Source organism: Pseudorca crassidens, chromosome 16, assembly GCF_039906515.1.
Source record: "Pseudorca crassidens isolate mPseCra1 chromosome 16, mPseCra1.hap1, whole genome shotgun sequence".
In the NCBI taxonomy this organism is placed as follows: Eukaryota; Metazoa; Chordata; class Mammalia; order Artiodactyla; family Delphinidae; genus Pseudorca; species Pseudorca crassidens.
The window spans coordinates 34,684,916-34,811,752 of record NC_090311.1 but is presented as its reverse complement, the minus strand read 5'-3'; the positions used below and the strand labels follow the sequence as shown (position 1 = coordinate 34,811,752).

The window sequence follows — 126,837 nt, the reverse complement described above, 5'->3', positions numbered from 1 at the left end:
GCTGAGCTCCTGCAGTGGGACTCCTAATGCTTGAAAATTTGGGGGCACTACCTGGAATTCTTAATCAATGTTTGAAAAAGAACTAGGTGTTTCTGAACTAACTCTGATGCATGTTTATCTTCAGAAACTAAAGTCAGCAGGAACCATAGAACAAGTGCAGAATTGCACAAGTGCACATGCATACACACACACACACACACACACACCACACACACAGCTTCTTGTGAGGATGGAGACTGTGGAGGGGTTTAGAGCATTTTCACCTTCACGCTTGATTCCCTTCTTACTCTGACTTCTTAGATTATATCTGATGGGTTGACATCCTTTCTCGGGGACTGTTAGTAACAGATCATACTCCCAGCAGGGCCTTGAGACATGCCTGTCCCCCATCAGGGTGGCTGTAATCAGAGACAGAGGTCTGCATGAACAAGCACAGTGAGGCTGTCATGCCTTCTGTAGGGATTTCTGGGGCTGAGCTGACTCTTAGTTCTCTATCCCTTTATTCCCTCAATTACTGTAGAAAAAAATCTGCTTCCAAGAAGAAGCCAACCGTGCCCTACACCACACTAAGCTTCCAGGCCTGGCACAGGCTAGAGCTGCCAGAAAGAACTTTGAATGAAATTTAGAGTTTTAACTAACACCTTTGGCTGGATACTTTTATTCTTTTTTTATAGTTATTTTATTAAGTATAGTTGATTTATAATATTGTGTTAATTTCAGCTGTACAGCAAACTGATTCATTTATGTGTATATATACATTCTTTTTCATATTCTTTTCCATTATGGTTTATCACAGGATATTGAATATGGTTCCCTGTGCTATACAGTAGGACATTGTTGTTTATCCATTCCATATATAATAGTTTGCATCTGCTCATCCCAAACTCCCAATCCATCCCTCTCCCTTGGCAACCACAAGTCTGTTTTCTATGTCTGTGAGTCTGTTTCTGTTTCATAGGTAAGTTCACTTGTGTCATATTTTAGATTCCACATGTAAGTGATATCATATGGTATTTGTCTTTCTGACTCCCTTCACTTAATATGATAATCTCTAGGTCCATCCATGTTGCTGCGAATGGCACTATTTCATTCTTTTTTATGGCTGAGTAGTATTCCATTGTATATATGTACCACGTCTTCTTTATCCATTCATCTGTCGATGGACATTTAAGTCTCCATGTCTTGGCTACTGCGAATAGTGCTGCTATGAACATAGGGGTACATGTATCTTTTTGAATTAGAGTTTTGTCTGGACATAATCCCAGGAGTGGGATTGCTGGATCATATGGCAACTCTATTTTTATGGAAACTTTTATTCTTGAAGTGTTATCACATTTGTGACAACAAGTAACTGGAAAACCTTTCATTATCTACAGATGACCAGAAAAGTCAGGGGACCTGCCGTACACATACCCAAGAGCAGAAGGGAACTAGCTCCACTGAACAGGTTCAAGCAAGTGGTGGGAAAGAATTAAGTTGGTTTCTCTCTGTACTCTCCAAAGTTCTGTTCTTAAAATGTGATGTTTACCTACTTTCACCAGGAATTCTCAATATTCTGCTAGCCCAGCAGGTTGAAAGTTGTCATCAACACAATGGCTGGCTGGGTTCAAATCCCATTTCTACACTTACAGGTTTGCATAAAATTAGGCAGGATCGGGCTTCCCTGGTGGCGCAGTGGTTAAGAATCTGCCTGCCAGTGCAGGGGACACTGGTTCAAGCCCTGGTTCGGGAAGATCCCACATGTAGTGGAGCAACTAAGCCCAGATGCCACAGCTACTGAGCCTGCGCTGTAGAGCCCGTGTGCCACAACTACTGAAGCCTGCACACCTAGAGCCCATGCTCTGCAACAAGAGAAGCCATCGCAATGAGAGGCCCATGCACCGCAACGAAGAGTAGCCCCCACTCTCTGCAACTAGAGAAAGCCCGTGCGCGGCAACAAGGACGCAACACAACCAAAAATAAATTAATTAAGAAAAAAAATTAGGCAGGATGTTTATTCTCTCAATAGCCGCATAGAGCTTAGAACAGAGTCTGGTACATAGCAAATGTTCAGTCAATGAGGGCCAATGTCATCAACTTACTCATCAGAGACCTTGAAATTAATCAAAGTTTTGCTCATTAACCTCTAAAGAGAAAGAGGTTAGTAAACATTTGGAATCTTGCTCCAGCCAGAACAAGGCTGTTGCCACTAGGGGTGCGTCCCTTACAGGACAGCAACACCCTTGTTTCCAGATTTCTGCCTCTAGGACCCACCCAGTTCAGTCCCTGTTCATAGTCATTGCCAAGAAAGGCTTGTTGAGCAAGTGAGTGAAGGAATGCATGCATGCATGCATGCGTGCCTACTCTGCCTATGCTCTGGCCACCACGATCTGGTTGTTCTGGGGCCAGTTGAGTGGTTAGGATCTCTCATCTTTCCTTACCTTGAATCTACTGGGGTCTTCAGAAGCTCTTCCCAGCATGAGTGCCTCACTCCAGCCTCTGATGACTGAAAGGCGATTGTCCTAAGCAGCTGCATATCAAGTTGTAGCGTGTACCAGAATCACTTGGAGTGCTTTGCTGGGCCCACCCCAGAATTTCTGCTTCAGTAGGTCTGGTTAGAAATTTGCATTTCTAACAGTTTAGTGGTTTCTAGGTTGACATTTGCATTTCTAACAACTTCTAAGTGATGCTGATGTGCTGGTCCTGGGACCACACCTTAAGAAACATTATTCTAAACCGTGGATTTGATGGCATCACCCACTGCTTTAAAAAATCTCAGAGAGTTCCCTTTAAAAGTCCACAAACTAAAGCTACTAAATAAGGTCCACACTCTCCAGGCTTGGGCCCTTCCAGCTTAACCCCAGTCCAACTTTCTGGCCTTGTTTCCTGCCACTCCCCTCATTCTCTAGCCTCACTGAGCTACTCTCTATTTTGTGAACATTCCATGGCGCTCGCTGCCTTTGCACGGTTCCCTCTGCCTGGAATGCCTTTCTCAGTTTTGCTAACAAACTCCTGCTCATCCTTGAAGACCTGATTCAATTGTCAGCCTCTGTGTCACTTTCTGTGAGCTCCTGTGGATATATGGTGTGGCTTCAGCACACTGTACATGGCCCTACTATCGCCCTTGCACATTGTCTTTTAGGTGCCTGTTATGTTACTTGACTGCCCCTCCAGCCATGACCACGTGTTATTCCTATTTGATGCTCAAAGCCCAGCACAACACTTGCTAAAAGGAGCAGTTTAGTGCCTATGTGATAAATAAGTGAGTTCCAGGCTACAATTGCCCTAGCTGATATCTAGCCTGCTCCACAGATGTTTACTGTATTAATCAGCTATCTGTGTAATAATGCTGCATAACAGACACATAAACACAGTCTCCAACAACAGCTGTTTTTCTCACACAGCTAGGGCAGCTCTGCTTCAGGCAGAGATTTGGCTGAGCTGGGCCACAGGCTGCAAGTTGGGTTCAGGCTTGCTGTACACATTTTCTCATTCTGGGACCCAGAGCCCTGCAAGACATGCTCTTCTCATGGTGGATCACATAAGCGCAAGAGGTCTAGAAAAAACATGCAAGCATGCTTACAGACTCTGCTCACATCACATCTGCTAATATTCTGTTGGCCAAAACAAGTCATAGGGCCAAGACCAACATTAACAGAGTGCCATGGTGCCACTCTGTCTGCCATGGTACCAAGAAAACCACATGGCAAAGTGTATGGAGGTATAATTCTATAAGAAGCCAATTGGGAACTGCGAAGGAAGTATTGGAAGAAGAACAATCCAACCTATCAAATATATTTTCCCATCTTAGGGGCCTCAATCATCTTTGTTTTTTCTGTTCAGATGACACAATAGAAACCCAGACACCCAGCGAATCTCCATTGCTAACCCTGGACATTAGCTGGGCTATCTCTGGACTTCAACGGCTGCATCCATAAAATGGACAGAGCCAAGCAAAGGCCCAGAAAACCTTGGCGGTATCCAGCCTTTTGATAAGAAATAGAAAAGTTGCCCCTCAGATATTTCCATATTTCTATTCCCTCTCTTAAGAAAAGCATTGCCACTGGTTACACTAGTTTTTCTTTTTCGTCTTTGTTTTTTTTTTTTGATTTGTGTCTCTACTACATCATATTTACGATGTAGCTAGTTCCTTCAAAATCTCACTTGAACTTCGGCCGTGCTTGCAGTTGTTCAAGTATTGATACTTAGAAATTCATCTAAAATAATAGATTATCCTCAAAAATGTGCCATGTTGTGGTTTAAGGACTGTGCTCTGGGTGGTCTGGTGGTTTACAGACGGTTGTGTAGGCAAGCCCAGCTGGAAGGGTGCTTTAAGATGGCAGAGAACTAAGAGATCAAAAGCTTCAGACAAACGGGTGTTCTTCCCAGAGCCAGGTGGGAAGACACTCTCCTGTTACTGTACTATATATAGTGCTTGTGCTCTGAAAATAAGAATATTTTTTTTATAGAGCTCTGGAGATTTAATTTGGGACAGAGGTCATTGTGACCTGCTCTCTGCTGGTAAGTCAGGACAGACCTACTGACTTCCCAGGGTGGTAACTGGAGCCAGTCAACTGATTCTTGCCTCACTGCTTCAGCCTCGAACGTCTGTCAACCATAGGGCTGGTCCGGAAACCCCAGAAGGGCTGGACTGACCCGCTGCATTTTTTTTAGTTACCATATACAAAGTCATTATAGCCATTAGTGGAAACCGCCATTGTTAGAGAACTACCACACTAGCCTGCTTGTGTTGAAAGCGCAATTTCCATTCTTCTTTTGCAAAATGTCATGGGTTTGAAATTTCTCCTTTTCGATCTAATTCTTCTTTTCATAATGGTACTTTCCTTGAGCTGAGGCCTCACTCACTATGATTTTACCTAATACTTAATCCAAAGGCTGACAAGCAGCCCTGCCTAAACCAGCAGAAGGGAACCAGTGGAAGGAGGCCGTAAGGCAGTTCCCATGGAGATGGGAGAAAAGACAGCAAGCCCCTACCCCACCCTCTACACACCCACACTCGTGTTCCTGAGAGCTTATTAGGGAGTGAATGTTTGTATCTCCCCTCCCAAAATTCCTGTGTTGAAATCCTGACCCACCCTCCATGTGATGGTATTAGGAAGTGGGGCCTTTGAGAGGTAATTAGGTCATGAAGGTGGAGTCCTCTATGAATGAGATTAGTGCCCTGAGAAGAAGAGACCCGAGAATCTGCTCCTCCCTCTGCTCTTCACCATGTGAGGACATAAGAAGGTGGCCATCTGCAAACCAGGAAGAGGACCACCTTGCCAGCACCTTGATCTTGGACCTCCCAGCCTCCAGAGCTGTGAGAAATAAATGTCTGTTGTTTAAGCCACCCAGTCAGTGGTATAGCAGCCCAAACCGACTAAGACAGGGCTGCTCAGGGCTCTAGTGGGAGCAGCACTGGTGTGAGAACCAATGAGGAAGTACAGACAGTGGCCAACCTCCTTTCCCAACCAAAGCCCCAGGGCCCAGGCCAGCTCATCCCAGAGAGGCTCCGCCAGGCCTTTATGGAACCAAGCAAGGAGCAGCCTTGCTCCAGGCCAAGTCATAGGCCATGGGCCAGGCCCAGCTTCCATGAAGCAGTCGGATCAGGGAGAGGCCCTGCCCCAGTCTGTACCTCCTCCTACACTCTTTGCCAAGGACAGGCTTTCAGGGGGACATGTGGGCCAGGAGCCCATCACAGCTTTCACATGTGTGGCTCCCTGTAGGACTGAACAATTGGCAGCCTCTTGGCTCTGTTGATGAGAGCACTAAGAAGGTTTGCTTCCAGTCTCCCCAGGACAATGGTGACCCAAAGGCCTTCAACATTGCTAGCTCTTGCTGGGATCTAGACACACTGGGCTGGGGACTGTATGGGTGGTGAAGGCTGTGCTCTTGGCTGTGGCTATGCTGTGGGAAGGGCAGCGCATGATACAGGACAAGGGTCAGTTCTCCTCGAAGCCCCCCACTGCCCTATCAAGTGTCATCTGTCCTCAAGACAACTCCTTCTTCAGGCAAAGAGGAGGGACTGACTGCTCATTCTCCTCTCCTAGATACTTTGGAACCCCTGGGCCCAATCACCTCAAGGCCAGAGAGAAGGCAGCACGTCAAGACCTGGGCACGGGGCTGAAACCAGTAGGGCTGCCCAAGGAGAAAATTTGCAAATGGCCAGGCCTGAGAAATAAGATGACTAAAAAAGGAATCCAAGGAGACAGGCCATCAACTTAGAGATTTACCTGGAGCAGACAGAGGCAGGCTCGCCCAAGTGGGTAGTGTGGATGGTTCAAGGCGAACCTTACAGAGCCCAGATTCCAGCCCTGACATCTCTGTGTGAAATTCTAGAACACTTCCATTGGCTCAGACCAAGGTCCTAAAAGAGCAGCTCCTCTGGAGAAGAATGAACCCATCAGTCAGTCTTGGGAAAATGGCATTCAATTTACAACACTGATGAAGCACCAGTACATGCTGGGACCTGCACCAGGCGCTGGGGTACAGTGGGAATGAGATGACCTATTCCTGTCCTCACAGAGGACATAGCAGGAATTAGAGACAGTGCACTAGTGGTTACAGATGCACTGAGCATTGCACAGAAGTCCACTTAGCAAGAAAAAACGTTTTTCATCGCTTCTCTACTCAGTTCTTTAAAGAAGAGAATTGAAAATAGATATCAGATAGAAAACAAAATTATGGTTACGAAAGGGGATAGCACAGGGGCTGGAGACAAATTAGGAGTTTGGGATTAACATATACACACTATTATATATAAAATAGATAAGCAACAAGGACCTACTGTATAGCACAGGGAACTATATTCAATATCTTGTAATAACCTATAGTGGAAAAGAATCTGATAAAAGCAACTGAATCGCTTTGCTGTATACCTGAAACTAACACAACATTGTAAATTAACTATACTTCAATTTTTTTTAATGGTTAAAAAATTTAAATTTAAAAAAATAGATGTTAGGGCTGCCCTGGTGGTGCAGTGGTTGAGAGTCCGCCTGCCGATGCAGGGAACACGGGTTCGTGCCCCGGTCCGGGAAGATCCCACATGCCGCGGAGCGGCTTGGCCCGTGAGCCATGGCCGCTGAGCCTGCGCGTCCGGAGCCTGTGCTCCGCAACGGGAGGGGCCACGGCAGTGAGAGGCCCGCGTACCACAAAAAAAACAAAACAAAACAAAAAGCATATTTCTCCAATGTTCTATACTTGTCTGTTTAGTGTCTATTACATGCAAAGCTCTTTACTAAGTACCTTTTCACAGTAGGTTATATTTATTTTATGCTACTGACCCTATACTTTATCTGTGATTCTACCATATTGCTGAGAATTACGGTGAGAATAACTTACTAGCCCATAATTCCTATGGTAACCTCTGGAACTTCCTAATAGATGTGTTATGTCACCAATCCACCAGCTAGCTGGTAACCTTTAGTAATGTTAAGGTTTATATTTTAGCCAATGGTCCCACAGTTTTACCTCGAGAAACACCTGGGTGGATGCCATATGCTCAAGTGATTTATTTACATCTGAATTATCATTTTGTTCTAGAACATTTTGTGCGTGCATCGTCATTTCACATGCACCATCTGGCTTGGCTCGGCAGCTACCGGAATTAAGTGTCCAGCATCCTGTCCGAGATGCCATTGCTGGAGTGCCTCAGAGACACTAGACAAAATCACGTGTGGAAAAAAATGCCACCAAAGGGAATGGAAGTCAAATTTAAGGTTAAAAAAATTAGTAATCATAATACAGAACCTTCCTAAAATCCAATACTGTCTTCATTTACTAATCTGGAATCAATGGATTTAATTCAGTAATAGGAAAGTCTCTTCAATGCTTAGAGCATATATTAATCAGACTTCTCTCAGGAGAATGGAGCTCCTGCCAGATGGTTCAATAGAGATAAGTTAATACAGGGAACCAGTTATAAAGGTATTGGAAAAATTGAGCAGCTAAACAAAGGACAATGAGATAACCCAGCAATTCACAACAGCAGGGAGTTGTTATACCATATTATCAAAACCCAGAAGCCAGAGCTACAAAGCAGAAACTGGAAACTCAAGACACCCCCTGATGAAATACCCTGGCTTCTCCTTTTCTTTTTTTCTACAGTCTCCCTCCTGGACTCTCCATCTGTGAAATGCAGACAGAAACCAATTGGCAAGGAAGCTTGGGGAAATGCAATCTACAAGGGCAGCCCTGCTGGGATTTAGAGCAGAGCAGAGGAAATAGATATGAGATCTCAGATCAAATAAGCAGTGAGTGGCCCAGGGCACCAGCAATGAGCTAGTATTTTGCCATGAAGAGGTTACTTCTCTGCTCATGAAAGACTGCCCAGCCTCAGTCTCTCCAGATATTCACATTTATTGCTCTTTCAACTCTAGCTTCCCCATGAATAGGTCCCCCACACCAGCCCCAGACCCACTTGTACTTCCCACTCTTAATCTCTGTTTGCACCTTGACCGATGTCACATTTCATCATCTTTGTCCATAGAGGTTGATCTAGACCCTGACCAGCTTTGAACTCCGTGTGCCTCTGCAAAGGCTGTGGACTTTGAGCCAATATCCGGACTCGTGACCTTTGTCCAATCCCATGGATCTGTCTGCACTTCCCAATTCCAGTTGTTCTTTCCCAAAATCAATGGAGCCATAAATAGAGGTCCAAGTATATTAAAATCATAATGGTAACTAATGTCATGAGTAAAAAATCATCTGTATCTATCAAATATTGGAGGAGCAAGGAGGGAATATGGGACAGGGTGAGCTAAATCTTCATCTGATGCAGGAGGTTAATATGTAACATTTAAAGGTGATAAATGGAGATGGAATTATATGAGCATATAAATTAGACAGCTGGAAGTAACCAACATAATTTAAAACACAAACAACTAAAAAAGAAATAGGATGGTCGACTTTGGGCAGTGGGACTGTAGAGGAAGGTGTAAAACAAGGGTTTTGCTTTTCATTATAAATACTTCTGTATTCTTTGATTTTTTTTTAACCATAATAGTTTCTGTACTCAGATTTTGCACTTGCTGGAATACTCTTCCCCCAGATATCCACATGGTTGGCTCCCTCAGTTCCTTCGGGCTTTCCCTGAGCACACTATTGAAAATAGTGACGTCCATCTCCCCATTCTGTGTTTTCTTTCCATACCACTTATCACCATTGAACATTCTATATAATTTTCTTATTCATTTTGCTTCTTTTCTGTCTGCCCCAATTACAATGTAATCTTCCTAAGAGCAGGGGCCTTGTTTTGTTCACTGATAAATACCATCACCTAGAACAGTGGCTGGTACTGTTGATTGACTATATGAACAAATAGTGTGTGTGTGTGTGTGTGTCTGCATGTGTGTGACTACATGAAAAAAAGTTAATGACCAATAAGTCTTTTAGAAAAATCCTCACTTTTTTTTTTTTGCCTGTTTGTTTTTACTTTGTTATGTTTCACATTGAGATAGTTCTTGGAGGATTAACTATGCCTGAAATTTTCCAAGTGGGTTACTCTTTTGTACGCTTGTCCTTCAAAAGTTCCTCTGAGTTCAACCTAATGAAGCAACAGGGTGGTCCAAGAACAGGGAACTGACATCATTGGGAAAAGTAAAGGAGATTCGCTGGCAGAACACTTCCTTACCCATGAGGATGAAGATTCCCCAGGGTGCTACCCAAGAAAAGAACCTTTGAAATGAGGGCAAACTCCATTAAGAAAGAATATAACCAAAAGAACATGCTGTCTTAATGGGTGGTGGGTTTCGTTTGTTTTCTAAAATTTTTCAGTTATTTAAATCTAGGTCTTCCCTGGTGGCGCAGGGGTTAATAATCCACCTGCCAATGCAGGGAATGCGGGTTTGAACCCTGGTCCGGGAAGATCTCACATGCCGCAGAGCAACTAAGCCCGCACGCCACAACTACTGAAGCCTAGAGCCTATTCTCCGCAGCAAGAGAAGCCACCGCAATGGGAAGTCCCCGTGTAGCAATGAAGACCCAACGCAGCCAAAAATAAATGAATAAAAATAAATTTTTTAAATAAATAAATAAATCTAAAAAGCTAAAGAATGAAAGGTTAGACAATCTTGTTAAAGTACAGGTCTTTTAGAGAGTCTAAAAACTATACATTTTGAGGACGTTAAATTCACTGCAACCAGTGTACTCTTACCCAGTTTCTTCTGAAAAGACAAGTAGTTCCTCACAAAGGAATCCACAGGTATTAACAGCACAAACACCCACTCTCTTCAGTCCCTCGAAGGACTTCACCTGCAAGTTTGCTGCTGAGTCCTCGCACTGATTCGACTGAATCACTGGCACAGTCGAGTAGATAAGATTCAGAATGCAGAGTTCGAGACCCCGGTCTGGGTTCAAGACCAAGCTCACCACTTACTGTGGTGTAACCGTGGAAAGATCTCCCTGCTCTGAGGACTGGCCGCAAGCTCCTCATCTCTGTGGCAGGTGCAATGGAACCTACTTCACAGGGTTGTAAGGGTTAGATGGGGTAAGGGGCGTAAAATGCTTGCTACAGTGCGTACAGCATAGTAAGTGTCAATAAGAAGCGGGTATTTTTATGATTGTTATCATTTTGGGGGCAGCTACAGTCATTTGTGAAGTTAGGACATGTCTCTCAAAAAACAAATAGGGCTTCCCTGGTGGCGCAGTGGTTGAGAGTCCGCCTGCCGATGCAGGGGACACGGGTTCGTGCGCCGGTCCGGGAAGATCCCACATGCCGCGGAGCGGCTGGGTCCGTGAGCCATGGCCGCTGAGCCTGCGCGTCCGGAGCCTGTGCTCCGCAACGGGAGAGGCCACGACAGTGAGAGGCCCGCGTACCACAAAAAAATAAAATAAAATAAAATGTTGGATTCTAAATTCGATTTCATACCCATCACCTTACCAATACATTCCTCACAATTGCCAGTCCTTATAACCCTTTAAATACACATGTTTAAGCTTTAATTATATGACTCTTCCAGAAGAGAAGATATACCCTTACCTTTGACACACACACAAAAATTTTGCCCTGTAGTGGTAGGCTTGTGTTTTGTTGGAAAAACATGTGTTACAGTCCCATATGCTTTGCTGCTAGTTCTCATGCTGTGCTCACTAAAATTTTATACTTTAGGATGATTAACACATCTCTATCTATTGACTAGTATTCTCTGGGTAGTGGTTAGATTTTAAAGTGACCAACATCTAGGTTTGGATTTCATCAGGCTGGCCGAACATTACTCAGAAGTTTGACTTGACCAGAAATTTCTAAAAGGAAAAGACTGCTACCTCTTGCTTTCTCTTTCCAGGGGAAATGTGAACAGTTCAGTTTACCAACCAAGTCACTGACTAGACAAAGGCCCAGGTGCCCTAGAATTAGAGTTTCCAGATAAAATAAGAATGCCCAATTAAATCTGAATTTCAGATAAACAATCTTCAGTACAAGTATGTCCCAAATATTACATCACTATCTGAAACTCAAATTTAATAGGCATCCTATATTTTTATTTGCCAAATCTGGCAACCTACCCAGAGCACAGAGATAACCACTGACCTCACACCCCTCCATCATGGAGTTAACTTCCCTACTAAATTTTGAGTTGCTTGAAGTGGGCCCTGCGTGCTTTGGTCCTTGTGCCTAGCACAGCGTAGTTGTTTAATGAGTGTGTCAGGAAGGAAGGAAGGTAGGAGGGAAGGGAGGGACGATGGATCTAGTCTTTGAGGACTGAGCAAGGGTCAGACTGTCAGATGGCAACACCAGTGCTGCTGCCCTGAGCCCAGCAGCTGCTTGACCCCAGCTTCTAATCATGTAACTTGTCCTGATTCCCAGCATCCCTACAGACAAGACAAATAAAGGCAGGTGATCTGAACTGTACAACCCACACACTTCAAGGGTGATAATAAACAGCACTGATACTGGTCCACAGTGCTAAACACTCAATAGGGAATAGAAGGGTCCAGATAGAACTGGAGAAGGGGCCAATGCTGCTTAGTTCCAGGTCATTGTTGCCAACCAAAAGTACCCATTCTCAGCATGGTCAGATCGTCCAGCTTTTCAAATGAAGCCGGAGATCCATACGTTTATGTGAAATCTCTCAGTTTTTAATTAAAGACAAATAATTCAAAAATTGTTTTATTAATATTTTATGGCCAAATAAAACACACTTGCAGGCTGAATTTGGCCCCCAGCCCTTGGTTCACATCTCTGGACTTTGTAACTCAAATTTTCTGCAGAGTTGCCAATAAGTTCATAAACTATTTTGATTGAAGTTGCTGCTGTACTAAATAAGTAACTTGAAGGCATCACACCACTTTTGTGACTATTTAGTTCAATTGGTTTTAAAATAGTGTTGAAGAGATTAAGGACAAAAGAGCAACCATCCTATTTTTATAATAACACATTTCACTCTCAGTCTTGACCAGTCCTTCCACCTACTCATGGCATTGGTTACATCAAGCCAAGAAAGGGGGAAAAAAATATACACACACACACACACACACACACACACACAGCTGGTGCAACATAAATCCATCCTAATTCCTGGAGAGCCAACCCAGAGTATGATCTTTGATTATCCTGAAGTCACCTAAGTTGTTACCCTAAAGATCATAAAGTTTTAAAATATTTAAACAGCTCCAATGAACCATTTTCAGATCTAAAAAATTTTTTTCATATTGTCCTATGCTTTCATTATGGTTTTAATTCCTCTATTGCCTATTTTATAATTTTAAACATACTTTTTATAGTATCTTTCAGCTTGTCGATCTCAAATATAACACCAATTCTCTCGTTTGGTCTGTCGACTCTCCCTCATGGAGTATTTCTTCCTTATGTGTTTGTGTTTTCTCCTGTGAGCACATTTTCAGCAGGGATTTTTTTGCGGGGGTGGAGAGATGCCTATGGAAATCCCATGTATCCTGTTACAGAAGTGTTGCTACAGGGAAATTTGGTATTTTCTTCTACAAATTACACTGAGTTACCTTTCCGTTGCGGAGCACAAGCTCTGGACGCGCAGGCTCAGCGGCCATGGCTCTCGGGTCCAGCCGCTCCGCGGCATGTGGGATCTTCCTGAACCAGGGCTGGAACCCGTGTCCCCTGCATCGGCAGGCGGACTCTCAACCACTGCGCCACCAGGGAAGCCCTGAGTTACCTTTTTAATGTTCTCTCTTGGATCGAAGGTTCTGGGACTACTTGGGTAAATATAAATTTGAACGCCACCTACACAACTCACATGCCTGGGTCTCTGATTTCTCAAAGGCATAGAAATGCTTTAGATCACTTCCCTAAGTGAGCAAACTGTTTCTAGTCCTATTTTACTAAAGGTGCAGCCCTGGAAGCGTTCTGTCTCTAAGGAGAGCTCTCAGATTTAGTTTCATCTCTTACGAAAGCCCAAGGCCACACCTCTGTCCTCAAATGAACATAAATATTAAGCCCCCAGTGACAAGTCCCTTTGGTCTATTTCCAGACTAATATCTTTCTGAGCCGTTGTAGCACCAGATCTCAAAGTCACACATCTGGCTTCACATTTCCTCATTGGTTTTGGCTCCCAGGGAATTCTCCTTCTTCATTTTGAGCTCGGGTATTGCATTTAAATTTTTTGTTTCAATATTTTGTCCTGCATTTACACATGCTTGGAATGAGGAAAGAAGATAATATGGGCTATCTCAGTAAGCCATATCCCCAGAACCCAGAAAATGTATTTTTATGAAGTTTTCTATTAAATGGAAAGCATACATTATCTTGGCAAAATTCTTATCAGAAAATGTTGTTTCCATTCCCCAAATAACTTTGGTTCATTTCCCCAGCTGAAATTTCTTTTTTGAAAGTAAGTAGTGGAGCCAAAATTGGCCATATGTTGTATATAAAATTTTATAAACTGCCTTCTTGATGTATTGTTTTTATCTTAAAACATTAGATAATTACCATTTCCTGTATCATTAAAAATTCATTCAAAAAACCCTGGTTTTTAGGACCTGTGAATTATTTCACTGCATATCATAATTTGTTTAACAATTACTCTATATTGAACTTGGACATATTTTCCAATGTTTTATATAAATGATACTATGATGATTATCATCATATTTAAATATTTGTTCACATGTTTGTATTATTTCCTTAAGATATATTCATAGAAATGTCTTTACTGGGGAGTTGCATTAACTCATTCAAGCCTGTGTACTACATGGGAAATGATTGTTTAAATTGTATCACTGCCAAGAACCGAACTGGCTAATGTGCCAGCAGGAAGAGAATGATTAGCAACTACCCTCCAGTAAACCGCAATTTCATAAGATTATTGTTTGTTTTACGAAAAGTTGTCTCTTGGTTGCAAGTCGTTAGGAACCAATGATAAAGAAAACCCTAGATGGGTTTCACAAGTGTGTTTAAATTTCACAAGCTTTGCCTATACCACCAGAAAGCCAAATGCAGTTTGCTGCTTTCATGCAATCTCCCAACTTGCTTTTCAAAGACAGCCCTTCATTTCCCGCTCCACGTTTCCAAATGTCATCTGTCTATAGGGATCCAAATGGAATGCCATTTCCTTCAGGATCCCCCCTTATCAGGAGAAAAAGATGCCTAATGTCACCCTCCTCTGCTCTCCCCCAGCACTTACTATATTCTCACAACATCAAACACTGTCCACTCTGTCTTACAGTCGTTGTGCCCATCTCCCATACTCAGCTATATATACCTTAAGAACAGGATCTGTTTTTCCCCGTTTTATTGAAAAAAAAATTGACATATATCAGTGTATAAGTTTAAGGTATACAGCATGATAATATGATTTACATGTATTGTGAAATGATTGCCACAAAAGGTTTAGTTAATATCCATCATCCCATAGAGATACAATAAAAAGAAAGGAAAAAAATTCTCCTTGTAATGAGAACCCTTAGGATCTACTCTTTTAACAACTTTCCTATATATCATACAGCAGTGTAAACTATAGTCATCATGTTGTACATGACATCACAAGGACTTATTTATCTTGTAACTGTAAGTTTGTACTTTTTGACCACCCTCCTCCAATCCCCCCTCTCCCCCACCCCACCTCTGATAATCACAAATCTGACCTCGTTTTCTATGAGTTTGGTAACTTTTGTTTAGTTTTGTTTTGTTTTGTTTAGATTTCACATGTAAGTGAGATCATACAGTATTTGTCTTTCTCTGTCTGACTTATTTCACTTAGTATAATGCCTTCAGGGTCCATCCATGTTGTTGCAAATGGTAGGATTTCCTTGTTTTTTATGGATAAATAATATTCCACTATTCCACTCACAACTTCTTTATCCACTCTACCAATCAATGGACACGAAATGTTTCCATGTCTTGGCTATTTTAAATAATGCTGCTATGAGCATGGGGGTGCAGTTGTCTTTTTGAGTTAGTGTTTTCGTTGAGGACAGAATCTTTTTTATAATTTATTTTATTGAAGTATAGTTGATTTACAATATTGTGTTAATTTCTACTGTACAGCAAAGTGATTCAGTTATATGTATATATATTTGGTGGGCCAAAATGTTCGTTCGGTTTTTTCCGTAAGATGGCTCTAGTAGCACTTAGTTGTCTCTGACTTCATTCAAAACAATTTTGTTAGATTGTATGTGACAGCTGTCATATCAGCGTGCATTTTAAAAAAGACATCAAAATTGGTGAACTTTTGTGTAGCCATTTTAATATTGACGATGGAATAAAAAAGCAACATTTTTGACATATTATGTTTTATTATTTCAAGAAAGGTAAAAACACAACTGAAACACACAAAAAGATTTGTGCAGTGTATGGAAAATGTTGCTGTGACTGATCAAACATGTCAAAAGTGGTTTGCCAAGTTTCGTGCTGGAGATTTCTCACAGGACGATGCTCTACTGTTGGGTAGACCAGTTGAGGTTGATAGCGATCAAATTAAAACAATAATTGAGAACAATCAATGTTATACCACTTGGGAGATAGCTGACATACTCAAAATATCCAAATCAAGCACTGAAAATCATTTGCACCAGCTTGGTTATGTGAATTGCTTTGATGTTTGGGTTCCACATAAGTTAAGTGATAAAAACCTTCTTGACCATATTTCTGTTTGTGATTCTCAACTTAAATGTAACAAAAACTTTCCATTTTTAAAACAAAGTTTGACAGGCGATGAAAAGGGGATACTGTACAACAATATTGAACAGAAGAGATCATGGGGCAAGTGAAATGAACCACCACCAACCACACCAAAGGCCGGTCTTCACCAAAGAAGTTGATGTTGTGTATATGGTGGGATTGGAAGGGAGTCCTCTATTATGAGCTCCTTCCGGAAAAGCAAACAATTAATTCCAACAAGTACTGCTCCCAATTAGACCAACTGAAAGCGGCACTCGACGAAAAGCATCCAGAATTAGTCAACAGAAAACGCATAATCTTCCATCGGGATAACACAAGACCGCATGTTTCTTTGATGACCAGGCAAAACTGTTACAGCTTGGCTGGGAAGTTCTGATTCATCCGCCATATTCACCAGACACTGCACCTTCAGAATTCCGTTTATTTCAGTCTTTACAAAATTCTCCCAATAGAAAAAATGTCAAGTCTCTGGAAGACTGTAAAAGGTACCTAGATTTGTTCTTTGCTCAAAAAGATAAAAAGTTTTGGGAAGATGGAATTATGAAATTGCCTGAAAAATGGCAGAAGGTAGTGGAACAAAAGGGTGAATATGTTTTTCAATAAAGTTCTTGGTGAAAATGAAAAATGTGTCTTTTATTTTTACTTAAAAAACTGAAGGCACTTTTTGGCCCACCCAATACATTCTTTTTCATATTCTTTTCCATTATGTTTATCAGGATATTGAGTATAGTTCTCTGTGCTATACAGTAGGACCTTGTTGTTTATCCATCCTATATATAATAGTTTGCATTTGCTAATCCCAAACTCCCAATCCACCCCCCACCCTCCTCCTCCTTGGCAACTACAAGTCTGTTCTCTATGTCTGTGAGTCTGTTTCTGTTTCATAGATATGTTCATTTGTGTCATATTTTAGATTCCACATATAAGTGATATCATATGGTATTTGGAGGACAGAATCTTTGATTAATCTTCACATCCCCCAAAGTACCTAGAACTCTAACTCTGTCTAAGGCATAGGAAAAAGTCAATAAATAATGCTTGTAGATTTTAATGCACAAATGGTAATAATCCTAACTATATACAATTTCATTAACAACTTAGCAACAATATATAGTTCTACTATTAAAGAGTGAAAAATTAGTTTTTACTCAACTATTTTGAGGAAGTTTTCCTCTCAGAATATAAATACCACCTTGATAAAAACTACCTAGTAATTGATTTGGAGACATCAAAACTTAAATAAATCAGTATGATTCAAGCAAAAATAATGTAACATTCAAAAATTCAGTTAAAAAAGTTCAGTTAATATGATTTTTTGCGTCTAACATTGTAACTAATTTTAGCTACATGATGGCTGAGAATAAGCCTAATTATAATACAAATAGCAAAGTTAAGTGATTTTTTTTTCCTTTTTGAATACTTTTTTCTTTTGAAATTTTAGTAATCATCTTTAACTATTTGAGAAATGAACCTGACCACCAAATGACCATTTCGTACTTTTTTTTCCTGTTAACAATAAGCTTATAGTGGATGGATAGATAGATGGATGTATGGATAGATAGATAGATGATACGCAAATACAGCAACATGTTAACAACTATCTTATTTAAATCAGAGCTTGATAAACTTTTTCTGTAAAGGGTCAGATAGTATTTAGGCTTTGCAATCCCCATTGCAACGACTCAACTCTGCTGTTATAATACAAAAGCAGCCAGAAACAACACATGAACTAATAGGCATAGCTGTGTTCTGATAAAACTTTATTTACAAAAACAGGCAAGCAACTGGATTTGACCCATGGACTGTAGTTTGCCAACCCCTGATCAAAATGATGCATATATGGATATTCACCATATAATTCTTTCAACTTTTCTGTATCTTTTAAAGATTTTATAATAAAATGTTGGGGGGAAAATATGTCTATGAATTATCCAAAGGTTTTAACTACTATGCAAATGTTTAAATATTAAAAGCTTATATATTGTCCCCATGTTTTTGTTTTTATATATGTTCTTTGATACAGCCTTCAGATGGTAAACAATTTAATATCAAATTTTCTGAAATATCCTTAGATTTGGGCATTAAAATCATCCTGAACAGGAATGATTGATCCAAAATGATTGGTCCTTGGTAATAATAAGAAGAAAAATTGCCTCCCTGCTTTTCTCCCCCCCAGTGACTTTCTGTGTAGCAATGGCTTTCCACTTAATTGTGACCTTTCCTTTCCTGTCAGGGAAGGGGAGGTGGACGTTTTTGTGGCACTATTATTTTGTATACAGTGTATATGCCTTTTTCCAACCTTTTAAAGACGTTCTATTATTTAAAGTTGGCATTATCTAAAGTTGACAGCAGTGACTTTTCACATTATATTATTTCCCTTTGAATATTTCCATCTACATGGTACTTAATATAATCTGACATATTTTCATTTTCTTCACAATGTGGATTTTTTAAACTACTTTTCCTGGCAGTTGTGACACTGGTTAGTTAAAACATTAAATGGAGTCTAAATTTGAGGTGTTTATAGTATTAGCTCTGCTAGACAGAACAAGATGACAATCAGGCCATAAGACACCCTTTAGGATCTGTGTAACCTTTTTTTAAAATTTTATTTATTTATTTTGGGCTGCGTTGGGTCTTTGTTGCTGTGGGTGGGTTTTTCTCTAGTTGCGGTGAGCGGGTGCTACTCTTTGTTGCGGTGCGTGGGCTTCTCATTGCAGTGGCTTCTCTTGTTGCGGAGCACGGGCTCTAGGCATGCGGGCTTCAGTAGTTGTGGTGTGTGGGCTCAGTAGTTCTGGCGCATGGGCTTAGTTGTTCTGTAGCATGTGGGATCTTCCCAGACCAGGGCTCGAACCCGTGTCCCCTGCATTGGCAGGCGGATTCTTTTGTTTTAATTATTTATTTATTATTTATTTTTGGCTGTGTTGGGTCTTCGTTTCTATGCGAGGGCTTTCTCTAGTTGTGGCAAGCGGGGGCCACTCTTCATCGCGATGCGCGGGCCTCTCACTATCGCGGCCTCTTTTGTTGCAGAGCACAGGCTCCAGACGCACAGGCTTAGTAGTTGTGGCTCACGAGCCTAGTTGCTCCGCGGCATGTGGTATCTTCCCAGACCAGGGCTCGAACCCGTGTCCCCTGCATTGGCAGGCGGATTCTTAACCACTGTGCCACCAGGGAAGTTCCCTGTGTAGCCTTCTTGAATTGAAGCAGAAAAAATTCTGCGTCATAGTCACTGGCTTAATTCATAATCCAAACCAGCGTTAGGAGGCAATCAGTGTCTTTTTCCCTGACAGAATTTTTCTTTAGGCCTATAAAGCAATTCTGGCCTTAGAGACAACCATTCTCCATAGAAGACAAAAAATGGGAGCAGGGAGGAAACAGTCTCTGTCATAGGATCATTTCAGCCACCACAATCCCAAGAGCTTCTGAGGAGCCCAGACCTCCTGGGTGCACACACTGCCTGCCTCCCAAAACTGAGGATCCCCCCCAGCCTTCTCGCCACTTGGCTCTTTTATGGAGACCCCTGGTGTAAGACCCAGTGGATTCCCCCAGAGGACCTGGCCCTCTCCTGTGCTGCAGTCACCTGCACTAAGCACCCACAGTCACCCACCTTGTTCTAGAGAGTCACCATTTTAAATGAAGAAACTGACTCTGAGAGAAGTTAGATGCCTACCTACACCCTTCCCTCCTACTGGGATGAATCCCCAGTTCTGAACTCTTCTGTTTCTGTCCCATCACCACCATTTCCTGACAAGGCAGCTATCTTGCAAATGCCTCCTTTTTGAAATAGTGCAGAGTATAAACTCTGAAGTCAAGTATATCAGAGTTCAGCTCTCATAACTGCCACTTACTAGGTATGGATTTTGATCAGGTTACTTAACCCTGCTGTGCTGGGCTGAAAATGGCTCCTAAGATATGTCTGCATCCTGATACCTGGAACCTGTGAATGTTACCTTATATGGTCAAGTTTTTGCAGGTGTGATTAACTAAGGATCTTGAAATGAGGAGATTACCCTGACTATCCAAGTAGGCCCCAAATGCCATCACAAGTGTCCTTAAAGAGAAAGATAGAGGGAGAGTAGATGCCACACACAGACAAAAAAATGATGTGAAGGGGGCGGTGGAGATTGGAGTGATGTGGCCACAAGCCAAAGGATGCAATGGCAGTTAGAAGCTGGAAGAGACAAGGAACAGATGCTCCCCTGGAGCTTCCAAAAGGAACCAGCCCTGCTAACATCTTGACTGCAGGCCTCTAGCCTCCAGAACTGTGAGAGAATAAATCTCTGTTGTTTCAAGCAACGTACTTTGTGGTAATTTGTTACAGCAGCCGTGAAAAACTAATATACCCGCTAAGCCTCAGTTTCTTCATCTATTAAACAGAAATAATATATACCTTGCTAGGCTGTTTTGATAACAAAAATTAACAAATGCAAAATACTACCTCAATCTCTGGCATACAGTAGGTATACAGTACATAGCAGCTATTGTTTCTATTATAATTATCTTCATTATTTTTTAATATGAGTAAAAGAGTATAGGCAGCTTATCCTAAACCCGACACTGCTGTTTTAAAAATTAGTCAAACCCAGGAATAAAGACACAGACCTACTAGAGAATGGACTTGAGGATATGGGGAGGGGGAAGGGTAAGCTGTGACAAAGCGAGAGAGTGGCATGGACATATATACACTACCAAACGTAAAATAGATAGCTAGTGAGAAGCAGCCGCATAGCACAGGGAGATCAGCTCGGTGCTTTGTGACCGCCTGGAGGGGTGGGATAGGGAGGGTGGGAGGGAGACGCAAGAGGGAAGAGATATGGGAACATATGTATATGTATAACTGATTCACTTTGTTATAAAGCAGAAATAACACACCATTGTAAAGCAATTATACTCCAATAAAGATGTAAAAAAAAAAAATTAGTCAAACCAAATACTCAGTATATCATCTTTGTATGGGAAGAGCCGTATATTTATTTATAGTTTTTATCAAAATACTGCCTTTCATCCAAACGCTGTCTTCTATACTGTTGCTATATTATTAGGAAGTACCAGATCTATTCATGCCAATAATTAAATAAGCCATGTTGCATTTTTCCAAGCATTTAATTGTGAATTTTACCATAAATTACATGTTTAAAATGGAAAATAAACAGTTCCAGCTGTTTTGAGGACAGCAAATCTAAATTCAAACTGCTGAATTCTGGAAGAACTACAGATCTTTTAAGTAAGCTATAATTTTTAAAAACCGATGTCAACTCTTTCTTATTCAAAACTTTAACATTCACTGATATGTAAGTAGGGGAAAGTGGGAGTTTTACATTATTAAAGACTGCTTCCCCACAGACAGAATTGTAGTATGTAGGGAAGTAATCATTCATTTAACTAATGATTGTTAAGGAACTGTGCTAAGCATTGGAGGATAGAAAGGTGAAAAAGACAGAGCCTCTACCTTGGAGGGGCTCACAGGACAGTGAAGGACATAGAAATTTAAGCAGATAGATTAAAGTTCAGAGTAATAGTGAAGGTAACATTTACCAGGTGTCTCCTATGTGCCAAACACTGTATAACTCTTTACATGAGTTATTTAATTCTCACAACAACTCTAGGCAGTGAGGTTTTAGCAAGATTAACTCCCTAAAGGTCATATGGCTAGTTTAAAAAGAGTCTAATTCCTGAGAACTCTGTCCTAACCACTACTACAGAGGCATAAACTACATACTATGAGAACACAGAAAAGAAGAAACTTACTGTGTCTGAAGGAAGTGAGGAGGCTTCATCCCAGAAATACATTTAAGCTGGATCAAAACTGAATGACAGGGCTTCCCTGGTGGCACAGTGGTTGAGAGTCCGCCTGCCGATGCAGGGGTCGCGGGTTCGTGCCCCGGTCCGGGAAGATCCCACATGCCGTGGAGCGGCTAGGCACGTGAGCCATGGCCGCTGAGCCTGCGCGTCCGGAGCCTGTGCTCTGCAATGGGAGAGGCCGCAACAGTGGGAGGCTCGCGTACCGCAAAAAAAAAAAAAAAAACTGAATGAGAGTTAGGAGGACTTTTTTAAGGTGAAGAAAAAGTCAAAAGGCACTCCAGAGGGAGAGAAGAACCTGTGCAAAAGTGAAGCATCAAAAAAGGGCTATTTTTTTATGATGGCTGGAGTGCCAATGAGGTTTGGTGGTCAGGAGTAGTATACTGTACACAAATAAGGACATCAAATGATTAAAGTCTTCGGGGAGAACCAGAATCAGATTTGCATTTTAGAAAGATGCCTGAGGATCCACGTGGAGGATGGAGTGTACAAAAAGAAGTCAAACCTGGAGGCAGAGCCTTCAAGTTCAAGGTGGTAATCAGAACACCACTCACTTACCAATTTCCATTGGAATAATGAAGCAAGTACCAAAGAAAATACTTTGTATTACTGTTGGAAATCAGAGAAGGATGCCATCCACATATCAGAAGGCATTGTGGCAGAAGAGATGCTTGATCTCACTGACTGGTAGACTCATCTAAAAATGTCTGAAACAGGGGCTTCCCCAGTGGCACAGTGGTTAAGAATCCACCTGCCAGTGCATGGGACATGGGTTCGAGCCCTGGTATGGGAAGATCCCACATGCCGCAGAGCAACTAAGCCTGTGCGCCACAACTAATGAGCCTGTGCTCTAGAGCCCATGAGCCACAACTACTAAGCTGGCGTGCTGTATCTACTGAAGCCCACGCACCTAGAGCCCATGCTCCACAATAAGAGAAGCCACCACAATGAGAATCCCGCACACCGCAACGAAGAGTAGCCCCCCACTCACCGCAGCTAGAGAAAGCCGGTGCACAGCAATTAAGACCCAACACAGCCAAAAATAAATAAATGAATGAATTTATTTTTTTTAGATGTCTGAAACAAATTTGAAGCTCAGTGTGTGTGCACACACACTAAATTTAGACAAAATAGAATTCAATGGAAAGTATTTTTTTAAAACAGGAAAAGGGGTAATGTTAGATGTATAAAAGGGAAAATTCAACCAGGAATACAGTCATGAATGATTATGCACCAAATAAGATAGCATCAAAATAGATAAAACCAAAGCTGCTAGAAGCACAAGGAGAAGTCCAAAGTTGTAACCATAATAGGAGACTTTAACATACTCTCTCTTCTTAATAGATCTAATTAAAAGTGAACACAGTTAATGTATAAAAATATAACGGAAGCTTGAGTTAATAATATATATCATACTTTGTATCCCATAAGTTTTAAATTGTTTCACATCCTAGCCAACAAGAAAATCTCCATACATTCCAAAAACTAAAAAGTTGTACAGGCTACATTTCCTAACCACAATGCAATTAATAAAAGGGAAAACAAAAAAAAAGGAGACCATTGGGAATTATTAAACACTATATTAAATAGTTTGGGCCACAAAAGAATATTAAATTGCAATTACAGACTTTTTAGAAAAGTCTAAAGGACTAAAGTCTAGTGTTTTTAGAAAACACTACATATCTAAACTTGAGATATGTAGAGAAAAGTACTCAGAGGAAAACATGAAGCCTCAAGCATTTATATTAAACAAAAAAAAAAAATCAAAATAACTTAAATATAGCTCAGTCAAGAAGCTGTAAAAAGCACCAAAAAATAAATTTAAGGAAAATATGAGGAAAGACAGAATGCAGCAGCTCACAGCATAATCAGTTCAAAGTATCAATTATTTTTAAGAAATGGTTCACTTTTACAGACTAAGAAAACTTAGCTCTGGCAATCATTATCAAGGTTAAGGAGAAAAAACACCAATGTACAACATAAGGAATGAGAAAGGAGGCACAAACCCAAATAAATTTATTTAATCTCTATTTTCTGAATACATATTATGTATATATATGACAAAATCTTTGATGAAAAGGTGATAAACCTAGTAGGATAATAACCAAAGGGGAAGACTTTTCAACATGTCTAAAAATATCCCCCCAAAAGATACCAGGTTATAGTCCCATGTGGTTTCACAGATTAGTTCTTACAAATCACAAAGAGGAATCCATAATTTATATGCTAAAGAATATAGAAAAAAAAAAGGAATGTTTCCCATTTCATTTTACCAGATGATATAACCTTGATATTTAAACCTGAAAAATATGCAAAAAAATAGTTATCTAACATATAGAGATTTAAAATCCTAAATAAAATACTGAAAATTATAATCCAGAAGTATATTTTTAGAATATCTTAATTTATAATTCAGTTAATGTAGTTCACCTGTTAACAAACTAAAAATGTAAAAGCTAGGGCTTCTCTGGTGGCACAGTGGTTGAGAGTCTGCCTGCCGATGCAGGGGACACGGGTTCGTGCCCCAGTCCGGGAAGATCCTACATGCCGCGGAGCGGCTGGGCCCGTGAGCCATGGCCCCTGAGCCTGCGCGTCCGGAGCCTGTGCTCCGCAACGGGAGAGGCCACTACAGTGAGAGGCCCGCGTACGGCAAAAAATAAAAAATAAAAAAAATAAAAATGTAAAAGCTGTGTGATCATCTCAACACACACAAAAAAAGCATTTGACATCTAAATCTCAGCAAACTAGGAATAGAAGGAAATTTTCTCAACATAATAAAAAATATCTATGAAAAATCTGCAAATAATATCAAACTCAGTGGTGAAAGTCTAAATGTTTGCCACCTAAGATCAGGAACAAAATGAGAATATCCGCTCTCACCACTTCTAGTCACCATTGTTCTGGAGATTCTAGCCAGTGCAATAGCCAAGAAAAAGAAATGAAAAGCATCCAGATTGGAAAGGAAGAAGTAAAACTGTATTATTCAGAGATGGCATGTTTGTCTATGTAAAAATATGATGAAATCTGCAAAAAATAAAGCTGTTAGAAATAATAAATAAGCCTAGCAATATTGCAGACTTAAGATTAATACATAAAAAGCAATTGTATTTTTATACATACTAGCAATGAACAATTAAAACTGAAAGTTCAAAAATAATGAGAAAAAAAATTAACAAAGAACTAAATACATGGAGAGATTGGTCTATAGATTCAATGCAATCCCAATCAAAATCTCAGCAGTTTTTTAAGAACTTTACAAGCTAATTCTAAAATTCACATGGAAATGCAAAGGACCTAGAAAGGCAAAACAACTCTGAAAAAGAAAAAAGTTGAAGGACTAACACTAACTGACTTTACGATTTATTAAAGCACTACTTTATTATTGTGGTACAGTGTGGACAGCATGGTATTAGCTTAAAAAGAGATAAATTGATCTATGGAACAGAACAGAGAATCCAGGGAAAAATAAATACATGAACAACCTGTTTTTGCCAAAGGTACAAAGGGATGAAAAAAAATTCTTCAAAGAATTGTCTTTTCAACAAATGGTGCTGGAAAACTTGAATACCTATATGTAAAAAACAACGAAAACAACTGATCCATACCTTGTACCATATACAAAGATTAATTCAAAATGAATCATAGACCTAAATGTAAAACCTAAAAGTATAAATCTTTTAGAAGAAAACATAGGAGAGTATCTTTGTGACCTTAGTTTGGGCAAAGATTTCTTAAATATGCCATAAAAGCATAATACACAAAAGAAAAAAATTAATAAATTAGACTTCATCAAAATTAAAAACTTTTATTCTTCAAAATACACTGTTAAGAAATGAAAAAGACAAGCCAAGACAGGTAGAAAATATTTGTAAAGCATGTACCTGATAAAAGATTTATATCCAGAATATAAAAAGAACTCTCAAAATTCAAGAGTACAAAAACAAAGAACCCAATTTTTTTTTAATGGGCAAAATATTTAAACAGATATATCACCAAAAAAGATACATGGATGGCAAATAAACACATAAAAAGATGCTCAATATCACTAGTCATTATGGAAATGTAAATTAAAACCACTATATACCTGTTAGAATAACTAAAATTTTAAAGTCTGACTGTACCAAGTGTTGGCAAGGATGTGAAGGAACTGGAACTCTCATATAACGCTGAAGGAAATGTTAAGTGGTACCACCATTTTGGAAAATAGTTTGGCTGCTTCTTGAAAAAAAAAAAAATTCAATTCTCAGTTTTCCCACCATGGATTGCTTTGTCTGTCCTTGAACTTCATCTAAATGGAATCACACAGTATTTACCATTTTGTGTAAATCTTTCACTCATCACAATGCCTTTGAAATTTATCTGTATTATTGTATATATGAGTAGTTTTTTCCTTTTTATAGCTGAGCAGTACTCAGCTATAAAAACAAACCATATATATAACAAACCATAGTTTGTTTATCCAGCCTCTTGCGGATGAGCACCTGAGCTGTTTCTAGCTTGGGGCTATTATGAGAAAAGCTATGAATGCTCTCATACAAGTCTTTCTGTGAACCACGCTTTCATTTCTCTTGGGTAAATACCTAGGAATTCAATAGCTGGCTCATAAAGTAGGCATATGTTTCCTTTCATAAGGTATGGCCAGAAATTTTCCCAAAGTGGTTGTACTATTTTAGATTCTCACCAGCATTGTATAGACGTTCTAGTTGTATAGACACGACTATGCACAGTCGTGAGCAACTTTCTGGGGTGCTAGAAACGTTCTATATCTTTACATGGGTTTGGGTTCCACACATGCATTTATTTGTCAAAAACTCAGCAAAGGAACAATTTTGTATACATTTCATTGTATGTAAACTTCATATCATAAGAAAAAGCTGTAAACAAGTATTGAATACTAATGATTTGAATAGCTAATGAATGCTTACTGAAATATTTAGGGTAAATTGTTCTGATGTCTGCAATTTACTTTGTGATGCATCAAAACAAAGGTAGATTGATGGGTGGACAGAGAATTCATTGCATTGATAGATATCTGATAAAGCAAGAGCATAAAATGTTAATGATACAATTTTATAGTGTGTATAAAGGTGGTCACTTAAAAGTCTTTTCAACTTCACTGTGTGTTTAAAATATTTCAAACCAAAATGCTAAAACTGAGCAAAAGATAAAACATAAATCTACTATAGGAACCAGCTATCCTACTCCACTCCTAGGTATCAACCCAAGAGAAATGAAAGTATGTGTCCACACAAAGACCCACACGCAAATATTCAAAGCAACTTTATTTGTAATGACAAAAATCTGGAAACAACGCAAATGTCCACTAAGGTAAATGGATAAACAAAAGGTGGTATATCCACACAATAGACTACTATTAAGCAGTAAAAAGGAATACACTATCAATATGTGCAACTCAAAATAATTTTGCTATGTGAAAGAAGTCAACCCCTGCCGATAAAATTCCTACTGTATGATTTAATTTATGTAAAATTCTAGAGGATGGAAATAATCTATGGTGACAGAAAGCAGAACAGAATTGCCTGGGGATAGGGTGTGGGGAGGAGTGTGGAAAGGGGTGGGGATGGGGAGAGAGGGGAGGATCACACATGGGAATGAGGAAACTTCGGGTCTTGATTGTGATGATAGTTTCACAGTCGTGTGCATATGTCAAAACCTATCAGATTTTAAACTTTAAATAGGTGCAGTTTAGTATATTTCAATTGTACCTTTAAAAAGCTGTTTTTAAAATCCTAAAGAAAATATTGAAAATTTTAACCCAGCAGTATATTTTAGAATATTTTAATCATGTAAGCTTCATGCAATGAAGGCAAAGATTACATAATATTGAAAAAGTATTAATATGATAAATTATATTAATTAGTTAAAATTTAAATTTTCAGCTAACATTTTTAAAGCCTGATATTTTTCATTCTAAGAGAATTTCATAAATATTTCATAAAATGATTTTTAAAAAGTCTCTCAAGCTGATATCCAAAATGCTATTAATGATAAAATACTAGATGGGTTCCCATAAAGCCAAGAATGCCCACTATTACTACCTTCATTGTTTCTTCAATTAATCTGACATTTCTAGCTAGTAGAATTAAATAAGTAAAACGAATAAGAAATATAAATATTGAAAAGGAGGTGACAGAAATGTCATTATTTGTAGATGAACTGGTTTTCCAACAGAATTTACAAAAATAAATCAAATGAAAGACTAGTGGAAGAAATTCCAGTAAGTTGGTGGTTGGTTGTAAAACATACCAAAATAATGGTTTTTATATATTGTAATAACAACAATACAAAGTATTTCAAAATACATTTAAAATAAATATGCAAATCGAATGTAAAGAAAACTACAAGTCTTTACTGAGGGGCGTAAAGTAGTCTTGGAAAGCTGTAAGAGGTGTTTCTGGACTAGGAAGGCTCAGTGGTAAGATGTCAATTCTGTAGAAATTAATCCAAGGCAACACAATGAAAATAAAAATGCCAACAGGATTTTCCTCCAATTTGACATGATTCAAAATTTCATCTGCAAGAATAAGCATACAAGAAAAAAACACAGAACAATATAGAAAGAATATCAGTGCAGGGAAACCCGTCCAACAAGCTAACAAAATGTGCTAAGAAGCCACAATAACATAAATGTTAGGCTGAAATTTGGGCAATCATAGACAGGTCAGTGGAACAGAATATAAAATGCCAAAAAGACCCAAATATAGCAGTAACGTCTCAAATCAAATCAAATGGTATTCTAAGCACAAATCAAAAGAAGTCAAAATATAAAAACTGGCAAAAACCCCACACAACCTTAAATTTCTTTCTAACAAGAAAAAACAACACAAACAAAAAAGAAAAGGCAAATTGTGGGGAGAAAAATGTAATATATCATGACAGAGAAAGAGTTGCTCAAATATAAAAGAATCTCTAACAAACTAACGTTTCATTAGAAATACATGCAAAATCATAAACGGTGCATTTTTTATTGAAAGAGTTGATTTACAATGTTGTGTTAGTTTTAGGTGTACAGCGAAGTGATTCCATTATACATACATATATTCTTTTTTTAATTTTTATTTTATATTGGAGTATAGTTGATTTATAATGTTATGTTAGTTTCAGGTGTACAGTTAAGTGATTCAGTTATGCATATACATATATCCATTCTTTTTCAGATTCTTTTCCCATATAGGTTATTACAGAACATTGAGTAGAGTTCCCTGTGCTGTACAGCAGGTTCTTATTAGTTATCCTGATGACATCATTGACCCAGTGAATAAGCCTGGAACTGCCCACTTCCGATGCTCTTATTAAGTAAACAATAGATATTCTTATGGTTTAGGCTATTGTTAGTTAGGTTTTCCTTTATTAACAGCCAAATGAAATCATAGCTCTTTCAATTATTTTATTTATGAATGTGTTTGTGATGACAAATATGTTTTTATTTTATGTAGAAGAACATTCTGGATAAGAAAAGAGAAGGAAAGAAGGAGAGAAGGAAGGGAGAAACAAACTCAGCTAACTTATGGATGAAATAATCCTGGAAGTGGAGTAAATTACAGGAAGGATAAAGAAGCAAATATACTTTTTTTCCAATATCTTACCTAGTCTCAACTTCCTCCAATCTATCTTTATCTGAGTCTTCCACTAGTACATAAAGATCATAAAGTAAGCCACTTCTTTGATAAATCTGTTACAGTGATTTCATAGCATCACACTCTAAAACCTTTAATGACTTCTCATAATCTACCAGGTAATGTTCATCTAGTTAGCATTCAAAGATTCTAAAATCCAGTCACACCAATCCATTGAATTTATCTCCTACTCTTTCCTAATCTAAATCTTCCCACTCAAATAAAAACAAATAAATAAGAACAAACCGTCCTTACTGTTCTCTTATTCTTTATTATATCTAAGCCTTGATCTCCCCATTCCAAGTTGCTGGATAATCTAATAGAGAAAGTAAGTAGGTATTTAAAATACTAGCAAAGCAGAGGGCAGAGAGAGATTCAACTAAAATGCATTTATCCAGAATTTTGCAACCAGAAAACTAAAATAAACTGTTTAATTTCATCATGCATGCATGTTTTGTGCTTACAGTTTTAGAATTGTTTTATTTTGAATTGCATATGGTATACACACATCATAAATTTTCTTCTAAAAGTTAAATCAGGCCCTGACCATTTAGAACACATCTTCTCTCCTCCCATCTAAATCTGGCTCCATCCCTTGAAACCAAGTCAAAATCTAACCTTCTCCAAGTAACCTTTCCAGACCACACAGTTGGCTCCTTTTTTTTGATGAATTTTTGCAGTATTTAGTTCCAAGTTTTCTCTTAAATATATATTTGTTTATACTGCAAACTGATCTAAGTTATAGCTTACCTCTCTTATTATACTCAGAGTTTCCTACTCACAAGTAAATCCTTAGAATACACTGTACTTTTTTTCAGTCTCCCACATCACAGCTAGAACAGCAAGAATGCAATGAACACTTGTTGAATGGGAAGAGTACAGACCCTTGACCTACCAGTTTATGTGACCGAGGTGCAGATGACTGTTTGAATATAAATTCTTTATGTTTCAAGAGTTATCAGCAATTTATTGGGTCAAAGATAAATCCTGGATTAAACTAGAAAGTAGGATACTATAATCAGCATCAATAAATGAAGACCCAAATCCTCCTTTGAGAAGTTCTGCAGGACTCTATCAATTTTAACCATACGCTCCTTGCAAAGTCATTCCTAACAGGCAAGGGAAGATAACACAAGAACTCCTTCCTAACACGAGAACTTACTAGGTCAGACATTAACCATCACCACCCAGTCCCACTCCTCCTCTTTCACCCAGCATCACTGCTATCCCCATCGCCAAATCAAAAATGCATATGCTTTAAATCAGAATATAGAACGGCAACAAATAGCACTTATGCCAAAATTAATTGCCATCACGTGCCTACCTCCCTGCTGCCTATGACAGTCTGCTACCTGCCTCAGTGACAAAAATTGGCAGCCAGCATGCTTCTTCCTCCACTTCAGTGTCAGTGAGCTCTCCTGCTTCCTCCCTGTTTGGAAATCATGGCCAGCCGCCTCCAAAATGTCAAAGGGAAGGGAGTAGGAACCTTGGCACCCTACTTTTAAAAGGGTGCCAGTCCACGTTACCCCAAAGCAATTAAATCAGAACTATTTTAGGGTGATGGGATCACACACACACACAGATACACACACACACACACACACACACACACATACAGATACACACAGACACACACACATGCACACTCTCCCTTACTCACTTTCTTAAATCTTCCCAGATAATTTAAGTGAGCAGTCAGGGTTACAACCAACTGACTAAGGACTTCCGGCTCTGCCTTAGATCACCTGACAGTGAGATCCAACTCCCTGTCACTTCATTGGTAGATCGTATTTTCTAGCCTCTGCTCTTTAAACTTCCGGCTCTGCCTTAGATCACCTGACAGTGAGATCCAACTCCCTGTCACTTCATTGGTAGATCGTATTTTCTAGCCTCTGCTCTTTAAATAATGAAAATAAAAGGTCCTTTGAAGAGTCATACTTCCCCAAATTTCATCATTCATCAGTAGCTGATCTAAGTACAGAGTAAAGAGGCTCTCAGACCAGGCTCCTAACTTGTCAACTATGAGTCTTGCATGTTTTATACAAGAATACGACTCTCCCTTCAAAGAACCAACACAAAAGATTTGCTTTTTAAGTTCATGCCAGAGAATGTACTTCTCTGATATCTAAATGCACCTTCTCTTATATCAGAAGCCTGGCTAAAAGTGATGCCATCCAGATGGCAACATAATCATTCCCAACTTCAGTCCTTCTCACAAAACACCATCAGCAACCATCCATAGACATGGCACCACTGTGAAAATCCCAGAAACGGGGGTTGAGGCTAAAGCATACTCCTGGACCACAGAGACTGAGAAGGACCCGTTTCGAAGTGTCAGGGGGCACTCTGACCATGTCACCCCTCCCCTAGGCCAGCATAGCACTGCACCAAGAGGACTCCCCTAGGACTACAATTTTTCCAGTGGGAAAAGAGAGCCCAAGGTGGATATCCAGCTCCCCCAGCACTGCAGGATTCTTCCCAGGAGGTTCACTCAGTTCTCATCTCGCAGGGACCACTGGGGGGATCTTCAGGGCTCAACCACTGGGGATCAGATAGAGATGGAGAAGGGGAGCAGGGCTTCCAGCAACCAGTCTCCAATCTTGGCAGACCGTGTTCCTGCTTGCAGCAGTGCCAGAGCAGTTCTGCCCATCTGCAGAGCCGAGCCAGTGGCTGATCCCAATCTAAAATAATTCTGATTTAATGGATGTGGGTCATCCATTAACATAATAAAAGCCATATATGACAAGCCCACAGCTAACATCATACTCAGTGGTGACAGATTGAAAGCTTCTCCTCTAAGATCAGGAACAAGACAAGGGTGCCCACTCACCAGTCTCACCACTCATGTTCAACATAGTACTGGAAGTCCTACTCAGAGTAATCAGGCAAGAAAAAGAAATAAAAGGAATCCAAATTAGAAAGGAAGGAGTGGGAATTCCCTGGCAGTCCAGTGGTTAGGACTCCACGTTTCCACTACAGGTGGCAGGGGTTCGATCCCTGGTGGGAGAACTAAGATCCCACATGTGGCTCAGCAGGGCCCAAAAATAAAATAAATAAATAAATAAATAAATAAAAGGGTGCCAGTCCATGATGTAAAGGGAAGACTATATTCTCTTCCAAATGTGGACCCTGCTTATTTCCTTTATTGTAGTCATTAGCTGATGTCGTTGGCAGTGAACATACCAAGTAAGCTTTTCCAGGATGAGCCTGTAGACTTGGAAATAAATCTTCCAAAACAAAAAGTCCAACTTCTAATCGTTTCTGTTTGTACCCACACATCCACCAACACACTTCATTTTTTCAAATATTTTTTTAACCAAGCAAGTCAAATTCATACTCCCTTCTGTCCCGTTACCAATAGCAAGTCATTTAGATTTCTACTTCTCCTTTTGGCCTATTTTCTTTCTCTTCTCAATTTACAAAAACAAAACAAAACAAAAACAACTTTTTTTGTCACCAGTCATTACTACATTGCCCACTTTCCCTTTTCTGTCCTCTGGCTCGTTTTTCCTGTCCTCTTCCCGAACAACAGAAATTTTAAAAAGTGAACTGTGGGTAATCTATAATTGAAGTTTTAAGGTCAGTATATTAAAACTGGATACCAATAGATCCAATAGATCATTTATTTCTCTATAAATCTGAATACAGATGTATTTAGTATTCATTATAAAGTGTTTTAAGGAGAAATGTAAAATTTTTTCTCAGGAAACTTATTTTGGAAGGCTGCATACTCGTTTTATGCCAATATCACATTATGATATGACAATAGATATGAACTACTTTAAACTCTTTTCTACTGGATTCATTGACATGAGTCTAACAGGAAATCCAGAGCTCCGACTTCAATCAATTCCAGTATCAAATGTCTGATTATCATGTGCTCTACTTCATGAGTAACTAGCTAGAGGGTAAGATGTCAGCTTGATGCAGCATGATATGCACAAACCAGACCACTGTATCTTCTACGTTTAACATAGTTAAAGAGTAACAAATATGTTTTTAAAGTCCATGGAAAAATACCACATAGCTAGGAGAATTGAAAAACTAAACGCTTCTAATTACAGGTTAAGTTACTCTCAAGGGTCTGGGCCTGATTTTTCCTTAGGATCTCTCTACCAGTTATCTATCTATCTATATCTATCTATATAGATAGATATAGATAGTTTTTTGTTTTGTTTTGTTTTTTTTGCAGTACGTGGGCCTCTCACTGTTGTGGCCTCTCCCATTGCGGAGCACAGGCTCCGGACGCGCAGGCTCAGCGGCTATGGCTCACGGGCCGAGCCGCTCCGCGGCATGTGGGATCTTCCCGGACCGGGGCACGAACCCGTGTCCCCTGCATCGGCAGGCGGACTCTCAACCACTGCGCCACCAGGGAAGCCCAGTATCTATATCATTTAAGCCATGATTGTCTAGTGTGAGGACAAAACCAAACAGATTCAAGCATATCCATGATTTTTATTATGCTCTTCCTCAGAATTAATCAAGATTTGAGTCCCAGTTCTACCACTCAAGAGCTACATGATATTTAGAATGCTTTTCAGTCTCAGTTTTCCTATTTCCTATAAAATAGAGATAATAACCTACTTCACAGGGCTGTTGTAGGAATTAAATGAGAGAATCTATATGAAATATCTATTTCAGTGCCTAGAATCTAGTGAATTTCCTTCGAACCTCTCCCCATCTCTAAACATTCTTACTATTGCAAGCCAGTAGGGGTGTATATGGGAGCATCCCTTCCATTCCTTAACAGCAATGAGTTGAATGAGTATCTTTCTGTTTATAAGTGTTCTTGCAAAATATATTGTTTTGTGTGAAGGTAATTTTCATTTCTATAAATAGTATTATATATCTCATTCTAGTTTTATTCTATTTCCATTTTGGCTTCGGCTTGGAGGAGCTCTTTAATTCTTGTTATTGTGGTTTGGGAAAAGCATAAAATCTGTTAAATATTAGTCCTTCACAGCTCCTTTTCAAAGGCAAATTCAAAAGCAAGATTTTCTAAGTCAGGTATGCCCAAACTTGCTTGGAACAACTTTATCTGAAGAGATGAGATATACATGCAAGACAAAGACATGATTGTAAGGGTGCAGACTTTTTTAATCATAGGTCTTTTTTGGGTTTTTTTGTGGAGGTGGGAAGGTGGGGTGGATGCCCCAGGTGCACAGGGTTGATTTAATCATATTCTCCACTTCATGGCCCATTATCATCATTGGTCTGTGCACGGCCTCGCCCTTATTTTATTTATTTCCTTTCACCCCTATTCCTCATGCCTTTCTTCTTCATCCCTCATAGGCAACCATGCCAATGAGTTGAATAGATATCTTTTTGGCTGTTAAGTGTGCGTAAAGATAATTATAATTTACTTAAATAGTATTTTGCTATATATTTTATTTCTTTTTTCACTCTACACTATGCTTTTAAGTTCATCTATACTGCCATGTGTAAATCTGCTTAGCTATTTCTGATTATTGCTTTGTTCTGTGGTGTGGAACCACCACACCTAGCCCCTGTCCCAGTAGTGGACACTCAAGGGAACATCCCACCACCTACCACTACAAATAATGCTGAAATTAAAATTCTTAAATGAGTTCCCACATTTACCTATGTGAAATTTCCTTGGCACACATATCTGGGAGCAGAGTTATATATTAATGTATATAATATATAATTTTATATATCATACTTGATAAAACTTTAATTTTATCAAGTACTGCTAGATTACACCTGTCTACTGGTACCAGCTGTCCCTGAGAGTTCCTGTAACTCCAAATTTGGCATGATATAGCTTTCTAAGAAATAGAAACTGATATCTCATCGTTTTAATTTGAATTTCTCTGATTATTGATGCATTTAAGCATTTCTTAATTTGCTTATTGGAGTTCCCTGCATTGTAAGTTAGGCAAATTCATGTTCATATCCTTTGCACATTTTCTTATTAGAATTGTTGTCCTAGTCTCCAGAGCATTATCTGTTATGGAAACTTGTCAAACGGTTCATGCCATGGAAACATAAGGGTCATTTTTAATTAAAATACCATGATCCCTCTAGTAAGCCAAATATGCACAAAATAATGCTTCCCAGCTTTAAATTGAGGAATTTGGGTTGCTAAAGGCAAAAAAGAGGACAAAATTAAAGAAACATCATTCAAAATTTCATTCCTCATAGTAAAAACAGCTATAAGTGATGGTATTAATACGATGATTGTACTAAGAGCCATATCAGTAAAATTGATACTTTCCTCTTAGAAAGCATTTAGCAAAATTTATTTATCAAATAACACTATTGAATTCTGAATATCTGGAATATAGCTGTGGAAGGCAATTACTATCACATACCCAGTTTAGAAGCCACTTCACTCTACAGTTGCTTAAAAGCACTGAAATTATGAGTCACCTCGTAACTCTATATATTTTATACAGGCAGTAGATACGCACATGATGGCTTTATGTATTTAACACTGAAACCTCATGCTACAGGGGGAGAGTTTATGATTGACAATTATTTTGTGAACCTGTGATGTGAAATGGAAAAGGTGTGGTGGATTTAGTAATGATGGAGTACCAGCTATATTAGAGCAAGGGATGTGCTGCTATGCAAATAAAAGAACCAGTGTCTAAACACAGATCCATAGCTCAGCGGGTAATCTACATATACCTCTGGGTCTTCACTCAGCATTGAAGAAATAGTGAATTGTGCCAATGATTAAGGACAGCTAATAAATACTTTAAGTTTGCAATGAGAAGAAATATTTCATTTATTTATTTTTAACATCTTTATTGGAATATAATTGCTTTACAATGGTGTGTTAATTTCTGCTTTATAACAAAGTGAATCAACTATACATATACATATATCCCCATATCTCTTCCGTCTTGCGTCTCCCTCCCTCCCACCCTCCCTGCCCCAGCCCTCTAGGTGGTCACAAAGCACCGAGCTGTTTTCCCTGTGCTATGTGGCTGCTTCCCACTAGCTATCGATTTTACATTTGGTAGTGTATATATGTCAATGCCACTCTCTCACTTTGTCCCAGCTTACCCTTCCCCCTCCCCGTATCCTCAAGTCCACCCTCTAGTAAGTCTGCATCTTTATTCCCGTCCTGCCCCTAGGTTTCTCATGACCTTTTTTTTTTTTTTTTTGGCTGCGTTGGGTCTTCGTTGGTTACTCTTCATTGTGGTGTGCCGGCGTCTCATTGCAGTGGCTTCTCTTGTTGCGAAGCACAGGCTCTAGGTGCACAGGCTTCAGTAGTTGTGGCACGAGGACTCAGTAGCTGTGGCTCGCGGGCTCTAGAGCACGGGCTCAGTAGTCAGTTCAAGTTATCCATGATCAAACCGGTCAGAGATTATTATTAATAATTTTAATATGCTTTATTTTTTAAATTAATTTATTGTATTTATTTATTTTTGGTTGCGCTGGGCCTTCATTGCTGCATGCTGGCTTTCTCTAGTTGGCGGCGAGCGGGGGCTACTCTTGCGGTGCGCGGGCTTCTCATTGCTGTGGGTTCTCTTGCTGTGGAGCGTGGGCTCTAAGCACGTGGGCTTCAGTAGTTGTGGCTAGCGGGTTCTAGAGCACAGGCTCAGTAGTTGTGGTACACGGGCTTAGTTGCTCCATGGCATGTGGGATCTTCCCGGACCAGGGAGCAAACCCGTGTCTCCTCCATTGGCAGGCGGATTCTTAACCACTGCACCACCAGGGAAGTCCCTATGCTTTATTTTTTAATGCTAATAGATTTTAAGGCTAAATTTGGTGATTTGCATATGCTCTAAAAATCCATTAAATGGTCTGTGGACATCAAAAGTTAGAAAAACACAGTTTCATGGTAAGCTATGATGAGAGAGTGTTTTACCCTGTGCCTCTGGGTAGCACTGATTTACAACTAGCATCCAAGGTTTCAGACAGGAATCAAAAGGAAAGACTCTTTCTCTCCCTAGGTATGAGTCATGGAAATGGGTATTATTACTATACTGTACTGTCTATTTTTTTAAACAAGAAAACTGTAATTTGGGTAAGTAAAATGAGCAGAGTCATATAGATTGTACACACGAGAAGCAGACCTAACTCAGGTTTCCTCACCCCTAATTCAGACTCTGCTTTACACCATTCCTTCTCAGAATTGGAGCCTTTAGGGTGCATTTGGTATAGTACAATGCTTTCGTTATTTAAACCATCAACTTAAAGGAATACTCACCTGGAGCTCTAATTGGGTTGATGACTACTAACTAACCGAACTTCTGACATCACAACTAGGTGCTAGTTGTTCAGCTTTCATTACGAAACTTCCTGCTATCCTGCAAAATTTTCTTCTTCCTACTTCCTTGAAAGAGCATTCGATGCAGCTCAAAGCAGTGCATGTTTGAGTCCAGAGCTCTCTCTACTCTAATGGCACACTATTCCCCAGACTATGTGCAAAGCACCAATTTCTCTCCCTACCCCACAACTTGCCTCCCCTCCCCCACTTCACTTTCAGACCTGGACATAAGGAAGCAACTGAACGCTTTTTTTATATTTCTTTTTAAGCCTTAAACCAACATTGCACTTTGTAGTTGGGCTGAAGGTTCATATTCATGCTATTTGCCAGTCTCTAAAAATGAGTAAAGCCATTTCCACTAGATGGCTGTCTTTACCAAGAACTGTAAGAGCTATGCCAGCTTGTAGCAATTTGCAAATTTTAAAGCCTACCTTTTACAGAGAAGTATATATATATGCAGCCATTTAGTAGACTTACTAATACAAAGCTTTTATCTATGATTCCATTTTTTTTAGGCACCACTTTGAAAAAAGTCAATAAATGTTAAAAACGTAATGTGCTTTTAAAAAATAGAGAAATTATTTTTGTTTCTGGTTAAATTTTTTCTCCTTTTAATTGAACTCATAGTATTGTATAAATTTAAGGTGTACAACATGTTAATTTGTTATATTTATATATTGTAATATGATTGGCATTGTAGCAATAATTAACACCTCTATCACATTACATAATTATCATTTCTTTTTCGTGGTTGGATCAATTAAGTTCTAGTCTCTTATCAAGTTTGTCGATTATAATACAATATTGTTGTCTATATTCACTAGACTATGCTAATGCACAAATTTCTAGGACTTATTTACTACTCATTGCAAGTTTGTAGCCTTAAACAACATCTGAAAATTTTCTTAAAGAAATAAGGAATTTTACCCAAAAGAAAGACTGAAAGACATATATAAAAATTATCTCTCTGTAATTGTTGTTCATATTCTCAGATCAAAAAGTACTTGTTGGGAGGGTGGGAGGGAGGGAGACGCAAGAGGGAAGAGATATGGGAACATATATATACGTATAACTGATTCACTTTGTTATAAAGCAGAAGCTAACACACCATTGTAAAGCAATTATACTCCAATAAAGATGTAAAAATAAATAAAAGTACTTGTTGATTATAAAAATTAAGTGTTTGATATTTGGGAGAAAAGATTGGCTACTGACATTTATAGTTGACATTAGTGTTGCATTTTTCCCCAGGTGATAAAGATACTTTTAAGTTAAAACATAATCCATTGAGTAGAATTTATCATATGCTGCAATTTCTACTCTGATCATCAATGAGATTGTTTCTTCCCCCTCACATGCTTTGTTATTTATTAGTATTTGATAATTTGTTATTTGATTAGTAGAAAAATTGAGCACCTTGAAAACTTCTTATTGAAGTATAACATAACTAAAGAAAAGTGCACAAATTGTAAGCGTACAGCTTGATAAATTTTCACAAAGTGAAATGAATATAAATGTTTTTGTGCGATTGTAGATTTTATCCTTTTAGATTCTATTTTCTATTTGTTTGGTTACACCCAAGTAATCAGCGCCTAGATCAAGACTTAGAGTACTAAGAGTACTACAGCCACCCAGAAGCCCATTATTCTCCCCCCTGGTTACTTGCCCAAGATGGTGACCATAACCCTGGCTTCTAATGCTGTTAGACTTTTGCCTGTTTTTGAAACTTATATGAATCTTCTCAGTTCTTTTGCTTTCCGTTGTGTTTGTGGGTCTCATCCGTGTTGTTTTCACTGCTGTGGAATACAACTTTTTATTCATTCTATTATTAATGGACACATGTGTTTTCTAGTTTGGAACTATCATGAATAGTGCTTCTATGAAGTTCTGGAACCGAAATGCATATGCATTTCTTGGGGTGGGGATATACCTAGAAGTGAGATTGCTGGGTCATGGGATTTGCATATGTTCAGCTTTGGTAGACATTGCCAGTTTTCTGAAATGGTTGTAACCATCTACACTCTCACCAGCAGGGTATAAGAGTTCCAGTGCTCTAGTTCTTCCCCAGCATTTGGTGGTCAGTCCTTTTATATTGTAGCCATTCTGATAAGTAAGCGTGATATCTCATTGTGGATTTAAATTGCATTTCCTACTGAAATTGTTTATATGCTTACAGGTTAAGAACATTATAATCTTTTGTTCATTTTTCTATAGTTTTTTATATCCTTTTTAAAATTAATGTGTAGGAGTTGTTTATATATCTGAGGTTTGTCAAATCGGTGGTCAGATATAAATATATTGTAACCATCTCTTCCCACTCTGGGGCTTGACTTTTTACTCTATAGTGGTATCTTTGATGAACAAAATCCAATTTATCATTTTTTTAAAGATTTATATATTTATTTATTTATTTATTTATTTATTTATTTATCTTTGGCTGCTTTGGGTCTTTGTTGTGACGTGCGGGCTTCTCATTGTGGTGGCTTCCCTTGTTGCAGAGCACGGGCTCTAGGCACATGGGCTTCAGTAGTTGCAGCACGCAGTCTCAGTAGTTGTGGCTCGCGGGCTCTAGAGCACAGGCTTAGTAGTTGTGACGCACAGGCTTTGTTGCTCAGCAGCATGTGGGATCTTCCCGGACCAGGGATTGAACCCGTGTCCCCTGCATTGGTAGGCGGATTCTTAACCACTGTGCCACCAGGGAAGTCCCTATCATTTTTTTTCTTTATGGTTAGCACACTCTTTGAGTCGTTTTTTTTTTTTTTTTGCAGTACGCGGGCCTCTCACTGTTGTGGCCTCTCCCGTTGCGCGGAGCACAGACTCCGGATGCGCAGGCTCAGCTGCCATGGCTCACGGGCCCAGCCGCTCTGCGGCATGTGGGATCTTCCTGGACCGGGGCACGAACCCTTGTCCCCTGCATCGGCAGGCGGACTTTCAACCACTGCGCCACCAGGGAAGCCCGAGTCCTGTTTTTAAAACTCTTTGCCAGTTCCAAATGCATAAATATATTACTCTATGATTTCTTCTTGGAGATTTATTATTTAACCCTTTATATTTAGATATAATCCACCTGCAATTGCTTTTTGTGTATGGTGTGAGGCAAGGACAAAAACTCATTTTTTCATACAGATATCAAGTTGTCCCAGCACTATTTATTTAGATGACATCATTTCACTACTGTACTATAGTTTCATCTTTGTCACAAATGAGGTAAATATGTATATAAATATATATAAATATATATATAAATATATATATATATATATACACATATATAGGTTTGTTTCTGGACTTTCTATTCTCTTTCCTTTTTCTATTTTTCTCTCCTTGGGCCCATTATGTTCATTACTGTAACAATATAACAAGTCTTGATACCTGGTAGTGTAAGTCCCTAAGCCTTGTTCTTCAAGGTTCTATTAACTGCTCTTGGTCTTTTGCGTTTCCAGATAAATCTTAGAATCAACTTGTCTATTTCTACAGGGAGAATAAAAACAACAGCTGGGATTGTTATTGGAATTGGATTAAGTCAGTTTGGCGGAAAATTGATGTCTGTGGTGGCTTTATAATGTGTAAATTTAGGTAAGCAAAACTACATGTCCCAGAATTCCCTTCCCTGATTGCTTTTTGGTTAGAGTGAGCATGGGAGATTTTTTTTTTGCCTGAGATTTGGAGGACAGAAGTGAAGCAGCAGTCATGATTTTCATGTTCAGAATTCCAGAGCAGGCATCGTTAGAGCTCATGAACAGTGCCACTTATCTTTTGGCTCACTTTGCTGGTATAGGAACAGTAGTCAGGCCTATAATTGCTCCAGCTTCCTCTGAATCCTCTTACAGCTTCTCTGACTCCTTGATAGTGGGCACCAGTACCTCCTGCAGGACACCCACATCACCAAGATTGGAGGCAGTGAGAGCTGAGCTCACTCATGTGTTCTCATGTGTTCCAGCTTTTCTTTGCTCTACCCACTTTATATCCATCCTCCTTTCTCAGCTGCCTGCCATACAGATTTCAAGCTCCAGCATGAGACACAAAGACAACAGCTTTACAGAGACTCTTTGACCAACTCCCACACTGTGTAAGGTCAAATTCTTATCACAAATCTCATATATATATATTATACATATATATACAGGTATGTATATATATTATATGTATATATAATATGTGTGCATTTATTTATTTATCCTGTCTTAGTGATTCTGCTTTTCTGGTTGATCCCTGATTGATACAGCATTTTTACAGATTGGGTCTTCCAATTCATGAACATGATATAGACTTCTATTAATTTGATCATTTTAAATTTCTTTCAGTAATGATTTGTAGTTTTTTGATATGGTGGTCTTGCCCATATTTCATCATATTTATTGCCAGATATCTGATGTGTTTTTTTATGCAATTATAGATTTTATCTTTTAAAATTTTATTTGCTGTAGTTTGTGACTGGTATATAAAAACACAAATTGACTTTTACATTTTGATCATGCATCCTGCAACCTTGCTTAAATTCAGTTATTTGTTTTAATAGTTCATGAACTCTTTTGGATTTTCTACACACATAACCATATCATCGGAGATTAATGTGTTTCCTTCTTCCTTTTCTTGACTCTTTTGGACTGGCTCAGACCTCCAGTACAATGTTGAGTGATAAAAGGTAAGCTTGTCTCATTGCCCATATCAAGGGGGTGTTTTCAAATACTCACTCTTAAGGATTATGTTTTCTCTAGGTATTTTTGTAGATATTCTTTTTTTTTCTTTTAATATTTGCTTATTTGGCTGTGCTGTGTCTTAGTTGCAGCACGCAGGATCTTCATTGCTGCATGTGGGATCTTTAGTTGTGGCATGTGGGATCTTGTTCCCTGTCCAGGGATCAAACCCAGGCCCCCTGTATTGGGAGCGTGGAGTTTTAACCACTGGACCACCAGGGAAGCCCCTTAGATATTCTTTATCAGATAAAATAAATTTCTTCTATTCTATTTGCTAAGAGTTTTTTTTTAACTTTTTATTTTATATTGGAGTATAGCTGATTAACAATGTTGTGATAGTTTCAGGTGCAGAGCAAAGAAACTATTTGCTAAGAGTTTTTAATCACGAATGATTGTTGCATGATCAAATGCTTTTTCTGTATCTACTGACACCATCATGTGAGTTTCCTCTTTTTTCTGTTAATATGGTGACTTACACTGATTAATTTTCATTCAAAGCCAATTTGGTCATGATATATCATCCTTTTTATATATCGATGGGTTCAATGTGCTAGTATTTTGTTTAGGATATTTATATATCTGTTCTTGAAAGAGATTGGACTCTAATTTTCATTTCTTAAATGTCCTTTTCAAGCTTCAGTACCAAAAGTTATGCTAGCCTCTTAACATAAGTTAGAAGTGTTCCATCTTTTTCCCTTCTCTGGAGGGGATGTATAAAATTAATATTTCTTCCTTAAATATTTGGAAGAATCCCATAAGGCCATGTGGGCCTGAAGATTTCTTTATTGGAAACTTTTTAAATTACAGAATCAACCTATTTAGATACGAGACTATACAACATGGGTTGTATATAGCAGTTATTATATTTTTAATGTCTGTAAGATCTGTAGGAGTTTCTTTTTATTCCTGATATTGGAATTTTGTGCTTTCTCTCTTTTTTCCTTGACTTATCTTGATAAGTCTGCAAATTTATTAGTCTGTTCAAAGATGTAATTTTTTGTTCTGTTTGTTTTCTCTATTGTGCATTTGTTATATATTTAATTATTTCTGCTCTTATCTTTATTTACTTTCTACTTTTGTAGATTTATTGATATTTTGCTGCTGTTTTCTAATTTATCAAGGTAAATATTTAGATTCTTTATTTTCAGTCTTCCTTCTTTTCTGATTATGCATTTAAAGCTATATATTTCCCTATAAACACAGCATTAGTAGCAGCTATGGGTATTAATATGTTATATTTTCATTATCAGTCAATTCAAAATACTTTCTAGTTTCCATCATGATTTTTTGAGCCATGACTTATTTAAAATTATATTGCTTAATTTCTTTAAAGTTGAGGGTTTTCTAGTTACCAGTTTTTGATTTCTAACTGAATTCACTATGGTCAAAGAACACATTCTGTATTATTGCAAACCTTTGAAATTTTTATGACACATGCTTTATGATCCAGCATATGGTCAATTTTGATAAATGTTCCACATGCATTTGAAATGAATGTGTATTATGTTGTTGTGTGTAGTGTTCTATGTAGGTCAGTTGTTTTGTTAATCATGTTGTTCAAATCTTTATACTTACTGATATTTTGTCTGCTTGTTCTAACAGGTGTTGAGAGATCCACGTTAAAGTGTTTCACTGTGACTGTGGATTTCCCTATTTCGTCTTTTAGTTCTGTCAAATTTTTGCTTCATGTACTTTGAAGCTGTCTTATTGAGTGTATATAAATCTAAAATTGTTACATCTTCCTGAAGGATTCATGTCTTTAAAATTATTAAATGTTTCTCTTTACTCCTAGTAATATTTCTTGCTGTAACATGTTCTTGTCTAATATTGATATAGCTACATCCATTTTTATTTCATTAATTCTTTTAGATTCACATTTTCTGTGTTCTTATATCAAGGTATGTTTCTTGTAAGCAGCATATAATAGGATTCTGTTTTCTAACCAATATGACAATCTTTTCATTGAAATATTTAGTTCATTTACATTTAATGTAACTAAATGTACACTTAATGTAATGTAATGATTAATGCATAATATTATAATATGTTTACTATCTTATTACTTGTTTTACATCTCACCCAGATGGTTTTTATCTTTCATTTCTTATCTTCTTTTGGTTTAGTTAAATACTGCTACATTATTATTATTAAATAATGCTATATTTTCCATCTATTATTTATTTATACTTTTTAAGCTATTCTTTTAGTGGTTAGCCTAAATACTATAATTTATTACCACATGTACTAATTTCCTAAGGCTGCCATAACTAAGTACTACAAGCTAGATGGCTTAAAACAACAGAAATGTATTCTGTCATAGTTCTGGAGGCTAGAAGTCCAAAACTCAAGGTGAGAAGCGTTGGTTCTTTCTGAGGGCTCTGAGAGAGAACTATTCCATGCCTCTCTTCTAGATTCTGGTGATAGCCAGCAATCTTTGGCATTCTTTGGTTTGTAGATGCATCGTTCCAATCTCTGCCTACATCTTCGTATGACATTCTTCCTATGTCTCTGTGTCGTCACGTGGCTGTTTTCTTATAAGATCACCATACTGGAGTATGACCTTATCTCTACTTCACTAATAATTCTCCAGTGACCCTATTTTCAAATAAGATCATTCTGAGTATCTGGGGTCAGCATTTCACATATTTTTTTGGAGGAACACAATTTAACCCACCACACAGTCTAAAATTAATTATTACTTTTATTACTTCCCTGACAATGCTAAGACTTTAGAACACTTTAATTCCATTTACCATTTCCTGCCTGCTGTGTTATTGTTATCGTGGATTTAATTCCACATATTTTAAAATTGCAAAGAACATTACTGTTGTTTTATACACTCAGAATCCATTCATGTTTATCTATATATTTATTCATATATTTAGCTTTTTCACTACCCTTCACTTTTTTTCCACATTTTCTTTTTCTATCTTGGAGCATTTGCTTTCTCTTTTTCTCCTAGTCTGCTGGGACTCCAGTTACGTATATGTTAGACCTGTTTGCTATGTCCTATCTGTCACTGGTGAAATTCTCTTTTTCTTAATCTAGTTCTTCCTTCTTTTTCTCTATTTTCTTAATCTAGTTCTTTCTTCTTTTTCCTCTATTTTCTCTATTTTCTTTATTTACCATGATTATATTAAAAATTTTATAGATATCTATAATTCTGAATCACCTGTCTGGTTTTTCCCTTATGTTTTTTGTTATTGTGTCCTATTTCTTGGCATGCCTAGTACTCTTTAGTTGACAGTCAGATATTGTGTTGAAAAGTTGTAGAAATTCTGGATGAGGAGGGAATCTCTAGAGAGGATTCACCATTTCATCTGCTAGGTAGGTAGAGTTAGGGCTGGTCACCTTAATCCACTCACAGACTGAGCTAACTCAAGGTTATGCTGCAGTTTTACTAAAGCTTTTTCTACCTCTTCATCACTCCCACCCTAGAGCATAGCCTGCAAAGTTCCAACTAAAAGCCTGACTAGTTCCCCAGGGCCTTTCTCCCATGGCTTGTCTTGAACTCTAATCCTTGACTGGTAAGTAGCCTGGGACAGCCACAAACCCCACTCTGCTTTTCAGAAACTTTCTGCCTCCTATATTATACAGCTTCAGAATTCAGCAAAATGCTTTAAAAAAAAAAAACCTGACCAGTTGAGTTCATTTTTCTACCCCTCCAGGCTCTAATTTGTGTTGCTTTAGACCCACAGGATTACCAGATGCTCTGATGGTTTTTCTGCCTTCCAGCAGCTGTCCTTTGCCCAAGACTTTTATTGCATGTTCAGCCACATTCCTTGAGCCCAGAATTGTGAAATACCCTTTGGAAAAACGTCTGCAGAATGTTAGTTCAGCTCTCCGTCGTTTTCTCCTCTCCAGAATCTTGACCTCTCAAGTTCTAAATTGTTTATCAGCTTTCCAATACCCATAAAGAAATTTTATTTGTTTTTGTTGTTGTTTTATCCAACTTCTCTCTAGTTATTCTGAAAGGATGCATTTTTCTGACATAAGTTACTCTACCATGCTAAAAGTAGAAGTCCCAACCACAGAGTTTCAGAGCTTCCCCTTCAGTGAAGCTATTGATTTTGCTTAAGGAAGTTAGATTGCTGAATAAGAGAATTTCTCTCTCTTTTTTTTAATCAAGTATATTATGATCTCTAAATACTAACTGTATAGTAATTAGTGTGCCTTTTGACAAAATGTGAATTTAAATTAATTAAGAGAACTTGCCATTTGACTATTTTGTCAAGAAACAAATGAGAAAAATAAATATACACAATAAAAACAAACATGCAATTAATAAAGGACATTGAAAATAAATTTTGTTCAGGATTGAAGCAAAAAGAGAATGTGGTAAGGTTTTCATAGGAATAGAAATGCTCTTATTAAGTAAATATATGCTGCACTAACCTAATAAAGTAATTTGCAATTTTAAAAAATAGAAGCAAAATGTTAATTTTATTTCATTTATTTCATATTGGTATAGATAAACTAAAATATTTACAAAATAAAAATAGAATCCTTTCAAAAAGTGTTATACCTTAGTAAACTATTAGCAGAGCCTTCTTTTTTACCTCAGGTGTATAGAATTGAATTGATAATATTAATTTCATGGCAAGCTATCATTATCCATTCAAGTTAAGACCCATTAACATTTTTAAAAATGTAGCATTTATTGTCTTTTTTCTTTATTTCTGTTCCCAGTCTCCAATTCCATGTTCTTTCTACATCCCATCATAAGGTCTCTTTATTATGTATTATATAATGTATGTCCTTCCAATCTACCTTTCAATACATGTATTTGTCCTTGAAAATATGTGGTATTATTTTGTGTATTTCTTAATTTACATACATGAAACTATTCTATCAATTGCATTCTTTTTCAATTTTTGTACAATCTTGTTTATGAGGTCTTATTTATGTTGCTGTATGAAAATCCAGTTCATTTCTTCTGATCATTGCATCATATTCAATCATATGCTCATATATTTTCCTTATCCATTCCTTTATTAAGGACATGTAAGTTGTCTCCAACTCTTGACTACCATAAGCAACTGCAATGAACATCCTGTGCATGTCTACTTGTGCATCAGGTAAAAACTCTTGAGAGGAATTGCTACATCATAGCATGTACACATAAATTTTATTAAACATTGAGAGACTGCTCTCCAGAATGGCAGCACTATATCATTCAACCATAAATGGTTTCCCAGTTTCCCCACCCTCTCCTAATATTATCTAATGATCTAATGAGTATAAGGTAGTCTCTCATCTTAATTCACATTGGAAATATGTCAGTCTTTCCCCCAATTAATCAATAAAAGCAATTCTAATTAGAATTCCATAATTTTTGAGGTACTCAAATTTTTTCTAATATTTATGTAGAAAAATAAATTCCACAAATAGAAAAGTCAATTTTATAAAAGAAGAGCAAAGAGGAGGAAAGCTAACCTACAAGATATGAAAGTATATTACAGAGTTATAATAATAAAAACATATGCTTCTATTGCAGGAACAGGCAAATAGACCATTGAAACAGAATTGAAATTCAAAAACAGAACATGGATATATGGGAATTTTTTAAATAATAAGAACAGCAACAATAATAATGTGGAAGACAATATTGTCACAATTCTTCCTTTCTTTCTGGCCCCTGCCATAATTTCACTATGGACAGATATCCTTACCCCACTGTTTTGGGGCTTGGCCATAGGACTTGCTTTGGTCAATGGAATGTGAATGAATGTGACATGAGCAGAGGCTTTACATGTGTTTCGTGGCTTGTCTTCTCTTGCATATCTGCCACCTGCCATGAAACACACACACACACACACACACACACACACACACACACACGATACACATATCACAGAAAGAGGTAATACAAGTAGCAATAGCCAATACTTACTGTAGACTTTTTATCCCAGGTACTATCCTAAGTACTTTAATTGTAATAACACAATTAATCTGCCCAGTCACCTCATGGGGTAAGTAATGTAATTATCATCATTTTACAGATGAGGCAACTGAAACATAGAACTTGCACAAGATTATAGAATGAAATAGGAATTCTAGGTAATACCATAATGCAGTGGGGAAAATGGATTATTTAATGGATGCTGTAAGGAAAATAGTTTATCCTACTAATTTTGATAATAATTTCACATCATTTTTGGGGGGTGTTTTTTGGCGGCATTGGGTCTTCGTTGCTGCGTGCAGGCTTTCTCTAGTTGCAACGAGTGGGGGCTACTCTTCATTGCGGTGCACAGACCTCTCATTGCGGTGGCTTCTCTTGTTGTGGAGCATGGGCTCTAGGCACGTGGGCTTCTCATTGTGGTGGCTTCTCTTGTTGCGGCACGCAGGCTCCAGGACGTGCGGGCTTCAGTAGTTGTGGCCTGCGGGCTCAGTAGCTGTGGCTTGTGGGCTCTAGAGCACAGGCTCAGTAGTTGTGGTGGACGGGTTTAGTTGCTCCGTGGCATGTGGGATCTTCCCGGACCAGAGCTCGAACCCATGTCTCCTGCATTGGCAGGCGGACTCTTAACCACTGTGCCACCAGGGAAACCCCCACGTCAATTTAAAAAGGTAAATTTGATATGGATCAAAGGCCTAAGTGTGAAATGCTAAGAGAATGAAGGCGTATATCTCTATGATCTTTAAGAATGGAAAAACTTGTTTAAAAAGACCCAAAAAGCACAAATCTTAAGGTAAAAATTAAAGGATCTGACTACGTTAAATTAAAGGATTTTTTTTCAACAAAGAAAACCATAGAGAAAGTTAAACAGCCAGGGATTGCATTTGCAGAAGATATTTGTAATGTTGACAACAGGTTTTAATCAACTAGGCCAGTGGTCAGCAAGCCTTTCCTGTGAAAATCCAGATACTCAATATTTTAGGCTTTGGGAACCAGACTGTCTGTTGCAACTACTCAATTCTGCTGTTATAGCACAAAAGCAACCATGGACAAGACGTAAATGAGTGGGCATGACGGTGCCCCAGTAAAAACTGAATAAGTTCCATATGTTATCAACAGTGCAAGAGGGTTCTGATTTCTCCATATCATCCCCACATCTGACTTCCTATTTTTGTCATTCTGATGGATATAAAGTGATAAGTCTTCGTTGTTTTAAATTTTCTAGTAACCACATTTAAAAAGTTAAAAGGAACAAGGGGAATTAATCTTAATAATACATGTTATTTAACCTAATATATCCAAAATATTTTCATTTTAACACGTAATACTAATGAGATATATTTATGTATGTGTATTTTAGGCTCATGGCACAGAACTAGCTAGGGCAACCTTAGAAGAAACTCATTGGAAAGTCAGAACTTCTGTTACCCTGGATCCCTGAATGACCATGTGGAAAAAAACCTTCCCTCCCCACAGCCCAATCACATAGACTTTATGGTGTAAGAAATAAATTTCTATTGTATTAAGCCACCGAAACTTTGGTAGTTTTGTATTACCTTAATTAATACAGAAATTAGAACCTTGAAGTTGAGTGCTGTAAAAGAAAATCTAAATCGTGTGGCATTGGCTTAATGGTGGATAGGCAGTGAGGAAAATATTATGATTTGGGGGGATAGTGTTGGAAATGGATATAGAGACCCATATATGCAATGGCAAAATATATGGTAAACTGTTATCAGAGATAACTTGAAAGACAGACCAGGTATTTACCAGGTCCATAGCTTAGGGGAAGACATTGGGAAAACAAAAAGTTAACTGTGTGTTATGGTTGTTACTGATTGTATTTAGCAAGATATTAGAAAACAAGATAATCTCAGGTAAGAATTAGCTAATTTCAAGCAGAAATGAAAGGGAATAAAGAGAATCCAGAATGTGGGGCCTAGGAGGGTCACAAAAGCTAAACAGAAGGAAATAGCATTGAGAAAACTCTTGTGCAATCAAGAACCATTAAGACTTAGCCAGGTAGCAAAGAATAAATTAAGAGGTTGGCCCTCCTTCTCAAGCCTTATGGACTTAATGTAGCTATCATTATAGTAAGAGAAAGAAGCGTGGCATCAAGGAAGCAAAAATTAAATTAGGATTGAGGATTGTGTCTGTGAGAGAATTTAACTGTGGTTACAGGCACCAGGAATTGACTAGATGCAAACTGATCAGAAACCTAATAAGTTTTTGAAGGAATTATCTGGCCAAAACCAAAAACAGAGTCTACTAAAGAAGCATTGACTCTTCTGGTCTTCCAAATTCAGGTCTTCAAATCTGCATGGCTGCAAGCAGACTGAGAAAACTCTGCAGTCCCCAAGAAGGGTTTACTCCTCAACTACCTCTTCAGCTGTGGCCAGGAAGGAAAATGGACAAGAAAGAATATCCAGGAGGGTTAACTCAAGGACCATGAGAAACAATGGACAAGGGAACTCCTCAACAGGAACAGGATCAGTATCTAATCAAAAATTACCCCACACCCGAGGGTAGGAAGTATTCACAATGCAAGTCCCAGAGGATTTCATAATTACTATGAACCCCTGACTGCTGTCTCCCATCTTTTCCTTTTCCAAATAAGAATTTTTAATTGTAGCTATTCTAGCCCCATCCCATTAATATATTGGGTGTGTGGGAGTAGGGATGAGAAGAGGTACAAATAACTTATCTCTTTAGTTCATAGGTGGCTTGACCACCTATGATGGAAAGAATTGCATATCACCAGGAAATTCTGGAACTTGAGTTGCATGCAGTGACTGAATGAGAGTTTGGGTAGTCTCTCTTAAGATGGGGTGTAAACTATGTGGGAAGAAGCATGAAGCAGATATCGGTTGCCAGAAGAGTGAACTATGGCAGAGACTGGCCACCCACTCAACAGACCTAATTCCTTTTTCTCCTGGACCCTCAACTACACCATATTTTCCAGCCTCCCTTTTGGTTGGGAACAACTGTGCGACTTTAGCCTGTGGAATGTGAGTAGAGTGATATATGCCATTTCCAGGCTTGGCCTGTAAAAATCTCCCATGCAGTCCTCTACTCTCTCTTTTTCTTTCCGCATATGTTGGTTGGCTATCAACATTTAGAACCACGGCGAAAGATGGCAGAGCCTCCACCAGTCTAGGCGCTGAATGATTCTGTGGGGCATGCCCCACCACCAGCTGGACTTCATATGTGTGAGAAAAGCCACTGAGATTTTCAAGCTTATCTATTACAGCAGTTAGCTTTATTTTAATTGATATATGAATCCACCTTAACCCATAAATACCTTTTTTAAAAAATTTTTTACCTAAAGGGAATACGTACAAAAATTGCTTATGGTAGTGAGAGTTGGAATTAACTTGGGTTTTCATCACTAAAAAAGATGGGGAGGTAAAATGAAGCATCTGGAAGCAATGTACTAGATGAACATACAGTAAGATATATAAATCTGAAGAACATAATATTGGGAAAAACAGCAAGGAGCACAACTATAGACGGCAATAGCACAGTATCATCAATGTAACTGATGGAAAACTGAAAAGAACTACAGCTTAGTACCACGGAAATAAATTTAAAACACATAAATACACAAAACAGTATTATATATTTTTCAATAATAGTTCATAATCAAGGAATATACACCAAACATATCAGGGTAGAAGAATGGATCTAGGGATCAGTTGAAAGGGAAAAAAATAAAATAAAAGAGATGGCTGCCAAAACAGATGGTGAGAACGTGCCACCATCTTAGTCAGCCTGGACCTACTGTAACACCATAGAAGGTGTGGCTTTAACAGCAAACTTTTATTTCTCACAGTTCTGGAGAACCTGCTGCTGTATCCTCACGTGGTAGAGAGAGAGATCATCTCTCTTATGTCTCTTCTAAGGGCACTAATCCCATCATGAGGACTCCACTCTCAAGAACTAAGTACCTCCCAAAGGCCCCCACATCCAAAAATCCAACAGACTGGAGATTAGGGTTTCAACCTGCGAATTTAGGGGGGACACGAACATTCAGTCCATAGCAGCCATGAATTACAGAATATGATTAACTCAGTTTTCTATACCTATATGTGGCAGATGCTGCAATGTGCCACCCAGAAATGGGTGGACTCATTCCCCCAGCCACTGGAAGTACTTCAGGAAGACAGCCCTCTGTTCTCAGCCCTCTTTGGGGATTACTTTGCCTAAATAAAGCTGGCCCAAGATCATACCTCCCTGGAAGGGTAGTTCCTATTCAATGACTGATCAACGTAGGAGGTGTAAGTGTCTGTTCCTCATGCCCAAATTTGGGACAATTTTAAGGGCCATCTGAGATCCAGAGTTTGTCATCAGGTTAGTTGATTGGAACTGTATCTCAGTTCAACTTCTCCCTCTACCCAATCCTGCTTCCTTCTCCTCCCTTCCACAAGTATTGATCCCAAGACCATTCCCTAATAAACATCCTGCACACTAGTCTCCATCTCAGAGTCAGCTTCCCAAAGAACGCAAGCTGTGACACGAACGTTAATGTGTGTGTGTGTGTGTGTGTGTTGACTTTTGTGAGCATATTTTTCCTTTTGCTGACTTCTATTTTTCAAACTTTCAACAACAAACATTTTGTGAAAAGAAAAAACAAGTAAATTTTTTTTAAAAAAATAAGAATGCATTTCTGTCAGCTTTAGTCATAACAAAACATGCCAAATTTTCTGTCATGAACATAAAATAGCTGAAAGTACCATAGAAACTGAACAGCCAAAATACTTTCACTATTTATCTAGGGAAATTCAAAGGCTATGAAAGATGAAGAGTAAATAGGCATATAATCTGTTTCCATTAGGCAGCAAGTTAAACACCAAGGCAAAGCTTTTCCACTAAATCATTTTGCAGTTTCTGTCTCCTCCCCAAGCTCCTACAACATAACACTTGAGCAGAGGTCAGTTGGTAACCCTTTTCATTCCCTCACGAGTTGTACATTTAGTCCATTTGCCCACTTTGCCATGCTCTTGTGAGCTTTCAGTTCTTTGAGCACTTATATTTGACAAGCATTTCTCACAAGTATCAGTGGCCCTGTGTATTCATTTCCTACGGCTGCTGAACTGAGTACTGCAAACTGAGTGGCCTATAATAACAGAAATTTATTCCCTCAAAATTTGCAAGCTGAAAGTCTGAAATCAAGGTGCTGGCAGGGCCATGCTTTCTCTGAAACACTCTATGGAGGATACTTCTTGCCTCCTCTAGCTACTAGTGGTTGCCGGTAATCCTCAAATTACCTTTTTCCATATGTTTCTGTGTCTGTGTGTCTTTGTCTTTTCTCATAAGGACTCCAGTGATTGTATTTAGAGCTCATCCTAATCCAATACGACCTCAACTTAATTACATTAGAAAAGACCCTATTTCCAAATAAGGTCACATTCTGAGGTTCAAACTGGACATGATTTTAGAGGAGACACTATCAACTCAGTACAGTCTGCCATCTGCCTCCCCCAAAAGTCGCATCCATCCCATGTGCAAAATACATTCACCCCATCCCAAAGTCCCCTGAAGTCTTAACCCGTTGCAGCATTAAATCTAACTCCAAAGTACTGTCAACTTAAAAAAAATTCCAAATCTTGTCATCTAAATCAGGTATGGGTTAAACTCTGGGTATGGTTCATCATGGGGCAAAATTCTTCTCTGTCCACAGACCTGTGAAATTAGAAAACAAACTGTCTGCTTCCAAAATACAATGATGGGACAGCCATGGGATAGACATTGCCATTCCTAAACTGGAAAAAAAAAAAAAAAAGGAGTAAAGAGATTATCTTTCTAAAACAGTTCACCACCCAGAAAGACAAATTCTATTAGGCTTCAAGGCTTAAGAGTCATCCTTTGTGGCTGGATGCTCCATCCTCTCAGCCCTCCTAGGTGGAAGCCCCACCCTCTCTGGCCTCTGCCTTCATGGCTCTGCCCTCAAGCATATTCATTTCATCCTGTCTCTGTCCCCTTCCATCCGGGCTGGCAGTGTTTCTGTCGGTGTAAAATTCTCCAAAACCTTGTCAATCTTCTGTGGATGTCAAGAGAAACCACACCATCAGACACAAGTGTTCCTGGGTAAACTTGTCTATTGCTGGCTGCTGCTGAGATGGTGGATTGGAGCCATAAATGACACACACCTGATCTCTATAGCAAAGAGTTGTCCACTCATACCCTTGGCCCTGTTTCCAGAGTATGCTATCTGGGTAGGCTAAGAATTTTCCAATTCATCATTTGCAGGTTCCATTTTCCTTAACCGTTTATTTCTCAATTTATCTCTTCTCTTATTTTACTGTAAGTGACAAGGAGAAACCAGTCTGCACCTTCCACATGTTGCTTGGAAATCCATCCAAATTCATCTCTTATAAATTCTATTTTCACCCAACAGTAGAACATAATTCAGCCAAGTTTGCTGCTGCTTTGTAACAAGGATTACCTTTCCTATAGGGTTCATTAATATGTTCCTCATTTCTATCTGGCACCTCATCAGAAGCATTTTATCATTCATATTTCTGGTAACATTCTGTTAGTGATATTTGTATGCCCTCAGACTACAGAAGCTTTCTCTACAGATTTCTCTTCCTTCTAGACCCTCACCAGAATTATGTTTAACTTCTTTTTCTACCAACCATCTCTTCAAGGCAATCTAGGCTTTTTTCTATTATGCACTTAAAAATTCTTCCAGCCTCTACCCACTATCCAATTCCAAAGCCACTTCCATATTTTTAGGTATTTGTCACAGCAGCACCCCACTTTATAGCATCATAATCTGTTATTAGTTCCCTAGGACTATGATAACAAAGTACCTCAAACTGGGTGTCTTGTAATAATAGAAATTTATTCTCTCACAATTCTGGAGGCTAGCTGTCTGAAATTAAGGAATTAGCAGGGCTGTGCTGTCTCTGAAGGCTCTCTAGGGTAAGAGCCTTGCCTTTTCTAGCTTCTGATGGTTGCCTGCAATCCCTGGCATTCCTTGGCTTGTGTATGCATCAAACCAATCTCCGCCTCCATCCTCACATGGTCACTTTCTGAGATTCTGGGTGGATATGAATTTGGGGGGGGACACAATTCAACCTGGTATAGTCTTTTTCTGTACCTCCTTATTTCTGTTTTAACTCACTATCTCTAAGTCCAAGCTATTCACTTCCCTTTTTTTAATTAACTTAGTTATTTATTTATTTTTGGCTGCGTTGGGTCTTTGCTGCTGCATGAGGGCTTTCTCTAGTTGCGGTGAGCGGGGGCTACTCTTCGTTGTGGTGCGTGGGCTTCTGGTTGCGGTGGCTTCTCTTGTTGTGGAGCACCGGCTCTAGGCGCACAGGCTTCAGTAGTTGTGGCATGTGCTTCAGTAGTTGTGGCATGTGGTCTCAGTAGTTGTGGCTTGCGGGCTCTAGAGCGGAGGCTCAGTAGTCATGGCACACGGGCTTAGTTGCTCTGTGGCATGTGGGATCTTCCCAGACCAGGGATCGAACCCGTGTTCCCTGCACTGGCAGGCAGATTCTTAACCACTGCGCCACCAGGGAAGTCCATCACTTCCCTTTTAATGAAGGGAAAAATAAAGATAGGTAAGGGAAAGTATCTTGTTTCCAATTAAGAAAATGACTGTCAGATTCAGTCCCACAGTTGCTTTAGTTATACATATAAACACCTCTGGAGTTATTTTTTGTGTGTTGTATTTGTTTTGAGTATTTTTTTTTCAAGCACCAGCTGGTTCTACATCACCTTTTTGGATTCTGTTAGCTTATCGTCTATTTAGAAGTTTTATATCTATGTTCATGATTGAAAGTGGTCTGTAATTTTCCTTTCTTGTCCTTACCTGCTTTGGTTTCAAGGTTATAACAGTGTCATAGAATGAGTTAGTGAGTATTTTGTCTTCCTCTAGTATCTGGAAAGAGTTTGAACAAGACTGGAATTATTCTGTGAAAGTTCGGTAGAATTTGCCTAAACAACTCTCTGGACTTGATGTTTACTTTGTGGGAAAATTTTAAATTATTGATTGGTTTGACATTAGAAAATCCATAAATAAGATTAACTACATGGACAGATAAAAGAAGAAAATATACCTCAATAGGTGTAGGAAAAAAATCATTTGATAAAATTCAACATCCAATTATGATAAAAACTTAACAAAAAAGGAAGCATTTTATAAAGATTCAACATCCATTCATGACAACAATCATTAGCAAAGTGCAAACAGAAGGAAACCTCTTTCACCTGAAAAAAGTGTAACTACCAAAACACTATGGAAAACATCTTAAAAAACATCATTCTTTTTTTTTTAATCGAAGTATAGTTGATTTACAATATTAGTTTCGGGTGTACAGCAGTGATTCAGATATCTATAACTCTTTTCCATTATAGGTTATTACAAGATATTGAATATAGTTCCTTGTACTACAGTAAATCCTTTTTGTTTATCTGTTTTATATATAGTAGTTTGTATCTGCTAATCACAAACTCCTTATTTGTCACCCCCTCTCCTTTCCCTTTTGGTAACCATAATTTTGTTTTCTATGTCTGTGAGTCTGTTTCTGTTTTGTAAATAAGTTCATTTTTATTATTTTTAGATTCAATATATATAAGTGATATCATATAATATTTGTCTTTGTCTGGCTTACTTCACTTAGTATGATAATCTCTAGGTCCATCCATGTTGCTGCAAATGGCAAAATTTCAGTCTTTTTATGGCTAAGTAATATTCCATTTTGTGTGTGTGTGTGTGTATATATATATATATATATATATATGCCACATTCTCTTTATCCATTCATCTGTAGAGGGATACGTAGGTTGCTTCCATGTCTTGGCTGTTGTAAATAGTGCTGCTATGAATATTGAGGTGCATGTATCTTTTCAAATTAGAGTTTTCATCTTTTCCAGATATATGCCCAGAAGTGGGACTGCAGGATCATATTGTAACTCTATTTTCATTTTTTGAGGAACCTCCGTACTATTTTCCATAGTAGCTCCACCAATTTCTATTCCCAACAGTGTGGGAGGGTTCCCTTTTCTCCACATCCTCTCCAACATTTATTATTTATAGACCTTTTTTTTTTTTTTTTTTGCGGTATGCGGGCCTCTCGCTGTTGTGGCCTCTCCCGTTGGGGAGCACAGGCTCTGGACGCGCAGGCTCAGCGGCCATGGCTCACGGGCCCAGCCACTCTGCGGCATGTGGGATCTTCCCGGATCGGGGCACGAACCCGTGTCCCCTGCATCGGCAGGCGGACTCTCAACCACCGCGCCACCAGGGAAGCCCTTATAGACTTTTTGATGATGGCCATTCTGACCAGTGTGAGATGACACCTCATTGTAGTTTTGATTTGCATTTTTCTAATAATTAGCAAAGTTGAGCATCTTTTCATGTGCCTGTTGGCCATCTGTATGTCTTCTTTGGAGAAATGTCTATTTAGTTCTGCCCATTTTTTGATTGGGTTGTTTTTTTGATATTGAATTGTCTGAGCTGTTTGTATATTTTGGAAATTCAGCCCTTTTCAGTCGTATCATTCACAATTATTTTCTCCCAGTCTGTAGGTTGTCTTTTCATTTTGTTTATTGTTTCCTTTGCTATGCAAAAGCTTATAACTTTGATTAGATTCCATTTGTTTACTTTTGCTTTTATTTCCTTTGCCTTGGGAGACTAAGAAAATATTGCTACGGTTTATGTCAGAGAATGTCTTGCCTATGTTCTCTTCTAGGTGAAAAAAATTTTTTTTTTTTTTTTTTAGTGGTGGCTTTTTTTTTAATTATTATTTTTTGGCTGCATCAGGTCTTAGTTGCAGCACGTGGGTTCTTTGTTGAGGTGTGCAGGATCTTTTGTTGCAGCACGCAGGCTTCTCTCTAGTTGTGGCGTGTGGGTTTTCTCTCTCTAGTTGCAGCACGCGGACTCCAGGGCGTGTGGGCTCTGTAGTTGTGGTGCACAGGGTCCAGAGCGCATGGGTTCTGTAGTTTGCGGCACACAGGCTCTTTCGTTGAGGCGCGAGAACTCAGTAGTTGTGGTGCGTGAGCTTAGTTGCCCAACGGCATGTGGGATCTTAGTTCCCCAACCAGGAATCAAACCAGCGTCCCCTGCATTGGAAGGCGGATTCTTACCACTGGGCTACCAGGGAAATCCCCCAAACATCATTCTTAACAGTAAAAGGTTAGATGTCCTTTTAAAAATCAGAACAAGGCAAGCATATCCAATATTAATACTTTTACTCAATATTACATTAGCGGTCTTAGCCAACCCAGTAAGGCCTAAGGCCTAGGATGGGAAAAGGAGAAACTTTTTCCAACATTCACATTCACACATGATTAGACTGTCTAGAGTGACTTCCCTTGCAGTCCAGTGGTTAAGACTTCACCTTCCAGGGCTTCCCTGGTGGCGCAGTGGTTAAGAATCCGCCTGCCAATGCAGGCGACACTGGTTCGAGCCCTGATCCGAGAAGATCCCACATGCCGTGGAGCAACTAAGACCGTGTGCCACGACTACTGAGCCTGCACTCTAGAGCCCGCAAGCACAACTACTGAAGCCCAGGCGCCTGAAGCCCATGCTCCACAAGGAGAAGGCTGCACACTGCAATGAAGAGTAGCTCCCGCTCTCTGCAACTAGAGAAAGCCCGGGCGAAACAACAAAGACCCAACTCAGCCAAAAATAAATACATAAATAAATTAATTAAAAAAAAAAGACTTCACCTTCCAATGCAGGGGGTGTGGGTTCGATCCCAGGTTGGGGAGCTAAGATCCCACATGCCTTCTGGCCAAAAAACCCCCAAAACATAAAACAGAAGCAATATTGTAACAAGTTCAATAAAAGACTTTAAAAATGGTCCACACCAAAAAAATCTTTATTTAAAGAAACCCAGCTGATCACTACCTTAAGCGTGAGAATTATGTGCTTTTCTTGTTTTCATACCAAAAAAATAAATAAATCGCAACTCATTGAACTTTGTCACCAGTATATCCACACCTCAGCCAAAGCAGCATAATATGGAGTTACAAGTGGTCACTCATTTAGTCCTAAACTAATAACTATGGACACACTAATTAATCTAAGCCATGCCTCTCAATTATTAATTTAGAATTGGAACAAACTTTCATTGCTTTCCTAATTTTCTTCAAATGACCTTGGGGCAGCTCATCCAAACTTCCCATCAAGCAACTCATTCATTTCCGAGAAGTGGCCCACAAGAAACAGCAAATTAGCAGTTGCGGGGGAAGGGAAGAGACAGTGGGGATGGGGGAGGGGGTGTACAAACAAACAAGCGAAACAGAAAAGAAACCCCCAGGAAAAAGGGATTGTGGAAGCTGAAAAAATGGAAATTTTCCACAGAAGAAGCCCAAAATAATATGCAAGATCGGGGAAAAACTTTCAAGAGTTCTTTTCAGTGTAATAATGAAATTCAGATCACGAAATCCATTCTTTAAAAAAGACGATAAGCAGAGTCGTTCGACTTCAGCAAAACCCACCACAAAGATGGCGGTGGGACGAAGACCCCTCTCCTCCCAAAGCCGGAGGCTCTCGCCTCACATTTCCCACAAACCCCTCCGCACCGCCCAGCTCGCCGAAACCTGCCCGGCCCTCTACGACCAGTGCGCACGCGCAGCGCGACGTCACGTGCGCTCCCAGGGCTCTGAGGAGCTGGCAGGAGGGGCCTTGCCAGCTTCCGCCTCCGCGTCGCTTCGGAGGTCGAACGGCGGGTTCGCGGTGCCTCTGCCGCCGCCGCGGGGCAGCCGGGGTCGCGAGGCCGAGCGAGGGGCGCGCGGCGGCGCGGCCATGGGACTGCGCCGAGCCCGGTGACAGCAGGGATCCGAGCGGCCCGGGCCCTGAGCGCGTCTCCTCCGGGGGGCCTCGCCCTCTTGCTCGCGGGGCCGGGGCTCCTGCTGCCGTTGCTGGCGCTGCTGCTGGCGGCGGCGGCGGCCAGGATCATGTCGGGCCGCCGCTGCGCTGGCGGGGGCGCGGCCTGCGCGGGCGCGGCGGCCGAGGCCGTGGAACCGGCCGCCCGGGAGCTGTTCGAGGCGTGCCGCAACGGGGACGTGGAGCGAGTCAAGAGGCTGGTGACGCCAGAGAAGGTGAACAGCCGCGACACGGCGGGGAGGAAGTCCACCCCGCTCCACTTCGCCGCAGGTAACCGGGGCCAGCGCCGCCTCGCCTCGCCCCCAGACTCCACCTGCGCACCCCGGCTCGCAGGCCCGAAACCAGACACAGTGCACCTCTGCCCCCGCCCTCCCCCCCTGGGGCTCCGGTCCTGGTCATCTCGATGTCGTGGAGTGGGGACTAGGGGGCGAGTGTGCCGCACTCACTGGAAGCTGTGGGTTTTTTTGTTCGTTTGTTTGTTTGGGCTTTTTTGCTTTGTTTTGTGTCGACAATACCTGTACCAACTTCCGGTCTTACTACCCTAAAAGGCCTCTACATACTAGAAAGAGTTGGGACGTAGTAGACCTTGTGATTTAAAGGCCAGTTATATCCAAAATCTATCGTTCTTGCACGTTCCACTATAACTCTTAAAAAGCCTTTGGGTTACGTTCTTAATGCTTTTGTAAAATGCAGGAATGTGATTTAGGGGCAGCAGCTTAATTGATCATTGACACATTAGCGTTAATAGGTTTACCTCGGTAGCCGTCATTAGCAAGTTTCTGGAGACTAGAACTGGAAAGAGTCAAGTTTGGGAGAATTGATATCTGACTTAGGTTGTGTGCGGGCGGGTAATCTTTGCCAGACACGTACAAGTTGGGGTGGAAAGTAGTAGAATGCGAGGAAAGATGGTGCAGGTACTCTAGCTTGGATCTACAATTTAAATTGGGACTAATCTCGCCTCATTCTGAGATTTAGATCGTTTGAATTACGTTTTTTTAAAATTTACATCTTATTTCTATAAAGCATTTATACTTTTCACTTTGAGGAAGGATCGTGATTACCTGTATCCTCAAGTGAGCCATGCACAGTTGAAAGCGGGAATAGAGTCTCATACTTCCGATAATGCTGGTTTTTCACTTGGTGCGTTACATGATTGTTTAAAATAATTTTTTGAAAAAGCAGAAGGGTATGTTTTAAAGCACTCTGTTTTTTTTTGGAGTAGGAATGATGAGCAGAGGAGCATAAGAAAGATTTCCTTGTTCACAGGCATTGCTTTTACACTTTCTACCAATGGGAGATTTGTTTGTTTTAACCTGTACCTGTTTGAAAATGTAAATACTACTGGGAGGTATGCTTTCTCCATCAATTACAAATTTGTTGGGTTCCCATTGAGCCTTTTAAGGGAGAAGGTTTGGGGGACCGTCGGTGGGAGAACTATAAACAGCCTGTGGGCAGCAGAAAGGGGGGAAGGATGAAGAATACCGAAGTCTAATCTTCTGTTTGGCCATTTTGCCTAAAATTTTGGTGATCAGTGCTGCCTGTCCTCAGCTAATTTGGATTGTCCTGGTTGTCCGTGTAGTAAGCATTTAAATAACTGATTTGGCAAACCGTCATAACCAACGATATGTAATCCAAGGGGTAGTGTTACTTATATTCTGTTCACTTGATCTGTGGGATAAAAATAACCAAAGATCTTAGTTGCTACCTTTCAAGAATTTGTTGTATTAGTGAGTTCATATCTGAAAATAGTAATATTTAGAGGCTTAAGATTATGGATTAGCTTCTTATTGACCTTATTCCTCCCAACCATCCCACCCTGAGTTCTGTCCCAACATTGCAAAGTACTTTTTACATAGATTTCATGTGGTTTGTTTAGACTGAAATGGAAAACTTATTTTAGGAACCAACTTACCTCTCACAGTTTATCCAAATTCTCAGGTACAGGTTATAAGCTTAAGAAGTCAAGGTATAAAAGAAACTAATAAAATAAAAATTACTAATAGTCTACATTAAATCAGAGCTTTAAAGCCCTGCATTTAAACTCAGGTATATTAGAAACTTTTTTTAATTAGCTCAGTAAATTCAATCTAAATTATTATTAGATTAATGAGAGAGAACCTGTTTTCTTAATTTTTTTTTTTTAATTTTTAAATAAGTGCATCCAGCTGCATTTTTCTTAATATGTGGAGAATATATTTTATAAACTCTTTGTAGGTGGTGAGTTATTCGTTATGTTAATATGCATGTAAGCAGGTTATTGGAAGCTCAGTGTAGGTGGGACTATGTAACTGCCTGACCAAGCAGTTTCTTGTGTTTGTACATTATAGGGTAAGCTATGGGAGGGAAAATTTTTTTTTAAGCCGATCAAAGCTTGAAGGTTTTATTGGGGGGTAGAGTAGACATGATTTTGTCTTTTGTTTGGATTTCCAAGGAACAGGAACGAAAAATAAAGTGAATCACGATAGAACAGATTAGAAAAAATTTGGTCTGTCTTTTCATCTAAAATATTTAGTTCGATTAAAGGAATAATCAATTGCCAGTCCTAAAGGAGTTAAGTTCTTCTATCAAATGAAAAGAGTAATCAATGTAAATAGGAACTTTTCTCCTATTATTGGTCTAGATTACATTTCTTAGATAAGCATGCTTTAAGAAGTCACTTCTTAACGAGAAAAATTGTTCCCTCTTCAGTCGCTCTGCCACCAGCCCCCTACCTACACCCCCACACACACACACACACACAGGATATGAATGAAACTTGTAGAGGCAGGTTGGTGGTAGGAAGGCTACAGCTCTAATTTTGCTAAAAGCAATCGCATCTGAAATTCTTGACAGTATAATCCCCTAGAAAACAGCAGATCTCAGTAAAGGAGATTGCTTCTCTGAGCTCATTTCTGAAAAATGAAGAGGGACAGAATCTTTGGGAGAAAGTCATCCTGTTGTCCATCATAGCCAAAGAAAGAAATACACAGTATTCTCAAGAATCTTAGAACTTGGGGGACTGGGCTGTGAGGAATAGAATTCCCTGGCTTGAGAATCTTAAACATTCTTTGGAGTGTGCAGAGAGGTATCATTCAGTAGGAAAATATGTAAAATAATAATTTATTAGGTTCAGGGAATTCAGGTACAGAGATGGTGGAAAGGAGGTGACACATATGTATGTAGCTAGAGAATGACAGGTTTAAAAAGAACTTGCATTGTTAGAGTTCTAGTTAAACAAGGTAACATTTGTTTTGTATTTGTAGCATGTTGTTACTGTTCTGTATTTGTAGTATGCTACTCAGCCATATACATTGAACTAGTCAGACTTAACTTTATTATATTCAATTAAGTGAATTGCATATAAGAGGGGTTTTTTTGTTTGTTTGTTTTTTTCCCCTGGAAGAGGGAAATGGAACTAGGGCATCTGGAACTTATTATACAAGCAACTGATATGAAAACTAGAGTTACTTATTCTAGAGATAAAAGAAGGCTAAGGTTAAACAATGTTTCTATCTACACATATGTGTAAGATAGTCAAGTAGAAAAGTGAGAGGATATGACTCCTCTGGCCTTGGCAGTCAAAACTAGGGGCTAGTAGGTGAAAGGTTACAAGGAGTCAGACTGCCTCTAACAGTCTGTTCAACTGTGGGATTGGCTGGAAGTCTCCAAACAGTGGTTGGATTGGCATCTTTCACAGATGCTGTAGAAAGGATTTCTGTATAGGGTAGGCAATTGGACCAGTAAGTCAGATTCTGACTGGTATAAGAAAGTGGAATGATTCCTCCAATTGAAGATTTTAACAACTCAGCTACCAAAGATATAATAGGTCTTGTGATTGCCACTGATATCCTTTCCCAAAATGGTGCTATTGAAGACCTCCAGTAATGTTTCAAAAGCATTTCCTTCTTTTGGCTGTAGGTCACTGTCATAATTATGGGAGATGCACAAAATGTGCCCACATTTCTTACCTAGGGCTAGAATTATAGACTTCTGTTTCCAGGATTGGTTTTTGCTGTGGGGAATAATTAAGTTCTGCATCAGTAGAAAACCCCAGTATCAAATAAAAACCAGTCTATTTAATAATTCAGAATTTTTTTTGACTTATCAGACCTCCCAGTATATTATCAAGACTTGAGTTATACCTGTTTCCTCAGCTCTTGATGGATTTAGAGGTAGGCAGTTGACTTCAGTAACAACCAGTCTGGAGTACTTGTTACAGTATTTCCGCATTCAGGTTGTCAGAATTTCATCACCCCAGAGGCCATGGCATCCTTTTCCAAGTTTCTTCCACTCTGACCAGATTATTTGTCCCAAGTTGAGCTAGGCAAAACCTTGTCCCTTGTGTTCCTCATTCTCAAGAAATATACGTGGGAAGTACTTTTTCTAGATCTTAGTAAACTAAAGTTAATAGTAAATGAGAAGCATAAAATGATATCCCTTAAAAAAAATCTGACACGAGTCCTGGCTGTGTAAGTCAAGCTGAAGGCTGCTTGATTATACATTCCCATCTCCTAGGCCACAGGAGCCTTCTCTGTTTCATGGCATTGGTTGACATTTTCTGTTTCTGAATGTTTCCTTCTGACAAAGCCCTACATGACACCAGCCTACCTTTAGGTTGGCAAGACATCACTGTCATTTCATATTGGACCAGCTGCATCATCAATGGCCCATTCCACCTTTGGACTGTAAAAAGGGGGAGGTGGTGGCTCTCAATGAAACTTCCTAAGAGTCTAAGTTGGTTTCTCTATAGTGACTTCCAGTGCTTCACAGCTTTCTGGAAGCCATGCAGATGAAAGCATGTTTCCAGTAGAGCAGCAAAATATGATACTGTTAACAATAGTCATGGTTGGCAAGACAGTTCCTGGGACTGCTGAAACTGATGGCATCTAGATTGTAACGAAACTTGACAAAAGAGAAATTGTATAGACTACTTTTCTTAGTCATCACAAATCATTAACTTCATATTTTCTGTGGAGGTCGTTTGCTTACTGTTCCAACAAAGTATTAGCTATGCACCAAACAAATGTTTGTCAAGTCCTCCTATATACCAGATACTAGCCTTGTCCAGTAAACAGAAATGAACAGGGGACAATGCCTGCCATTAAGTAACACAGTTTATTGATCAGCAGATTTACTTTCCAAATAAGCCTGTTTTGTTTCATTGTCAGTGCTTTATAGTGGATTCAAACTCAGTGTATGATTTCATCAGGATTTTCATGTTTGAAGATGAGTGCTATTCCATAGTTATAAAATAAACCACAGTGTATCCTGAGCAGCCATGACTGCTAACTGTAGGCTTCTGATTCCTTTATAAAGAGATCCTTAGGATATGAAGATTGGCATTGACTCTGAGGATATGCCTATTCATGTTTTACCTGGCCAGTGAGAGCATGAACAGAATATACCTTGCAAAACTATTTTTTCTTCAAGAAATGAGTACTTAACAGAAGTGCTTTGAACTATTCTTGACACTGTAAGAATGGGGATTTTATCAGGAATTAACCCTCAGAGTTTGGGAAGCCATTTAAAGCTAAGGTTTCACCAAACTTCCAAAAGTAGATTTTAAAATTTGAACTAGCTACCTGCTGACCCCCTCTAAATAATTCCTTTCATGTCAAGAAGTGGCTTCAAACATTGAAAATCTCAGACTCTTATCTACTGTCTCAGGATAGCAGCATGACCTCTGCACACATATATAGTCCTTACACTGTGACTTGGAAAACATGCTGGTCTGTCAGTCAGTCTCCAGATGGGTGTCAGACCTCTTAATGGCTAGGAAATCATGTTGATACAGTTATTGAAGTAGAAGTCATCTGTGTCTTGGACTGTTGGTAACTATGTAGATAAAATCACCGTAACCCTTTCTCCCCCTGTCTCCTCCCTAGCTAAAACTTCAATTTCAGTGTTTAGTCAGACACATCAGTATCGATTCTCTCTCTTCGGCTCTGGTTTGAGGCAACCATCTTCTCTTCTCAATGGTATTTTAACAAAAGGCTACACTTGACCTTTCTTCAGCTTGATCACTGATCCTTTGGAACAGATATCTTCCTAATTGACTCTATCTGTTGTAACAACTAGATGTTCTACTACACCTATTTCTATGCCCACCTCACACTCCTTTTTTGGGAAGTTACTCTGTGAGTCACCATTTTGACTACTCCACATGTGTCGATCACCACCGAAGAAATAGTGATCCTTCTCAAAGTGCTTGGGCACATCAAGTAACTTTCCAAAGAAAGGGGTACCTTTACTAATTTTTCTTTATTTTGATTCCTTTTCTCTTACTCTCCAACCTAAGTCTTTTTTAAAAGCTTTTCTTCCAGGTGGGTGCTGCGTGGCTGGGATAGCAGAGCCATTGACTGGGGCAGCTGTGGGTGGCTCACTTGGGAGGACAGTGTGATCAACAGTACCCAGGCTGTGGTAAGGAAGATTCAGGTCAGAGCATAGTGGCAGCAGATTTGGCCTTTCCCTCCTTGAAATTTTCCCTCGTGGCTTCTGCTTTGCCATTCTTTCTTTCTTTCTTTCTTTCTTTTTTTTTTTTAAAGAAACTGCTTTTTTATTTATTTTTGGCTGTGTTGGGTCTTCGTTTCTATGCGAGGGCTTTCTCTAGTTGCGGCAAGCGGGGGGCCACTCTTCATCGCGATGCGCGGGCCTTTCACTGTCGCGGCCTCTCTTGTTGCGGGGCACAGGCTCCAGACGCGCAGGCTCAGTAGTTGCGGCTCATGGGCCTAGTTACTCTGCGGCATGTGGGATCTTCCCGCACCAGGGCTCAAACCTATGTCCCCTGCATTGGCAGGCAGATTCTCAACCACTGCGCCACCAGGGAAGCCCGCCATTCTTTCTTAGTTTTATTTCTCAGTCTCCTTTTCTCATACCGTGATATATTAATTCAGCAAATATCAACAAATTGTTATGTGCCATGCAGTGTGAAGGACACTGGGGAAGTAATGATGAACTAAGATAGACATTGATCCCCTTTTATGGAACTTGAGAGTCCAGGAGATAAGTACTAAACAGTAATTACAAGTTTTAATAAGTGCCAGAAGATACTGCTGTGAACAACAAAGACAAAAACTCCTGTGTTTTTTTCCTGAAGTTTGCATTCTAGTGAAGGAGAGGGGAAAACCAACTGAATTGAATGTGTGGGTGTGCCGAATGGTCTGCTGTAAATAGAATGCTCAGGAATGGCCTTCTTAAGGTGGAGACATTTAAACAGGTTAGACAGTGAGTAGAAATGAGGGATGCAAAGAGCAAGGGAGGAGTCCAAGCAGACAGGCAGCATGTACCACTGAAGTAAGGTTGGCATACTTGATGAACTGAAAGAAAGCTGGATCACAGCTCAGAAAGGGAAGAGTGGTATGAAATGACGTTTGAGAAGGCGGTAATGGCCAGTTCATGCAGCAGACCTTGTAGGCCATGGGAGCGTGATTGAATTTTATTCTAAGCAGCAGTGGGAAGCCAGTGAATTATTTTAAACAGGGGTATGGTATGATGATTGTCTTTAAAAGATCTCTGGGGACAGAGTAGAAATGAGAGGCCCAATTAAGCAGACTTTTGCAGTAGTTCAGGCTGGAGACAGTGGGTTGGGGCAGTGTCGGTGGAATGAAGAGAAGTTAGGGAACATGTTGAGTCTGAGATGCCTTTGAAATACCCAGGTGGAGATATGTCCAGTAAACAGCCTGGAATTCAGGTGAAAAGTCTAGACTGGAGATTTAAATTTGCAGGTTGTGTATCTATGTGGTGCTTAAAGCCATAGGAGAAGATGAGATCATCTAAGAGGGGAAAAGAGGGTAGAGAACTGAGTCTTGAGGAATCCTGGCATTAAAAATGGGGTGGAATAAGCAAGAAGCCCCCAGGGAAGTAGGACATGTCCAAAACCTGAATTCCTCATCTTTTGCCATGAACCTGTTTTGGCTGTAGCCTTCCCCATCTGAGTTGATGCCAACTCCACCACTCCATTTCTTAGTCCAAAAACCTTGGAGTCATCCATGACTCCTCTCTCGGCCCCAACCTCTCTTAACCTCCTCACTCTTACCCTCACCCCACGTCCAATATGTGAGCAAACTGTGCAGGCTCTACCTTCAGAGTACCCAGAATCTGTTACTTAATATTCTGACAAGTTCCACCACATTATGGTCCAAACCACCATAATCTCTCATCTACTTCTATCCTAAACCCCCTTAAATCTAGTCTCAACACAACAGCCAGAGGGTACTTTTCAAATATAAGTCATATCATGTAATTTACCAGCTCAAAACCCTGCAGTGACGCTCCCTTTTTCCTCAGAGTAAAAAAGCCAAAGTTCTTACAGTGATCCTCAAGCCTCTCTAGCTGGTCCTCGTTACTTCTAACCTCATCTCCTGCTATGCTACCCCTTTCTTACTTGGCTCCATTTACTCTGACCTTCTAACAGTTGGTCAGTAGGGCTAACACTCTCTCTTTCAGGTCTTTCACCAAATGTCACCATCTCAGTAAGGCCTATGATGACCTCCCTGTTCCATTTTATGACCCACTCCATACACACATCCTGATTACTTCTTATTCTACTCTTTCTCTAATTACCTTTTTTAAAAAATATTTATTTATTTATGTATTTGGCTATGCCAGATCTTCATTGCAGCACACGGTATCTTTGGTTGCAGCATGCGGGCTCTTAGTTGCAGCATGCATGTGGGATCTAGTTCCCTGACCAGGGGTCGAACCTGGGCTCCCTGCATTGAGAGCGTACGTCTTAACCACTGGACCACCAGGGAAGTCTCCCTCTAATTACCTTCTAACGTACTCATTTTGTGCATTTGTTGTTCATCTGCTCCACCTCCGTAGAAGTTCCTCAAAGGCAGAGATTTGGGCTGTTTTGTACACTAGTATGTCCCAGGCACCCAGAAAAGTGTCCATTACATGGTTGATATTGCCTGATCATTTGTTAAATGAACAGATGAAACAAGGAAAACCCAGGAGTGTGTGATGTCATGGAAACTTGGAGAGATGTTTCACAAGGAAGGAAGTAGTCAGTTGTCGAATGTTGCTGAGAGGTCAGTCAGATGAGGACAGACATGTGTCTTTTGGGTTTGGCAACATGGAGATTGTAAGTGGCCTTGATGAAAGCAGTTGTAAGGAAGAGGCCAGACTGGATTTGGGAGAAGAGTAAATGAGAGAACTGGTGACAATCCTTAGAGGTTTGAATATGCAGGGGAGCAGAGAAATGGAAAAGTAAATTCAGGGAGAATGTTTTTAATAAGATGGAAGATATAGAACATGTTTACATACTTCCGGGAATGATATGGTGGAGAGGGAGAGACTGATGTGAGTGGGCAGACCTTGAGAAGGTGAGCAAGGGCTACAGTGTAGAAGGGATTGATCCTTGATAGAAAATACACTTCTTTCAACAAAACAGAAAACTAGTAGTGCTCTCTAGTCAACTTCATTCATTTTCTTGCATGGCTTCAAACACCATCTTTATGGTCAGGACTTCAAAATGTCAGTTGCTAGCTCATACTAATTTCCTTAGATCAAAATCCACAGAACCTTCTACTTACTGGGCATTTGTTCCTCAAGCTAAGCATTTCCAAAAACAAATAATCTTATCTCACAAAATATCCTGTTTTACTTTGTGTCTCAGATATCTGATAGTCGTCTCTTTTCCCAAAATTAAAGAAGTTGTCAGATACTGTCAGTTTTCTCTTCTGTCTTTAGTTACTCCTGGCAACATTGTGTGCAGTAGCAAAAGATTAGACACAACCTAACTATTCATGAGAAAGGAACTTGTTAAATTTTGGTACTTGCAGTCAATAAAATGTGTGCTGATAGGAGTTGATTTCTAGCATGTTATTAGTTTTTTGGTTTTTTTTTAAGGAAGATGCAAAACAGGGGTTTAAAATATACAATATATTAGTAAGTATTTGCTTGTCCTTCAGTGACCATTGATGTGTTATGTAGCAGTATTTTTCATACTGTTTCTACAGGATGCCTCTGGAATAGGGGGGTAATTTCCTTTGGGTCTTTGTGAAGAAGGCAGCAGATTCAACCTGAATAGTATTGTTTTAAATTGAATTCAGCTAATTTGCAACTTATGAGTGCCAGCTATGTACCAGGCATTGGGTATTTTTGCAGTGAACGAGACACATATTGGAATTTTATATAGGATTTCATTAGAAAATGCTAACTCAAAAAAGCTTGTGCGCCCCCATGTTCACTGCAGCATTATTTTTCTTTTTTTTAAATTGAAGTATAGTTAATTTATAATGTGTTAGTTTCTGGTTACTGCAAAGTGATTCAGTTTTATATATGTGTGTGTGTATATATGTATATATATTCTCTTTCATATTCTTTTCCATTATAGTTTATTACAACATATTGAATAAAGTTCTCTGTGCTATACAGTAGAACCTTGTTATTTAAGTTTTATATGTGGTAGTTTGTATCTGCTAATCACAAACTCCTAATTTGTCTCACACACGCACACACACACACACACACACACACACACACTCCGTTTCCCCTTTGGTAACCATAAGCTTGTTTTCTATGTCTGTGAGTTTATTTCTGTTTTATAAATAAGTTCATTTGTATCATATTTTAGATTCCACCTATAAGCGATATCATATGATATTTGTCTTATCCATTCATCTGTCCATGGACATTTAGGTTGCTTCCATGTCTTGGCTATTGTAAATAGAGCCACTGCAGCATTATTTACAATAGCCAAGACATAGGAAAAAACTTAAGTGTCTATCAAGGATGAATGGATAAAGAAACTGAGGTGTATATACACAATGGAATATAATTCAGCTGTAAAAAAAGAATGAAATCTTCCATTTGCAACAACATGAATGGACTTTGAGGGCATTATGTTATGTGAAATTAAGTCCTGGGGATGAAATGTACAGCATGATGACTGTAGCTAATAATACTGTATTATATATTTGAAAGTTGCTAAGAGAGTAGATCTTAAAAGTTCTCATCACAAGAAAAAATTTTTAACTATGCATAGTGATAAATGTTAACTAGACTATTGTGGTGTCCATTTTGCACTATATACAAGTATCAAATCATTATGTTGTGCACTTGAAACTAATATAACCTTATATGTCAATTATATCTCAGTTTTTTTAAGGCAAAAAAAATTGCATTAAATCTATTGCCTGAAAGCAGCTTGAAAAACACTAGTCTATAGGACAAAATCCATGCACCACCTTAGTGTGGCTTGTAAGGTTCTTCCTCATCTGGCTTCTGCCTACTTGGGCATTCTGTGTCCTGGCTACTATGAATGATTAGCTCTTTCACACTTCAATGCCTGTGTACATCTTATTTCTTCTGCTTCAACTGCAGTGCTCTTTCCTTGCTTAGCTTTTTCCCACTCCCTGTCTCTTTTCTCCTCACCTCACTTCTCTCCTCTCATTTTCCTAATGATCCCTTCATTTTTCTGTAAGCCTTCAGCTGACATGTCATCACTGGACTCTCCTTTGGGATAGTCCTTCCTGTTCTCTGCTTTCCCCCAATTAGGTATTCTCTTCTTTGAGTTCTAGTAGCATTTTCTATATACCTCTTTTATGACAGTTATAGTATATTGAGATTACTGTTTCTCCACATCCTAAATTGTAAACTCTTTGAGAGTAGGGAGAATCAAAGATCAAGAATAGGGAGTATCAAAGACACCCACCTCTGTGACATAGAGCTTAGAATGTTCAGACAAAACAAAACAAAACAAGACAGTTAATCTCTTCAGTCATGTAACTCTTCCCTCAGTTGCAGCCAGGCCAGCCTCAGACATACACCTTGGAAACATTGTATGTTGTTGCTTTCTCATTCAACTCCACTCTGGTCTTCTTAGAAGGACTATATTCAGGCTTGGTGGTTTTAAGAATATTCTGATAAAATTTCAGATGAATGTAAAGGTCTTTTGTCTCTCTCCCAATACACAGATATGTCTCCCCAACTACTTTAACATATGTCTGAAATCCTTTTCTTTTTACTATCAAGTGTAAAAAGATTTCAGGTGCTGTTACGTAGGAATGGTAAAAGATTGAAACTCATTGGTACTAAATCTATTAACCAGTATAAATGAGTTGTCTTTTTTGGTTTTTTTCCTTACGGGGGCAATTGCAGCAGAACTGTGGGACATGGGTTTCTAAAGAAGGCCTCCTACCTAGGCAGAAGTTGCTTGTGTTGTGCAGGTGGCAAAGTAAGGGCTCCTTTGAAGACACCTCATATCACACTTCTGCCTAGTATCACCTCTCTCTATCTTCACTACATAGACAAATACAAACATTTTTGTTGCTGTCTCATAGTCCCCCAGTTCAATAGAAACATTTCATGAGATACATGTGGGAAAGGGATTCTAGCAAGAGTTGGTTAGTATATACTTTGAATACCTGAAAATGTCTGCACACAAAATATGCAGAACTCATCATTTGCGATTAGGAATGCTATTGTAGAGTGGGAAATGTTTGAACTTTGGGCTTTCAGTCACTAATTTCATAACCTTCCTCTGAAGTTAGTAGTAGTACTACCTAATGTATTGGAGAGACCCTTTGACTTTCTAATTAAGATTAGTTAATGATATATTTCATCAATGAATTCTTGAATCTGTTACTGTTTTGCATCCAAAAACATTTTAGCATGGCTTGTACTTATTGATTCTAATTTGATATGTTTTCTTTGGAGAATTTAAATGTGGATCATTTGTTTTCTTCTAGGTTTTGGACGGAAAGATGTAGTTGAATATTTGCTTCAGAATGGTGCAAACGTCCAAGCACGTGATGATGGGGGGCTTATTCCTCTTCATAACGCATGCTCTTTTGGTCATGCTGAAGTAGTCAATCTCCTCTTGCGACATGGTGCAGACCCAAATGCTCGTGATAATTGGAATTATACTCCTCTCCATGAAGCTGCAATTAAAGGAAAGATTGATGTTTGCATTGGTAAGACTGTTTACATTCCAGAATTTTTCTGAAATAGTTTGTAACTATTCTCCATCTTAATTGAATTCATTTGTTAATGTGATCAAATTCTGCCAGGCTGAATTTAAGTATTTAAGAACATTTCGTGATTAATCCAACCACTGTTTACTAAGTGTCTTTTTGTATGTGGTACTGAGCTTAAGTATTTTAGAGAATAGAGTAGTACAGAATTTCTCTTCTCTAGAAATATGGATTCTCTTGGGAATAACACACAAAGAACCAGATGAAGGCGTGGTGGAAGTGAACAGAGTGTTAGAGGATAATGAGTGCAGTGACTGGGCTGGAGTTGAGTCACTCCTTCCTGAGTCTTCCCAGGAAGTACTGGGGAGAAAGGTCAAAAAGGTAGGTAGTGACTTCTTTATAGGGAGCTTCGGATTCCAGGGTAAGGAACTTGATATTGTTACGTAAATAGTTTGGAATCGTTGATAACTTTTAAGGAGGGGACAGTGTGGTGAGAGCAGTATATTTTAGAAAGAGTGATGTGGTAGAGGGCTGAGTAGAAAGGATGGCATTAGGGAGACTAGCTAGGAAGCTGTAGAATAATGCAGATGAGAAATGATGAAGGCATGAACTAGGGTGGTTGTAGGAGAGTAGAAATGGCAGGATAAGTCAAGAAGCATTTGAAGGAAAAACTGTCAGTCATTTAGGATACTTTAATGAATGAAATAGGATTTGCTTAACAGTTTGGTCACTGACAGAAAATTATACGCGAGAAGGCTGCTTATTTGAGAATTGTCATTAACCCGGTATTGACTTTTCTGAGCTTAACAGAGTCAGATTTTGGACTGCTACCTTACCTCTATTTCCTGATGCAAAACAGGGACACTTGAAATCCTTGAGACAGATAGAAAACCAGTTCTGTGCACTAGGAAAAGTCTAGGGGCTCTATGCTAGACTTAAATTGTTCTTTCTCTCTCTCCCAGCCCTCCACCAACCCAAATCACCTTATACTGAAGTCATGAGCTTAGTTTAAATTAGGTTAGGTAATTTATAAAGATAAGAAAAGGATTACCTAGTAACCTCTGTCCAGTTCTCCTTTCCTGTGTGTTATCTTTTTTTGGTTGTTTTTGTCCTTTGTGTTATCTGCCCTCTGCTCAGAATCCTTTTCTGGTACCTGAGTTTCAGGCATATAAATAATTAGCTTTAATAATGTAGGGTTTTCCAAATATAGTTATAGATCTGCACTGTCCAGTATGGTAGTTGAAGACTTGTAATGTGGCTAGTTCAAATTGAGATGTACTGTAAGGGGAAAATACATACCAGATTTCAAAGATTAGTACAAAGAAAAGGAATGCAAAATATCTCAATTTTATATTGCTTACAATATAAATGTAAATATTGAAATGACAATATTTGGGGTATATTGGATTAAATAAAATATGTTAAAATTAACCTGTTTCTTTTTATTTTTATAATCTGGCTGCTAGAAAATTTTAAATTACATATGTGGCTCACATTTTATTTCTATTGGACATCACTGTTAGAGATAGGAGTACAGTGGAATGAACATTAACCCTATAAAGGAACAGGAGCTGAGCTTCCCTTTTTGCATGTATTTGCCTGTCTTTCCCCAGCTCCTTATTTATACATTGTGATGGAATATCTTTATATAACCAAATAGCAATATGTACAGAGTATAGCACAAGTCTTTTTATGCTTTTTGGGTTGTAATGTAGCAGTTTTGATTGGGGGTTTGTTAACTCTACAGAGTGCTTTTTTCTTTTTCTTTCTTTCTTTTTTTTTTTTAATCCCGCAGATCCCTATTCCTGGGCTATTCACAGCTTTAGAAATTTCATTTTTGCTATTATAGAGTAATCTTTCTAGACAGTGTTCATTTGGTGTGAGAAAACAAGCTTTCAAGTAAACTTGCCTTTTAGTTCTTTATCTGTCCTTACTCACTTGTTTAGCAAAGGAAAATCTGACATTGAGCTTAGGGGAGATAAATTAAATGTGTCTAATACATTAAATAATGGAATATTTTATATATTCTTATCTTTAAAATATAACATTTACCATACTATCAGGATATAAAAAGTCTTTAAATTACTTTGAGACTTCTCACTGTTGTGGCCTCTCCCGTTGTAGAGCACAGGCTCCGGGTGCGCAGGCTCAGCGGCCATGGCTCATGGGCCCAGCCGCTCCGCGGCATGTGGGATCTTCCCAGACCGGGGCACGAACCCATGTCCCCTGCATCGGCAGGCGGACTGTCAACCACTGCGCCACCAGGGAAGCCCCTGGACCAGAATTTTTGAGAAAATGATTTATTAAAATCAAATTGTCACAATTACCATTTTGAAAGGTAGTGTTGCTGTTTTGCAGTGCTCTTACAGCATGGAGCTGAGCCAACCATTCGAAATACAGATGGAAGGACAGCATTGGATTTAGCAGACCCGTCTGCCAAAGCAGTGCTGACTGGTAAGTCTACATACTCTCTTTGGGTATTCTGGGAAGAATATAAAGAATGAACTTGCTAGGTAGACAGTCAGTTAATGACCTCAATGAGATTTTTTTAATAGTATCAGTTCAGTTGCTATTCATTTTTTTTTTTTTTTTTTTTTTTTTTTTGCGGTACGTGGGCCTCTCACTGTTGTGGCCTCTCCTGTTGCGGAGCACAGGCTCAGCGGCCATGGCTCACGGGCCTAGCCGCTCTGCGGCATGTGGGATCTTCCCGGACCGGGGCACGAACCCGTGTCCCCTGCATCGGCAGGCAGACTCTCAACCACTGCGCCACCAGGGAAGCCCTCAGTTGCTATTCTTCTTTGCATCTGAACAGTTGACATTTGATTCTTGTCCAAGGAAGGTAAAGTTTCCTGTGTTTTTTTTTTTGAATTAGCTTTTAAATTTGTGATTCCTGCCTTATTGGGGGCAGGGGTGGTAGATAATTGTGTGTTAGTAATCATTCTCTTGCTTTTCTAAACAGGATTCTGGGCACATCAATTTCAGTACCATGAAGAGTAAGAATTACTGTGTTCTACTAGAACATATTCATGTGCTTGGAACATATTAAGATATATAAGGCTGTGTTCCCTAGGTTTAGGTTTATTTCAGACTGTCAGGCTTTTTTGAGTGGTAGTATCTACTTCACATATTTTCTCCCTTACCAGAGTATTTCCTCTGAAGCAACTCTCTGCCATATTATTTTTTGTATTCTTATCTACTGTGTGATCACCATTAGAATTATGTCTAATAGTCAAGAGTTTGAGGGGCTCTGCTGTGAGCTTTTGTGCTTGGGCTTTGTGATATTTCTTCTGGTATTACTGAGCAAATTTAGACTAGCCCCCTAAAAGAGCTCTAGAAAAGTGAGCTATTGTAACCAACAATTCAGTGTTCATTTCCTCCTTCCCTATTCCATGCTATTCCCTACTTTTACCTTTGTTAAAAATCTTGGGGCTCAAAAGAAGCCTTGCACAGCAATCAATATACAATTCATATTGTGGACACCAGTTAGGATTTCGTTGAAGCAAATAAATAAACACTTTATTATGTTAATTTAAATTGTATCGATTTTAAAGTTTTTGCTTGTATTCATTTGTAAATATAAAGGCTATAGGCATAAGAAGTTTATTTAGTCCTGTTTTTGTGTGTATATATATATATTTTTTTTAATTTATTTATTCATTTTTGGCTGTGTTGGGTCTTCATTGCTGCGCGTGGGCTTTTCTTTGGTTACAGCTAGCAGTGGCTACTCTTCGTTGCTGTACGTGGGCTTCTCATTGCGGTGGCTTCTCTTGTAGCGGAGCATGGGCTCTAAGCGTGCAGGCTTCAGTAGTTGTGGCTCACAGGCTCTAGAGAGCAAGCTCAGTAGTTGTGACGCACAGGCTTAGTTGCTCCGTGGCATGTGGGATCTTCCCGGACCAGGGCTCGAACCCGTGTCCCCTGCATTGGCAGGCAGATTCTTAAGCACTGCGCTACCAGGGAAGCCCTATTTGTATATATTTAAAGCAGCATTGTAATAAAACAATTTTAGTGTAGAAAAATCTTCTGGATTCATAAAAATGTTAATGATTATGTTCCATTGGTGATGCTATAGAGTATCTTTTGTAATTTCTGTGATATTGTTATATTTTTATATTGGATTTTGTTTTGTTCTGATTTTGAATGAAGTCGTGAATGCATTTTGTCTGTTAAACAAATAACATTGGTTTTATGAAATTTGAGGAGTAAAAAAGAAATGGAAAAGGTTACCCATAACCTACCCCCTAAGACAAACTTTGTTAAAATTTTGATTTATTTCCTTCTCGGCTTTCCTCTTTCTGTGCATATTGTTTTCATATAGTTGCGGTAATGTTTCATTATATAACACTGAATCTTTTTTTCACTTTCATAACAGAGGTATTCTGTCTGTCTTCATATATATATTTTTAAACTGCACAGTATTCTGTTGATTAACTATTTTCCATTCATTGGACATTTATTTCCAATTTTTTCTACTTTAAATATAGTTCACTGAGCATCTTTATGCATAAAACTGACATTACTTCTGTAATTAATTTTGTTTTAATTTCTGCTTTTTTTTTTTTCCCCTAATTCACAGGTGAATATAAGAAAGATGAACTCTTGGAGAGTGCCAGGTGTGTACTAGTGTTATAAATATGTATCATAAATATTTCACCATTTAATTTTTAATTTTATTTTTTTTTACAATAAACAAACTCTCTAAAAGAGAATGCATTTTTTTTAATGGTCACATACATGTCTCCAGATAGGATCTGATAAAGAATAAAAATTGCTAATACATTTTTTTGTATGCTAGGAGTGGCAATGAGGAAAAAATGATGGCTCTGCTTACACCATTAAATGTCAACTGCCATGCAAGTGATGGCAGAAAGGTACTTCCTTTTGCAACTAAGTTTGTGTGCATTTCCTGGTAACATGAAATTGTGTTTATCTCTTAACTTAAAACATTTGACAAAAATGCTGATATTTTCTTTTAAGCAATAATTTGGATTAATTCTTAACCTTAGTAAAACTTTTTTAATAATGAACATTTAGGTAGCTTCCTATTTGCAATAGTGAACTTGTAAACTATTATACTATGCCTTCAGTATATATGTTGGATTTTGTAAAACCAGATTATTACTATTATTTAGACTGAAGTTATAAAGGTTTTTCTGGATTTCTGGTTTTATATTTGGATTTTTACCTTTTCATGCATATTTCTTAGCTATTGAATTTTATTAATTTGTCTGTTTAACATTTCAGTCAACTCCATTGCATTTGGCAGCGGGTTACAACAGAGTAAAGATTGTACAGCTGTTGTTGCAACATGGAGCTGATGTTCATGCTAAAGATAAAGGGTAAATAAGCATTTAAACAAAAATGAGGATTTCTTAAATGTTACTGTACTTGTGATAATCTCTGTAATCTTGTAAAAATCATATTTTTTACTAAACAGCATAAAACATTTATTGAGCTTTTATAATATGCAGATTGCTCTGAGAGCACAGGGAATTATAAAACCTTAAGGCCACCACCCATAGGTCTTACACTGTACTCTAGGAGGCATGAAAAGATACCTAACAGTATAAGTTCTCTACTAAGTGTGAGGTGATAAATAGAAAGGGATAGCACTTATAGGAGTTCCTAGGAGGGAATGCTTAGTGCTGGCTGTAGTGGTTGAGAAATCCTTCAGGAGGAGATGATACTTGACCTGGACTTAATTCAAGAAAGCAGAGAGTTTAGGAAACATCACTCCGTGCAAGCTAACTGATGTGAGAGAACGTGCTAAAACAGATACTGCAGCATATCTTAAGAAACAATGACTAGACCAACGTGGCTGAAGCCTATGATTAATATAGGGGAGAAGTGAAGGTTAGGGTTGGAGAAGTAGGTAAGAACCAGCTTTTAAAGAACTTGGTATTCTAGCCTAAGGAATTCAAGCTTGATTCTGTGAGCCACAATAGCTGTTGAAGGATCTTAAGCAAGGGGAATGCTTCTTCTAAAAGAGGAGTTTTATGCAAAGAGGAGTTTTAGGAAACACAATCTGGCAGCAATGTGTAGGGTAGATTGAAGAAGGAGACTAGAGGCAAAAAGAGCAGTTAGGGGAGTGAGCATTGTAGGGGTTCAGGCGTAGTAAGATCTGCAATAGTAGTGGCAGGGGAAATGGAAATAAAAAGAAGGCACAGATGCAAGAGATATTACAGTGTAAGAATGGTTAAGGTTTGTCGAATACCTGGATGTGATGAGGGAGAATAGTAGAGATTATTCCATTTCATATTCTGAAGCTGAATGAGTGAGACCCAATGATACACATACTGAAATCCAGTAGAGAAAATTAATTATCCTGGAGGGGAGAAACCTTGCGTTCACTTTTAGAAGGCTTGGTTTTATGAGATGATGATGGAAACTTGGGTGGAGGTAGCTAGTAGATAGTTGGGAATGAAATTGGTGCTCAGGTAAGTAAGAAATCATAATCAAAATGGTGAGGAAAGCCATGAGCCTCTACAGAGAGGACTGATAGAACTAAAGACTAAGCCATGGGTAGCCATCACTCAGCAGTGGCCATCCCTCAGCAGCGGCCATCATGATGATGTCTGTGGTGATTAGTGAGTGATTCCCAAGGAGGAGCAACTTATAGATATAATTCAGGATTTTAAGGTTCTGCTGTACCTTCCTGTATAGAAAGTTCTTCCTCCATTGCCGTCATGAAGGAGTTGGGTTTTATATTATGGAATATAGCAGTTTACCTTACAGAATCTTTAAAAAAAAAAGTTTCAAAGAAGAGCCAGTGTTTGAGCTCTGAGTTTGTAAAAGATGTGTAGAAATCAGAAGGAAGGGAAATCTATCCCATTACACCCAGGGGATACTATGGAGTTCCGGGAACTTTAAATGGTTTAGCTACTGTTATGGAAGGGTAAGTAAGGCTAGAGAGTCAGATCATTGTATGCCAGGCTAAACAGTTGGAGCCACCATTTGAAAGCAAGGAAGTAGCAGTGAAGGACGTGAAAATGAGGACTAACCATATCAGATTTACCTTTTAGGAAAACTGGCTATAGCTTGGAGTATAAATTGAAGTGGGGCCCATTTCAGTAGTACAGGGAGAAATAAACAAGGCCCAAACTAAGGGGATGGCAGTAACAGTGGGGGCAGGGGTGGGGGGGTTGATTTGAAAGAGACTTGGGCATTAGAATTGTTAGGACTTAGGGTTCAAATACATATTATCAAGTTTTATACACTTTTGTTAGAAGGTCACATAAGCTATTTGCTAGTTAAATTTGTGTAAATTTAATTAAAATTAAATTAAAGCCTAGGGAATCTTTAATAACACAGGGTTTTCCCCCTTCTCGTATTGTAGTGACCTGGTGCCCCTGCACAACGCCTGTTCCTATGGTCATTATGAAGTAACTGAACTTCTGGTCAAGGTTAGTTCTTGTATACTTTTCTTATAAAATATTACTTGAAATACATAGTATATATGTCTTCTTTGTGTTTTTAGTGCTTGGTAGATATAGAAAGAGTATTTATAATCATTACAAAAATGTGGATGATCGATAGATCAGCATCTGACTGCTTTGAGATTTTTGAGATACAGTAAGAGTTTTTATATAAAGTACCTGTCCCATTTTGTGAATATCAGAATAAAGTTTTGAAGTTTCAAAACTCTTGAAAATATCAGAAGTAATTTTTAGTGGCCCATATGTTATTAAAACCACCAGTTAGATTTTCAAGACCTGCCCAGTTGTACTTTGGGTTGGAACAGGCTTACTTGGTAAGCTTCACTTCTTCCGTTATGCTGGGCAGCTCTTGTTTAACAAGCAGGTTCCAGGGACTGGCAAGAAACTTCTTGTTTTGCTCCCTGTTGGATGAGAATAGAAGCTATATATTCTCCTTGAGAGTGGATTCAAGGATGTTACCCACACCCATTTCTTTTTGTCCCCCAGTCTCTACATATGTATTTGACATTCTTTACACTTCTCTCACTCCGCTTCCATTCTGCCCTTGAAACTCTTCCTCATTCTGTCAGCAGCTGTCATGAGAAGGGAAAGAGAGCATTTGTTTCCAATGCCTCTCTGCTTCCTTTTGGGCATGTGCTACCACCGAATATATTTTCCCACAGAAATAACTTTACTATAATGATTAGATACTCTGAGTAGCCCATAAGCCTTTTAAAATGTATAAGGTGACTATAATATTACACATTTAACAGTAATGCTTTTGCTTATCGTAAAACTGAATCTTGAATTTAACAGAATATTTGGAATGTTAATTGTGGATGAGAGTGAAATATGAGATAGATTGCATTGGGACTTACAGGCAACTGAATGGTGTTTTCCTAAGACCTAGTGTTCACTAAATAAGAGTGGGAGGAGGTCATATATAGAGAGGACGCTAAGTGAGATGAGGGTGCAGTTGCCAGAGCAGTCAAGCTCAGGAGAGTCAGGAGTTATCTAATAGTTATAAAACACTGTGTTCGTTGAGAATTAGTTTCCCATCATTGAAAGTATTAAAAGAGTAAGTAGCTGGTTTGCCTTCTGCAGAAATGCTATGGAAGGGATTTTGTGTTTGATGAGAGGTTGAGCTAGAATGACCTCTGTGGTTTATCCATATCCAATACTTGGAAACGTCTAAAATTAAAAAGACTAACAATACCAAATATTAGCAAGGATGTGGAGCCCTAGAACTCAAAACGTTGCTGATGGCAATACAAAAATAATACAACCACTTTAGAAAACTGTTCGGCAGTTCTACTAAAAGTAAACATACATCTTCCACAGGACCCAACAATTCCACCCCTAGGCATTTATCCAAGAGAAATCACAGCATGTATCCAACATTCATAGTTGTTGTGAATGTTCATAACAACTTATTCATAATAGTCAAAAACTAGAAACAGTCCAAATGCCCATCAACAGGATGATGGATAAGTGAATTGTGGTATATCTATACAGTGGAATGCTACTCAGCAATAAAAACAAACTTTTTTTTTTTTTTTTACTTTTTATTTATTTTTGGCTGTGTTGGGTCTTCGTTACTGCGCGGGGCTTTCTCCAGTTGTGGCCAGCGGGGGCTACTCTTCATCGTGGTGTGCGGGCTGCTCATTGCGGAGGCTTGTCTTGTTACGGAGCACAGGCTCTAGGTGCGCGGGCTTCAGTAGTTGTGGCACATGGGCTCAGTAGTTGTGGCTCATGGGCTCTAGAGCACAGGCTCAGTAGTTGTGGCACAGAGGCTCAGTTGCTCCGCAGCATGTGGGATCTTCCCGGACCAGGGCTCGAACCCGTGTCCCCTGCATTGGCAGGCGGATTCTTAACCACTGCACCACCAGGGAAGCCCCAGCAGGCGGATTCTTAACTGCTGCACCACCAGGGAAGTCCCCAATAAAAACAAACTTGATACAACAAAATGAATGAATCTCAGAAACATTGTGTGAAAGAAGCTAGACACAGAAGTACATGCTGTGCTATTCTACTTTTATGAAATTCAGGAACAGGTAATTCTAATATATAGTGCTAACAGTCAGAATGGGGGCAGGAATTGTCTATAAAAGGAGCATGAGGGAACATTCTGGGGTGATGAAAGCATCCTCTATCTTGAATTGGGTGATGGTCTCACAGGTATATACATTTGTCAAAACTCATCAAACTGTATACTTAAGAACTGTGCATTTTACCATATGTACATTGTATCTCAGGAAAGGAAAAAATAGTTCTTGGAAAAGATGCAGGTTAAATGTAAAGCTTCATTTTTAACTATTTTTAACAATAAAATTCAATAGGCACTTGTGGGTAGGCCTGGCAACCACTGACTATTTTTCTGCGGGGAAAAAAATTACTCTTTCTGAAGTAATTGGTTTGAAAAGTGACCTTTGGGAACATAACCTTTTTAAGCTTGCATGCTGTTAAATTACACACCACTGATAATTCTAAATTCTCTTAAAAACTGAGCGCTAAGTATATGCTTTACCCACCCTGCCCCACCCCCAGCATGGTGCCTGCGTAAATGCAATGGACTTGTGGCAGTTCACTCCTCTTCATGAGGCAGCTTCCAAGAACAGAGTTGAAGTGTGTTCTCTTCTCCTAAGTTACGGCGCAGATCCAACACTGCTGAATTGTCACAATAAAAGTGCTATAGACTTGGCTCCAACGCCACAGTTAAAAGAAAGATTAGCATGTAAGTATAAAATGATGAATGTTCATTCAGCTAAGCTGTTATATCAGTAAACTAACAGTTTTTCTTTCTTGTTTGTTTTTTGGATATTTTTGAATAATAAGGTATTTTCCTTAGCCATGGGTATCTATTATTGTCCACACTAACATATTTAATCATTTGAATGTTTTCTACTCATTTTGCTCTTAAGATGCTATGAAAAGAAAGTATATTTGTATTTGCTTTTTTCAAGTCAAGTTAAATGCTTTTTGTGTGTGTTACTCTTATGGATGGTATGCTTTTGGAAAGAAAGAATTTGAGTTTTATTCCTATCTTTGATGTGACTTTCTTATTAGCTGCTGTGAAGTGTTATTTGTAGGATTGCTGTCTTGTAAACATAGTCCCCAGATCTTACCATCTAATATTCTTTGGTATCTGGGCAATTCTGTGCTTTTCTGTCTATAACTGAAATAGATGTAGTGGTGAGAAATAGCCACGTATTTCAGATATAGTATTACTATACATAAATAGGAAACTTGTGTTAAGCTTGTATTATTCTGGAATAGTAAAATATAATGGGTGGTTTCACAAGTCTGATGAATAATAGCGAGGAATCTTGAGAAAATGCCCTCTTTCATTTGTTGATCAGTAGGTGGCTCTTAGAAATATCCCACTAGTCTAGTCCCCAATTCTCTGATGTGTGAGCAGAACCATCTGCTGCTGCTGTAATGTTAATATGGGGACTATGATCACCTTTTCTTTTATTTCTTCACTGAGAAAAGTTCTGTGCTTTGGAAAATTCTCAGAACTCTCTGGTCTGGGAATATATAGCAATAATCCTTATATCAGACCAAAATAGACCTTGAATAGGCCATGTTGTATACACATGGGAATGAATTGGGTCATAACTGAGGGGAGCTGGCATACCACTGTCTCCCTTTCCAAGGGTTATATTTGGAGACTATCTTTAGAGCTTCATTCTGGCTACTTGGTAGATAATTTTGAAAATAAGTTCAAGAAAAATACCACGTCTGGCAAGCCCCATAAATTTGATAATTCTCATGGAGATTTAAATGCTTTTTCTTATCTAGATGAATTTAAAGGTCACTCGTTGCTTCAAGCTGCACGGGAAGCTGATGTTACACGAATCAAAAAACATCTCTCTCTGGAAATGGTGAATTTTAAGCATCCTCAAACACATGAAACAGCATTGGTAATGTTTCAGATTTAAGTTTTTAAAATGAAATAACCAAAAACATGCTAAGTTAATCATAATGTCTTCTTTTGGTGATGGCGGATGACTAACATAATGTCCTACTTTTAATAATAGTATTGTTTTAAAAATATGTGCTTTTTAAGAATTAGTGCCTGTAGGTATATAAAGAAAAAATTTCAAACAATACAGAGAAATAGACAACCACATCTGCTCAGAATGCAGTACTGTTGTTCATTTGCACATCCTTCCAGACAAAAATTTTATTCACATACTGGCATGTATTATATGTGACTTTTCTATTATCATAAATCGTATATATCATTTGCTTTTTTTAATTATAAAGAGCATAAATGTTTATGATTGAAAATTTGGAACCCACTGAAAAAGAAAATAATCTTGCCATCAAGATAAAAGCCACTTGATTTTCCTTTTGGTATTGTTATTTTTTCAGAATTAGATCTAAAGTCTGTATATATCCCCTTTATACTGTGTGAGTAAAGTATCTGTGTGAGTAGAGGCAGCTTCCCTGATGGAGGTAATGTCAGCTCTGTGGTACTGTAACAGAGTAGATGAGAATTGGGCAGTCTATGGAAAAGCAGTAAGAAAAGAATGGAAGCTAATAGAGGTAAGTGGTGGAAGATAGGAAAGGGAATGTTGTGATCAAAGGCTACCTTAGAAGTAGAAATTTAAAGGAACAAAGTTGTATGAGTTGCAGAATGTGCTTTCAGTGAGGGAAGATGACACTAAGTAAATTAATGTCTTTAGGGGAAGATTTAACTTGTAATAGCCTTACTTACCTAATATCTTTTATGGTTAATTTTCTTCCTTATGCCATGATATAAACTCTGAAGTTTTATGTAGAAACCTATCTATAAAACATTGTAGAACTTTTTGCTACTTTAAAAAAAAAATCCGTGTTAAAAAAAAATAGCAAAGTTGCAGACTAATAAGAAATACCACTGCAAAATTTAAATCATAACAGTATCAAGATGGTACAGGGACACTTGGAAAAACTGACTTGGAAAATCTTCCAGTCTGAAAAGTTAATTCTACATGTTATTTTCCTCTGAGTATTCTACCATTAAACGACTCATTTTTTTTATTAACCTTAAAATACAGGGAATTAACTGTTGGTAGATAGTTGTGTTGCAGAGGCATTGTCTTCCAGGTTTCCAGAGATTACAGGCCCTGTCTGTAACAGGATGGGGCAGAAGAGTAAGGGTGCAGTTTGAAATGGATGAACTCAAGAATTCTTGGTTATAAACTATTTTCCATTCTTCGTGCCATCCTGATAGATGTCCTGGGATGATTATTCAAAACATACCAAAAGAGCTGTGTTCACCAATTAGAAATGATTTTATTGAGGGCAAAGGAATGATTTTGGTGACAGCAACAACATCAAAGAATGAATCTGAAGCAAAGTCATGAAGATCAGATAAGCTTTATAATTAGCAATAGGTTAAAATCAGACACATTTCATATGTACTATGTTTAGATGTGTGCGCAAGTTAGCTTGACAGTTATCCAGAACTTTTATTCCATGAAATCTCAGGTTTCAGTTTTAACTTAACTTTCATGCATTGATTTAGTCGTTCACTCATTCTGACATTTATTGAACACCTGTTGTGTATGGGTATAATCCTGGATGGTGGAGAGATGAAGATCTGGGACATGACCATGAGATACTTACTGGGTTTATAACTGGCAAATCCCTATCTCCTATCTCCTTTTCTCCTTGATACATCATAGACATAGATCCTGCAGCCTCCAACTCAGAGTATATAATTTTCTACCACTGATTTTACCAAACAAGTAATTCAAAGTCCTTATCCTGCTGGAGCAACTCATTGAGGAAGATATAAATACCACCCAGTTTGTTGGCTATTCAATCAATGTTTTTCTAAGCAGAATCCAGAGCTGACAAGTGCTGTGTTATTTCTTCATGTAAAGAAATCCCAACCTTTGGGGTGTTTTATTAACCTTTAAAAAATAACATAAACACCATGCTCTTTGGGAACAGTTTTGAAAGGACTGTTGGTCACAATTTAAGTTTTTCATTACAGCAGTAGTAGCTTTTTCAGAGATATAGGACAACTGTGAAGCTTAATCAAAATATTTAATAACGTATCACTTGCTAAATAGGGGTTTCAGGCCCTGTCAGAATTTGGTAATCATTGCACATTCTATCCAAAGGAAAGTCTTTGAAGAGCAAAGTTAAGTCAAAAATGAAAGACATGAAATAACTTCTTAATTGTTCTTGACTGGAAACACGAAAGTTCTTAAAAATCAGTTATGTATAGTCCTTGATTAATGCTGCAATTTAAATTATCTAGCATTGTGCTGCCGCATCTCCATATCCCAAAAGAAAGCAAATATGTGAACTGTTGCTAAGAAAAGGAGCAAACATCAATGAAAAGACTAAAGAGTAAGTTTGCTTTTAATAATTAAAAATTATTGACACTTTTATTTTTGGAAAATACATTCATTGTCCGGCTGACTTTTTCTCTTTAAGATTCTTGACTCCTCTACACGTTGCATCTGAGAAAGCTCATAACGATGTTGTCGAAGTAGTGGTGAAACATGAAGCAAAGGTATACTTCATTTTTGGTAATCTTTGGTAATCCAGTGAGTTGTTTTCTATTTAGCAGGTGAAATGCCTGACTTCCCAAGCTATTTACTCTTTCATAGGTATTTTTCCCTCAGATTAGTTCTACAGATACTTTTTCTATATCTTTCTGCTAGAAAGTCTGTGGATTTACTCAAGAAACATTATTCCTATATATCCTTCCTTCTCCCTTCCTTTTAACCACACCCCACTGGTCAAGTTATCCTTCTTTTTCTAACAATACACTCTTAAGAATATCCCCAGCCAGGCATATTTATTATGACCTATCATCTTTTCTGGGATTCTCTTCTGTTATCTTCTGTTGCTTGGTTACCATGATAACTCCTGTTATTTACCCCAACCACAGTCTCTCTTACCCTCTGTTATTTCATAACTAAGCCAGAGATCATGGAACAGAAGGAAATAAATTAAGTAACTTGAATAAAAACATAGCTCCTCATATTGCGAAGTTCTGTAGTTGGCATTTGTACACAAAGCATTTTTTTAAAATCAATCACAAAAGTCCTTCATTCCAGAGCATTCAGTAGAGAAATGTATTCTAAAATGTGGCATGTAAGATGGTTTTAGGGAATATCCCAAATGAACATTTTTATAAGAGTTATAATTTTTATTAGGAGAATATTGGTTTCCTATTTGTAGAAACAGTATACTTAAGTTTAAAAGTAAAAAGTGATTTAAAAGGTGATTTCACTATGTTGGACACCTGAAGCTTATATAATATATGTCAACTATACCTCAAAAAAAAGTCAAGTGGATTTAAAGAAAACAAAGCATTTTATTCATGGAATAATCAGGTTTTCATCAAGGCTAAAAGTCATTATTTCTTACCCAGGAACTTAAAAAAAATTACTCAGTAAGCAATACACATAGCATCTCAGATTGGAAGAGATAACAGTCGCCTAATTCAACAGTTTTCAGTTTATAGCCATCGATTGTTGCTTTCTTCAAACAAAATCTGTGGTAGAAATTCATTATATAATAGAATTGAGCTGCTGTGATGAAGGGAGAAGAAAGAAATAGAGATCCCTTTACCCCTTGGGGACCCCTGAGGCTCTTCTCTAAATGAACTTTGCAGAATGATTTTCTAATCTGTCCTTCCTTGGGTTTCCACTCAAGGAACCACTTAGAATTCTACAGTTTCTTTTTATGTTGACTCTCAGTGTCCTAATTTCTCTTTTATTTGGGGGAATTCTTGATAATGTATAATCTCAATCTTTCCTATTGTAAAGTATTGAAAAAATAAAGTTTATTTCTGCTTGACTGCTTGGCATATCTCATTTGTCTGTCTGTCCTATAACTTTTCGTTGATTGCACTTTTTTTTACATGTGGTGCGTTACTTGAGGAATATCTGGTTGCATATTAAATTTGAGTTGTGAAGCTCAGTGAAACAATCTTGTCTAGGGTGACCAACCATCCAGGTTTGTCCCAAGACTAAGGGATTTAACACAGGACTTTTAGTGCTAAAACTGGAAAAGTCCCAGGCAAACCAGGACGAGTTCGTCACCCAAACCCTAACACAGAGTGGCACCCAAATAAAGTTTTCAAGTGGATATATAGTTCACATTGCAGTGAGTTTTGGTACATGAATAAACAGATTAATTGCTCTGGGCATTTTAAGTTGATTTTTCTGATTCTGTAAGCATGGAGACTAGCTCTTTATAGGATACTTTTAGATTCATTGCGGAAGTCTTACTATGTAATCCTGTTGCAGGTCTTCTCCGATTCCATGAATATGAATTGGACAGTGTCTCAAAACACTAGTGGTCACATGATTGATTACTGAGGAATTTGATTTCTCAGGTTTCGAAGAATTATTTTCCTGGGCGGGGGGGTGGGGATGAGATAGGAGCGGTCTTACAGGTGATTTTTTTTTTTAATTATGAAAAATTTCAAAAATACAACCAAGCTGAAAGAATTTTAGAGTATAACTATATACTTACCACCTAAATTCTACCGCTAGCATTTCACCGTATTATTTTCTTACATATCCATCAATTTCTCTCTCTATCCATCAATGTCTTATTTTTTGACACACTTCAGAGTAATTCACAAGTTACTACACACTTCTCCCTAAATTCTTTTAATAGGCATCAGCTAGAGGTCAATATTTGTTTATAGTCTCTGTTTGGATGTGAAATTTACATGCAATGAAATGTACAAATCTTAAATGTACATTTACTGAATTTTGCCTAATGCATACACCTGTGTAACCAAAAGTCTTGAAGATAGAGAACATTATCTCATGGCAGAGGCAGTGTCCCATCCAAGGCAGTCTCCATGCCTAGAGGCAACAATCATTTTGATTTTTTCTAACATAGATTAGATTTGCCTGTTCTGGGCCTTCATGGGATCGTACAATATATACTCTTTTATGTAAGACTTTTTCCACTTAGGATAATGTTTTGGAGATTGAACCATGTATCAATAGCTTGTTCTTTTTATTGCTGAGAAGTATTCCATTGTGTGAATATACCATAGTGTCCTTATCCATACAGATTATATTTTACACGATAAATAAGATAGAAGATTAAGACAATAGAAATAAGTATTTTAATGCTAATTTAGTCTCTGGCTTTGTTACCGACTGTTATCTTGGGGTTAGTCTCTCGACGTTTCTGCACCTCAGAGATCCATAAAAGTACATGCATTAGACTTTCTTAGGCAGTGTCTCACTCTAAATGTGGTGAATCTATTGAGTACTTCAATGCTAAACAAATGTTATTCAATATTTTTAGTCAAAAATTGGACCTTCATGAATTGGTGAATTTATACTCTAGATTTGAGCAAAAATACTTTCTTTGGCACTGGATAATGGGCTTCATAAGAGATTAATTGAGATTTTTTAATTAGTAACAAGTGCTGGATACATGAGTAGATCATTTTAAATTTTGTACTGCAGGCTAATTTCACCTTTTTCTGATTGTTAAGGTTAATGCTCTGGATAATCTCGGTCAGACTTCTCTGCACAGAGCTGCGCATTGTGGTCATCTACAAACCTGTCGCCTGCTCCTCAGCTATGGGTGTGATCCTAACATTATATCCCTTCAGGGCTTTACTGCCTTACAGATGGGAAATGAAAACGTGCAGCAACTTCTTCAAGGTATTGAATACTTCCATGAAATTATTATTGTTTAAATTAACCTTGAAGTTTTTTTCACATATCATGTAGGAGTTGGTAGTGAAAAGAAAAATTTTCAGAATTGTTGGCTGTTATTTCTTCTTAATCAACTCATTGTACTCAATGCCCAAATGTTGCAATTCTTTTATGAGTTTGTTCCAGTAGCATTTGCTGCCCAGCTTCTGTGAGTATATAGCTGTCTCTTAAGTTTTTATCTAGAAAGTTTTTAAAATTGAGACACGACAGTTGCTATTTCTTTTTAAAGAAAGGAAAACTGAAAAGGGTAGATGAAGTCTCTTAGAAGAGCAACCATAGTGATAAATAGTATTCTAAAGACTGGCCCTGCCTCTTCACTCTTTTTTAGATCCTTCATATAAAGCATATAGAATTTGTACAAGGTAACCAACTATTTGACTTACATGTAACTGTTGAATGGACTGATACTTATTACATTTTAAAATCAAATCAATTTAGATCAGATATCTACACATTTGGCATAGGTTAAACATTTCAGCCTAGAAATCTGGTCCCATAAATTTTAGTGTCTTTGCGTATATCTCTGTATTTTACTAGAATTTAATGGAGTGTCTTTGACATCTCAAAGCTCAAATGAGAAGAAATGTAACAGATCAAGCCTTTTGTACCTTTTGTAGTCACCTTTGATGATCCTTGCTGGAAACTACATTTTGAGAAAAACACTGCTTGAATAGATGAAGGCAGATCAATAAGATCTCCTGTGAACTTCTAAAATTGTGAACTAACTACAAGACTGCTCTCAAAATTACCTTTACTTCCCCGTATACCATGCATTTGTTTCAGTGTCAGTTTTGGGGGTAATAACATTAGTCCTATTTAGTTACCTAGTGATGGACATTTACAGTCTTCCTAGTTTTATACTAAGTGCTATTACTTACCTTTCCAACCAGTTTCTTAGAGTCAATTATCAAAGTGGAATTTCCAAGTCAAGGTTAACATAATTGTTAAATCATTTCTAGAAAAACTGTTATGTACCATTTTACATTCCTACCAGTAGTATGTGACAGGACCCGTTTTCCTTGTCAGCCCCAGGTATTATGATTCTTAATCATTTCCTTGGGTGAATGTGTGTCTATGTGCGTGTATGTAAATTACAGAAGTAATAGACTCTTTTTAAAATGCAAATTATAGAAATATTGACAGTGTAACTCCCCATTTGCTCTTTGCCCACTAATGGATGAAAAAAAAAAGCCCAGTATTTCATTATTTTAATTTGCATTTCTTGGATTTATGTTGCAGTACTTTTTCCATTTTGTCCTTTGCCTATGATTTTGTTTAATGCTGTGTTACTGCCTGACAGATATTTTTCCAAATTAGTTTTGTTTCTGCCTTTGATATACTGCTTTAAGATGCTTTTCTGCTCCAAGACAAAAAATATTCACCTATATTTTCTTTTAGTATTTTTAAGGTTTAATTTTTTTATACTTAGCATCTTTAATCCATCTGAAGTTTATTTGCTCTGAGAACAAGGTACATGTTTTCTTCCTTTCCTATGAGATTTTAAATGAGCTATAAATCATAGAGTTTCAGACCTGAACATAACTTCAGATGTTTCTAGTCCAACTTCTCTCTTTTTAGAACTGGAAAAATCAGAGGCCCAGAAAGTTCAAGTGACTTGCTCCAATTCAGGTAGCTAGTCGATGGCAGAACCATGGTTAGATATCTAGCTGTTGCTCTCCTCTAATTTTTTTTTTTTTTTTTTTTTTTTTTTTGCGGTACGCGGGCCTCTCACTGTTGTGGCCTCTCCTGTTGTGGAGCACAGGCTCCGGACGCGCAGGCTCAGCGGCCATGGCTCACAGGCCCAGCCACTCTGTGGCATGTGAGATCTTCCCGGACCGGGGCACGAACCCGCGTCCCCTGCATCGACAGGCGGACTCTCGACCACTGCACCACCAGGGAAGCCCTGCTCTCCTAATTTAATACTTTACCCCCAGTCAACTGACTTGGTTATAGAGCAAGCCATCTTTCATTACATTATGTTCCTTTATATTGCTTAAATCTCATTTTATAATTATTATTCACATCTACATACATTTGACATATGTAATGTTTCAAAAGTTTTTACTGCTTTTCACCTACTACCATGGAGATTCCCTACATAATTATCACCAAACTATAAAAAGAACTTTACTCTCAGATAAGATGCCTTCCTTAAAACTTGGTCCCACCTTCCAAATGGGAGTTAATCACTCTTTACTTCTCTTTCTTTTTAGAGGGTATCCCATTAGGTAATTCAGAGGCAGACAGACAATTGCTGGAGGCTGCAAAGGCTGGAGATGTAGAAACTGTAAAAGTAAGACATAATCTTATAGTTTTGTTAACTTTGTGTTTTTATTTTGACAGTGTTTAATGAATATACTGTAAGAATGAAAAATCTAGTTATTTATATGTGCATTGTTTTAAAAGGTAAATAATGCTAATCTAGTTCTGCTCTGCAAATGAGGATCATTGGGTAATGAAAGAAACTTTTTAGTTTCACATGCATCTCAATAAATACATCATAGTCACAAATTTAAATTTGACTATTTTAAATTAAATAGTCACAGATTTAAATTTGTGACTGTGTTTATGGGAATGCATTTTGTTTAAAGAACCTATTCATTTGTCCCTTTCAAAGAATAAGCTATATGAAATTATTGTCCATTATTATTTACATATGACACATAAAACAGGAAAGGAAGAAAACTAAATGTATCCCTCTGTCTATATGTTTTTTCTGGTTTCTTCATTTCTTTGCCCTCTCTACCTCTGTGAGGACCCAGTGTTTAAATATAGTAATAATATAGTGTCACCACCTTTCAGAGACACTGTCTCCTAATAATCTTCAATTTATCTGGACTGAAATATTTTTTTTCTTTCTCAGAAGAGCCAACTTGAGCCCATCTATGGCCCCCATCTCCTATAACAGTCTTCCCTAGAATAACCTTTTCTCAAATTTTGCTTTTACTGTAGAATCACATGTAACGTCTCAATGCCTATACCAGATATTTCTGTTACCTACAGAAACTGTATATCCAGCTAACTAACTCAGAACATTAAAATTTTGAAAGAGCAAGACTGCTTTTCAGGTCAACTAATATAAATTAAAATTAACTCGGCATGTTTCATGATTAAATAATTCCTTTTTCTTTTTTTTAACAATCTTTTATTTTATTTTTGGCTGCATTGGGTCTTCATTGCTGTGCGCAGACTTTCTCTAGTTGCAGCGAGCGGGGGCTACTCTTTGTTGCGGTGCGCGGGCTTCTCATTGCGTGTTGGCTTCTCTTGTTGCAGAGCACGGGCTCTAGGCGCTCGGGCTTCAGTAGTTGTGGCACGCAGGCTCAGTAGTTGTGGCTCGCGGGCTCTAGAGCGCAGGCTCGGTAGTTGTGGCACACGGGCTTAGTTGCTCCGCGGCATGTGGGATCTTCCCAGACCAGGGATCGAACCCGTGTCCCCTGCATTGGCAGGCAAATTCTTAATCACTGCACCACCAGGGAAGCCCAGATAATTCTTTAGTAATGCAATAATGTTAATTTTAATTTCCAAAGCTGGGCGGGGGGAGAAGCCCGGTTGTGCCCTCCCTCCCCACCAACACCTCCCCCACAGACTTTCAAAACAGTGCTAGGTCCTATTTGAGGGGGCATTGATAGGTAATAAGAAATTTTATAAAACTAAAATTATTGATTTGATTCATGGCAGAAGTCTCTATTTCAACCAATTTCACTATATTTCTATATGGTGTTGCTAATCCTGAACAGACCCACCCCACAAAGTCAGTTTTACATTTCCTGAGAACAAAATGTGAACGTTGGCCTCATCAGAACTTGAGCTCTGAGGACATTTATTCACTGTCCTTTTAAATAAAGAGATTTCTGGAAGTTGATTTAAAAGTCCATGTGATCTTTTCCTATTGCTTTATGTGTGTAGGTAGTACAGTCATCTCCAAATAATTTAAGGTTTTTTTTTTAATAATTTCATTTTTTGAAAGAAAAATGCTATTATGCAATTTTATTGTTTGACTTGTTTCATAGTTACGTTCTCATGCCCTTAATTAGAAGGTTAACATGATATTGAATGGGGGATTTTGTTTCTCTTACTGACTAATGACTTGTGGAAAAACAAATCACTTGAGTTAAGGGTAGTGAGCTGAGTTTTTTCCTGGAGGAGTGATAAGTTGGGCAGGTGGAGTTAGAGTCAACTAGCTGATTTTTTTGTGTGTGGGGTGGAGGTGGTGATAAAAAATTGTAATGCTCATCTACTTACATATGTTAAAGAGCATAAAACTACATTCAGTCCATCTAATATTAAAGACCAGGCTTTGTTCTCATAGAGATAGAAGAAGCCTAGAGGAAGAAATAGATGAAGAGAGGATGAGATTGGGGGCAGGAATTGGACTTAGAGAATAACAGAATGCCATTGAATTGAGGAAGACCTTTCTCTATCCCTGTGATAGTCATTAGGCTGTCTTCCCTTATCTCTGCTTTTAAAGTCACTTAGAGGAGGGACTTCCCTGCTGGCGCAGTGGTTAAGAATCCACCTGCCAATGCAGGGGACACAAGTTCGAGCCCTGGTCCAGGAAGATCCCACATGCCACGGAGCAGTGAAGCCTGCATACCACAACTACTGAAGCCCACGTGCCGAGACCCCATGCTCTGCAGCAAGAGAATCCACCGCAATAAGAAGTCCGTGCACCGCAATGAAGAGTAGCCCCTGCTCACCACAACTAGAGAAGGCCCATGTGCAGCAATGAAAACCCAACACAGCCAAATAAATAAATTTAATTAATTAATTAATTAAAAAAATAATAAAGTCACTTAGAGGAAATTTATCTCCAACAACCTTTCTGTTCCTTGTATATCTCTAGACAGGTGGCTTGGTATGAATCACTGGGACATTTACCCAATGAGCACTTAATTATGTGCTTGGTTGTGTTTACTGGTGAGCTATCAGGCTACATACTTTTTGGACAGCTTACTATTAGAAAACTTGTCTGAGTGGACAAAATTAAACTTGGAGAGCTAGGAAGTTAGAGTGGCCAGTGGTAACTACCAAACCTAGCAGCACTTGACACGTGTTAAAAATACTCATTCCTAGAGCCTGGCTTCAGACCCATGAAACACTGTTTCTCAGTGTTTCTTGGGACATCCTGTTTGGGAAGCACTGAAGAGCTTTATCAGACCTGTTACTAAACCTGTTGAGATAAATCCACTGATAGCTGGCTCCTTTGGTTTATTAGGCTTAAAGTTATCCCTGCTTTTAGGGTAGGGTAGTTTTAAAAAGGGGGGGAGGGAAGGGTTTTTACTAATATTCTTTACTAAAATACTCTTGACTTTTTTTGAACACCATGATTTATTATCTATGTTGCTTTCCTTCCCCAAATGTTCATACTTTTCATGCAAAATACTGTTGAGTATTTTAAGTGTTACTCTGACAGCCTTTCTCAGCTAGACGTCCTCATCTGAACCAACAAAACACAAAAAAATTCTTTGAGTGACTTTTTTTTAATTCTCCCAAGGATGGTACCTAACCAATATCATTCTATTAGTTAATTCATTCCATATAGTACAGTATAATTCTCTAAGTGTAATTCCTCAACTGCCAGCATCAGCATCACCTGCGAGTTTGTTAGAAATGCAACTTCTCAGGCCCCATCTCAGACATACTGGATTAGGAAATCTGGAGGTTGCACCCACTGCACATGAAAATTTAAGAACTACTGTTCTAGAACAGTACTTCTCAAACGTTAATGTGCTTACAGATCACCTAGAGATCGTGTCAGAGTGCAGATTCTGATTCAGTAGGTGGGAGTCTGAGAATCTGAGTTTTTAACAAGTTCCCAGGTGATGCCATCATGCTTCTATGATCCAGTGTATCTCTACATACATTTTTCACAAAATGAAAGCTATGATTGCTTTCAGGTACTTGCATTACCTTTATGTATATAGCAGTAATGGTAATAATAAAATTTACCTACTAGCTTTAGCAAAGGTAGATGATTTTAGATAAGAGGACCAGAGGGATTCTCAATAAATGACAAGATGAAATAAGAATAAATAGCAAAGAGTTTCTGAAAATACTGATATGGTGAAACAAGAAAATAAATCAGACATTTGAAATTTCTACTAAATGAATGAAAACAAGTCAGAATATGTAGCATCATGTGTATGAGAATACTGATAAGATGAGACAAGAAAATAAATCAGACATTTGAAATTTCTACTAAATGAATGAAAAGAAGTCGGAATATGTAACATTATGTGTATACTGTGTTGTGTCCTATAGAAATTGTGTACTGTTCAGAGTGTCAACTGCAGAGACATTGAAGGGCGTCAGTCTACGCCACTCCATTTTGCAGCTGGCTATAATCGGGTGTCTGTGGTGGAATATCTGCTGCAACACGGAGCTGATGTGCACGCTAAAGATAAAGGGCAAGTACCAACAATTGCCATGGCCTCTCTGTTCCTTTATCTGACCTTTTTAGGAAAATCTGAAAACATTTTTATGATAGATGGTAGTTCTTTTATTTTCAGAGAAGTCTGCTTCCTAACTGGCTTAAATAAAGCTTAATTTCAGTTGAGATTTTATGATGAGTAGCATTTATATAAAGACTTAGTTGCATAATGCCTTTTATAATGGCCAAGGAGACTACAAAAATAGTGTGATGCTGATTTTCAATGTGGTAAATTTTTCAGTTTGCATTGAGGATACTTGAATTCTTCCAGTTTATCTTAAAATTATTTTTCTTTAAAAATATGTAATTCTTGGGACAAAGTGAGAGAGTGGCATGGACATATATACACTACCAAATGTAAAACTGATAGCTAGTGGGAAGCAGCCGCATAGCACAGGGAGATCAGCTCCGTGCTTTGTGACCACCTAGAAGGGTGGGATAGGGAGGGTGGGAGGGAAGGAGATGCAAGAGGGAAGAGATATGGGGATATATATATATGTATAACTGATTCACTTCGTTATAAAGCAGAAACTAACACACCATTGTAAAGCAATTATACTCCAATAAAGATGTAAAATAAAAAAGACAAGGAAAAAAAAGTATATATATATAATTCTTGGGAATTCCCTGGCAGTTGAGTGGTTAGGACTCAGTGCTCTCACTGCCGTGGCCCCAGGTTTGACCCCTGGTCAGGGAACTAAAATCCCATAAGCTGCGCTGCATGGCTATAGAATAGAATAGAATATTCTTAATTCTAGATGTTGCAAAATAGATGTTTGTTGTGTTCTCTGCAATTTTAAATATTTTTAAAATGTCCTCTCTGCCCACCCCCCCGCCCCAAAGTAATTCCATTTCTGCTTTCAATAAATTTAGGTTCTATAAATTTAAATCAGTAAAATTTCTTATGCAGGTCAAGAAATTTATCAGCTGTATGTAATTATTTAAATTAAATATATCTTTGTGTTGTGTTGCTTATTTAACTTTTCAGAGGCCTTGTACCTTTGCACAATGCATGTTCTTATGGACATTATGAAGTTGCAGAACTTCTTGTTAAGCATGGAGCAGTAGTTAATGTAGCAGACTTATGGAAATTTACACCTTTACATGAAGCTGCAGCAAAAGGAAAATATGAAATTTGCAAACTTCTGCTCCAGGTATATTTAAGTACTTATGGACAGGGTATATTATGTAGAATATGTTTATGATATTTCTAATAATTCTAATATAAACTTAAACTAGTTAGGGGGTATGAAGCAAAAATCTAATTCTGTGCCTAGATTTCAGAATAAATGTCATGAACAGTATAAGCCAGGTTTATCTAGTACTAATGAAATTGATAGTACTTGTTTATCTATACTGGTACCAGTGTAGATATTTTACAGTAAAAACAAGAGTATAGTTAAATTTATACAAACATTGAAATATGTTTGTGAAAACTAAAAATAGCATATGTGAAAGGTAATTTTTAGTGAAATACTACCTTGTTTTGAATGTAGTTTAAAATTTTGACTATATTATTGCATTGTTAAAGTCCAGTAATATTTAAGTGCCTCTGTATTTTTTATTGTAATTTTTTATTTATTAAATTAAGCATTATTAACAGTCATGTTAGCCTTTAAGGTATAGTCTCTGCATAAAATAGTTTTCTTTAGCTCAGTGCTTTGTGACCACCTAGAGGGGTGGGATAGGGAGGGTGGGAGGGAGATGCAAGAGGGAGGAGATATGGGGATATATGTACAGCTGATTTACTTTGTTATAAAGCAGAAACTAACACACCATTGTAAAGCAATTATACTCCAATAAAGATGTTTAAAAAAAAAAGTTTTCTTTGGTATCGTTACATTGAATATTTTCTCATTGACCAAGGGCAAACTTAAGGTAATTCCTCCTTTTCTGTTTTTCACATGCCCAGCATGGTGCAGACCCTACAAAGAAAAATAGAGATGGAAATACTCCCTTGGATCTTGTTAAAGATGGAGATACAGATATTCAAGATCTACTTAGGGGAGATGCAGCTTTGTTGGATGCTGCCAAGAAGGGTTGTTTAGCCAGAGTAAAGAAGTTGTCTTCACCAGATAATGTGAATTGCCGTGATACCCAAGGCCGACATTCGACCCCTTTACATTTAGCAGGTAAGTGAATGAAGTGTCACAGATTGAGGCTGGTGACATCTAAGATTGGTTTTACCTGAGTAAAATATTTCCTGTAAGTAAATTTGAAAGATTCAAATCAAGTATCTTCTAATACAGCAATTATACTCTAGTGTATTTGTACAGGGCCATGTTCACTTTAGCGCTAGCATGTTACATTCATTAAGAACAATCGAAAGAGGCTCTGCCAGTCACCATGTGCTTTGGAACCTTTATTCCAGGTCATCATATTGTTTGAATCATCTTTGGTGAGTGTGTTTTGGCTACAGAAACTTTAAAAGTAGGCCTGCTGAGCTGGCCGTCCTCATGGAACGCTAAATCTTTCCATTCTTCTGATGATAGCTGTTAAGCATAAGCAGGAAAAAATCTTTAAAGACTTCCAGAAGTTACATAAACTTCTTGTTACTTGTCATATTAGTTTGTAAGGCCTGCCTTAACAAATTACCACAGACTAGGTGGCTTAAACAACAGAAATGTTTTTTCTCAGTTCTGGAAATGTTGGCAGGATTGGTTTCTTCTGAGGCCTCACTCCTTGGCTTGCAGATGGCCACCTTCTCTCTGGGGCTTCACATGGCCTTTTCTCTGTGTATGTGCATCACTGGTGTCTCTATGTCCTAATCTCCTCCTCTTAAAAGGACAACAGTCGCATTAAATTAGGGTTGACCCTAACGGCCTTGTTTTAACTTAATTATCTCTTAAAAGGCCTTATCTCCAAATACAGTCACATTCTACAGTACTAGTGGTTAGGGCTTCAACACAGGATATTTGGGGAATACAGTTGAGTACAAAACATTTGTTTGAAGTTTTCACTCATAAAATTGGCGCTGTGTATCTTTGTCTTCACTGCATGTAATGCAGCATTGTGATTTCAGCACAGCTTTTTGAGCTGCATTGAAGATGCTAGGGGCACTTCCCTGGCGGTCCAGTGGTTAAGACTCCATGCTTCCACTGCAGGAGGCACGGGTTCAATCCCTGGTCAGGAAAGTAAGACCCTGCATGCCACTTGGCCAAAAAAAAATTTTTAAATAAAAACAATAGGGCTTCCCTGGTGGCGCAGTGGTTGAGAGTCCACCTGCCGATGCAGGGGACACGGGTTCGTGCCCTGGTCAGGGAATATCCCACATGCCGCGGAGCAGCTGGGCCTGTGAGCCATGGCCGCTGAGCCTGCGCATCCGGAGCCTGTGCTCCACAACGGGAGAGGCCACAACAGTGAGAGGCCCGTGTACCGCAAAAATAAATATAGAAATAAAAAATAAATAAAAACAGTAGTTACAAATGCATATTCCTTTAAAAAAAAAAAGATGCTAGGGAATGGGCCATTAAAATCACTGAGCTACAACTAATACTTTAGTGGAGTTGCATCATAGGCACATTTGACTCATACAAGTTTTATCTAAATACACGTGGTTTGAAAAGAGAAAAAGAATGTAGGTGTTTCTGCCACTTTGTGTAATGTAGGAGGTGTAAGTTTACTCTTCTCTCAGTTCCTTTCAGTCTCACAGTGTGAGCAACTATGTTCCTAGGTTTTTGTTGTTTTGGGGGGGGTTTTTGTTGTGTTTTTTGGCCACGCCTTGTGCAGCATGTAGGATCTTAGTTCCCCAACCAGGTGTGTTGAACCCGGGCCCCTTGCAACCACTGTACTGCCAGGGAAGTCCCTTAAGAGATAATTTTAGTGTATGTGGTTTTTACCTTTAAATTATGACCCCATGTAAGTTGGAACCCCACTGGCAAAGGAAAATAATTACTCCATCTATGTGTCTTTTAGAGCATTAAAAGTGCACTAAAAGTGATAAGCCACAAATGCTAACAAAGCGAGGTAAAGCTTTTCTTCTTCCACTGGCAATCAGGAGTTTCTAGTCCATGGAAGACAAAATGTGGCCTGACCTCTGATTTGAATTGTGCTGTGCTGTGTATAATTGCGTATTTCAGCTTTGTATCTTTATGGTAGCTTACCTAGAACATTTAATATTACTATTTAAGTCTGTGTTCTTTGTAAGTGGCAAATACATTGTATACACAAAATGTTTCTTACTTAGGCGGTATTATACCTTGAGATCTGGAAGGACTTTTGGATTTGGTGTAGTATTTAGCTTATGGTAGTTTTGTAGTTTCGTTTTTCTTCACTTGATCTTACTAAATTTTTTTTGTTTGTTTTGCTTTAGCTCTTTCAGCAAAAGGCTGAAAACTACAGTAAAAATGAATGAGTTAAATACTTTGAACTATTTTAAAGTTTCAAGTGATACCTGATTTTATGCTGACAAAATTAAGTTCCAGATTTGCTTTCAAACTATTGATTATGTGTCAAATAAAATATACATACTTTACCGTGAGCATGCATTTACTAAGATAGCTGACAGTTCTCAAAATGACAGCTGGGAGGTTACGGTACATTTTTAAAATACTAAGTTTTATTACTTCATGGCTTTAGCAGCAATGGATTCTGCTGCTTGTAGAGATATGCACCCTTACGTTCTCTCTAGCAAAAAGCATGTCCTTGTGGCCTTATGGGGAAATGGGGCCCTGAGACCCACACTGGTGTGTTGTCTTCTGCTCTGCTAGCCACTTGTGTTCCTAACTTGGCTTTTATATGATTGGATGTCTTTTGCTTGCAGCCTTGAGACCATGTACCTGAGTTCAGGAAGTTGTGTATACAATAACTATGAAGGCAGGGACTTTGGTAAGAAGGTTTTAAAAGGAAAGATTTAAGTATAACAGTCAATAGAACTTTAGAGTCTCCAAAACAAATGGGTATCATTACTGAAAGCTTCCAACTTGAGGCCCGTGGGCAGTTTTTTTTTCATAAGATAAATCTTTAATAGACTCCATTGGAGAATTTCAGATTTCTATAAAAATCTCTTATTTTAAAAATCCTATCCTTTGTATATATACATATATGTAGCTATTTTTTATATTAACAAGTAATTTTACTTTTTTTCTAAATTAGCTGGTTATAATAACTTAGAAGTTGCAGAGTATCTGCTACAACATGGAGCTGATGTGAATGCTCAAGACAAAGGAGGACTTATTCCTTTACACAATGCAGCATCTTATGGGGTAAGTTCTTTCATGTTACCTTTAAAAATGTCTGAAATTTTTAAAGTGAAAATCAGTATTACAATTCAAAAGGAATTCATTTTACAGAGAAGTAAATATGAGAACTAAAGAGGTTAAATAACTTCCAGGTTTCAATTCCGAATCTGCTGTAGCTTGCCATGTGACGTGCAGCACGTTTTGTCTTCTGTTGTATTGCCTTCCTTAGCACATGCATCTTATTTTCAGTGAGATGTTGGTGATTTTGTTTATTTGTTGGTGCCCAGAAACTTCATTGGGATTCATACGAATCTGTAGAGATGAGATGCGTTGTTCCTGACTTATAATAGCCTTGAATGTTAACAATCAGTATTGACCATCTTCAGTTGATTAATTAAGGAAAGCTGCTGGTTTATAAATTGATGTTTAGCAGTTATAACACTTAAATAAATTAGAAACTGTTAAAGTCCTATTAATTTAGTTCCTGTGTAGAATTCTTAATGATTTTCTAGATATTTTCTCAAGTTAGGTAAATGTCTACTACTGTAATTTTTAATCAGCTACCCATAAATTATGATGATGGGGGGAAAACACAGTTTTTCATTCTAGAGTAAGTTTGAAACTGGAAAAATAGGTATATAGCTGGTTTCTTTTTAAGAACTAAAGTACAATAAAATAATATTTCCGACTGTAACAGGAGTATTTTCTTTTACAGCATGTAGATGTAGCAGCTTTACTAATAAAGTATAATGCGTGTGTCAATGCTACGGACAAATGGGCTTTCACACCTTTGCACGAAGCAGCCCAAAAGGGACGAACACAGCTTTGTGCTTTATTGTTGGCCCATGGAGCTGATCCAACTCTTAAAAATCAGGAAGGACAAACACCTTTAGATTTAGTTTCAGTAAGTGATGGGCTCTTTGAAAAATCTCAGTGCTTTCCTGACTTTTTAAAATTCACTTGGTATATATAAAATGTCTTTATGGTGAATGTGGCAAAATCTGGCTTTTAGCCCAATTTAAATTTTAGACCTCTTTGGTATTAAAACATAATGAGTAAATAATAGAATTATCAGTTACTGTAAGCTGAGTACTTTTAGAAATGGGAAAAAGAAGTATAAGGTATAGCTGCTTACATTAGTTAGGAAACAAGCAGGCAAGGCCCTCAGTGGATGCTGTTACAGTGCATAGGGCACAAGATGCTACAGGCCCATGGGTCTTTACGAACTTCCCCAGCTGGGAACATCGCCTTCAGGGTGCAGCCGCAAAGCCTGCCTTTATAGAGATTTTCTTCCCTCCCAGCACTGCCTCATCGCAAAGATTTTATTGCTTACCCCACCAAAACTGTTCATGAAACAAGTTTGTTCCTCCAGTTCTCCATGGGAAGTCTTTTTTTCTTTCCTCTCCCAAGGAAACTCCTGTAGGTGTCTCCATTGTGGCCTCCAACCTCTGCTTTGGCCACTGTGATGCAAGTGCTTCTCTTGCCTCTGCCACTGAAGACATTGACCCAGAGCAGTGGAGGGAAACGGGGAAGAAATTCTTCTTGAGGTGGAGAGGAAGGGGAGTCTCTTCTGCGCACTGCTTTCTACTGAGATTCCACTGTTGCAAGTTACATTGAGAAGCTGATTTAGTTCAGATGCATTGGGGGTTGAATTGAATTTTCTCAGCAGGCTGACAACCCAACCATATTTGCAACATTATTTCTTAAGAGAAATATCCTTCCAGTTCCAAACTACCTTAGAAGTGACCTTTTCTAATTCAGTCTGCACATGTTAGTCCACGAGATATAATTAAGTGACATTGAAACAGGGTGCACTAAACATGCATGGGTTTTAGAATCAAACAGACCTGCCTTAGAATTCCAGCTCTACCATTTACAGTTGTACAGTGTTGCAAGTTGCCTAACCTCAAAGCCTCAGTTACCTAATCTCCAAATGCAGGTAAAATATATCTGGTTAATATGAGAATTAAATGAGGTGATATATTTAAAGTCCTCGGCGTGGTATCAAGTACATAAAAAGCACCCCAAAAATTGTGCTAATGTTACTTTTAAGTGTTAGATACCAACTATGAGTGTCATGGGAGTCCTCAGATTCAGGGGAAGAAAAGGGTGAGGATTGAAAAGGCAGTATAAATGAAAAGCCATGAAAACAAGTACTGTTTACTTTTGCTGAATGTTAATTACTTAGTGTCTTAATTGAGCATTGTTAAAGAATAGTTATTTGTTACTTATTAAACAAATTAATATACCAGTAAAGTTGGGATTTTTTTTTCCATTCTAGCAGATTTGATTAAAATGATTATCTTTTTTCCTACCCTTCCAAATGTTCAGTTTTGAGGAACAAATATATTACTGGATATTTAAAAAAAAAAAAAACACACCTCATTCTGTTTGCTAAAGTTCTATGTAGATTGAATTACGTCTTCAGAATGCCTTTAAAAGATTTTAAATCTTTTTAAATTTTATATTTCTAAAATTCAGTGCTTTTCAATCATGGTATCTTAGGATTTTTTTCTTGCTTTGCCACATTTAACAGTTTTATTTTGTATGTCTCAGAAGATGTGTTCTGTATTAATGTTTTATGTTCAATAGCTGAATATCACTTATTTAGCTGAATATTACTTATTTGGTTCACTTTGTAAAATAATTTTTATATAATAAGCAATTCTAGTGCAAATCTGCTGGGTTTTTTTCATATTTTTTAATGCGTTCTGTTGGGTATAGTATAGAATTTTAAAACTTGCTTATTGCAGATTTCATCTCTCTGACATATACCCTAGGCAGATGATGTCAGTGCTCTCCTGACAGCAGCCATGCCCCCTTCTGCTCTGCCTTCATGTTATAAATCTCAAGTGCTCAATGGCGTGAGAAGCCCAGGAGCCACTGCAGATGCTCTGTCTTCAGGTCCATCCAGCCCATCAAGCCTTTCTGCAGCCAGCAGCCTTGACAACTTATCCGGCAGTTTTTCTGAACTGTCTTCAGTAGTTAGTTCAAGTGGAACAGAGGGTGCTTCCAGTTTGGAGAAAAAGGAAGGTGAGACATTCAGCCAAAATAACTGGTATTGTAGCCACATATTGTCATTTGGATTACTAAAAAGCCATTTTTTTAACCTTAGATACAACTGTTAGTATCAGATTAACATAGCCTAAAAGTTTTAGCCTTTTATTGTTTTCTTTACATTAGTATTAGAATTCCTAATGAAACTTTCTCCCTCTGCGATGAGACTTGATGAGTGTTCTGCTGCTAACCTACTCTTTAGATGTAAACATACTTTTTGAAAGGTATAGAAGTCCTTTTGGTTGAGTACTTATGCCTTTATCTCTTCCAGTGTACTATTACAGAATTATGAAATACTTTTAACCCCACATCAAAATACCTAATTTTGAATATCATTTTTTAAAAAGAAAAGAAATGGAATTCCCTGGCGGTCCAGTGGGTAGGACTCAGCGCTCTCACTGCTGTGGGCCTAGGTTCAGTCCCTGGTTGGGTAACTAAGATCCCACAAGCCATGTGGCACAGCCAAAAAAAAAAGAAAAGAAAAAAAGACACATACCTACAGTCTCTTTACCTTTCACCTGTCAAAATTGATCTCACCCTATGCAACACTGGAACTTATTTTCATAAACTTTTTTTGTAAAATAGCTTATTACCTCTTCAAAGATAGGGAGACTTTGCTTTTTTAATTGAGATATAATTGACATATAACATTTTATTAGTTTAAGCTGTATGGAAACATATTTGAAAGATACAATTAAAAATAAAATTTCTTAAAAAGAAAAGATAGAAGATATCTTTGTAACATGAGAGTTCCCCATTGGTTAACTCTTCTCTTCTAATAATGTTGAAATTTTATAGCTTTCTCCTTGCAATTTTTGATGTTAAGTTTAATATTATATCCCAAACGGCTGTTAATATTTTGCTTCATCTTTACATTCTTCATGCATGTAATAATGTCACAAAACTTTGCTGTTATAATGTTGATACACGTTATTCTGATATGAAATTTTGTGTACTGTGATTTTTTTTATTTTCTAGTTCCAGGAGTAGATTTTAGCATAACTCAGTTTGTAAGGAATCTTGGACTTGAACACCTAATGGATATATTTGAGAGAGAACAGGTAAGTACATGAGTTGTTTTGCTTGGTTTGGTGTTTGGGGGAACCTCAAGGGAAAAATAGAACATACTTGAAATGCCCTGAACCATTCAGCCTGTTGAGGGGTGAAAAGGATGTTTTTTTAAGAGACTGGAAATCAGTCAGTCTTCTAATTTGGCTTGTTCTTGGAATATGTATTTAGTTTATTAGCACATAAAAATTGTTTCTTATGTAGTAGCAGTAAAATAGCTTTCTTGAGTAAGTTTAGCATATTCATTTCTTAAAAGTAAGTTATCCTTGAGCTCAGTTTGTTCAATTCTGTTGTGTCAGTCACTACCCACTCTAAGCCTGACACTTTGCTAGCCACTATGGGGAGACACATAGACACACAAACTATATATCTGGGCGTTTCTAGAACAGTCCTAATTTAAAGTGTTCTGTCAGAATACATTCACTGATTTTTTGAGTCCAGAAAATATAATTATTATAGACTTGCACCTCTAAGGAACTTTCGATCTAGTTAGGGAGCTATACCAAGAACATATAAAGAGTCAAGTTTTTGGCATAGAAATTATAAGAAAAAAAGGGTTACTACAAGCTGGACTGTTCAGGGAAAGCTTCATGGAAGATTTGTAAAAAAAATACAGGATTTTAAAGAATGTCTTCAGTTTCACAAAATGGGAATAATATATTTGAGGTAAAAGGCTTAGTTTGAACAATGATGCTCAAGTTATCAGTTAGCATAGTCCAGAGTCTGTAGGAACATTACATTAAGACATTGTGTAAATAGGTTGGATGCAGAGTGATGGTAAAATAGTGTGCCTAAATGTGGCTAATTTGAAAATGCATTTTTGTTTTACAGTTTAGTTCTGCTCAGGTTCTTATATTAAATGAAAATAATGATATTTTTGGTAGTTCATGACTCAACTTTCTGTTTAATTATCTGCATCTTTTCAGTTTCAGTTTAACAGCTGGTGTGCTTTCATTTCTAATCTGTTTAGAATAATTTGAAATAAATGGATAAATCTAATACATTGTGAGAACACCAATATATGAATGTCTTCCAAACAAGTCTTCTAAACAGTTTCATTCTCTTTTGTAAGATCACTTTGGATGTATTAGTTGAGATGGGGCACAAGGAGCTGAAGGAGATTGGAATCAATGCTTATGGACATAGACACAAACTAATTAAAGGAGTTGAGAGACTTATCTCTGGGCAACAAGGTATTTCATTTTAAGTCATTGCTATCATCAGTTTAACAGCTTGCACAAAGGCAGCCCTCAACTTAGTAAATGATAATTTTAAAATCTGTAACAGAGAGTCCACTTAATAAGAAGCATACTGAGTAGGATTCCAGAAACCTGGGATCGAATCTTAAATCTGCCACTGTTAAGCTTCCTGAGCTGCTACCTTTAACTCTGTGAACCTAAGTGAAGTGTCTGGGCCATTGAGAAATGTGGGTGTTGCTTTATCTCTGAAGTTTTTTCCGTTATTTCCATTCACTTATTTCTGAAGTTATTGTAGCTCAAAAATTGTATGGTTCTAAAAGATCTGAAACTTGGATATCTAATATCTTATGGTAATATAATAGGTAATGACTAGGTGTTCAGGCCTGCCCATAAAATAATGTTGTGAATCTCTTTTGTTGTAGTTAAATTCTAAACACTTGCAGTAAAAATATTGGGGAACAAAAGAAAAACAAAAAAAAAATATTGGGGAATAGTAATGTTGCAACTAAAGAAACTTAGCAAAACAAAGTTGAAAAATATTTTATTTCTCTTGAATGTTGATATGTTAGGAAAATGCAAATTGCATTTGTTCAGTAGATATTCACACTTCCTGTATATCAGGTCTTGAGTATAAAAGATGAATTATTTTAGGTGTCAGAACCACATTTTAAGTTCATTGTTAAACTGAGGGAGTGATGTACCCCAGGGTCAGAAACATCCTGTAATTGAAGACCTGGCTGTACAACTGTGGTTAAAGACAAACCCCCATTAGCAAAACTGAGAGCATTTTTAGGGAAGGATGTATGCTAGCCAGGATAGGTCCATCTCTTGAAGAAGAAAAAAGAGAGCTTTGAAAATCAGGTGATTCAAGCTAAAGAATGTTTTAGACTGGAATTCTGGAATAGAATTGATTAAAGGTAGATGCACTTTACTTGCCTGATAGGAACTGGGGCAGAACATTTAAAATGCGAGATAGTCTTGGATATTTCTAGTATAGAAGACAAAATTTTATGAGATAAAGAAGAGGGAAGATTCATGGCTCCCTGGAATGTTAGTATGAAGAGGAGCTAGAACCCTCAGTTGTGGACTGGCATCATGACTCTACTAGAAAACACTGGATCTGGTAGGATAGCAGTTAAGACTGTTGAAAGGCTCAGGAAACGATGGAAACAGGTACACCGCCTTCAAGTGTCAGGTACGTACCTCCGTGCTGCCTCTGGTCATTCTGATAACATCCAGCTACAATTTAGTAGGAACATTCATTCCTACATGGAGGAGAAACATCATGACACAGAATGACTGTCTGATCTAGCACATCAGGGTCACTTTCCTACATAAAGTTACCACCTTCCTCATTTTCATTTGAAGCCAAGATTCTATACCTATATTATACCCAATTTGCAAAATGGAACCAGTGGCAAGCTTCTGACACTCTCTCATCTCGCTGACTTAACAGCCTTAGCTATCATTCAGTGCATCAAGTCAGTAGATTACTTTTTCTGGGACTTACCTGGTGGTGCAGTGGTTAATAATCCGCCTGCCAATGCAGGGGACACAGGTTCGAGCCCTGGTCCGGGAAGATCCCACATGCCGCAGAGCAGCTAAACCCTTGCACCACAACTGCTGAGCCTGTACTCTAGAGCCCGTGACCCACAGCTACTGAGCCCGTGCGCAGCAACTGCTGAAGCCCACGCGTCTAGAGTCCATGCTCCACAACAAGAGAAGCCACCACAGTGAGAAGCCCACGCACCGCAACAAAGAGCAACCCCCGCTCGCTGCAACTAGCAAAAGCCTACGCGCAGCAACAAAGACCCAATGCAGCCAAAAATAAATAAATAAATAAATTTATTTTTTTAAAAAATAGATTACTTGTTCTCATCTTTCAGCACTGATAAATGTCTTCTTGAGGCCATTAGAAGATGGCTTAGTCAAGTGTTTGTCACAGACTTTATTCTATTAAGTATTTTTTCTATAAAATACCTTCTCTGTATAGTCTCCATACTTCCTGTAGACATTGTAATTCAGCCATATCTATACATCTTTATTAGAGTTTGGCATGTTGGTGGTAGTACTGTTACTCAGACCAGAACAGTGCTCTTAGTCTCCAGAGGCAAACCGTCATGCATTAACCCAGCAGTAAAGCATCTGAGCCCTAACTCAGAAAACAGTGGAGCTCTGGAGATCTTGTAGAGATTAAAGGAGAGTTGTGTTACAGTTGTAACAAAGAAATTAGAAAATTCTGTTTTAAGATTCCATTTAAAAAGCTTTTGTGAGAGTAAAGATACAAAAATATATATGATTATCTTGACTGTTGACATTCAGAAAATATGACAAATTCATTGCTGAATTAAAGAATCTATCATGGGTTAGAATAAGCATTCCATCATTAGTAGACTTTATGACTTCTCATTCCTGGATGATTTAAAATTACCTAAGGCCACGCAAGTTTCTTCCTCAATTTTACAAAAAATAAAGGGACCAAATGCTGAAAGGGCTGCCTAGTTAATAAAGGAAATAATTTGAAGAAGAAAACATGTGACAAACAGGAAATAAAGAATAGAAAGATTTTGTGAACTATTCTCACAAAACCCTTATGACTTGTAAGATTAAAAAAACAGTCATCTAAATGCAGTGTGATATTCTGGTTTGGATCCTGGTAAAGTAAAAGGACATTAGTGGGGAAAACTGGTGAAATCCGAATAAAATCTGAACTTTACTTAATTTTTGACAGGTGTACTATGATTGTGTAAAATGGTAACATTAAGGAAACATTAATGTTCCTGATGGTAATATTAGGAAGTGGAGTGAGAGCACACAGGAACTCTGAGTGCTCTCAGCCTTCCTGTAAATCTAAATTATCCTAAAATAAAAAGTTTTTTAAAATCGGTAGTAAGCATCAGATAAATTAGGTGGTTGTTTTGGGTTGATGTTTATTGGGGGGTTTTTTGGCAAATATTTTTTTACCTTTAAATTTCATTTGATAGGTCTTAACCCATACTTAACTCTGAACACCTCTGGAAGTGGAACAATTCTCATAGATCTGTCTCCTGATGATAAAGAGTTTCAGTCTGTGGAGGAAGAGGTATGTTCATATACCTTAAATAAATGTTGGTTCAGTAGGCTAAATTTCCCAGAAGTTTCCAGATCTACTTGAACATGTATGTAGCAGGGTTTTTTAATGTCCCTAACTCTTTACCACCTGGAAAACTTCTGAAATCAGCATTTAAAGTACACTATCTCAGTAAACCTTAATTCTAATAACTTGGTTTAGCACTACAATTAATACACAGAATTCTGTTGAAGAAGAGGTTGCTAATACTTTGTTCCTTCATGAAGGCAATTGCAAAGCCCAGTATCTTAGACAAGACCCAGAACATGTGAATGCTACTTATCTAGGAAAGTTTTTTCTAGCTTTCTTTCCATAAAACTCTTGGATCCACCAAAATCTTAGAATACTGCCTTGCACTTTGAAGAACATCATACCCTAAATGTGTGAGCTGAGCACAGAGATACAAAGTTGAGTGAGACTTAGTTCTAAAGCTCAGGAAACTCCAACTCTCAATGAAATACAAATTGTGCTTTATTAGAGCAAAACAAATGGGAACAAATAAATCATTGGGGTTTTTTTTGGTATGTGAAGTGGTTGGCTTTGTATGTTTAGCTCACCTATGCATCTGCTTGTTTCTTTTTCTTCCTGTAGTTTGCATTGTATAATTTTCACCTATATGTATTTTTAGATTGATTGTATTAGCTATCTGCTGTCTTTCAAAAATAGTACGTGTGAACTTATAGAATTCATTCCTTAAACAACAAAAATGTTAAAAACCCATTTTGTATTCTCAAAAATAGAATCATGTGAGTCAAGAACCATGTTCCCTAAATCAAAAAAAAAACACAAAAGCTAATGCACGTATATTTGGAATATTTTTCCATCAGATGCAGAGTACAGTCCGAGAGCACAGAGATGGAGGTCATGCAGGTGGAATCTTCAACAGATACAATATTCTCAAGGTAATAAGTTAGTGGAAATAAAGTTTGCTGAGACCATAGTTTTCAAAGCCTGAAGCCATGATTAACTTTCACAAGAATGTAATCTGTCCAGCCCAATAAGTCTTTCACAGGGCATATGGGGATATTTTGGGAAAGAATATGTCCTTGGAAGGTTAAGATCCCCAAATCTCTGTACTAAACACTAGTTCAGCCTCTGTTGAACATATTTAAGTTTAGGGATTATGCTTTATCTTGGGGTAAAGGTAAATCCTGCAGGTTTAGGACTTTAAATATGTAAACTACTATTAAGGTACTCTGTTGTAACAAAGTTGAATTTTTTTGTGACTCATGGAAGGACTCCCATCTTTATAATTGCACCATGGTTTGTTTGTCCTAACTGTGACTACTCCAGGTTTCTGTGAGTCCCCACATACACCAATTTTTGGTAATTTTAGTAGTACTCCTTGTATACCTTCCATATTTCCAAAAATAGTCTTTAAAAAAAATGTTTTAAAGAGAGTCTTGACTGTTATTGATATCAGTTACTCTTCTCAGGACCTTTTTCAGCTTTGCTAGTTTGTATTGTTGTTGTTGAAGCTATATAGCAACCAAACTGCATACTCTACTTGAGATGCATAGTGATTTTCTATTAACTACATTGGTATATTCTTAATCATTATAAGAGTTAGAGTTATAATTAAAATGTGGCAAGTATCTTTCTAATACCTAAATTTTAAACTCAAAGGTGAACAGTATCAAATCTTTCAGCTGTGTTGTAGTACTGTTTCACAATAATATACTATTATGAGTATACTAATAGATGTCATATTTTAGAATTAGTGAATACTAAAATTATTCATTGAGATTGCTCTGTTCATACTATTTAGAAATAAGATGATATAAAACAAGAACACATTATTCAGGTGAAACGGTTATTCTTCTGGGAGCTGTATTTTATTAGTTCATATCATAGTATGACCTGAGTGACATCTTGAGATTTCTATTCATGGATATATATATAGTAATTTTTAATAAGACAAATAATTACTCCTACTACAGGCAAATATCAGTCAAGTCCCTTTTGTGTGCAAGCAGTAACAGAATGTGTAGAGGTTTGTTAAGGGTGCAGGCAGGGAAGAGAATATGTGTTTGATTTCCAAAGTTACTGAATTTGGGAGGTATGCTGTTTTCTTCCTCTATAAAGGTATTTTAATGTAATATCTAATAAAAGTTTTTTCATTGATAAAACTTTGTTCCCTTTTATTTTTAAACATTAATGAGCTCTGTTTATGCCAGTTGTGTGCCTTGATTATGTCTGTGATGGTATTTTGAGTTAATTTGAACCAAGACTAAAACCACCAGCTCCCAGATGTGTTCTAGGACCAGCAGGGGGCTGTAGCACCCTTAAATACAGCTAAGAAACAGCACTAGGATTGTAAATTTTGACAGTACTCCTAATGAAACCAGTATCCATCTTTAACTCTTCTCCAGACAAATTTTAGGAATTGGAGGGGTAGGGAGGGATAGAGGGAGTACTAGGTAGGTGTATGTGTTTGTGTGTGTGTGTGTGTGTGTGTGTGTGTGTGTGTGTGTTTGGTGTGGCTATTTCAATTTTTTTTTTAACATCTTTATTGGAGTATAATTGCTTTACAATGGTGTGTTAGTTTTTGCTTTATAACAAAGTGAATCAGCTATACATATACGAATATCCCCATATCCCCTCCCTCTTGCGTCTCCCTCCCACCCTCCCTATCCCACCCCTCTAGGTGGTCACAAAGCCCCAAGCTGATCTTGCTGTGCTACGCAGCTGCTTCCCACTAGCTATCTATTTTGCATTTGGTAGTGTATATATGTCCATGCCACTCTCTCACTTCGTCCCAGCTTACCCTTCCCCCTCCCCGTGTCCTCAGTCCATTCTCTACGTCTGCATCTTTATTCCTGTCCTGCCCCTAGGTTCTTCATAACCTTTTTTTTTTTAATTCCATATATATGTGTTAGCATACGGTATTTGTTTTTCTCTTTCTGACTTGCTTCACTCTGTATGACAGACTCCAAGTCCATCCACCTCACTACAAATAACTCAATTGCGTTTCTTTTTATGGCTGAGTAATATTCCATTGTATATATGTGCCACATCTTCTTTATCCATTCCTCTGTCAATGGACTTAGGTTGCTTCCACGTCCTCACTATTGTAAATAGAGCTGCAGTGAACATTGTGGTACATGACTCTTTTTGAATTATGGTTTTCTCAGGGTATGTGCCCAGTAGTGGGATTGCTGGGTCATATGGTAGTTCTATTTTTAGTTTTTTAAGGGACCTCCATACTGTTCTCCATAGTGGCTGTACCAATTCACATTCCCACCAGCAGTGCAAGAGGGTTCCCTTTTCTCCACACCCTCTCCAGCATTTATTGTTTGTAGATTTTTTGATGATGGCCATTCTGACTTGTGTATTTCAAATATTTTTAATTAAAAACAGATAAAGATGGTACTTTGAGCCAGATAAAGCAGGGGGGAAAGGATAGTATTTTCTTTCTTATACTTCCATACAGAACTCAGCATGTCTGATTTGGAGGTGTTTTAGTAATAATTCTAAAGTAATGAGAATGGAAGTATTTTAATCAATTAACAGTACTCTTGACCTTTACATATAGCTTTTTTCCCCTTTGTAGTTTTTTGATTTCCAAAATGTACCTATATTTCCATTTTTACGGTTGGGTTAAAGTTTTTTAGTTGACTAAAAATAACACATAATTTATATTTCAGAGAAAAGTTTTACCTTTCTTCTGGCCCTATGTGGCCCATTTTTGGATAAGATTAATTATTATGATGTAGAGATTTTATTTTTCTGGTTTCTTTTTAAAGATTCAGAAAGTTTGTAACAAGAAACTATGGGAAAGATACACTCACAGGAGGAAAGAAGTTTCTGAAGAAAACCACAACCATGCAAATGAAAGAATGCTATTTCATGGTAAGGTTCCTCTCCCCCAACCCTACCACCATCCTCCTCCGCATTTTTTGTCAGGTTTGAAATAATAATGAATCTGTATATTCCTCATGTCATTTTTAAAAAATAAATAGTATTTCTGTAAATCTTTAAATTTATATTTTTTTGTGATTTTTTTTGGCTGTGTTGGATCTACGTTGCTGTGCATGGGCTTTTCTCCAGTTGCGGCGAGCAGGGTCTACTCTTCGTTGCAGTGCGCGGGCTTCTCATTGCAGTGGCTTCTCTTGTTGAGAAGCACGGGCTCTAGGCATGTGAGCTTCAGTAGTTGTGGCGCATGGGCTCAGTAGTTGTGGCTCACAGGCTCTAGAGCACAGCCTCAGTAGTTGTGGCGCACGGGCTTTGTTGCTCTGTGGCATGTGGGATCTTCCAGACCAGGGATCCAACCCGTGTCCCCTGCATTTGCAGGCGGATTCTTAACCACTGGGCCACCAGGGAAGTCCCTGTATTTTTAACGTCTTTTTTGAGTTTTTATGTTTTACAGTGGGTCGTGTATAAATAGGATTACCATAACAGAAAAAGTGTAGAAATGAGAATGTTGACTATTCATATTTTCCCTTTTATTTTAATATAGTTGATTTTGTGTGATGATTACTCTGAAAAATGGTGTTTTACTTTTAACTGGTTGGGTGAATTAAAGTTAAAATAAGATCTGAAAATTGCCTCAGAAGAATATATGCATCCTGTTCTGACTGATTCTAAGTGTCAAGGCTACATGTAACTTCAGCGAAAAGAGCCACTGTCATTGAACCTATGGAGTTTTCTGAGAACTTTTGTTGAATTGCGAGCACCATTACTTGTCATTCTTGAAATTTCCTGTTTATGTTGCAAGTTGGTAGGTGTTGATGATTGGTGTTTCGTGTTTATAGCAAAGATTAATATAGATATTACTGTAGTGTTTATCAAGTCTTCAGGCACATTATCCATGATCGGTCCAGTCTGTTCCTTCAGTTGGCTTTGATTGCAGAAAATTTTTAGAGACTGGTAAAGTGCTATAAAACACAACATTTAAATTTCACAGTCCCCTGGAAGAATGGCTATAGCAGACTGAATTGGTATATAATATCTAAATGGTACTTCTCATTCCAATACCCTAAAAATCATCATGATAATTTCTTGGCACAGAGCATATTTATTTATGTATTGACTTGATGGTTGTAATGAATAATTTTTTCTGTTTTATAATAGAAATGGTTTTGGGTTTTCCAAATTCAAATAAGTTATTGTATTCTTCAGTATTTCTGTAAAGTGGAATTCAGTGTATTTTCCTGTCCCTTTATGAACAGGGACACTGATCTTGATGGATCAGTTAGTTGTGTTATACTGGCTTTTCCCAACCCCCAGCCTCACTCCACTCCCTGGCCTGGTACCCATGCTTAGTACCTCCTCTCCTTTGGCTAAGCTCCTTCTTGGCACACGTGCAAGGAAGGAGGAGAAAGAAGTCAATATGTAGGCAAAGAAGGAACACACCACATTTACAGTTGAAATCTGGTACTAGCAAGTGATAAAAGGCAGAGAAGTGGAAGGATAGGAGAGAAGAGGTGTAAAGAAGAAAATGAACATGAAAAGATCACTTTGGCCACTTTTGATATCTAGAAAAAGTACACAGATGTGGGCATCATTGCATGACCTAACTGCATTCAGCCTTGCCGTAAGAGGTGAATTATGAGACTCTTGGTCTGGATACGTATGAATTTGGGGCCTGGAATTTGATAACTCTAGCATTGATATTTCAGGTGATCTGTTTGTTTTTCTAGTTGAATCTGTATTGTCCTTACTTTGGCATCTGAACCGCCACCCTATTAGAAACATTCATTCATATTAGCCATTCTTCTAAAATAACTATTTATTCTAGGGTGGTGAGCTAGCTGACAGTTAACTTGTTAACCCTTGTGTTTTGAATTTGCTTTATTGTGGTGGTGGTGTATATATGTTTAAGAATTTAACTTCTAAGAGGCTTTAGCTTTTGTTCTTTTTCTTCTAAGATAATTTTAAAATGTTATGTATTTGTATGTATTTTAGGGTCTCCCTTTGTGAATGCAATCATTCATAAAGGCTTTGACGAAAGGCATGCCTACATAGGTGGCATGTTTGGAGCTGGGATCTATTTTGCTGAAAACTCTTCCAAAAGCAATCAGTATGTGTATGGAATCGGAGGAGGTACTGGGTGTCCAGTACACAAAGACAGATCTTGTTACATTTGCCACAGGTAAGAGATCACTTGTTCTCGTTTATTTTGATAAGAATCAGATAAGAACTGGTTTCAAATTTGAGAAATTTGGGGGGCACAACATTATCTCGGACAACTTTAGGAATCCAAGCTAGTCATATTTCAGGTTGCTTTTGGTCCTCTCACCAGTTCTAGTAATGGTTAATATTTATTAAATGATCTGTATGGGCCAAGCACAGTTCTACACACTTGACCTATTCAACTCATTCAATCATTAGAGCATATGGTGCTTTTAGAATATGGAATAGAAGATGTCACTGGGCATGAAAGAGATTTTATTGTGGACTATTTAAAAATCTAGTATTCAAAGGCTAAAATGGCATTACTTGTTACACCTAATCATTTCATGGCAATGTGTGAGGGAGTCTCTCTTCCAGTGTGATAGTGATCTTAATCCTCAATCTGTGATGTTACTACTCAAAAAGTTACAATAAAATACATCAGCCCCTTTAGAAAGCACATTATCAAAGAACTACTTTGTACTTCTTTCCTACTTTCAGTTACCCTGGTCTAACTCAGTTGTTAAAATCATTCAAATGACTTGGGTCTAATTGATAAAATCCTTATAGATAAATAAATTATCTTTCACCATTTGAAAAATCAAGTAAGATTAATTACTGAGGTTTATTCTATAGTTAGGACACTGCTTATAAAGACCTAGAACAGTAACTATCAAACATGAGCAAGCTCAGAATCGCCTAGACAGCTAGTAAAAACAAAGATTCCGGTGCCATGCGTCCTAAGTTGTTGATTTAGTAGGTGGAGCCCTAGAACTTGAATTTCTGCCAGTTTCTACCAAGTTCCTAGCTGATGCTGAAGCTTCTGATCACTGATGTAGAAACCCTGGAGCAGTAGTTCTCAGCTTTGGCAGCACATTGGAGTTACCTAAGGGGCTTTAAAAACTAACACCTGTGTCCCACCCTCAAGAGATTCTCACTTAATTGGTCTGGGGTCTGGTCTGTGCATGGGATTTTTAAAACCTTCCCAGCTGACATTGAAAGGTTACCAAGGGTAAAGGACTGTAGTCCTGAAGGGAAACAAAGACTGTTTATGTTTTGTTCTTGTTGTTTGCCCCCTAAATTTAGACTCACATAGGTATCTACAGTCAGTCCTCTTGGGTATGACCTCCCACCCATTTCTATTTTAGATCATAAGTTGGAATGGTTAGGAGGCTTGTAATTTCTTGAGATTCTGTAAATTGAACATTGCTACTTTTACTTGTCATATATTATCTGGAGGCTAAATAGTTCTGATTATTAGTATTAGTAGTAAGCATTGTTCGAGTACCTCTTCTCAGCTGTCTTTGGAGTAGAATGCTTGTATGTCTGGAAATAAGTTTATTTATTAACTTAAGATTTCTGTATGCTGGATTATCATGGGACTGATTGTGACTATAATAGAAAATCTATTAGAAACGCTAAGAAGGGCTTCCCTGGTGGCACAGTGGTTAAGAATCCGCCTGCCAATGCAGAGGACACGGGTTTGAGCCCTGGTCCGGGAAGATCCCACATGCCACGGAGCATCTAAGCCCATGCACCACAACTACTGAGCCTGCTCTCTAGAGCCCACAAGCCACAACTACCGAAGCCCATGCACCTAGAGCCTGTGCTCCACAACAAGAGAAGCCACCTTAACGAGAGGCCTGCGCACCGCAACGAAGAGTAACCCCCGCTCTCTGCAACTAAAAAGAAAGCCCATGTGCAGCAATGAAGACCCAAAGCAGCCATAAATATATATATAGAAAGAAAGAAAGAAACGCTAAGAAGGTTTCCATAGGGCATATTTAGAATAAAAAGTACATAGCCCGTCTTCTTTGGAGACAGAATCATCAATTAGTCCACCAAATCTCCTCTTCTCCTATATAGAAAAAAGGAAATTAGAGAAACAATGAAGTAATAAAAAGTTCATTGGATCTAAGGAAGGCCAATCATATGCCTGTGGGGAGTGGGAAAGTAATACTTAAAACTTCTGGTGAGGGAAGACCTATTTGAAGATGTGACATTTCAGCTGAAAATTGAAAAATGAATATTAGCCAGTAGAAGAGTGGTAGAATACATATCATTCTAGATGATAGAGGAGACAGTATGTCTGATGGCCAAAGGGCAAGAAAGTTTGGCCTGTGGGAAGAAAAACTAATGCTCCTGGGCATAATGAACACAGAGTAAAATTCAAGAATTTAGAGCCACTAAAAGGAATTTGGATTTTCTTCTAGGCACAGTGAGTAGCCTCTAAAAGGTTTTAAGCAGAAAAGCGATGCGATCTGATTTATGGTTTTTGTTGTTTGTTGGTTTTTTTTCCCTAAATCACTGATTGCTTGGATGGAAAATAATTTAGACAAGAATTAGAGGGCTTCCCTGGTGGCGCAGTGGTTGAGAGTCCGCCTGCCGATGCAGGGGACGCGGGTTCGTTCCCCGGTCCGGGAAGATCCCACGTGCCACGGAGCGGCTGGGCCCATGAGCCGTGGCTGCTGGGCCTGCGCATCCAGAGCCTGTGCTCCGCAACGGGAGAGGCCACAACAGTGAGAGGCCCGCGAACCGCAAAAAAAAAAAGAATTACAGTAGAAACAGAAAGACTAGTTCAAAGGCCATTGTTACAGTCCAGGTGAAAATTCAAAGGCCGTTGTTACAGTCCAGGTGAAAATTCAAAGGCCATTGTTACAGTCCAGGTGAAAATTCAAAGGCCATTGTTACAGTCCAGGTGAAAATTCAAAGGCCATTGTTACAGTCCAGGTGAAAATTTTGGTGATTTGGACTCAACAGTGACAGTAGAGTTAAGAGAAGAGAATGGATTTCAATACATTTTGAAAGTGGAATCCACGGGACTTACCTGGGTAAATGTTCAACTTTGTAAGGCACTTCATGGAAGCCCCTTAAAACCTCCTCCTCCTTCCCACTTGGGCTATGATTTGTGCTTTTGCTGGGATACAAACAGGATGGCAGTCTATATCACTTTAAGATTATTACAATCGCTATAAGATATCATTTTATAGTTAAAATAAGGATTAATTAAAGTGACAAATTCTTTCATTAGTGAGAGTAGTAGAAGACATTCTTACAAAGTTCTTTAAAGGGTAAAATGATAGAAACAATCATAAGTGTTCATGTATAAATGCATTAAAAAGCTATGTAGTGTACATAAATAAAATTGTCACGTACGACTTGTCTTCAGGGAGATCTTTTCCTTTTCACATGTTATAGGCAGCTGCTCTTTTGCCGGGTAACCTTGGGAAAGTCTTTCCTGCAGTTCAGTGCAATGAAAATGGCACATTCTCCTCCAGGACATCACTCAGTCACTGGTCGACCCAGTGTAAATGGACTAGCATTAGCTGAATATGTAATTTACAGAGGAGAACAGGTAATTCAGTTTTATTTGCTCATCTTCAAAAATGCTTTAGAGCCATACTTTAACCTCTTACTAATCTTTTAAATTGACAAGGCATATTGCCTTAAGAGCTGGATTTCTTTTTAACTCATATTTGGAAATTATTTCAGACTTAAAGAAAAATTGCAAAAATAATAAATAATAACCTTTACCCAGATCTTCCAAATGTTAACATTTTAGCATTCTCTCTTTCTCCTTTATCATGCTCTCCCTACTGTATGTGTGTATACTTTTTTTTTTTCTGAGCTGCTTGGAAGTAGGTAATAGGCATCTTTCTTTACCCTTAAATTCTTCAGTGTGTATTTCCTAAAAACAAGGACATTCCCTTAAAATTGTCAAAATCAGGAAAATATCATTAATGTAATATATCTAACCTACAGACCTTATTCAGATTTTGTCAACCATACTTTTTTTTTTTAGCTTCTGTAAAATATAATTAGCATCCTATATTTAATAGATAACCTCTCTGTAGCAAAGAAATGTATCATTCCCTCTTGCTCTTAGTGACATAGATCCAGTCAAAAGCATCTCTAGAGCGTTGTGTACTGGGGATACGTATCAGGATCACCTCAGTTATTAAAAACAAACGCATGCTTAATACTCATCCTAGACCTGCTGATTGAGAGTCTAAGGGATTGGAGTCAAGGTAAGGCTGTTTTGGGAAAATGCCCTTTGATGATTCTGATCCACAGCACTAATTTAGAACCTCTTCCCTAGGAATCCTTATAATAAGTCTCCTTTCAAAAAATTTGTTTACCAATATTTGAATTAATCTTTCTCTTCTAGGCTTATCCTGAATATTTAATTACTTACCAGATTGTAAGGCCTGAAGGTATGGTTGATGGATAAATAGTTGTTTTAGGAAACTAGCAACACTGAACCTAAAATCATCTAAGCAGCTGGTGGCCTCGTAAGTTTTACTCCTTTGCTGAGAAAAATCATCTTGTCCACAAGCCTGTGGCAAAAGGTTAAAAATGTGAAAGGATTTTAACATTCTGACTTGATAAAGCTTTAATAATGTACAGTGTTTTCTAAATATTTCCTGTTTTTCAGCACTTTAACAGATGCCATTCCAGGTTAAACTGGGTTTGTCTGTACTAAATTATAAACAGAGTTAACTTGAATCTTTTATACGTTATACATTGATTCTAACAGAAACTGTAATTCCCCTCAACAGAACTCATTTTACTAATATAGTACTGTGTTCTTTAAAACACAGTATTTACACTGAATACAGTTTCATTTGTAAAACTGTAAATAAGAGCTTTTGTACTAGCCCCATATTTATTTACATTGCTTTGTAATATAAATCTACTGTTTTAGAACTGCAGCGGTTTACAGATTTTTTTCATATGTACTGCTCATCTGTACTTCATCTTGCATCATCATGATTGAATGATCTTTTACCTTTGATTCCAGAGGCTATGTTGAGTCGTTAGCAGAGACCTTGTCACTTGGGAAGGATTGATTCATCAGATTTAATTTGCTGATGGAAGCATTTATGTCTCATTAGAAGTCTTTCCCATTTAAGAGCTTGTTTCATAAATACTCTGGGAGTTTAATTTGTGATAACTTTGTATGTATAACACACATTCCAAAGAGCTCTAACTATGATGGTCCTGATTATTAAAGACACTTCTTTACTAGCCTCAAACTCTGGGTTTCACATTGGAAAATTTTCTCATGTCATTTTGTGAAAATTAGAACAAGAGCTTCTATTTTTTAGAGAGGCTAAATCCTGCCACTGAACAATTATAGTGTTCTTTTCATGGAATGTAAATAGGAAGTTGAATTTTCAGATGTGGGAAGGGTAATCCTGAAATTTTTCCAGCCTGTTCTAATTAGCTTAAATCTAAAGGGAAAAAAATAGCAGATGGGAGTGGGTAGTTTTTTCTCTGAAGTTATTTTTCTCCTGTTCTTTTTCTTTGGCCTTACTGTTTTACTTATAGCCAGTCTGTACACCATAGGTAAGCTCAACCCAAAACCATGAAATGTAGGTGTCCCAGTTCTCTCCTGGCCTCCTGAATAGGCAGGTGCAGTGAAATGGGTGCTTCCGCTCCTGGGTTGCCTCATCATGACGTGGTACACCCACTTGGAAATAACGCTTTGTTTATGCACCACCTGGTGACCAGGCTCGTTGGGCAGCTGTGGAGGGGAATGCTATCCCATAAAATGCCATTCCTATTTTTTAACATAAAACTATCTTTTCCATGAAATATGCTAAAGCATCTTGGTACAGAGACATGAGTTACAGCTTGGCAGTCTGTTTGTTGACTGTAGTTCTCTCAGAAGTCAAGGCAAGATTGTTACCTATTAAATCTTTGTTAATGAGGCTGTTCCCCTTCACTCTCTGTACCAGTTCACATTTGTTTTACATTTTATTCGGTCTCTAAATTAACTGGGCTTTTGCAGTAACTTGTACATAAAGTGCTAGAAAATCATGTTTCTTGTCTTGAGTAAGAGTTAATCACAGTAAATGTATTGCATATCTGGAGTTGTGTTTCTATGATGTAAATTGTGATCATTTAAGAGGTCAATTCCTGACCATGAAGTGCTTTATACAGCTCTCTAATAATGGCAGATATCCTAACGTCATTCTTGGAACACAAATGGAGTATGCCAAATTTTATGTAATTTTTCAGGTTCTGGAAGCTAGGTTTTATAATTAGAAGATAATGAGATGAGTTAATGGAGTTTATATTTACATACCTTATCTCTCAACATTTAGCCCATATTGCTCACCCTATGAGTGACTCTGGAATTGCTTATCATGTAAAATCATCATGGTCTATGAGTTTACGATATTGCGGCCTGTGTTGTTTCATCTAATCCATTGCTTAATTAGTGTGTTGCTTTTCTATGAATGATTATATTGTGGTTAATATGTTAGCATGGCAATATTTCAGATAGCTTTTTGTTAGGAGCTTGGGGGGTGGTTGGGGGTGACTGGGGATTTCTTTGAAGTTTTTGCATGGAATACCTTACTTTATTGATGATGGAATTGCTTTTTCTTTTGTCTTGTGATTTTTTTTTAAGAGATTTAAATTTTTGTGTGAGTAGTACTATTATATCCATCTTGAGTGTCTTACTTGTATCACATTCCATACCCTCATTTAATTCTTAATAAACTGTTCACTTGTTTTTCTGGGTAGCATGGTAATTACTGGAATAGCATAAATGTGTTGTTGAATGGTCTTTGAGAAAATGGATTAAGATTACAATAAACCACAATTTCAGGAAAATAATGTAGTTCTGAGTCTAATAGTGATAAAGACTGCAGTTTAAAATCTGAAATACTGAATGTCGTGACCATACCTGCTCAGATGCTTTAAGATGAAAGTAGCTGTCAGACACTTTTAGACATTTAGTCTGTCCTACACAAGTTTTGGCAAACCTTAAAGCTGTTTCCTGGGAAATCTATCTTTTTTTTTTTGGCCACACCACACAGTTTGCAGGGTTTTAGTTCCCCGACCAGGGATCAAACCCGGGCCCTCGGCAATGAGAGCTTGGAGTCCTGACCGCTGGACCGCCAGGGAATTCCCCTGGGAAATCTATCTTAACTTATAAAGAGGAATAAGAATATATTTTTATATTCCGTGTCATAGAAAATTTCTTTATAACTTTACAAATCTTAAAGTTAGTAGTATTTAGTATTCTTAAAAGAAAGTATAGTAAGATAAATGTATTTTAGGTTTCAATATGCTAAGTGTCTGTGTGTGTGATCAGGTCCCTGCTTACTATAATAGGAGAATGATGGTGCAAATAATCCATAAGTCATTTGGCTTTGAAATACTTTTCAGCAGCTTTATCTTACTGCTTGATTTGGTATAATATTAAAGTGTTCGCTTGCTAGTTCCTAAGTATGCATGCCATTGTATGATGTGATCCAGTTGTTTGCAGGGTGATGAGGAGAGAAAACTTGCAAATAAATTTCCCTAAGCTTTTGTGATTAGTATTCCTGACTGGCCCTTTACCTACTGTCCTGTCCTATCAGAGGACTAGAGTAACAGAGGAAGCAAGTGGTCATATACATTCTTCACCAGGAGAACTGCCAGATTTGTGTAGAGTTAGACTGTAATGTGGCCTTTTCGCTATCTGCTGAATCTCTATCCGCCTCCTCCTTTTCATGCTTACTAGCTGAGGAAGACTGACATAAAATACTTAATGATACCTTCTTAGAAGGTTCTTGCTCTCCATATACAAGCCACCATTGTCAGAAGTGTCTTCTCCACTTTGTTATTCACCCACAGTTGTCATCATCATCACAAAAATCTGCACAAAGCCCCTCAGATGGTCTGCCAATACACTGTGGAGCGGTGCTACGCAAAAGTGGCCTGCAGGTGGGGCTGGTCTGCAACCTATTTGTTACCAGCCCATGGAGAGATGAAAACAAAAATTGAGAGGAAACTTTTATAGCAGTTTGACATTGATGCAATGTTTTAAATTTCTTTTTTCTTCTTTTTTTAAGGCCGTGCCATGCAGCATGTGGGATCTTAGTTCCCCAACCAGGGATCAAACCCATGCCCCCTGCATTGGGAGCATGGAGTTTTAACCACCGACCTGGCAGGGAAGTCCTCTTAAATTTCTTTAACTAAAATATTGGTCTGCAACAAATTGGAAATTAAGAGGAAAACAGAAACAGTAGTCCCTCACAGATAATTTGAAAGGTAGAAGAAAGATATCTGTTTTTTTTTACCACTAGACCCATCACTTAGCACAGGCTGACACATAGTAATTCCTCAGTAAATTTTTGTTGAGTGAATAGTGATTAAGTGATTGGGCTCTAGATGGATCTGGATTTGAATTTTACCTTATCCCACACCAGTTTTACAGCCTTGAACATATTACATAACCTTTATAAGCCTTACAATACTTATCTCATAGGTTTGTTGAGGGAACTAAATGATCTGTATGTGCCACTAAGTGCTGTACTTGGCAAAAACTGGTTATTGTAATTATATTATTATTTCCCTGAATCCCCAGGACCAGTGGTTGAGTTTTCTCACTTGTCATGGAGATATAGAACATAGAATTTTAAAACAGCAAAATTTATTTGCCACTGGACTGCTCCCTTTGTTCCAATGAAACCTTAAGAAGCTCAAATATGAGGTATGTATGTCCCTAGGAGGCTGAGGATCTCAGTTTGAAAAAGACTGACAAAAGCACATAGACATTATGGCAACCTGGTTGGGGAAGGAAGACATACCCATAACCCAAGCCTGCATCATATTCCTACAGTACAGAAGAAACAAACTCCACTCAAATGAACTCATGATCAAAAGTCCAAAACAATCCACTGTGAGCATAAGTCAGTAGACACAACCTTAGAGCTTTAGCACCCTCACAAACTTAATGTAGGATGGTAACTATGGAATAAGAATATTTAAAATGATTGGCTGGGGGAGGAAAGCATAAAAACCATTAGAAAAGATGACACTGGAAAAGGCAAAGTAGATTTGAAAAGCTAACTCTTTTGGGGAACTAAAAAAATGTATAGTTAATGAAATTAAGAGCCCCGTGGACAGATTAAACCACAGATTGGGCATATATGAGGAGAGAATTGGTGAACTAGAAGATAAATCAGGAAGATACCCTGGTTATAGCAGAGGAAGGGATGGGAAATAGGAAAAGGCTAAGAAACATGGAGAATAGAATGAGAAGATCCAACATAAAGAATAGGGGAAGGAAGATATTTGGAGATTTTTCCAGAATTTTAAAGGAGGTATGGATCCTCAAGTTAAGAAAGTGTAACAAATATCTAGGAGAGTGAATAAAAACAAGTCTGTTTCTAGACATATAGTACAACTACAAAAGAAAAGAGAAAAATCTAAAAGGGACTAAGAAGAAAAGTTACCTGCAAAGGAATAACTACGCTGGTAGCAGGCTTTTCAATGGCAGCAATATAGGCCAGAAGACAATAAAATAAGTTGTAAGTGTTGAAAAGAATTGATGTTAAAAAAAAAAAGAAAAAAGGATGTTAGCCTTGAAATCTATACAGAGACAAATTAGCATTCAAATGAGAGGGTGAAAAACACATTTTCAGATTTTCCTGAAAGAACTCATAGGATTTATTCCAGAAAGAAGGCAGTTGAATCCAAAAGGAAGGAGTGGACTGCAAGAAGCGTGGTGAACAAAGGAATTGGTAAACGTGTTGGTAAACAGACTGAAATTATACTCGTGTAAAAAAAAGAGTAAGTACTAACTCATAAGGAATCATCTTCAAGATACAATAAATGAAAAAAGAGGTTGATGACTATGTATGATTTGGTACTCTATTTGTATAAAACAGGAAAAAGTACAATATACATTTGCTTCTTTATGCGTAAAACACCTCCGGGATACACACAAACTATTGGGAGGACACCTAGGTGCCAGGGTACAGAGGTGTTGAAGAGACTTTTCACTGTATAGTCTTTTATTCCTTTTGAATTTTATAGCAGGACTATTTTTTTATATTTATTTATTTATTTTTGGCTGCATTGAGTCTTCGTTGCTGTGCGCAGGCTTTCTCTAGTTGCGGCGAGCAGGGGCTACTCTTTGTTGTGGTGCACAGGCTTCTCATTGTGGTGGCTTCTCTTGTTGCGGAGCACGGGCTCTAGGTGCGCAGGCTTCAGTAGTTGTGGCGCACGGGCTCAGTTGTTGTGGCTCACGGGCTCTAGAGCAGAGGCTCATTAGTTGCGGTGCATGGGCTTAGTTGCTCCATGGCATGTGGGATCTTCTCGGACCAGGGCTCGAACCGTGTCCCCTGCATTGGCAGTTGGATTCTTAACCACTGAACCACCAGGGAAGTCCCTAGCAGGACTATTTTATCTATTTAAACAAAACTATAATAAAATAAGCATTGTCTATAAAAATACCGTAGGAGTAATAAATAATGAGATTTTAAAAACAAGGTGGAATTTAAAGTACTACTTGACAATAATGTGGGAGATAGGAGAAACTTTAAAAGTGTTGATGAGCTTCAGAGTTTAAGTATGCATATTAAAATTTTAAGAATAATCACTAAAGGAGTAGAAATAGAACTGTAAAGATGAAAAAAGGTAAAAGAACACTCCAGCAAAAGTGGGGATCAGAGGTGACTCATGTACTTTTTTT

General features: G+C 38.2%; 1 protein-coding gene and 1 long non-coding RNA gene across 5 annotated transcripts; both read left to right on the top strand.

Annotated features, from left to right (window-relative positions):
• Window positions 1-41,426: 41,426 nt before the first annotated feature.
• LOC137208437 (uncharacterized) lies at window positions 41,427-49,814 on the top strand. 2 transcript variants are annotated; one of them, XR_010935635.1, is made up of 4 exons: window positions 41,427-41,819; window positions 42,367-42,395; window positions 43,530-43,568; window positions 49,704-49,814. It is a non-coding gene; the product is annotated as an uncharacterized lncRNA (long non-coding RNA). The 2 variants fall into 2 exon arrangements; XR_010935636.1 differs by lacking the exon at window positions 49,704-49,814 and adding an exon at window positions 46,138-46,795.
• Window positions 49,815-60,021: 10,207 nt separating this feature from the next.
• Window positions 60,022-122,883, top strand: TNKS2 (tankyrase 2). 3 transcript variants are annotated; one of them, XM_067710015.1, is made up of 27 exons: window positions 60,030-60,455; window positions 72,860-73,084; window positions 75,443-75,538; window positions 77,658-77,694; window positions 77,877-77,952; window positions 78,326-78,420; window positions 80,418-80,484; window positions 83,044-83,230; window positions 84,298-84,419; window positions 86,756-86,847; window positions 86,935-87,013; window positions 89,978-90,149; window positions 92,417-92,496; window positions 96,465-96,610; window positions 97,622-97,787; window positions 98,546-98,765; window positions 101,728-101,837; window positions 102,529-102,717; window positions 104,594-104,846; window positions 105,849-105,931; window positions 107,011-107,131; window positions 110,122-110,219; window positions 111,074-111,148; window positions 113,993-114,098; window positions 116,154-116,340; window positions 119,559-119,715; window positions 120,529-122,883. In XM_067710015.1, exons 1-27 carry the CDS (start codon window positions 60,257-60,259, stop codon window positions 120,589-120,591), a joined length of 3,501 nt encoding a protein of 1,166 aa, XP_067566116.1. In that variant the 5' UTR covers window positions 60,030-60,256; the 3' UTR covers window positions 120,592-122,883. The 3 variants fall into 3 exon arrangements, with proteins under 3 accessions (XP_067566118.1, XP_067566116.1, XP_067566117.1); XM_067710016.1 differs by lacking the exons at window positions 86,756-86,847; window positions 86,935-87,013; XM_067710017.1 differs by lacking the exons at window positions 110,122-110,219; window positions 111,074-111,148; window positions 113,993-114,098; ... (1 more) ...; window positions 119,559-119,715; window positions 120,529-122,883 and adding an exon at window positions 108,687-110,085 and having other exon boundaries at window positions 60,022-60,455.
• Window positions 122,884-126,837: the final 3,954 nt, after the last annotated feature.

Coding starts and splice junctions, on each gene's coding strand:
- TNKS2 (XM_067710015.1), top strand. CDS start 60,257: ATGTCGGGCCGCCGCTGCGCTGGCGGGGGCGCGGCCTGCGCGGGCGCG. Junction 80,485..83,043: donor TAACTGAACTTCTGGTCAAG/GTTAGTTCTTGT, acceptor CCCCACCCCCAG/CATGGTGCCTGCGTAAATGC. Junction 83,231..84,297: donor GTTAAAAGAAAGATTAGCAT/GTAAGTATAAAA, acceptor TTTCTTATCTAG/ATGAATTTAAAGGTCACTCG.